This window comes from Atheta coriaria, unplaced genomic scaffold (assembly GCF_025399875.1).
Source record: "Atheta coriaria isolate IRGN ID8LTWV9N9 unplaced genomic scaffold, Caltech_Dcor_3.1 hic_scaffold_7_pilon, whole genome shotgun sequence".
NCBI classification, from domain to species: Eukaryota; Metazoa; Arthropoda; class Insecta; order Coleoptera; family Staphylinidae; genus Dalotia; species Dalotia coriaria.
In genome coordinates, this window is record NW_027045449.1 from 7018060 (window position 1) to 7131868 (window position 113809).

Consider the following 113809-nt stretch of genomic DNA (forward strand, 5'->3'; position numbering starts at 1 on the left):
CCGATGAGGATACTCTATTTATGTCAGCGACTTGCGTCGCTGGTCATGCGTCTCTAAAACTTGACTGACTCGTGCTCCGGCATTCGTTTGTAAACTGTTCTGAATTAAAGATCCGATCGCTCTGTATTAATGAATAAAAGTAAAACAGAAACAACATTTCGTAATTCTAACATATATTTATTTTTAATGTATTTACAACGTTGGCCAGCTTTTCAATGGCCACTGTAAAGGCCTATCTCAGCGTCGGGCACGAAAACTTCTCCAACGCCACTACGAGTCTATCTATCGCTCACCTAGTGCCTGGAGCGCCACTTGTCGCCCCGTGTCGCGTCAGATTGAATCTGTTTTGGGTGGTTAACTCCGTCTGTGTAGATTTGGTCATTTCACGGTGGTGTGCTTTCTGGTCACTTTTTTTGAGGTGGGTATCGGATTGGGGATTGGCGGTGCTATTGTTGGTGATTCGCATTGAAGCATTGCAGCCAAAATACTTGGAGTTTTGGCTCCGCCTGGTTCTCCGGTCTTTGGAGGGACCTCTTCAATTTCCGGTAAGTTCGGTCATCCCCGGGCTGCCATTCCCCCGCTTCTCAATGTCGTCGTCGTCCTTGTACAACCAGGTGGTACCACCCGTAGCCCGCTTCCGGTAGGCGATCACCTTTTGCATTTCGCGCGGATGCAGTACTTCCAATCACGCCAGACAGCACAGCTGCATTGATCGCTTATTAGAACTGGACCGTTACCGCAGGAATTTAATTTGTTTGTTAGGTTACTCTCCCAACACTGGTCTAAATAGTTCGGCGGCGGCATCGTTGGATTTATTATGCCACTCCAGCTTACTATCACTCTCTCTATCAAGCAGAGATATATTTCGTATTGAGTGGCCGAAGTGAACGCTTACGTTTACTAATAAATATACATTTTTCTTTGTACTTTCACTGTTGAATACGTAATCCATTTTTCTATAGTTGAAAATATTTATTTATTAAAAGTTATACGTGACTTTTGTGGATTTACATTTTATATATTTGAGTTGACATGTTTAAACCCTGAGGCATCTTCATAAACTGGGCTTTATGTTATATAAATGTAAAAATCCGCAAAATCACGTATAACTTTAACAAAACAAATATTTTCAACCATCTAAATATAGAATAAAGTGGAAAATAAATAAAATGAAATAGCAACAAGGATTTTTTATTACTTACACCATTTTAACGTGATAAACATTTGCTGCTATTAACGGTGCGATTCTGCGCAGCACACGAAACCGCGTAGCGAAGACAGAGTGCCAACTGTGGTCTGGAAGGGGTACGCTTCGGGTCCAAAGTTAAGCGCAGCGAGGGTGCCGATAGACTTCGTAACATGACTTTCACGCATGCGCTGCCAGCGTGGACGCAACTGCCTTACACTCTTCTAATGCTCGTGTCATTCTAGGCAGCACACGAAATGCCGTAGTGTCGAACAGGCGCAAATTGCGATTCTGAGCGGCCAACTGCGGCACTGGAAGGGTACAGATGCGCCCCAGTCTTCCGAGCGCTCGAGTTGCCATTAACTTCATAACATGTCATACGCATGCACGCTGCTCTTGTAGCGCAGGTGGAAACTGCCTTACCGCAGCTCTTCGTTTCTCACTCACCCGCACTCGCTGTCTGCTGTCTCGGTCTGCCTATTCATTGAGTAAAAGTGGAATGTTTTTGACGGCCGTTATTTGCTCAGCAGATGTGAAAAGATGAGGATGACAAGAAGACTTGCACGCATCGAAAGTGTATCTGCATTTTCAAATGCAAGTTCCACAGTTTAAAAAGCAAAAATGTCCAAATTCAAAAACTTGCAAAACCAATAAATTTAGAAATGAATATTTTTTTCACTTTTTACAAGTATTTTGCTGATAATAGGCAAATACGTAGCATGTATAAGATTATTTATATTTTTTCGATTACGTTCCTTCAAAGGTTAATTTAAAATCAAAACAATGAATAATAACAACTTTTGATTACTGACTTTAAACGTCAGTATAGAACCGAAATTGAAATAGCCAAGAGTATTAATACATATTTGATGCATATTTGGATAATTGAAGAACCCATAGATTTGACTCGCGCGCTTTCTGTCAAATTTTTAGAGGGGCAGCGGGATTATTTAGGAAAAGTTATAGATAGGCGCTCAGAATACCACTTAGGTCGAGGCCGTAGCTTCGCCGACCGAAGCGTCTGGGAACTTTTAAACAAATTTCGTTACGTGGTGGTACAGAATCGCATCACGCCACAGCGCAACTGCCTGCAGCTCTTCGTTCCTCACTTGCGCTGTCTGCTATCTCATTCACAATAGCTTTTCATCGAAATTCGTAAATGGAATATTTTGATGACCATGTGCTCAACAGATGTGAGAAAAAGAGATGGAGAGGAAAATGAATTACATAGCTGTAATTTTTTCTAATGCAACATTCAAGAAGGTTTCAAATAAAACAGAAATAATAAATACTTTGGATTGCAGGCATTTAAATGGTCAGAACCATAATAGAAATAATAAGTAGATTATTAATTTAATTTGGGTGGTTAAATAGAGAGCGCTTCATTTAGCTGTCGGACTCGTAGTGCCTTTTTAAAGGTTATATATACAGGATTACGGTGAAGTGTTTTACGTGTGCAGGGTGAAGCTTTGTTATTTTAGAAGTGTAAGTGGAAAGTATTAAGTACGTGCCCTACTCTTATGGCCCCTTCTACTAATATTCTGTTACGAAATCAATACTTAGGAATATTGTTATAAAATTAAAGTTATTAAAATTGTATAATTTGATATATATGATGACAACCCATCTGCAATTATAAGCATAGAATTCTTTTATCTCTAACGTAAGTAGTATGTGACCTACCATATAAATGACAAATATCTAATTATCAAATTATTAATAGCTAAATACACAATAATGATGTTATAATGTGTTCTGTTATTCATTCTTAATACTTAATATTCTAATACTTGCAAGGATGTATATTTATCAGTTGACCTTTACCTTCACTAGGCGTGCTGTTCATTTAATAAGTTCCTTGTAAGTTATATACCAAACAAAAAATGGAAATTCGGTTGAAAGATTTTGCAATTTTTTCAAATGTTACGACACGAACGTTAATAAACTTCATCTGAATCAAGCAACTAAAATTTCCCTTGCACCGGTTGGTTTTAGACCAAGTAAAATCAATTTATTCACGTATATTAAAATTATTCCAATTTGATATTGTTTTTTTTTTTTCACACATGCTTTGTTTTGGGCAAATTAGGACATATAATACACTAATATCTGTGTATGTATACATATTTATATCCACATAATAAGTTTCTATCTAATTTTGATTTGCAGCTAACAATTCGTTTCATTCTTTGACGTTGCTGATGATATTGCGGTTATATTAACAACCCGAAACAGTCGCACGTTTTAATAAACATTACCATATTTACTCCAGAATTGGATGCAATTTGTAAACTGGGCAATTTTCAAGACCCTGATTTAGGCCGAGCAAGAGGTGTGACTTGTTAGACAAATTGTTTACAAAAATACATTTACTTATGTATTCTAAGTTTTGTGGTGACTTTGCTTGATCACGTTTGTATTTTACATCACTGATAAATAGGTAGATAGAGTCAGTAATTGTGGTTATTTTCACGCCCCTATTTGCCCATTGACATTTATAATGAGCCATGGCGATCAAACTGTCTTGGTTTGTCAATGTCTGAGCTCATATACTGGCGGAGCTATAGCCATGTGCAATATACTCCCAAGTCGTATTCCTCAATGAGGTGTTAATTCTACGGTATAATTTTAGAGCATTGTTGAACGCATTCCCCAAGGTTAAAAAAGCAGGAGAGGGCAATGCTTTGGTTGGAAGAATTGTGCGATATCACGATATTTTAATGGAGTAAGTTTTCATATATCTAGTATTTATTCATTATTTTATTTTGATATTATAGCATAAATTCGAAAACGAACAATGTAATACCAAACATATACTTTGCATTTTAGTAGTATCACACCTATCAACAGAGTGTGATTGTATTTCAACTGATGAGTAAAGTATACCTACACAATAATATTAATAAAATGTTTTTGTTAATAATATTTTTATTTTTAAGGACATGATGTTGTCGTCAATGATGCATTTCTTGTCATACGTTGTAGTTGTCATTTTAACTTGTGTTAGTGGCGAACGTTGACCACATTTGTATATGATATATAATACATCATATGTGATAGTACCAATTAATGGATTTTTCTACGTTGTAGACTGAAAAATTGCATTATACTATTTTTAAATCTATGCCTTTTCGAAGACGTCAAAATTACTAAGGATATGAAACTTCTTTTACGAAAGCCAGGATCCATTACAAGTTCTTGCCGGTGGTATAACAAGCGTAAACCATCATGTTTTGATGGGAAATGTATGTATTTAATGCTTTTACGAAGATATTTTTATAATAAGTAATCATTGCCTTAGATTTTTAAAACAGTCTGGTCAACACTTGTTTTTAAATAACACTAGAATCATTGAACAGATATTAAAATGATTTATGCCACTGTAAATGAAATGAGTGCATATACATATCATGAAACTAAGGGAGCTTATACCAAGGAGCCCATTTTGTTTTAGGTATAGTTAAATACATAAATTTGCACCAATTACGAACTAAAACAATTTATAATTTTTTTATAAAATAATTATTGGGTACTTAAATGTATAAATACAATGAAATAAACAATTTTAATTGATCTTGAGTTGCATATTTACGAGTATAAGAATGTTTAAAACGTTTCATCAATATACCTCTGGGCTTGTTATTTTATTATTCAGTTTAAAATACGGAAATCTTGAACATATAAACTGTATCAGAATGAATAGATTAACATTTACTCGCCGAAAATTAATCTTCCTACTCGTGTACCTATTGGTCTAAAAGCAAAAAAATATTTTTTACCAAATTTACCTTGCAGGAGAACTTGGAAAATCTTAGCAATTTTATACAAAAGGTTAATTATAATAATTCTATAACATCGTAATTTTCTTTATGTTCATGTTATTTTTTTTTTCATAATCAATATTTTAACAAAGAATACCCACTAATATACACTACTTTCAATTTGCATTGTGTTTTCTACGTTGTGTTTCACACACATTAAATATTTAATACACTTCCTATTATTTATTCACATTAATATATTACTAGATATTATAACATGCATTATCATTAGAATTAAATTGTATTAAAATAATTAACCAGGTTGTGATAGTTCAATAATTGCGAAACTGTTTTAAATCCAGAACTAATATGACTAGCGTACATTAAAATTGGAACATCCAGATTTGATGTTTGCATTGAACACATAAGCACCACATCTTTCTCTTTTCATCTCTCTAATAAATAAAGGAATGGACGTATAATCCACTTTGCAGTACCTATAAAAATCAAAATTAGTAATACCTATCCACAGATTATGCGTAATAGACCTAAGTAAATTGCATTAAACCTTACGTATTTTGTAGTTTTCCACTGCACGATAGCACAAGAGTCAGAAGCAAGAAAATTCCTGGTAAACGGTGTGGCAGACCTTACTGTAAGAGACGCCATTGGCAAATTCGGAGTTCACGGCACATTTTGCTATTACGCCAATCATATATAAATTAGTTAATAAATGCACGAAACGTACCCACAATCGCAAAAACAGAAACGCTAAAAAAGTATTGTCATATGGGCAAATTTAAGTGTCTAAATGGCAACTAGCCAAGTCGTTAAAGTTGCGAAAAACATTAATTGCTCTTTAATATTCGGCAGATGTTTAATTTTTTTGCATGTAATGTGTACTCGAAGCGTTCTTCTTCAATAAATTGCACAAATGTAGAATAAATAATAACAAACCCACCGGATGATATGCAAGTCAGGTTGTAAACGGAATAAAACGCCAGACGGCATCTCCGCACTTATAGTCTTACACATCAATTTGCAACAATTTCAATTGCATGATTGTGGAATTTAATACCCATACGATAAAATACTCAAATTAGCATGTGTTTTGGTATTTCTGTAGCTGTCCATTCAATTGACAATCGATATGAACCATTTTTTCAAAACTTCTTCAAATCGGTCGTTGTACATACATGCATTCACTGATAGTACAATAGTGCACAATGATGCTATACACACATTGATATGTGTAATCATGTTTACTAATCTTGAATTCCAAAAGAAGAAATGAACGAATGCTACATAAATATAGCCAATTACTTGCAAATTGCAACCAGTATTGATAAAATTCTACTCATCAAACGTATTTTTGGATAATTTAATGAACAAATTGGTGATACCAATAAAAACTTTGCTAGGAATAATAGGCTGTAGAATTTGATATTATTTTGTGCATATTTGAGAATTTTCTTTTGAAGAAAAACTGAATTTCTTTACTGTTTTGGTTGTTTATGACTGCTTATTGTTTGAAATGGAATGACGCTATTATAAGTTGGTTATTTTTACATAAAAGTAGGCAAAAATTAAGAACGTCTAGACATTTATTATTCATCCAAGGGTTATTAGTACCTTTCAGAGGTACATTTAAAATATTTAATTTTGGTGTTATATTTTGTATACTTCACGTAAATTAATGTGTTTATTATATAAACACTTTATTTAGGTACATTTGTACTTTTAACTGGTTCAACAAAATAGCACATGGAATTATCAGCTTGATGTAAATTGGATCAAAATAATTAAATAGGTGGTTAAAGTGCCAATGACAGCAAATATCAACTTAAAATCTAAAACGATCATTCAGCCGCGGTAGACTCCACATCTGGGTTTTAATATTTGTATCGAAGTCATGCGGACTGCAAATTGGATATTTTCTGAATTGATTGCAAGTGGAATGCACACAGTGCCCATTCAATGCTGAGAAATAGGAAATTAATATATTTCTTATATTAATATTTTTGCTCTACTTCCCACCTATAAAGTGCAGTTTTTCACGGTTTTGGGCACAGTGTGCTGTATACGGGCAACCGAGCCATTTTATAATATTCATTATGTACTTGCATTATACACGGAACGGAGCAGCGCCTGCGCATTTTACACTTTCTGGAGCAGCTCAAGGCGGTATGAAATGCTGTGACATCAGTCAAACACGTCAAAAGCTGGCGCTGCTGCTACTCGTATCGACGGGGCACGATGCGGGCGAAGCGTCCTTAGCGGGCCCCGGTGCACTTGGCATTGCAACGCTTACGGTTTGGTGGTCGTTTGTTGGTTTGACGGTTGAATGCAGAACCGCAACGTGGAACTAGAGTGGAAGTAAAAATGGCGTAAGCACCTCGTGGCTAAGCGTTGAGCAATGCCCTCGTTTAGCCACTTGTTACTTAATATATACTATTACTATACGTACATATTTTTTCGTTTTTCCCCACATTAGCATAAAATTCCGATGATCAAAACGTCGGGCAGACAATGAACAATAGACAACACAAGCAATCCCATTGAATGGGTAGTTTGTTTCACACATTGCTGAATGATACCAGCCATATATAAATTTGCTAGCAGGTGCATAAAACACATTGCTAGTGTAACAAGCACAGAATCTCCCAGATAATCGTTTATTACTTTCACTAATTCACATATATCTAAGTGTAAATCTCTTAGTCCTTTTAAATTTTCTTCTATAGTTAACGTATCATTTATTTCTGATAATTGCTTAAGTTTTTTTGCAGCATTCTCAAATTGTTCCTGAATAACTAGCAATAAGGTGCTATAAATTATAACAAATCCACCAGCTATTAAGCCTGACAAGGTGTAAATAATGTAGAACATAATTGGCAATCCACTATTTTGAGAATTATTAGATTGATCTGTAGAAACCTCTATTACTACGGTTGTATTATTCATGACCCAACAAATAAAACAAACTATCATAAACTTTTTAATTGTTTTGTAGTTGTTCCACTTGGTTTGTTGGTCGATGTGTTCTAATTTTTCCATAATTTGTTCGAATCGATTGTAATAAATGCCCGCAGAAATTAACATAGTAACACAACAAATAACAGAAATAAACAAATTTATATGTGTAATTGTATTTATCAATGAGACTTCCCATAGAAAGAAATGATCAAATAATATATAAAAATAGCCAATAACTTGTAAAATTGCAACTAATTGGAATGAAATCACACTCAGTTTCCCTAATTTTGGATAACTATTAATGCAAACTGGAGATATTAGCAATACTTTTGCCAAAATAAAAATAGGTGATAGATTTGTCTTCATTTTATGCATTGTTGTGGCAACCCTTAGAACTATATACCTATTATATGAGAATTCCAGTGGTATTAATTTTGTTTACAATATAATTTTTTCAGTACTATATTAATTAAAAGTAGAGTGTATTTACAAAACTAAATGAAAGTGTCTAGGAAAGTTGACTGAACATATTTGTAAACAAAACAATTAACTAAAATAATTTTTCTACTTCTACCATTCAAGGTCCAGTTTTTTTAAACACGGACGGCTAAGGCCCTGAGTAAAGTACTTTACTCACGGGTTTTATTCACGGGGCGGAGCTTGCGCCTGCGGATTTGTTTACGGTGCAGTACAAGACCGTATGAAATGCAAAGCGCCACCAGTCAAACAAGTCAAAGCTGCTGCAAAGCTGCTGCAGCTCGTGTTTAAAGCAGACTCTGCTGTTGTTCATTACAGCGCGGCACGGCATTTATAAAATTAACAAAAGTTCAACTTCAAAAACCTAAACGTGGAAATAGAGTGGAAGTAAACAAACTTGCGTAAACATCATGTGGCGAAACATTGTTAAACCCTTGATTAATTAATCACTCAATACGCTCGTCCTCAATCAATCTCGTAACTAATGTAACTAATTCGTTACATTTAATACTTTAACTACATTCACAAAATCACACATTGCATTATCATTTGAATTAAATTGAATCAAAATAATTAAATACGCTGTTAACGTTCCGATAACCGCAAATATAAGCTTGAAATCAAGGTCGATCATATCTGCCGCAGTAAATTGCACATCCGAGTGCAATATTTGTAATGAAGTCATACACACTGCATCTTTTATCTTCTCATTATTTATGAAAAGGGTATGCAAACATTGTCCACTATCTAAAGCCTACCAAGAAATATTTCATAAATTAATAGTGACTTCCAGTATAATAAAATATATCATTATACTCGTACATACATATTTTGTAGCCATTCTACCGCGATAACATAAAATTCCAAAAACTAACATATCTGGACAACAATGACACAGAGATATTACGAGCAATCCTGTGGCGAAATCAGTGTGTTGGACACAATTTTGTATCACACCAACCATATATAAATTGGTTAGTAAATGGATAAAAAACATTGCTATTACCGCAAACACAGAAACGCTAAAACAATCGTTTATTATATTGATGACGTCGCAAACACGCAAGTGTAATGCACCCAAACGTCTTAAGTTTCTTTCTATAATAAATACATCATTTGTTTCTGGCAGTTGTTTAAGATTTTTCGCAATGTACTCAAAACGTTCTTGTACAACTTGCAATAATGTGACATATATTACAGTAAAGCCACCGGCCATGATGATGGCCATGTTATAAGCACAATAAAACGAGGCTGGTAATTCATTGCTTATAGATTCGAAGAAAACGTTAGCAATCACTTCAAAAAGCATGTATATTGTATTAATTGACCATACGACAAAGTAAATAAACATGTGCCTGTTGGTATTCTTGTAACTCTTCCAATTTATTTCTGCGTCAATATCATCCAGTTTTTCCATAATTTGTTCGAATCTATCATGATGAATACACGCAGTGGTTAATAAAGTCGTAGTACAGGCACATGCAATACACAAATTAAAATGTGTAATCGAATTTACAAATGAAGACTTCCATAAGAAGAATTGAGCGAATATAAGTTGCAAATATGCAATAATATACGAAATTGCAACAAGTAGTGATAGTATTAAGCTTATTTTGCGCGTTTTGGGGTAACGATGAGTGCATATTGGAGATAATAGCAAACATTTTGCTAAAATTAAAATTGGTTGTAATATTGGATGCATTATGTTCCATAAATAGTCACTTGTTTTATGCTTCAAAATGCACTTGTTTATTAATGATAGTTAACTTCAGTAATTTTGTTAAAATGGTTTTGTTTTGTTTATTTAGTACTATTGATTTCTAATCTGTTAATTGCTTTTTAACATCAAATGTGTATTAAAAGAAAAGTATGTAGGATTAAAATTATCGAACGAGTTTCTATCGTTTTAGAAATAATAACCTGTAATTAAAAATCGATTTTTATGTAATACATGATTGATGATTCATTCATCAATATTTGTTTCAAAAACATATTTTTCTACTTACCCCTATAAAGCGCCAGTTTTTCCACGGGTTTTAGATATAAAAAGTCGTATTTTTTATTCGGACGGCCAAGCCATACATAATATTCATTATGTGCTTGCATTATGCACGGGACGGAGCAAGCGCTTGCGCATTTGCCTACGGAGCAGCACAAGGTGGTATGAAATGCCATCTGACGTCAGCCAAACACGTCAAAGCAGGCGCTGCTGCTGCTCCTATCGGAGGGGCACGATATGAACCAAAGCGTCACATGGACCAGCGCGGCATGGCACTTATAACCTTACAGTTCGTATAAGTGTGTGAGCAAATTTCGATGATTTAAAATACAAAAGTTGAAATACAAAAACCGCAACATGGAACTAGAGTGGAAGTAGAAAAAATGGCGAAAGTACCTCGTGGCTAAATGTTGTTAATGACTCGATTGATTGACCGCTCGCTATGCTAATGCCTTCGTTTAGACACTTGTTACTTAATATACTATTTTTACTTTGTATTAATTTGTTTTATTGGTTGCATTAATTGAAGTAACAAAAAAACATACTGTTTTATCATTAGAACTGAATTGAATCAGTATTACTAAATACGTTGTAATTGTTCCGATAATAGTAAACATCAATTTCACATTTATAACAGCAAAGTCAGCCGCGGTTAATTGAACATCTGAATTTAATATTTGTATTGATGTCATCTGAACAGTATTTTTCAAGTTTTCGGCCCTAATTAAAAGAGCGTGTAAATATCGTCCACAGTTCAGTGCCTACAAAAAAAAAAACAATATATTTTCTTTTATAATTTAAGTTCAATAAAACCTACATTTTCGGAAATATTTTCACCACGATAACATAAGACAGCAATAATTAAAATTCCACGGAAACAGTGCAAGACAGCCGCTACAAGTGACGCCACAGACAAATCTTTTCCTTCAACACATTTCTGTATTAACCCAATCATATAGAAATTCGTCAGAAGATGCACGAAAAACATTGCTATAACTACAAAAATAGAAACGCTGAAAAACTCATTTACCATTCTGAGCAATTCAGTTGTATCCATATGTAAGATTCCAAAATTTCTTACATTGCTTACAACAACTAACTGTTCATTATTATTTTGCAATCGTTTAATATTGTCTGCAATGTGTTTAAAACGTTCTTCAATTATTTGAACCAAAGTAGTGTATATAATCACAAAACCACTTGACATTACACCAGAGCAATTGTAAACCAAATAGAACATAAATGGGATATCGTTTTCGCTAGTATTTCCAATCGGACTTGCAACAACTTCCGTTAAAATAAACATCAAATTCAACACCCATACCATAAAATAACACATCATGTGTCTCTTAGTATTTTTAAAGTTTATTTCTTTCAGTTGAGCATCAATATGAAATAATTTTTCAATAAACTGATCGAATCGATTACTGTGAATACTTGAATATACTGATAATGTGATGGTACACGTTGAAGCAATAAACATATTAATGTGTGTAAGCAGATTAACCAATTCTGACTGCCACAGGAAAAAATGAACAATTGCAACGTAAAGATACGCAAGAAATTGCAATATCGCTGCAAAAAACGATAATACCACGCTCAGCATTCGCGGTTTTGGATAACGACGTGAACATATTGGTGTTAACAACATGAATTTTGCCAGATACAAAATTGGGCTTAAATTAGTTCTTATGTTATCCATTATACATGGGGTGTTTCTGATGTTTCAACTTGGTATGTTTAAACTGTGTCATTTTATCTATATTTGTCACCTATTGTCGTAATTGCCTTAAAAATATGCGTAGGCAATAGGCCAATAAATATTATACAAGTACTTTAATTTATTATACTTTGAAGGTCGTTTTAACTAAAAATATAGTGAGTAGGTCGTTACTCACTCCAAGGTAATTAAAGTTGATAATTTAAAACACACACATAAATTATATTTCAAACAAATTCATGTTTTTTGCTTTATATTAATATGTACAAAACTTTATCACTGTTCATATGTGACTTATCTGTATCTGCACATTTTTTTATCGAATACGAAAAGCAATCGTTCAAAAACAGCATAAATAACTTTTACCTTGCAATTCCATTCATTCATGTCATTCAATATGTCGCCGATGATATTAATTGCTTTAATTTTGCAAATTTGTGTTACAAATGTAATAACAGGAGAATATTCTGAAGTGGTTCATAATTTTAAATCTATTCGAAAAAATGTTGCGTTGTCAATATTGGTAATCGATGGCGATGAAAGCAATATAGATTCATCATCCCTGTCATCAGCAGAATTCGTTAAAGTACCTAATATCGAAGATTTATACATTATCAACATTTTAAACAGTCTGGATAAAAATATTTTTACTTCATTGCATCGACTTCAACATTTAAAAATTGAAGAAAACGAATTATCTTACATTGGCCCCGCTGTGTGGGCTGGATTGGATTTGGAAAAGCTGAGTTTACGTAATAATCAAATTGAAAAGTTGGATAATCGTGCTTTTGATGGATTAAAGGCTTCTATGATCGATTTATCCAATAACAAACTTCGAACCTTGCCGAATAAGTGTTTACAAAGTTTAAGGTTATATAAATTGACACTTGCAAATAATCAATTGGAGGACATTGATTTGGAAACATTTGGACCGGAATTAGCTTATGCAGATTTGAGCAATAACCTGTTGACTTCATTGGATGTGGAAGTGTTCAGTGGGGTTTATGCATTGCTTAATTTAAATTTAAGCGGAAATAAATTGACTTCAATTGTTGCTGCACCTACATTAAAAAAGCTTAAAGTATTGAACTATTCACACAATCAAATAAGTGTTATCGCGGGCAATGCCTTTGACTCCTATAATCAATTAATGGAACTTTATTTGGATCATAATCAAATATTTCGATTGAATCATCAATCATTTCCATCAATTGCACCAATCAAAAAATTTACAATTGATCATAATTATTTAACAGGGCTGTCTGATGAGTTGCTAAATGCACTAGATAATTTAGCTTATTTAAAATTCGGTGGAAACCCGTGGAGTTGCAAATGCTTAGAGCGTGTTTTAGAATTCATACGCTCGAATAAAATTGGAACAGATTATTGTGAAAGTAAATTAATTCCTCAAGGTCACTCCTGTGTTAATTACTATGATAAATGTTATGGCAATGAAACCAAAATATTATCACAAAACTTTGAAATTTATAAAAATTTCATAAAGCATTATGAATGTTAATATGACTTATCCTTCCGAGTTACGAGTAACGAGAATAAAATACTATTGTGCAATAAAATATCATTTTCCTTGATCAATGAGTTTTGTTTCGATGTTCGGCTGACCAAAAAAATAACAAGCAACTGTCAAGTTGCTGAATATTACAAAACGGGTTAAATTAAAGATACAAAATTAATTTTTATTATTATGGCTACGTACGTACAGCATAAGTCGACCGCATTCCGCAAAATAGATGATGTTAGACAACCGCAAACGAAAAGATCGGAATCTCGCCTGAAGCGATATTCATCTGTAACTGATTCACGTGTATGGATGAATAATGCACTTGAGAACAAAGCATTTATCTTTAACTTTATGGGTCAAGAGTATGAACCTACTACACTCAAGGTAATCGCCAAAAAATATAATATTCAAATATAAAACTAATACAAATTTTAATAGAAACGAAAAATTATGGGCCAAATTATACCGATTGATATGATTTGGAAAATATTAATGAGTAACAAGAACAATTACATTTACGATTTGGAAGAGCGAATCGATAATTTTGTCGATTTATTTCATAAAATAAATTTATCGAAGAATCAAATTGCTAAAATCAGGGTAAGCCACAAATTTGATTTTATTTTTCAAATTATAGCAAAATTTAATTATTTTAGCGATTATGTGCGACAACTTATCGTTCAATTAATAACTATTTAATGAAATACAAATTAACCGAACGTCGGAGCGATGACTTTGAAAAAAGTATACAAGCTTCACCACGCACTATAAACACTATTACTGAAACTGTAACTGAAACAATCAATGTTGGAATGAAGACAATATCTACAGAAGTTCACGATTCATCTACGCACACAAAAATACGCGCATATTGTGATAAATCGAGTGGGACAGCACCCCGGGCTGTTTCTGATGTATGCTTACAAGTAGTACTTGCCCCCCGTTTAATGGCGGATAAATGTGTTTCTGTTAAAGTACGTTCCTCAATCCATCTACAGAAAAATAAATCTATCAACGAGAAACATACTGAAATTAGTACAGGACGTTTTAAAATGCCTAGTATTCCTCTTAGACGTTCTTCCGCAAGAGACGTAGTAAATAAATCTCAATCAGCTATTGTGTGCACACAAAATGCTTCAGTTGACGTGATGCACAGCAGGTCACGCAGGTCCTGTGTTTCTTTCGCAAAGAAAAGTGAGATGATTCCGATTTGTTTGAAAATTCAACCACCTGATGAAGGTGTACGAGTACAGAGCGCCAAAGCTTTCGGACCAGATGATTCGATTAATCCATTGGAGATAATCGATGATATTATAGGCTGCGCATACTCGCCTAGCTCTTCTGGGGAGACAATTGAAGTGGTGTCCGAATGCGAGCAGACGTCCTTTAGCGAACGCAATGAAATCCGCCCATCTGTAATTCAACTATATCGTTCTTATAAATCGTCCCTGGAAAGTACATTGAACCATTCGAAACATGTTGACGGATATGAAACAGACCATTCAAATGAAGACGTAGCAATTTCTAATCCTAATTTTATTGAAAAACATTTATCTGATCCTGGTTTGGCACCAGAAAAATCAGATTGTGATGAATGTTGTAAACAAGTCGATACTGAATCACTCTGCGATAAATGTATTGATTGTCAAGATGAGATAGGAGAAACGGATGATGATAATGAGCAATTTGAAGATTGTAGACCTCCCACTAGAGATGGTAAGAAAAAGAAAGACCAAGAAACACATATTATTTCTTGCATTAGAAGAAAACATGCAAATAATAAACCAGAGTCTTCCAATGAATTTCAAAACACTAAATCATCTGAAGATTATAAAAGAGGAATGAAAGATGAAGAAACAAATGTAACATCTTGTATTAAAAAATATCGAAAGGGCGTAAGTAGTAATTCGGATTACTGCGCATCGTTGAAAATTGCTGAGGCAGAACTTGCTAAGCACAAAATACTTGCAGAGAATGCAATATGCCAATTGGAGTTGGTGAGGCAAACACTTCTAACGAACAATGTTACTATTTCTGAGATTGACACTATGAAAATAGCAGAAGTAAGACAATTAGTAAAAATTTATATAAATAATAATTTTATTCATCCTTTTGTAGGCTATACAATCAAATAGTTCTTCAAAAGATCTAAATATCTTCCATGGTTGCCTTACCGAAGCCTGTGGTTATGAAGTTGAACCAACTATTATTTTACACGAGCAATTACAGTTAATTGAACAAGTTTGCATGGCAATAATTGATACCAAATACTTGGCGAGATATAAATTATTATCGTCCGAGTCTGTTATGCAATCTTCTCACGCAAATATTGTTGATATAGTAGGCAGCGAGACCAAAGGATACAATAAACTAAAGCAACAAATTGAGTTCTATAAGACGCAAGTACTAAAAATGGAGCAAATTAGTCTAGAGCGAAATCAATTACAACAAAATGTGTATAAACTAGAAGGTGATTTGAGAGCATATAGTGGAATCAGAAATGTGTTAGTATCTGATCCAGATATTGCAGAGTTCTTGCAAGCTGATGATGTGATAAAAGAAGTATGCGACTTGAAGAGAAAAGCTGATCTTTGTGAACAGTACGAACAAGACCTAGCATGTGAAAAGTGTTGTGTTGCTACGTTGAAAGAGAATTTATCACATATGTCTGCTAATAGATTTAACGAATATGAAAGTCTGCGTTACAAAGCACAGGAAGCAGATATTTTGAGACTTGAATTGGATCGTCTTCGAATTCAATTTAGCGATATTCATAAGTTACAAGCAGATAATATAAATTTGTATAATAAATGTGCTGAATTGCAACGTGCATCCCAAATGAATTTGAAAAACCATCCTGCTACGGTTTCACAAGCCGTTGGGACATGTAAAGAACAGACTTTTGATGATCAATCCGAGGAGATTGAAAAATTAAAACAAGAAAAGCAAGCTTTACTTTGTGCTGTAGTTGTTAAAGAGTGTGAACTTGTGGATCAAGAAGATGAAATCGATAGATTAGTAAAACATGTTGATCGGTTAACAACAAATAATGAAATACAACAAGAAAAATCGAAACAAATCGTGTCACAATTAAGATCGGATTTGAATACTAAAAGCTCATATATAACAAAATTGGATAATAACCTTGAATGGATGGAGGACAAACTGAAAGCATCAATAACATCAATTTCAAAAGACTCTAACAAATGGCAAAGTAAATTGTGTAATCTGGAAAGATCTAGAATGCAATACAAAGCTAAAAATGATGCCTTAGAGGATACTATTAATGAATTGCGAAAACAGCTACAAATGCAAGAAGAACTCAATCAGACTTATTCAATTGAATTGCAAAAAAAAGCTAAGCAACTAGAAGAATTAAAGGAGAAAGATCCGAATGGCATAAATCAAAGAATAAAAAGTGCCACAAAAATGGAATGCATTCTGAAAAAGTCGCACAACGCTGTGCGTAAAGTGGTTGAAGAATTAGCAAAGCAATATCGCTGCGATTTAAAGGAGATTCAAGAAGTTGTACCAGAGTTAAAAGATAATTAGTGAAATTTTCACCAGTTTTGTACGTGATGCCAATTGTGCCAAAATAAAATTTCAATAGCCAAACCTGTTTGAATTTTTGAAATAAAATCAACAGCTCCATGAAATAAACACACTTGTTTTATTCATTTAGAATAACACAAAAATTCTAACTGTCATTACTAACGTACTTACATACCTTTTTTAAGAAGTATATTTACAATTTTTTTAAACAAAGGCTAGATTTTAATGTCGAGATGTACTCTCATACATCACTAAATACACTGGACACTTGCGTACTTGCATAAATATATCAAATTATTATAAAAATGGCGACTTATGTGAAAGACAAATCTGCGGCTTTTAAAAAAACAGGCGATGGAACCGCTCTCCCCAATAAACAGCGGTCGGAGGCTCGAATGAAAGCGTATACATCCGCTACAGATGCAAGAGCCTGGGTAAATAATGTGACTGATAATAAACAGTACATAGTTGACTTAATTGGTACAGAATTGCCGAAGGTAAGATTTGAATTTAGTGTTTTATAGATTCGAATGTATAAAAATGTTTTCTACAGCAAAATCCGCTTGGAAAATATGTACCAGTTGAAGTGTTGATGAAAACTTTGATGAGTAATAAAGATGCTGATATAAAGCGATTGAATGGTATCATCAAAGAAATGGAAAGCTTTATAAACACCTTGCATTTAAATGCTCAAGAAACGATGCATTACAATAAATTGGTAAAAATATAACACGAATCAATCATGTTTTTGTTTAAAAAATTTTATTTATAGAAAGATTCTTGGGCTGTTGGTGATAGGCCATCTTGTACAACCGATGAGTCTCTGAGAAGTAGTATTCCACTTTCCGAATCTAAATATGGTCGTACTTCGTCCGAAGACAGATTACGACGACCTCCTTCAATACAAACAAGTCCACGTACTGCTTCTGAAAGCAGAATAGCTACTCCTCGGTCTGAGCCAATGCAGACTTCGGCAAGTGAATCTGATTCTGGCAAACCGGATCATCATCAGCGAACTCCTATCCGCCTACATGCAGACAAACACTACTCCAGTGGTTCCACTGAATCTTACACTACAGCGCAAAGTAAATTTGCATCAGAATTCTCAACTGGCGAATCACTTACAACAAGAAGTACCGTGCCATTGGTTCGTGTTTTGCCTCTCAAAGTCAATAGCCACCATAAAGATGTGCAAGTTAGTCATTCGGTGGAGTCAACTGCATCGCAAACACAAACCGCAAAGCCGAAAGAAATGGTTATGGTTGATAGAGCACAACAAGTAGTTTACGAAGGAACGCAACTGAAGCTAAAGTCATCTTCGGCGCTGAAAAGTCGTATTCCCGTACCAGGTCCAACTGGCGATATGAAGGTTGGGAAAATTACGCAGACTCCAATAATTTCCAGTCATGACATTCAAACTGTATTTGATGCTTTTACGGCAGACAAGCAAATGACTACGACGGCATATGAGAAGGTATATTAATAAGGCATTGTTACTTGCGATAAAAGTTAATACTTTTTTAAAACAATTGTAGTGCTTTGAGTGTGAAAGAAACTTATTAACAATTCGTCAAACAATGGACCAAATGGAAGAATTGAAGATTACGTTAGAGGAACGCGACGATAAACTTCAAGCAATGCAATGTGAATTAGACAAAATGAAGGTAACAACAAAACAACAAACAATTTGTACTGATAAACTATATATTTATTTGTAGGCAGATGTATTGGACCAAGAAAATATAGACGACGACATTTCCACAATGGCTAACCATATTGCAAAACTACGTGCGTCAGGTAGTACAGACGAGTTGAAGATTGTTAGCAGCGAACTTCAATTACTCAAAAAGTATTGCCAGAAACTAATCTATATCAAGTCGGATAACAAAAAGTTGAAACACGAAAATGATAATCTACGATCTCAGCTAAATATATCTCGAAGTATTGGCACATTGAAGAAGTCTCATTATACTTTAGTGAGCATTGAACCGAATACATGTTTGCGTCGTGATGATTATTCGGGAGACGTGGATTTACGTAATAAACTGCAAACAAAATGTATAGCACTTAGGGAAGTTACAAAACAACGAGATAAATTGCAAGCAACCATTTCCAAACTTGAAGCAAAACTGAAAAAATATGATCATCTTAATAATGAAATTACGATCTTTAAAGAAAGATCTAAAGTTCTCGACACTGTCATTGAAGAGAAGCTGGGACTAGAAAGACGTTTGCACCGACTGGGAAATTTAGAAACGGAAATGATGTCGTTGAAAGTTCGAGCCAACAAAGCGGATGAACTTCAACGAGCTTTGGAAAATGCCCAAAGCAAGTTGTTGCAAATGCACAGCCAACGTAGTTCCTCCCTAAATACATCGTTTTCAATAGATGGTAATAGTAACAGCATGACTGCACTGATGGAAGACTTGAAATACAAAACACGAGAAGCGGAAGTACTGCGTGTTGATCGTGATAGAATGCGTGTGCGTCTAGAAGAGCTTTCACATTTTGAGCATGAATATAAGCTATTGCAGGGTAAGGTTCGAACGTTGGAAGCTGTGCGAAATGAACGTGACGCGTATAAATCAAAAACGATGGAATTAGCCAGTCTGCAAGACGACTATGTTTTACTAAGAGAGCAAGCAGAACAAGTACAGATTTTGACTGACGAAAGGGATACGTTGATCCGCAAAGTTCATGATTTGGAATGCGTGATTACTGACCAAGAGAATGAAATTAATCGACTAGTCATGCATATTGATAGATTATCCAGTGGAGCAGACAAACATCAGGTAAGCCTAGTTTTTGTTTTACTTTGATGTAAAAATTAGGGCAATTTTTATTTTCATCTTACTTCAAATCACAACTTTGCACGTAATAGGATAGAATCAAAGAGATAATAACGGAATTGCGCGGTGAGATTGAAAGCAAAAACTTGCTCATTTCTAATTCTGAAACACAATTGGCGGATGTACAAGAACAATTAAAGCATACAATTGATACACTGACAAAAGAAACGTGTGCTTTGAAGCAACAAGTTTCCGCAGCAAATGCTTCGTGTACAGTGTTCAAAAATCGTTTAGAACGGCTCTCAAAACAACTAACGGAAACTACTGTTGCATTCGAGAAGGAAAAGAAAACCTGTGTTCGATTTAAGGCAGAAGTTGTAGCGTTAAGTAGAGATAATCAGAGATTGCAAGAAATTGCTGATAACATGAACGCTTTAACTGATGCGGGCAAGTTGAAGTCTATTTTAGATAAGTCTCATGCGGCTAGTGAAACTGCTGCTATACAATTATCGGATAGTGAGACCGTAATGTCACGCGCAGTTAATACTGAATCTGTTACACATATCAGACCACTTGCCAGAAGTATTCATACTACTGTAGCATCTACTGAATATGCTGATTCCCGAGGACAAATATCCTCTTTATTAACTGGGATTAAGAACATCCCAACACATGACTATTCTGTGGTTAAACAGCAAACAGATCAAGGAATTGTTGTAGAGCACAGTGTTGATGCAATTAACTTACCGTCACCACCTAGTGGATCAATTCGACTTGAAGAAAAAGCTGTTCAATTTGCTTTGTCTGCTCAAGCAAGTGAAGATAAAGATGATAAAGTTGTTTGTACTAAATCACGGACTCCACCTTGTCGTATAAATGTTGATTCCTCTACAATATGCGTTGATAATAGTGATGATTTTCTACATCTACAACAATTACAAGATGAGGGAAAATTGTCATTAGAGGGTATTAGTTGTGTATGCAGAGGCATTCAAGCAGATATTTGTGAATGTGTAGGCCCAACTCAACAACAGATTCTTCCACATAGTGAAAAAATGATAAGCGTTGATAATGCGCTAGATATGAAAGGTCGAAAACTGGAAAAACGTGACAAACTCTCGCTTGAAAATATTACGTGTGTTTGTGAAGGCAGTCGAGCAAAGATTTGCTCTTGCAGTATTTCTGATAAGTTAAGAACATACAGAACTACAGAAGGTTATATACCACCTTGCCGAAGGGGCCTACAAGTAGATGCAAATACTATTTGTGTTGATAATGAGGATGAACAACGTCGCCTTCAAAATTTGGAATACGAAGGTAATTTATCCCTCACAAATATAACGTGTGTTTGCAAGAGAACTCAGACGGCAGTGTGCGTATGTAAAAGCGCATCTATGCCGGGTTTTACTGCAGAAAGTTCATCTTTAAAAGAAACAAATGTAGGCAAGAAAGTTCCACCATGTCGTCGAGGCTCCAATGTGCATTCTGACACTATATGCGTTGATAATAGTGAAGATCATAGTCGGCTTGAAAAGTTGGAATTTGAAGGAAAACTATCATTGGATAATATTCGTTGTGTTTGTAGAGGAACTCAGGTCGAAGTTTGTGATTGTACAGATTCTGGAACAGGTTTAGATCAAAAAAGAATTTCAAAGGGTCGTAGAGGTTCCGATATACTTTTAAGTACGATTTGTGTTGATAACATTGATGATCAGCGTCGAATCCAAAAATTGGAAGACAAAGGAAAGCTATCACTGGATAACATTCGGTGTGTTTGTAGAGGTACACAAGCGGAAATTTGCCAATGCTTGGATTCTAAAACAAATTTAAAGAAGAAAAAGGTTTCACCTTGCCGTAAGGATTCAAATGATTTGTATGATTCAATTTGTGTTGATAATACTAAAGATCAACTAAGACTTCAACAATTGGAAAATGCGGGTAAATTATCATTGGATAATATTCGCTGTGTGTGTCGAGGTACACAAGCAGAGATTTGCGAATGCCCAGATCTTGAAATTCGAAGGAAAGAAGAGGATCAAATTCAAAGAAAAGACCAAAATCAACAGCTGCGGCAACAGGAAGCGGAAGAAAAACTATCATTAGATAATATTCGTTGTGTGTGTCGTAGTACACAAGCAGAGATTTGTGAATGCTCAGATCTTGAAATTCAAAGGAAAGACCAAGATCAAATTCAAAGAAAAGACAAAGATCAGCATTTGCGGCAACAGGAAGATGAAGAAAAACTGTCATTGGGTAATATTCGTTGTATGTGTCGTGGTATACAAACAGAAATTTGTGAATGCCCAGATCTGGAAATTCAAAGGAAAGAAAAGGATCAAATTCAAAGTAAAGACCAAGATCAACATCTGCGACAACAGGAAGATGAAGAAAAAATGCCAGTGGATTATATTCGTTGTGCCTGTAAAGGAATCCAAGCAACTGGTAAATTATCAGAGCAAAATATGAATATAGATGAGCAACCTTTGCAACACTTGGTATCTGAAGATAAAATAGCATTAGCTAGTAGTAAATCAGGAACTATGTCCATTAGCAAAGGTAACTATAAACATAATCAGCGCGGAAAAGATGATGGATATATAATAAAAACTTTTTACTTACAGATATCGATACGGGCAGTAAACTGAAGGCTGAATTATTACAAAAAGAACGTGACATGATTGAATTGAAAAAGCAACGTGATACAATTGGTTTGGAAAATCAGGCACTTCGTAAACATGCAAGTGAAATCAAAAATATCGCGAAGAGTCAAATTAGCGCATTATCAAATGAATTGAGGAAATCACGCGAGGACTGGGCTAAAACAGATGATTCCAAAACAGTTGCTGATTTACAAGAACAAAATAAACTGTTACAAAAAGAACTATCAATGCTAAGGAAATTACAATGTGAATGCAACCAAATGTACAAAGAAAAACTTCTTGAGTCGTCAGTAAAACTTAAAATACCCAAAGATGAATCCCAACTACCCAAATTAAAATATAAAAAGTTGGAAGATGAAGCAAAATTCTCACGTGCAAATATTCTTTGTGTGTGTAAAGAGGTACAAACTGAAGTTTGTGAATGTGCAGATGGAGATTTAATTACATCAGAAAGTAAGCAAAAAGCTTCCCCAGTTTTGCAAGGAAAAAGTTTATTAGGTGATAAGAGATCAGTGAGCCAAAAAGGCACTGATGGTGGAATTTCAGAGCATCCATCCGAAAGAGGATTGTATATGGAAGATATGAGACCGATAGAAAGTACAAAGTACTCGGTACTTCCATCAGAAAGCAAAAAACCTTCCGAATATTATATCGAAAAACAAAAGCATCCTGAGGAAACTAGAACTAGAGATAGTGAAAGGATACTTGCCCCGAGTGAAAGCATAAAAGTTCAAAAATATCCTTCTGAAATAGGAAAACATTTTGACGAAACAAAGCCATTTGATAGAGATCTCGATGTGGTTAGTGCAACAGAAAAGAAGCGATCCCAAGAACATCCTTCGGAAACAAAAAAATACCCCGATGAAGTTAAATCAAGCGAAGATACTCGTCTAGAAAAACATCCCTCAAAAATTGGAAAACTTCCTGAAGGGATCAAGCCTACTGAAAGTCACGAATTCTTGGACCGCCATGCAGAACTAGAGAATTATTCTGAAAGAGCAAAACCTAAACCAGATAAGGAAACACTACTAGAAAAACCGATACATACAGATGAACTTGAACAAAAAGTGCACATGGAAAAAGATGCTGCAAAAGTAGATAAAGTCATTGAAGAGTCCAAAAAAGGTGAGAGTCCGGTCTCCGGACATCCAAAACTTCAAGACCGTCAATCGGAAATAAAAAAACATCCCGAAGCAGCAGCCGCGGAAATAAAGCCAACCCTGAGTCATGAGCCAAAAACATCAGAGACTAAAGAACCTTTAAAATCTTCTTCAGAAATAAAACATCCAGTACTCAAGGAAACAACTGAGGATAGGCCCACATACCAACCCTTACAAGCTGCTGCTGAATCAATTTATAAAGGTGTAGAAGGAAAGGAAAGAGAAAAACCAATAGTAGTCGAGAAAATTGAGGATAAAAGACCATTGGCACAGTCTCCTGAAGTAAAACATCCCGAACAAGTTACCGAAGCAGCCGAAGGAAAGCCTGTAAAACAAAGATCACAGGTTATGGGAGAGCCGAAACTGCATAAAGACGTGGAGGAAATGGTAATAGAAGCACCTATAGAAAAAAGAAAATCTGTTTTACCATCGACGGCAGTCCAAGATCCATCTCGTGCGATAGAAGGAACATTGCCCAAAGAAATATTGGACCTGTCTCCGGAAATGAAACGTCATGAATTAAAGGAGCCACCTGGAACAGTAAGTCTTCCAAAATCTCCATCTAATAGTGACTTAATGCGTGAACTGGATAAGTTAAGAAAACAATTAGATGAGAGTAAAGCTGAAAATGCCAGCAAACCATCAGATAAGAAGGATGACGATAAACTTTTAAAAGAACTTGAAGATCTGCGAAAGCAACTGGAAAACTGCAAGAGTGAAATTGGAGATTATAAAGCACAACTTGGGGACAAATCTGAGCAACAAAAGCAATTTGGAGATGAGAAACAGTCTGGGGAAGCCGCGCCAGCTCTTACAAAAGAAAACGCTGATTTAAAGAAGCAACTGGACGCATTAAAAGAACAGCTGGCTGAAAAACCAGAAAAGAAAGAACCCAAAGAGAGTGACTATTTGACGCAAGAAAATAATGATTTGAAAAATCAATTAGAACAAATGAAAAAAGCATTGGACCAAGCTAAAACTTTGCAAGAGTTGCCAATAAAAGACGGTAAACAGGATCCCGGTAAAGGAATGCCGGATGACTGGAGCAAACAACTAGAAAACTGTACCAACGAATTGGACGATTTGCGTAAACAGCTGGAAAACTGTCGTAAAGATCTAGAAGCTCAGAAAAAGCTTAGTCCAATTGAATCAGCCCGTAAAGAAGATTTCAAATCTGAAAATGATGAACTACAGAAACAATTAGAGGATCTTAAGAAACAATTAGCAAAAGAAAAAGAAATGGCCATCAAAGCTCCACCAGTCGCAATCGATTTAAAACCCGAAAATGATGATTTACGAAAGCAATTAGAAGACCTGAAAAAACAGCTAGCAGAAACAAAAAATGACTTGGAAAAAGAACGCAGTACGCCAAAAGGAGATTCTAGTGACATTGACGATTTAAAGAGGCAATTAGAAGCTTTGAAGAATCAACTAAATGAAGCAAACAAAAAATTAGAAGAATGTGAGCAACATTTAGAAAATGAAAAGAAGAAACTAGAAGAAGAGAAAAATAAACGGTTATCCGCACTTACAGTAGCTCCAGCAGATAATAAGCAGGAAATGGATGATTTGCTAAAACAGTTAGCCGATGCTAAAAAACAATTAGACGAAGAACGTAAAAAACCTATGGATACAAAACTGCCTGAAGTGGCCGCGGCTCCAACCGGCCCCAGTCAAAAAGACTATGATGATTTGCTTGCGCAATTGAAACACAGTCAAGCTGCATTAGACTCGGAGAAAAAGAAGATACCACCACCTACAATGCAAGCACAGCAAGATGCTGCATCTACGCTCAAAACCCAGCCTCAAACTGTTAAGGAAGATGCACAGGAGAAACCAACAATTGCTCAAATAGCTAAAGAACAACCAATTGAAATTGAAAAACCTACTACAGTAGCAGGTTTGCAAGGCACAAAAGGTCAACCCGATGAAAAACCTAGTACAGTTGCAGGTTTGCAAGGCACAAAAGGTCAACCCGATGAAAAACTTAGTACAGTTGCAGGTTTGCAAGGCACAAAAGGTCAACCCGATGAAAAACCTAGTACAGTTGCAGGTTTGCAAGGCACAAAAGGTCAACCCGATGAAAAACCTAGTACAGTTGCAGGTTTGCAAGGCACAAAAGGTCAACCCGATGAAAAACCTAGTACAGTTGCAGGTTTGCAAGGCACAAAAGGTCAACCCGATGAAAAACTTAGTACAGTTGCACGTTTGCAAGGCACAAAAGGCCAACCCGATGAAAAACCTAGTACAGTTGCAGGTTTGCAAGGCACAAAAGGTCATCCCGATGAAAAACCTACTACAGCCTCAGCTTTGCAAGGCACAAAAAGTCAACCCGATGAAAAACCTACTACAGCCTCAGCTTTGCAAGGCACAAAAGGTCAATCCGATGAAAAACCTAGCATAGCACCAACAACTGCATCAGCAACTAAAGAAGGTCAATTAACAGCAAAACCCACGGCGCAACAAGCGGCAAAAGAACAAGCATCTACTAAAGGTCCCACTGCGCAAACTGCTAGCGGTAAACCCGGAGAAAAACCAAGTACAGCACCAAAAACTGCAGCAAAAACTAAACAAGAACAGTTAACAGGAAAGCCCACTTCGCAACAAGCGCGGAAAGAACAAGTATCTACTGCAGGTCTTACTGCGCAAACTGGTAAGGGTCAACCCGTTGAAAAATCAAGCACAGCACCAACAACTGCAGCACAAGCTAAACAAGAACAATTGACAGAAAAGCCCAATTCTGGCACGACACGTCAAGAGGATAAAGAACCAAGTAAGGAACCAACTTCTGAAGCACCAGTTACGTTAGATACTCAACCTAAAATACTTGAGGAAACAGCGGAAACGGCAACTGTACACGATAGTAAAACTAAACTAAGCTCCAGAGCAAGTCAAACAGCAGCTTATGATTTATCTAGCACACCAGCAATAACGCAAAAAACGAAGCCTATTGAAGGTCTGACAGCAGATGAAGCCTTCAGGAAAACAGGAGAAAAACCTACAGCACCTACAGTTGCTGGCCCTACAACAGAGGCCGCTAAACTTGAAAACTATAAAAAACGTCTTGCCGACTCTCAGCAAAGGAACTTTGAACAAAAGCTATTACTTAAAGGTAATCTATTACTGTGTTATTTATTACCAATAGAGTTATTAATATTTTCATAAAACATTCAAGAAAGTAAGATGAAACTACAACAACTCGAGATAGAGTTAGAGAAAACAAAGAAGCAAAGCATTGAGGCAATCAAATCCGCACGTGCCAGCTACGAACGTGATATTATGAGCATGCAGCAAAGCTACATCGAAGGCATTGAAACGTTGCAAGCTTCGCACGAGGAATTAATGAGTCAGGGCAATGCTGAAATGGAAGCTGAAGTCGAAAGCCTCAGGAAGGACGCGGTACAAAAGCAAGCAAAAATTGATGAACTACGATGTATCTGCTATGATTTAAAAGTGAGATGTTATTTTTGGTTGGTTTTATGTTTGATTGCAATTTACTAAGCGTAATTTTTGTTTGCACGCTAGAAAAAGAAAACCAATTTATGTCAGGTCCAGGTGCAAGCAATGGACATTCAAATGGAATGCGTATGCGACGATATGTTGTTTGCATATTTGTTAAGGAAAATTTTGTATTGCGGGCTTGAGGTTGGTAGGAAGTAAAAATTGCCATAGTTTTACATCAGATTGTTAAATATAAAGATAAACATAACATATTTTACAGACGTTAACATTTGAAGACTTGCAGTATATGCACACGAAGATTTGTGATGCTACGGCCAAGGTAATGAGTTCTGCAAAAATGAGTGATTACTCATTTGAACCATGCAATCCGTGCAACCCATGCGACTACAGGTGCAGGCAAACAAAAGCACAAACACAAGGTCCTTAGTACAACTTTTGTTAAAACTATTGAAGAAGGAACATACAACCACAATATATTCTCTCATTTTTCAGTTGCAAAATTACAAATGGAAGTGGCACTTGAAAGACAACGTCTTGAAAGCTTAAAGAAAGCATTGGATATTGAAAGAAGTACTCAAGCATCCATGGCGCATCATTATCAGCGTCAAGCTAAGATTTATGCACCCGTATATGGTGCCTACCAGTAAGTCAGCGCTTAAATATTTTTATCTATAATTTAAATGGTTTTTGTCTTATCATTTTAAGAGCTCAAACTGCAAGAAGATATTCGACAATTGATGATAATTGTCGTTGCTTAAGTCAAGTTGATTTGAACTTACGACGAAGAACACATTTAGACTCAGTTCAAGAACATCAATCTAGCACTGTATTGAAATATTAACTATGGGTATGAAAAAAAAACGCAAGAATTCACTTTTGGTGAACTACGATAAATTTAAAGGTTATCCATCTAACTATTTCATTTGAACACAAAATTGTGCACAGCGTGCTTTGTATTTACACTATAATATAGATTTTTAAACAACTACCAAATTATGTTTTTTGATTCACAAAAAAGTAACATACAATAAAAAAAATAATCTGAAGGGAGACCATAAGTTTTGAATAAAATTATTTAAGACTTTAGAAAGATCTACTCTTCACTGCACATACAATGCAATTTTGTAGGCAATCGCCAGATTTGTTTTCGTAAAGCTAACGTTCGATGAAACCTTCTGAGTTAAACATATGTAAGAAGAATTCAAGAACGAAAAACACAGAATAAAGAAGTGTTTACAATATGGCACATGTTAAATTCTTTCGTATCTTTGTGAAATTATAAAATAAAGTATCTTATAGATCACATTATGTCCAAGGTGCAAGGGTACACAACATAAACATAATTAAACATATTTACTCTTCATGTTTAAACTGACATTGTAACAGATATACTTGTTCTTTACATTTCCTTAGTCCATTCGCAAGCCAATGCACTTGCCCTTTGGCCAGTGATTGAATTTCCTTATACCTAGACTGTAATCCGGAAAATTGTTTAGCGTCGCAAGCCATAGATGCTGCTGATAAATCAATTTGCAACTGCCTCATTGCTTGGTGAATAGCATCAACGCATTTACTACTAGATGCAGTAGATGACAAATTATTTCGGGCAAGAATACTTTGTGAGAACGATCGACCTAATATATAATTATGAAGACGACAGCTCATTTCCTTTAGTCTGTCATTGTCTCGTTGTAGATCTAAAAGTTTTCCTCGCAATTGTTGAATAATATTCTCTCGTTCCACTACGACTTTCTGAACGGGTTTGCAAGTGCCTTCAAATTGATACCTTTCTTGTTCCAAGGCTTGCAAGGACATGTTTTTCGATGTTAATTCTTCTTTTAACTGATTAATCAGTATATGATTCAAATTGTCTTGTTCCAGCAGTCCTGTAATGCGATTATGCGCCTCTTGTAAACTATTTTTTAACACGGAAGTTTCACAGGTTAAATTGTTTATGGAATCTCTTAACTGTGTTTGTAGATTAAGTAACTTATTTTCTGATACTTTAATCATGCATGACTTTTTGTCAAGCTCTTGTTTAAGTTGATTGATTTGATTCAACGATTCTGATTCCACTACTAAGGATTTACAATTTTCCAAATAGCGTACTCTGCCTTGTTGGTTTTCGATTATGTTTTGAAGGTTTTTACACCTTTCAGCAAGTATGTTATTCTCATCTTCGCACTTCTTGAACCGCTCTAATTCAGCTTCATAATAGCTACACTGTTCCTTCAAATAAGCTATCTTATTTAAGTATTGCGAAATGGACGTTTTCTGTTCAAGAAATTGAATGTTAAATTGCTCTTTCATTTCTTCATGTGCTTCCTGAATAAGTTGAAGTTCACTTATTCGCAAACACAATCGATCAAATTCCAAATTTTTGATCTCAAAATCACTCAATTTTTGCTTCAGATATTCAATTTCTTTCTTCAACTCAAATTCCACTTGCAAATTAGGAATGGTCTGACAGATTTGTGATGCATGGTCACCAGGACAACTATCATGCCTACCAGGTAGTTGCTGCTCAATCATTTGATCAAACTTTTGCAAGTTTTCCATCTGGGTTAACAGTTTACCGACAGTCTCTTGCAGAATATTGCGTTCTTCAATAATTTGTTTCATATCATTATAGTTTTCATATTCATGTGTCATTATTATAGCTTCACGAGTCGCTTTCTTCACTGGAAATATTGCAATTTGATCACTGCGCACCATTTTGAGATTGTTTAATTTGCGAATATCTTTGCGACGAATTTCAAGTTTTAAATCACTTATTTTTGCTTTCAAGTGTAAATCATTATTTGACGATGATTTTGTGTTACGCATTCCATCCAAAGATTTTTTCAACATATCATTTTCATCTTTTAAGCTATCACGCTCCTTAACTATCTGTTTGAGAAATGATATTTGATTAATTGCATTTGCAGCAAGTTCTCTTTGTTCTTGCAATTCCTGTTCTTGTTCCTAATATGTTAAAATTGAATAGTTGAGAAAGTATTGATGTTTTTAAGGTACACTATATTCTACCTGAAACTTTTGATTTAATTCTTGAATAGCATCATCAGCTGGCATGAGAGTTTCTTCACTACATCTAAACGAATCAATGGATGGGAATTTATTTATCATAGAACCTATTGGCCTTTGTTTCTATATAAAAAAAATAACGTATAGTATTGCGTTCTTTATACAAAAAACTTGTATTTTGTGCCTACCAAACTTTGAAGCGAATTTCTTTGATTTTCATCTAAATTTAAATCATCCAGGAATGCTTCAAGAAGATTTAATTGACTTTGAAGATATTTAATATCCGCTTCTTTGTTAGACATTAGTGTTCTCATCAAGACGTGTAAATTTACATATTTTCCTAAATACATCTCCTGCTAATCATTTAAAATCATTACTAATTTATATACTCCGGCACAATAAGAACTTACTTGAGGTTTTGGATTATCTGCAGTAAATAAATCTAGAATGTAGCTTTTTCTGTCGTTAGATTCAAGGGCCCACGCTCGAGGATCGGTTGCAGAATCGTATGATTTCAGATGAAATATTGACTCGGAATTTGTAGGCAGATCACAAGTGTTCCCCGGCGTCTGAAATGCTCTTATTTTGTTACTTACAAAAGTAGCCATTCTTGTGAGTTCACCAAGATTGTCATTAAGTTACAATGTTGTGGCATTTGCTTATGATGAAATGCAAACCGTTTAGGAGGAGCCCTTGTTCATAAGATACGTGAAATTTTATTTACACCATTAGGGTGTTGCGCCATTTGACACAGTTCAAAGTGATTGAAATTTAATAAATGGCCAAAATATCCAAGCCAACTTGTACACACTTTGAAAATATCAGGGTAATTATTTTACAGAAATTTAAAATCTAAAATTTCAAATATGCTTCTTATTCCATTCCTAATTTTTAATAAAATATCTATTAGTATCCAAAATTGTACAAAAACCCTGCAATTAATAATATAATTGACTTTATTTGCATTACATGCATAGTAGAAATTATTTTTTAATATTCTCAACAAGGCAGTTTTAAACTCTCTTATTATTAAAAATCTCAATCCAATATCCATCTGGATCAGTGATAAATGCAATTGTTTTCATTTTACCATCCTGAGGACGTTTAATAAAATTTACTTTGAGTTGCTCAAATCTCTCACATGCTTTATCAACATCAGGAACCATCACACCAATATGACCAAAACCTTTTGGTTCAGAGTTTCCAGTATGATATTTAAAGTCAGCTTGATCTTCAGTACCCCAATTGCTACAAATTCAATATTTTTAGTATAGTTGTATAGTATAGTATATTTGTAGTAGATATATTTCATTATTCTCTTACTGTGTCAATTCAACAGTAGCAGGTCTTGAAAGAGCCCATTCTGATCTTTCTCTTGAGCCCAATTCTCCAGGCATACAAGCAGCATCCTCATACCCCATGAAATACAAAGTAAACTTCATTTCTGGAAAGTCTAACTTCTGAAGAAGAGACATGCCCAGAACACCAGAATAGAATGGCACTGTTATTTTCGGGTCCTTGATTCTGTACATGGTTTGTTGGAATATGAAGTCTGTTGTTGCTGCATCTTTGGCTTGTGCTAACTTTAAAGCTTCCGCGTTGGAAATTGGCATCTCTTCAGCCATATTGTAAAAATTGATTCCTGTGATACTAGTTACGAAATAACTGAATTGGTAATCTGTAAGTACCGGTGATACTCGCACTTTGCGATAAATACGAGAAATAAAGGTCAGGTTAGCGTTTATCAAATTTTCCTTTTACTACAACTGGCGAAACCTATGAACAAGAAGGAAGATTAATACGTATTTGCGTCGTTTTGCCTCGCGTAAGTCTGCCGCAACCATACCAACTTAAGTTTCATGTTTCTAACTCAAACTGCAAAAATAAATAAATGTAGGAGAATATTAAAGTGATTTACATGCGATCAATCTCATATAAATATGATACCATAATGTGACGAAACTTGTTAGTTATTTGATTAAATATGACAAATTAAAAAAAAAACGTTGGTTTTTTTTATTTCAAATACTGTGTCAGTGTTTTTTATTTAATTTTATGCATTTTTACATTTTTAATTACAATCTAACATTTGTACATTTATTAAAACTTTGGTCGAAAACTTATTTGGTTTAGGGGTATGCCGAAATTCACTAAATTTGGAGCATCAACGTTATATTTTTTATGTATAAGTAAATTACTTTCATAAGATTTAATTCGATAATACCGGATGCCACTATCGTAATCTCTGATTAACGATAAAATTAGAAATCTTTGATTGAATTAATACACTAAAAATTAAATTTAAAAAATATAAAAATATCGAAAATGTAAAAATGCAGCCAAATGCTGTCAACTTTGGGTTAATATACTCCATATACCAAAATCAAAATAATAAATAACAGCAAATATTTCCATGCATTTGTTATATTTCATTATCTAGTAATATTTAACATATTGCAAATTTGTACTTATCTACAGAAAATATTACCTATCTCATATCATGCCTATCTCATTCAAATAATATCTTGAGTGAAAGCAAACCATGGAGTAAAATGATAAAAACTTTCCGAAGATTCGAAGATTTTCCCTGCATAAAGAAAATTCATTGCACAACAATTACTTTAATAAATCATCGTCAGTGTCAACAGTTTCTTCCGGTCGACTATTTACGTATCCATAGTTTTGTATATTCATAAAATATTCTTCATCTTTCAAAAGCGCAATCCGCCATGCTTTATTATCAAACGGTCCAAGCTTACCTCCATATTCTTTGGGCAACATTTGCGGCGAAAAGAAAGCGTGTAGCGAGTTTAAATCACTACCATGAAGATAAATCTAAAAATTGATAAACCATGACGTTTTCATTCTAATAAAATATTATGTATATGTGTTACCCTTTTTCTAATCTTTTCTTTTAAAAATGGTTTGAGCACAGCCATGACAGCATCAAAATAAAATGGTTCGTTAACAACGTGGAAGCCTTTAAAACGCAACGGGAACGTTTCCTGTACCAATTCAACCATTTTCTTTGCGTAATACGGAGTAAAAAACTTGGCATGATTTAAACTAAGGCCATTCATATCCAACAGAATTGCTAACCCAGCAATTTGTGTTTCTGGTTCACGAACAATATGTTCAAGCGCCATCATGTTTGTTCGAAATATTTCCTCAACAGTCACTTTCGTAGAATCGAAGTTATCTACTCGGATTACATAAACACGTCGTCCAAATTGGTCACGATTTTCAAGCATTGTTTGTGCTTGCAATTCGAAGACGTTATCAATTTGAGAAGGCAATGCAGATTGAAACAGTTGTGGACACTTCAGTTTCATCAGATAATATCTTTGCAGCTGAAATTAAAATTTGTATTATATTAAAATTTATTAAGATTAATGAGGAATGCATACCATGTTGAAAGCTTTTTTACTATCAAATTTTCGCGCACGTAGAAATCGTAATAAAAATTCATCATCATCAGGTACCACTAAATTGCTATCATCTGAAATTATTATTTATTAAATTTTGGCACTATTTAGGACATAAATGTGTTACGTACTGTTTAATAAACGTTTCAAAGTGGTAATTTCTTGTTTGCTTTTTTCGGGAGTTTCCTTCAACTCTTCTTGTGCTATTTGCTTCCATTTTTCATCAGTGAATTCCTCAAAAGGTTGAATTATTGTCGTGTTACCGACGGATTTTTGTTTAATCATCGCGTACTATCTTTTTTAAAATACGTTGAACTTGCAGTCGAAAAATATTCGGAAATTTGTATAAAATACACATTTACAAATCAAACTGGTTCTGGTACAATGATGAAATAAAGTGTTGTAAAGGTTATAAGTGAAAATCTAGGCCACTAGGGCAAGGGGAAGGACGCATAAAATGCGCAGAGAGCGTGTGAGTGTATGCGATGATTTCCTCCTTTACCCTTTGCTGGAAAGTACCCCAAAGTATTGATGAAATTGCCACGCGTAAAGGATAACGGTTGCCTTATAGGCAACCAATTATACACCCAAATTTAATATGCAACAATTTCTATTTTAAACAATATTGGAATTCAATACAAATTATTAATCTTATTAATTTACTTCCTGTATCACTTGGCGTCTTTAACAAAGAACTTAATATATTTTGTAGTTTCGACCAACTGGTTATCTTTGTCCAATACGTCCTTGATGTATTCATCGTAGGACTTCGTGTTTGTGCCGCCATATTCCGTTGGTAACGACGCCGGGTCGATGTACTTATGAAGTGATTCCCATTTATCCTCATGGAAATAAATCTAAAAAAAAAAAGAAAAAAATACAATAAAACAACTGTAACTAGATCATAGATATACATTACATTTTCCTTGAACTTAGCAGGCAAAAATGGCCAAGTGATGGTCATCATCGTACTCAGATAGCGTGATTTATTGACGCAATGAATTTTCAAATCTTTCACTGGCATGGCTTCTAATTTCTTCACAGCAAATATTAGGTTTTTAGGAGTTGCCCACTGCATCAACCGGAAGCCCATGTCTTTTACGTCTAGTATACCGCAGAATCCTTTGCGTAGTGTTATTGGATCATCCCAGCCTAGTTCCATCATGATGTCGTCCAATTTTAGAACATCGTTCAAAGAACTTTGAGAAGGATTTATGTTACCTTGGAAAAAAATGACGCGATACTAATTGAAGTCATACAAATGCTAAGAGATTGCTAGCTCTGCAGATACATATAACTACTTTTTGATAGCTATTATTATGAAATATACTCTGTAGAAGTTTTTGTAATTACCCATTTTAGCAATAAGGATCAAGCGCCCGTCTCTATCTCTTGTATCCAACAACAAACGCATATTCTTTTGAAGTTGATCTTGATGTGCTTTTGGAGTTGCATATCCAAACCATTTTGCATCATTTGTTAGCAGTTTGTAAAATTTTTTAAACTAGAATTAAATAAATATTAATTTTATGTAAGACCTTGCCTGCACAAATAATATATCCATAAGTGCTTACACCTTGCAGAGTTGCAAAACCTGTTTTTGAAATTACCAATCACCGATTTATATCGTCAATTCAAAAATTGAACAATTTAGTGTTATTGCAAATTGCACCTACATGCCTAATTTTATTATTTGTTTTGACTTGTTGTTCATGTATGAACTCACTAAATGAGTCACTTAGTTCCCCAGAATTTATTAAAAGCAATTTACTGAATTTACTTTAAACGACGCGAATTATCGTGTTAAATTGCTAAATAAATATAAAATATTTTTATAACTTACTTGTAAATGTGCTTGTTGGATATTAAAATCACTAAAATGCAGATATCTCAATAAATAATCATCATCTTGCCGCATTTCGTTGTTGATATCGTGGTCATCTATAAAAAAATACAAAAATATAAAAATCTGTTATTTAATAATACAAATAATGATCGATTACCTTTAATTCGTACTTTTAGGGCTTGTAGTCGCTCTTTAACGTCATTTTCCTTCAATTCATTTCCTTGATAATCCGTAATAGCTAGAATTTGTGGATCCATTATTAAATGTGTGTGCTACACAAACCACAAACTGTCGCGCACACAAAAGAAGAGAAGTGTATCGTGTGGTCGAAGTCGACAAACAAAAAATGTAAACAACGACTTTATTTTGAATGTCCGACTGTGTGTGTCCGGGAGTAGATACTTCGGTCGACACTTCACTGTCTAGACTGGCCTGGACCTTCTTTCTGACTGATTCAAACAAATTCGAGTGTCGCATAAGCATTACTATGTTTTTTAGTCTATCATTACAGCACGGAAATGGTAACGCTCAAGGTTATTACATTTTCAATGCTTGTACGAAGTTACCTTTAGAAACTAGTTGATGGCTTTGACTGTAGTTGCGTTGACAAACCTGGCTGTACAGAAATCAACTCTAATTGTAGAGGTGCGTGAATAATTATTATCGAATATCCGCGTAATGTTATTTATTAACAAGCAGACGGATTAACGACGCATTTGAATCGAGGATATTTTTGTGGTATTATTTGTTGTTGTTAAATGTATGTAGTTTTTGCTTACGCAATCGCACATGTGTTCTGACCGCAAACGCTCGCGCACTTGTGGTGTATCAAGTTCACAAATGCCTAAAGTAATAGTTCTGATAAGTAATATACTTAATGAACAAATATTAAGATTAAATTATTTTACGCATTGAAAATCGGGATTTCTGGCAACCTCATCAAATTTCGTAGACATTCTTGAGCCTAAGATTAAAATCTTATTAAAATCAATTACCTTGATCTACAATCAAATTAATTGATAAGTCTTGCTGTCTGATTAGATTAGCACGTACGTTGAAGTTTGTTTTTATTCATTTGATTTGTGAACTTGTGTAAAAACCGACATTTTGAAATGACAAGGTTATTTAATTAAAATTTAGGATACCAATAGACTCATAATGATTATACTCGTAAACCATTTTAAAACTATTTTTTCTCTTTAATTGTATTTCTAACTAGCGACTTCGTGCCGGTAGTGTTTAATAAAAATGTAATTCGTTTTTACTCTCTGGTTCTAGACATAGTATGTATCAATTCTATCAATACGATTCGTAATTTTACTTTAAAGAAATTAATTATATAAAGAGTTGCTAATAATGCACTTCAGCGCGCCATCTCGGATTCAACTATTTAACTATAATTATGATTGAATCTCAATGCCAATTTTCTTCATATAGAAAAGGGCTGTCATTAGGGTTTTCCCGGCAATTATTCAAAATTTTCTCGCCGTAAAAACCATCTTTGGACTTTAACAAACATTTAAAAAAAGAATTGGCCAAATTGGTTGAGGCGTTGTTGAGTTATACGCTTACCAACAGATTTTGCAATTCATTTTTATATTACAAAGATTCTGGTATTCAAATAAAGTATTCAATTCCAAAATTCATTTTTTACCATCGACATACTCGTATGGTACATTCGAGTACCTACATACTCACATGCTTACATAATAATTAAACCAATTCAACCTAAAAATTATACTTAATCAACTGTTGTACGAGTACGTCATTCTATTGCCAATGACATCCGTTTTGAATATAAAAATATATGAATATTAACACATATGCGCATGTTTATCTGAAAAAATGAGTACTTACCACGAGCAAAATGCAGATGATATGGGTACCGACAAATTAACTGGTAAATGATAAACATTATGATTAATCTTTGCTTGCATGATTCCAAAAATCAAAACATTGACGTATTAACTGTGAATTTAGGTTAAGTGCCAAATGATTACTGATGTTTGGTAACAAACTGAGTTGAAATAATAAAACTGAATGAAAAACTTCGAGAAAAATAAATTGCAAATTTATTAATTTCTTATCTCATCACATTATTCATATCCTCGCACAAATACAAAACCCATGTGTATACTATTCTACAATACGAAATGGTGTCGTTGTAAAAATACGATAAATGTTTTAAAAACGAATGTTTGCATTCAATATTCAATAATTATGCAAACACAAATTTAAATTCACAACCAGCATCATTATTTGAATTCTATTCTGCTGGTGTTACATTTGTTTCGTCATCTTTATAACCTAATGATTCTAACTCTTCGCGAATTTTGGCCGTATTTCGGAAGAAGGTGATCCAATCGTTGTAGTTGTAATCTGGATGAGCACCGCCATATTTCTCGGGTAAATGTTTCGGATCAATGTGTTCATGCAAGGATGCGTAATTTTCACCGTGGAAGAAGATTCGTGCTTTCATTTTCTCGTCTAGGAATGGCTTGAACACGTTGTACGCCATGTCGAATACCCAGGATTGATTTACTATATGTATGGCTTGTATTTTCATCGGGAAACTTGTCTGGAAATAAATATTTGAACATTATAAGTCGCACAACTGGTGGTAAAATTATTTGTGAAAGGTTATATATGTAGTATCGTGCGATTGTGTTTGCGCAAGCATGACGAACATTTGTTTTTGCAATATTTTACGTGCTCGGTCATAATATACACTTTATATTGAATTTATGACAATATCCTAGAATACTAGAAAGTATTGGCTTATTGTTTCTAGATTTTTAAAAGAAAATATGTTATAATCGGTGTTTATTTTGTTAAGTAACTTACGGCAACAGTACGTTTCACGAAAATGCAATACTTAAAGGAACTTAAATTTCCAAATATGTGTTTGTCAAAATCAAATGTAATTTCAAAGAAAGAGAACTTCAGAAAGAATTCAAGTCGTAAAATTTTCAATAAAAAAATATTTTTCTACTTCCACCTTTAAGCGCCTGTTTTTCCACGGTTTGGAGGAATAAAAAATGGTACTTTATATACCGACGGCCATGGTCGTGATTAATGTTCTTTAGTCATGAGTTTTAGTCACGGGGTGGAGCCTTTTTTTGTCAAGCTTCATGCTGATCAATAATTGATTAATTACAACTGCAGGCTTAAATTACTTTTAAAATTTCTCAAATTCCTTACATCGTAGGAAACATGCAGAAACATAAATTAACCTTGCAAACATTTATTTATGTTTCTATTGATATATTGACCTCAAATCAATTAATAGTTGTTTTCATTGAAGCAATTTAACACGAATCATGTTTTGAATTAATTAATTGAATAAATTTTCAAAAATTAAAAACATGACCTCTATATATATTTTTTTTGGGATATAAGAATAAAAATGTTCTACTTACAACCATAATTTGTACAATTTTGGAGGCCATACTTGGAGTGATGTACCAGGCTTGTTGCATTGACAGATTACCCAAATCAAACATCGCGATACCACCTAAGATTTGAGCGCGTTGCTCAAGAATTGCTAACTCAAGTATAGCCATTGTTGCTTGGAATAATTGGTCCGTGGAGTATTTCTTTGGGTCCCAGTTTCCTAGAAATTCATATTATAAACAGATTTAGTTGCAGTTGTAATGTTGTATTTGTTTTATGTCATTGCAAATTTTAAATTGACTTCTAAGCAACAAATCACCTAAAAATCTATCATAATAAGAATTTTTTAAAGTAATTTTCAATATTACGAAAACCTAAACTTAAACCTAATCATTTTAGAGTTTAAAATAAAAATATTGTGTTGTAGGTTAACTTTGCTAATTTTTAGGTAGTGTTTTTTAAAAGTTATTGTATGCTCCAGTTATTAAATATAAATATTTGAATCCAATTGAAAATCAAAAAGATGAATGAAATTAAATTGAATACGCCTTGGCCTCATTAAACAGCGATTTTAACAACACTGATTCTACTAAATCCATTATGTAATTATTACTATGCACATGGCCACTAGACAATTCTAAATACAGTGCAATTACAGAAACAACGAAGACATGAAAAACACATAAAGAGTTGAAATTACCCATTCGATACAACAGTATCCTTCTGCCTGTTTGGTCCCTGTATGGTGGCACAGTAATAATATCTTCATCGCCCATCCGCTGCAAATGTGACAAATTGACATCCTTAAAAAATGCTGGATTCTCCAGTTTAAAATTGTAGTAGTTGACCAACTGAAACAAATGGCAACGTTAAAATCAATCGATACAATCCATTAATTTGCAATAAATAGCAGTTTGCAATAAATCATAGATAAACACAGCAATAAAAACTGAATAAAACTGAACAAATCGTCGCTCGTGACATGTAAATAAGTTATATGAATGATATAAAAGCTATAAACGTACCAATCGATGTGAGGCGTTAATTTTGAAGTGCCTGCCGCGCAAGAATCGCAGTAGGAAAGCGTCGTCAGTTCGATGTGGTGTACATTCTCCTCGACCTGCCAAAAATAATAAATTTAATGTTGAATTAAGGTTAGGTTAATTGACACTAGCGCCACAACTGCATTGCGTCGTTTTCCCTCAATACTTTGACATAATTTATTACAAATCTATTTGTAGATATTACGCAAACCTCTTGCTACTTGTAAGAAAAACTAACTTCCCTAATTATTCTGCAATCTGCATTATTAAGGCGCGGTACTTGTCATAGATGGTACTTTATGAACAAGCACACGAAATAAAGATAATATTTACGCATGACACACATTCATTCAGCTGAGAATACGAGTGTGTACAAAATAAAACTTTCGCACGTAAACATTGTACAAAGTAGTATTTCTTCATTCATCTGGCGTGTTCGCTTTGTGTTTTATTCTCGTTCGTGAAAAGTGATAGCAAATATGTGTTATTTATGTAAATACTTTCGTTTTCAGCGGTATTTAAGCGTCATTAAAATATTGTCCACACGTGTGTTACTAAATAAGACTTTTACTTTTTTAGTTGTTTTCCTTTCCAAGCGGTATGAATTATTGAAGATAATATATAAAGATAGTGGAAAATTGTAAAATTCAGTTAACTAAGTCCATAATTACAAAAAAAAAAGAATCTGGATAAACTTTTGTTATGCAACACTTGTGTTACAAACACAATTATTTTGTGCTCTACCGTAGGCAAATGTGCAGATGCAAGCTTCACCACGTGACTAAAGCCTGTGACTAAAGTACTTTAGTCACGGCCTTGGCCGCCCGTGTTTAAAGTAGCATTTTTTATATCTCAAACCCGTGGATAAACAGCCGTTTTAAAGGTGGAAGTAGAAAACTAACTCAAGAGCTAACCATTCAGATGAAAATGCACATTTTCACAACAGAGTGTGGAAAAATTATATTATTTGCAAAATTGATGTAAAAATATGTACCTACGTCCGTTGCTTATTGATTAATTGACCGATAATAAATGATGTGAAGAAAGGCATAATATAATTATATTTTATCATCGGTTGAGCCTTGTAGAAACAAGTTTAAATGCACAAAGGTAAGTACAAGCTGAAGTTACGACGTGTTCATTTACGTTTTATAGTATAGCTAAATAATTATAAATAACAAAGCAATAAATGTTATTCAAGGTAAAATAATGCATTAGCCATTGTTAGTTTTTCCGGATAATAAAAATTTAGTAAAAATAAATGAACAAAAAACTACTTACTAAAAATCATATCCCTAAACTCCTCCAAATCTTTACATCTCGTATCCGGATTTTCATTGATGTTTTTCTTTGCCCATTCTAAAAGCTCCTTTGGCGGATCGCCCAAGTCCAATTCAGCTAGTACTTCACACATTTCTATAAAATCTAAAAATTTATTGGTTTTAGTTATGTATGCCTTTCTTTTAATTTGAATTTTAATTTTTCACACACAAAATGTTTATGTGTCAGTAGCATGCGACTGCGTACTAACTGAGTTCACAGTAGTTCTATAACTAAACCACCTTGGCAATTAACGTAGACTCGTAGACAAAACTTGCAAACACGGTGCGTTTCGCGTTCACCTTCGTGCACTCTCAGTCCATCCTCCAAACGTCAAGCAGAGTCTGGTGTGAGAAGTCTACGATCACTGAGAAGTAGCCAACTTAGTATATACTTACTTAGTAGATAGGCTACTAGTAAATGAGTGCGACTGCGATTTGTTTACAAAACAGTCTATAGATACGTGCGCCTATGCTCCAAATACACTTTTATCAACTTTTATCAAACATCACGAATTAAGTCATTTCGTGCAATACTCCGAACAAAATAAAACAAACAAATTGACTTCTAATATGTTGCTTAATATTTATATCAAAAGTACGTTCACTCCTTCGATACAAAACAAAGAAAAGAATCACTCACCCAATGATATTATTGGTAGCACACGTGTGTGTATCAGTGTGTTATATTAAATGTTATTACTATAGAGCGGTGGAGGTGCAGATTGGTAACTAGTCGGTGGAGTTACAATGAACGAATTGGGCTGGCAGGCAACGACCGATCGAACTCTGTTGACGAGTATTTGAATGTTTCAGACGAGGCAATCACTGAACGTTTGTACTGTACGGTACGAGTACTACACTCGATTGAACTGCATGGAGTACGAGCTCATACATTAGTTAGTTTCGAGTGTAATAACGACATTAACGCAAACGACAAACCAGCAAGTGATGTTTTCGTAAACATAAAATATTATGAAAAAATAGTTTGGAATGTATTTGTAATGATAAAGATGTTGTCATGTTTTTTGTGTTATCAAGAATAATTGCATTGAAGAATGCAGGTAGTGCTTTAGCTACTGATTATTTTTGTTTTTGTTTTGTGTAAAAAAATGAGTTATTCTTTTTGAAGATAACAAAAGTATTTCAATGTAAGTGTTGTAATGATAGCAATAGATATAAATAAACGGTAAATATTTATGAATTGTGTTCCTTAATAGCAAAAAACAAAATTTCAACAAATTATGGAGTATAATCAGCAAACAAAAAATATTTTTCTACTTCCACCTATAAAGCGCCAGTTTTTCCACGGTTTTTAGACACCAAAAAGTGGAACTTTATATACGGACGACCAAGCCGTACATAATATTCATTATGTACTTGCATCATGCACCGGACGGAGCAAGCGCCTGCGCATTTGCCTACGGAGCAGCACAAGGCGGTATGAAATGCCATGAGACGTCAGTCAAACACGTCAAAGCGAGGGATGCTGCTGCTCGTATCGAAGGGGCACGATATGAACCGAACCGTCATATGGGCCGGCACGCGGCATGGCACTTATAACCATACAGTTTGTATAAGTGTGCGAGCAAATTTCGATGATTTAAAATACTTAAGTTGAAATAAAAAACCACAACATGGAACTAGAGTGGAAGTAGAAAAAATAGCGTAAGCACCTCGTGGCTAAATGTTATTAAAGCCCTCGTTTAACCACTTGATACTTAATATATTATTTCCTCCGCTTTAACAAAAAGTTAATTCTATTTCTATTATATAAGCTAATTGTGAGTATTTCAAGGTTAATAATTAATTAAACGTTGCTTTAAACGTGGTTTTGACTTTTTGTATTAAATAATAATTAAAACATATAAATTGGATTCAAACCAAATTGAATCCGGTTTCATCCGTTGCTGCTCAGCGCAGCATGAAAAGGTTTCGTCATTGAAAATTGCATCATTTGTATAATACGAGTATGTTCCAACTGTTACGAGAATGGTACATGCTCTCATTATCTCAGCTCGCATGCAAAATAAGAAGCAAACCGCACTTGCATATTGCAATGACTTTTACGAATCGCATAGCAAGTAGGACAAACACCGCTGGCATTCACAGACATGAAATCGAAAAGGTTTCGTTTTCATTGGCAAATACATTAGTGCATAGGTGAACGTACAAAGCAAGAAGCAGTTATTGTATCGCAAGTACCATTCCATGTACCTCTCTACAACAACTCCATTAGGCATTTGCAGAAGATGCATTTAGTATTTTCTTCAACATCAATTGAAGTGCAGTTCCGGTGTGATTAAAGCAAGCGTACAGTCACGAATACATAAATTCTCCGGAAGAAGTTGGACAAGGACTAATATAATAATTTGTTCGCTTTGCAGCGTGTACATCGCGTGATCATCGTTGAACGAAAATGAAAAATGATGTAACGGCGTCTATTCAATGCGTCTACGTGATCACCTGATATGACAGGAAAATAGTTTGTAGTATTTAAAATCGAGAAGAAAGTTGCTTTGTACATATATACAAATCAAATGTTTGACTGTTTGAACAATTCATTTTAATGAGTAATATAACTTGTCATAATTTTTCTTGTAATTTAAATAATTTATTGAGTAATTTGTCATTTTAATTTATTGCTAAACTATCTTTTGCCCGCGACTTCGTCCCGGTAGTGTTTAATAAAAATGTAATTCGGTTTTACTCTCTTGTTCCAGACATAGTATGTGTCAATTCTATTAATAAGATTCGAAATTTTATTATAAAGAAATTAATTATATAAAGAATTGCTAATAATGCAATTCAGCGCGCCACCTCGGATTCAACTAATTAACTATAACAATGATTAAATCTCAATGCCAATTTTTAACCTGGAGAAAAGGGCTATCTTTCGGGTTTTCCCGGTAATTAATCGAATTTTTCTCGGCGTAAAAGCCATCCTTGGACTTTAACAAACATTTAAAAAAAGAATTGGCCAAATTGATCCAGGCGTTGTTGAGTTATGCGCTTACCAACAGATTTTTCGATTCATTTATATATTATAGATATAAGAAAAGTTTTAATTTTGTGTATTATTATTGAGAAGTAAAAATAAATTGCAATTACAAACGCTTAAATTTAGAAAAAAAAAACACGATAAATTAAGAATCCTAGAAATTTAAAGAAGTTGTGAAACAATTCTTTCCTATAAAAAAGCTTTGTAACCCACCATAAATAATTAATTTGAGACGCCAACGATTGCAATATTTAACACCTGAAAGTTATTTCTTTTTGTCAAAAATTCATTGTAAAGTGTTATGCAGCGTTAGACACATTTGTCGCGCGTCTCCGCATTAATAGTTTCATGGTTGAACTGCCAATTAACTACGAATTTCAGCGACCCAGATAAAAGTTACGAAAAAGTTGAAACAAAGAACTTGTCCCGCGATTTAAGTTACGGCAAATAGCAAATAGGCAAAAACCATTTATCACGGTATTTAAAATATACTCATATTCAACAATGGTTTGCTATATTTGAAAAGCATAGATATTAAATTAACCTCAAAGTACACTTACACTAAAAAAAAGCTTTGAAACATTGTTTTTGACGCTTTTCACGATGCGTTTTTGGCATTCTCCGACTATTTTATGTAAATTAGCTCTACTTTCGCAGATAGTGTCTCACAAAGAACAAGTGACATTTAAATTTTACATTAATAAGTTTAACTAAGGTAAATACAGTGTTACTATTTGAGATTTGCACTGAACAGATTATATTAAGTAAAATTGCATTAGAAACTTTTTGGTTCATTTGAAAGTCTATTTCTTCGTTTTGCACACGTAAACTTTTCATTAAAATGCAATTTTCAAATTACCTTTAATTATTGCTTATTGATCCAACACCAGCATACACTCTTGCACACGCGCAACTTATACTTAATACACAAAATATTGTTAATTAACCAGTCGAGAAATACATCAAACAAAACGATAATTACATATGGTAATTGTAATTTTTGAGTTAAGGTGCGAAAATTGGAACAAATCGCGGAATGGAAACTTTGTTTTGCGTTGCTTTGCGCTGAATGACGAGAAACGACTAACCGGATTATTGCAAATGAACATTGCAAGCGGTGAGCACTAGTGCTTCTTATTTCGATTCTCTGCTTCGTTCTTTCGCTCACAGGATTGCGATATGCCACCGCAATTCAGGCGCAACTCCGACTTGGCTTAAGTCACCAGAGCGGTAAGCGCGATAGATGTGTCCTTCACCGACAACCGGCGCACTGCACACTTTTCTGCAATTACGGTTACAAGTTAATGACTGAAGTGGCAAAAGTTGTTTGGGGCAGTGTGTGCTTCTAGAGATGCAAATTGCATGTTAAATCAGCTAGTGTTAGTTGCTTATATTCGATATTTTAGGTCAGTTAATAAAATTTTTCCGTTCAATAAATTCGAAGCATATTAAATATATTCATACTGATTCTTGAATGTGTTTTGCTGTATCATTGATTAAAAGACATATCTATGTAGTATTGATATTTTGTCTATATTTTCCTAGCACTTATAATTATTCTATTAATTTCTATTTGCCGGAATTTTAAGTTGAAAATTTATTTTTTATATGTTTACTTTATTTGCTCTATATTTATTTAACTTCATTGTTACTTATTATATAATTATAGGTGTCGCACCTGTTAAAAAAGGCTTAGAAGCGACACCAGGCTCACAAAGAAAAAAGTTTATTATTAAAAGATTAACAACGATTGTTTCTGGCAGGTGTGCTTAAACTACTTGTGATATTTTAATTGTAAATGGTTTGTCTTTCAAACACTGTACTTTGATACTTCATAGTACTAAAACATTAACTTGGTAGTAAATTTGTTTGTAATAAATACTTGTTTATATACCTACTATGTAACAACAACTAAACCTGCAGTTACAATATTTATCATAACATAGGCAACCCAAACAACTATAATGTAATACAAATACAAACTCATTGATTAAAAAGTTGCCAATCATAATAATAAACATTTTATACGTAATAAAATATAATAAATACATTGCAAAATTTAAATTAAATCATTAAATATTATATTTATTAATTAAATTAAGTAATTATATAAAACATATGTATTTTACTTCTTTCTTGTCATTGTTATCAATAATTTGCTGAGTGTAATCTCTGATCGTATACAATACGAGTAATAAACTTTTAATCTAGTTGTACGAGGTACCTAATTAGTTCTTGCCGCTGTTGACGAGGTATTGTGTGCGCTTATCATTAGCTATATTGTCATCGCAGCGAAAAACAAAAAACGTGCGCAATCAATGGAGAAATGGCGGCCATCATTGCCAAACTCCCAGCACTCCAATGCATACGAGTACATATCAACATATTGATCCACTATAAATATTTCTGCACAATGCATTTACCAATCAGTCCATCAGTCGGTTTCGGTTCGTGTTAATCGCCGGCGATTATCGGGCGTGCATATTAATACGAGCATTACTCACGCATTGACCGCGTCGGGCATAATTTATGCGTGATAAATTCGAGAAAAAAAAAGCAACGTTACATTGTGTTACAATATCGCTGATACATTGGTTATTCCACACTTATTACCTGCCACAGTTTGTGTATTGAATGCTGGCTTAAATCCAAGTCAAACTAATCGTTTCGCAATTAGTTTTATTCAATTTTTCGCATGGAGTCCAAGCGGTCGGGTTTTTTATAGTTTAATGTTAATGTTTACATTTTGTGGTGTGCATTTTGCGGAAACGTAGCCGTATGTTCCAAGTGATTATATAAAAGCAACGCGAGCGACCAAATTCCAACTCGGCTGCACGACAATACATAAGAACAATATATAGTGAAAAACGTTTAGAAGCCGATCTTGCTTAGTCTGCCGGCGAGAGTATTTGGGTTAAGAGTGTCGCTACCACGTTGACCAATAAGTTACGTTTCATCTGCGGACTCAGCGTAATCGTCGCACACACCTGGTCAACCAGAAGAGAGTCAATTCAGACTCGAGCGAAGTGCGTGTTAATATTGCACGCATGTTGACATAAGACTGCAATTAAACCTTTAGCCAATTAAATCATTAGAATACAAGTTATTAAAGAGATAAGACTGTAGATTTTAAAAAGTGATTTTTAAGTGCAACGATGACAATGGAAATATTAACATGTAAACTGTCCAAAGAGCGTAAGTAAATTTATCCTTATTATTTTAAATTAAGCAAATAATTAATTTCTTTTGTAAATTGATTTATTTATTTAAGTAAGTAAAAGTTATTTTATACGAATACGCAATTTTATTTCATTAATATTTTCGCCATTTTGATATCTATCTGTTGAATGTGTCAATGTGACAAAACACGTTTTAACCACACAACACGCGGTTTTCTTTCCTTGATGGGTCTTCACTTTCTTAAACCTGTTATAAAAATTATTAGTATACAGGTTGTTTAGTTAATTTTTTGTTTCTTTTTTATTTCTGGCTACATTTTGTTAAGTCAAAAATGGAAACATGTTTAAGAAGTTGAATTCCCCACCTTGGCCCGGCCTAACAACTAAAAGAGTTGTTTAAAAAAGCAACCGTCTGCAATTTCGTTCATTCGTTGCTTACCGTTGCGAACCGAGTCATTGAGAAAGAGTTCAGTAGATACAAAGTGCGCGCTAATTAAGTTTACGATTACGGCATCCATCGAAGCGTTCGGCTATCGTCAGCATGCCCAGTAAGTTCAATGTGCAATTACTTTTCGATACGCAAAAAGAGTTTAATGGTTTTGTGAAATAAAATTATGCTCTAAATTTACGTTGCAAAATTTATTTAAATTAACACACCTATAATATTAGTAGATAGTCAAATTGTTGTTAAGAAGTGTATTTATAATTACGTTATTGAATTAAACTATAAAATCTGCGTTTTATAGGAATATTCTTGTTTAAAAATTAGATGGCGACAATAATACAAGTTTAAAACACAATTCGAAAGTATTAATCAATTTAATCAATTAAGGCAACCACAGAGCATAATTGACTTTGGGATAAGTGGTAACTATCGAGATCTTGAGGTGTTATGGAAATTATGTCGACACTGGATTTTTGTTTCTACGCCTGAGTACATGGAAATTATTTTTTTTATAAAGTTGTTCGCGAAAAACCGTAGTCACAAAATTTTAGGATAACCTGGGTAGAAATATATCTTCCGCCTTCCTCTTCCTCTATTTTTGAATAAATTGCAAGTAACTAGTAACCAATAAGAGAGATTTTTGATGCATAGCAGCGCCACCAAAAAAACTTTACTTTGACTTTTGATTTGCATTGCTCAACCTATGCAAATACAAGTAACTGACTATGCGCATTCGATGAGGAATTAGTTGCTCTTTAATATATACTCTTGGCTAATGTTCGATATTTCTTATTTATATATTCCAGTTTTAATGAAAACTGACTTATGTATTTTACTCAAAAACTATTGAAAAAAAAACCGCACCAAAAATTGATACCGCACTTGATCTTGACTAGATGCACTCCAACCAAATGTCAAAGTTTAGTTTTTCATGGTTCGCCTCTCAAAAAATCATGCTTTGCCTTGTATCTCTAAATTAATGCCAGTCTATGTGTACATGTAGATGATGAAGAATTAATTTCTTCTTAAATCATAAATTCATTCCGAATGAAAATAACGAGGCACGTGAATTTTATATAATAGATAACCCGCTATATTTTTGATTATTTATGGTTGACAACCCATAAAACTTAAATTTTAATGATTTTATTACATTGGAATTACCTTGTTAAAATAATAGAATAATAACCATGAAATTATGCAACTTGCGTTTTAAATGATGCAAATTATGTTGCAAAATTAATATATTTGCATTTAAATCGCTAAAAAACTATTTGACATTTAGTCTAATAAAAACAATCAAATTAAAAAAATGCGAACGGAAAGAAATGAGAAGTCAAAAATTGTTATTTCAGATCGGATTTCCGTCTGATAATAGACTATCTACAAATATACAATGCACTTATTTAAAAATGTTTACGTGTTACAACATTTTTAAACTAATAATAATTTTCAAATAGTATGTTTTAATTGTGTTTTCTTATACTTCTTATATTTTGAAATGACCAACTCTATAAACTAGTTGTTTTTTATTTCCAACAATTTATGACACCAGACAGACGAATTAAACTAGAATATAATTCAAAAACAAATGATTAAAGGTTCTCTTTGTATTTATTTTTGTAGTCATCATCATTTTAAGTAAGCAAAAACTTATTACTTAAATACTATTATACAACTTTTTGTTGTATTTTTTACACCCGTTAGAATTTTATATTTATTTAATAATTAATTCTCAAGTTGGCGCAAAGTGCATTGAAAGTGCACTTAAACGCAGTTACGTGTACATTATCAATCAATATAATTATGAACACTTATGCAAAAACTTTTTCTTCAAAACTAATAGTAATATATCAAACAATTTACGAGAATGTTAGACAAGAAAAAAACATTATGTTACAAGATGCAGGCAGGCGCAGGTTTTTAGACAAATAATGATATGCGAATGCGGTTTTTCATATTTTCATTGCAATTGACGTACACAACTCCCGGTTGTTACGTGTTGAACAACGAGTGTTGCTGGGTTACAAAGTGTAGTCACACATTAAAATGTAAATTGAAACATTTGTTCATTTAGTCACTATTGCACCGTCAGGCAAGGTAGTAGCTTCCACAAACGCTGGATACTTCGAGTGATTTATAACAGTTCATTTAAGTTGATGTAAGTTGAAGTTTTATATTAGAAATTAATTTCGGGGATCACTTTTGTGAAAGAAGTTAGTTATGTTGCATTATGTTGAAGATTCAAACACGTATTATTTCTATTATATGCAACCAACACTACTTTCGTACAACCCGGGCTGTTCATTCTGTGAGCAGGTGAAAATATTTATTTTTCTCGTGAAAATAACAACACAAGTGAATTAGGTTAGCAGGAAATTGCTGCATGTGTACGTATGGCAAAGTTCAAGGTTTCATACCGATACACTCCGCATTAAAAATTCTCATTCATACTAATATCCTAAAAAGATAATATTTAAACTAGGTATATTTTTATCTTCGAGTATGTATACTGTAATCATTATTACAACCGCATGCAAATCAATTACTCATAGGAAAGTTCTGTTTTTGTACAGTGAGGCACAGATCATTACGTTATCTGGACTATTTTCAGCAGTAATGAGTTTGTAACACCACAATATGCAAACAGGTGCTGCTAGAAATATCTGTATAACTATAGGAAGCAGTATTATTTATTACACAATAATGATGCACAACGTTGACTGAGGTTAGCATAATGAAAAAACGATAAGGATAATAGCGAGGGATACCTTTATTCATGAATATTATTTTTGATATTGCATATACTCTTTATCTTGATAGTGTATTTTAGTGTTTAGTTTGTTGTGTATATCGTAATTATACTACGAGTATTAAAGAATTAACCTGTTATAAAAAACGATTACAAATTGGAATTTTTCGACTTTGTGCCAAGGCTTCAATTAGTGATATTTTGAGCTTTTTGCTTAGGCATTTATTTCACGTAACATTAAAAATTACTACTACTAAATCAGAGAGCAAAATGTTGTTTAGAAAAGATGTAATAATGTAGAGTTGTGTTCAATGTCAAAAAATAAATAAATTTAGAAACTAATTAAGGTAGAGATTTTACAAAAAGCTCTTAAAGCAATGTTTTAATTAATTATATTACCTACCTACTTTACAAAGCTGAAAATCGGAAAAGAGTTACTTAACAGGCTATCGTGATAACCATATAACCATAACCATATCAATATAGTTTTGAAAATTGGTAATTATATAGGTTTTAACGTCAACTCTGCAAATTTCACAAAAATAAGATTTGGACATAAATTGTAGGGTTGTAAATTTGTAGGATTTGTATAAGTTCATTATACGTGACGAAGTAGTCACGGGCTTTAGTCACGGGGGCAGATTGCGCTTGCGCATTTAACTGCGGTGCAACACATTGCAGCGCAAACTCTCATGCATTTATAACCTTACATTTTCGTTCTAACAAAATTCGATGTTTTACAATACAAAAGTTCAACTTCACAAACCTGAACGTGGAAATAAAATAGAAGTGGAAAAAAATTGCGTGAGCATCACTAAACGCTAAACATTGTTAAACGCTCGCTACGTACGCTTATAATCATTTTTCCCGATATACGGGAAAAATTAATTTTAATATTTAAAGATATACTTTTATAGGTTATCAAACAATAATCGAATGCAGCTCTTCACGTTCTGTTGTGTTCATAATACTGATATGTTTGAATGCAAATAATTATACTTATATTTGCAAAATTCCTAAATAATAGAATAATCCGGAGTTAAAAACATATTGTATGCAATAGCTTGTTTTCATCACGTCATTAATTTAATGTTTTATTGAGTAGTCGAAGATAAACAACAAATAAGTTTTGTTGAACAACAAATATAATGTTGTTCTATCTCAGTTACTATTTCAGTTAAATATAAAGTATAGTATTGTGTTTACACGGCATAAACTTGATGAAATACAAAGATATATTATTATTATAAATAATAATAATAGACTATTTATTGTATTGGAATAAATATTACATAAGTACCTACTAGCACTCATGGCCCATCCGTTATGAGTTACTTAGTAATTGAATAATGAATCGTATTCATTTTAAAACATTAAATAATTATCATTATCATTAATAACAAATTGTCTACACGTTTACATTCAGTATCCACTTGACTAATCTGAATCTAAAATACATTTAACATTCGCAAAGTAGCGACACATTAATGCGATTGGCATCATGACGCGACGCACTCACTCAATTAGTGAGCATTGCATTTCTCATTAAAGCGGTGTCTCTATAACACTTGCACGCACTGCGCCTGCTAAAATCCGCGGCGAGTACATCACATTCGTATAAATTCATCATTTGCATCGTGTCATCGTCATTCAGTCGCGATCATTCGTGGCCGTAACAATCATCCAAAATCAACGGTGTAGAAAAAAGTCAAGTGGTTTGAAGGATACTCGTATTTCTGGATAGTCAACATGCCAAAAGGTACGTTATTAACTAAATATTAAAAACTGCGTATTAATTTTAATTGAGTTTACTAAATACATAATTAACGTGACATACATAAATATATAGGTAAAGAAGGTAAAAACTGTTATAAACACAGCGTTTTCTCTGCGTTTGCGCAGTTAGTATTAGTAACAACAGAGCTACCTATTTTTAATGCTAGTCACAGATAGAAGTTGCAAGCAAGTAAATAAATATGTGCAATGCATACACAACAAAATACGACAGCTGTTTACTAATTCCAGAGACAGACAGACTACGGTATGATTTCGGCTTACAAACTGCGCTAATTATATTTTTTAGCAAAACATGATTGATGAAATTTATTTATCATCATATTGAAGGACACTTTCGAAAGTGCGTAACTATATTTCTTGCAGTAGGAGGTACATATTCTGAGATATCAATGTTAAAGTAGTTTTTAACCTTGCAACTTAAACTTCTAAAAAGAAATAAAACACGGTTAAAACACGTTTGATATTTATTAGTTTTTTCAGTGTTAAGGTCATACAGGTTGCTTAATCATGTGATGAATTGTTTACTCCCAATCAACCAACACTCATGTTATAGTTATAGATTCAATATTTGGGAGAAATATAACATCACTTATAGTTTATATAATTTAATTATTATTAATGACAATATCATGACAATATCATGAACTATGGTAATAATAAGGTGGCCGTAATACTGATTTCAATTTTTATGATTTCATGGCGAACTTATAATTCATATTTTGTGATTGTATAATAATAGAGACACTTTTTTAATTTCATTTTTTAATTACATTATACATAATTGCATACCTGGGAATGCAAATGTAGTTTTTTTAATTATTACAGATAAAGTTTTTTTTCTTATTTTGTTTTCCATTTTTAACCAACTCAAAATTAACATTAATTTAACTATGCACGAAACACGAGGCGCGTGAATATTTTAATTACAAATTATTAATTTATTGCAAAATTGCTAAGAATAACGTTCTACACAAATGCCAAAATCTATTTTGGTTACAGCGTTGTAGATGATAGTTTTTTACTTAGGTTATAAAATGCAGAAACTCTTTATTTGCAACCAAACGTGCGTATGATATAGAAGTTGCCTATATTAAAGAAGGAATTAAAAGTTTAATGATGTAATATTGCATTAAATGTTCAAGTGTTATGAGTGCTTTCTTTCAATTATAGCAGACGAGAAAGTATGACTTAAATAACACTTAATTAATGCCTTAATTGTTATTTTACTATAAAAACAAGCGCGAAAACTAATGCAACGTAATTAAACGCTGCAAACGAATTCCAAACACGAACGCGCCGAAGACTTTTCATTCACTTACTTCCTTTACAAACTGGAATCGAAGTCAGTACGTCGTCCACCTTACACATGCACCTCTTGTACCGGTTTTCACGGTGTGCCGATAGTAATACACGTAATAATTGCGGTTTGCCGCGCGGCTTGTTTATTTTCGGTGAGAGCGAATAAGCGCGCACAGAAAGAAAGAAGAAAGAAGGCAAGGAAAGACTACAGGTTCCAACATTCAACATGCGGATTGCTGGTTGCTCGCCTATACGATTCTTTCATTTACTGTTTCAGTCTCCGAAACTATGCTGTCCGAGATGGACGTCCTACCGTCCATCAAAATCGGTGACTTTGTGTTGTCACTGGAGATGGAGCAGCTCTCTCCGGAGATGCAAGAAGTCGCAAGGAAGGAGTTAAGGGAGACGCCTGAAAATCGAGAAGAGGGTATAACTAAACTCAGGGAACTTTTAAAAGGTAAAATTCATCCACAAAACAATATAAATTCTGCTTATTTTTAAAATCAACTTGAAATAGCGATTTGGCATAAAGTTAATTATTGTACAAACCATGCAATTAACCAGTTTTTGATGCTTATTCAATGACACAGCATATGCAAATTATACCTGCCAACTGCAGGCGACTGCAGGTAATTTTAAGATGGATGTGCGTGCAAGTGACAACAAAAATTGCTTTTTTAATTCAAACTGGCTATTATTGATCATTGTGACCTTATACTTTTGCACTTTACACTGCAATTAGAAGTAGGTAGGTAGTAGGTATAATTATTTAAGTGTTAATAAAATTATCACATACTAAATATGAAATCAATCGAATCAATTTGTGAGCATTGAAAATTCGAATACGCGGTGCAAATTTCTACACTCACACGTGGACAGTACCTGCTTTCACTTGAGTTTTACCCAATTCCATTCAAGGTAAAGTATACATAGCATTCGCAGGTTGCGGTGGGTATGCTCCATTGCTTTTCCACTAAAAGTAATTCCTGCCCGAATATAACTTTCATTTTTATTGCTCATGATGCGTTTTATAATGAAAAACAACCAAAAACTACTAAGTACTTGGAAACAATGAATTGTATAATTATAACAATGACCATACTTTGATTAAAAATAACTTACTAAATTTATAGGTAGCACATTTTATATTTTTGAGTAATTAATAGATTATTACTGTTTATGTGTATTCTTATGCCATTATTTATACATTTTTAGGTGAAACTGATTTATCTTGTCCTTATGATAACGATGCATGGCTAGTGAGATTCCTACGTCCATGCAAGTTCTATCCGGAAAGTGCACATGCCCTGGTAAGTACTAGATATTTACTCTCATTGACAATTAAATCATTTATTTTCATTGCAGGTCAAACGTTATTATGCGTTCAAAGTCAAGCACGAAAATGTCTACAAAGGTCTACTGCCCAGCACCGAAACAAATATTTTCGATCATAATATTCTGGTTGTTCTGCCAAATAGAGATCAGTTTGGTCGCCGAATTTTGATTATTGAATTAGGCAGTAAGAATATTATCAATTTTTAAAATAATATTAAAATATGTAACCAAGATTTAATTTGATTGTTTTTTGCGTTTTAGAAAAATGGAAGCATAATAAATGCTCTCTCGATGAAGTCTTCAAAGGTGTTGTATTGTATCTGGAAGCTGCCATGCTGGAGCCCCAAACACAGGTGGCTGGTGCGGTTGTAATCTTTGATATGGATGGATTGACGCTGCAGCAGACATGGCAATTCACCCCGCCATTTGCTAAGCGTATTGTGGACTGGCTACAGGACGCCATTCCGTGCCGTGTGAAAAACCTGCACATTATCAACCAACCGTACATCTTCAACATGGTCTTTGCTCTCTTTAAACCATTCCTGCGCGAGAAGCTGAAGAGTCGTATTATCTTCCACGGCACTGATCGCAAGTCGCTTTACAAGTATATGGATCCCAAGTGTTTGCCTTCGTGTTACGGTGGCACTTTGGAAATTCCGCGTGTCAATGGCAGCCAGTGGTTGGAATTATTGCAGATGTGCGATGAGGAGTACAAAAGTAAGATTATTGTATACATGTTATAGTTACATTTGTAAAATGCAACGTTGTTAGTCATGCATAAAGGACTGAGGATTGTTCTGGTAGTTTTGGTACGATGCATGTCTTACCGAATTTCATATTTAATTCAAAGTCAAAAGATTGAAAATGATGATTTTGAGAAAATGCACATTAACAACGTTGCTCTTTGGTCTTATGACTGAGGGTCTCTGCATTAATACAAAACTAATAATTTTGTGATTTTTTTAGAAATCAATTCCTACGGGTATAAGAAGAAGTAAAGATTAGCACAAAGAATACTTGCAGAAATTCATGTTTCCATTATACATTGGATTACTCATAATGATTGTATTATAATTTTTTAGCAAAAATGTAGATGTGTCGGAAAATTTCCAAATTATGAGTAATGTTTGTGGGTGATTTATATTTAATATTATTATTGTTTTATAGTGCAATACGTACTTATTAATATTTTATCTTACGAAATGTTGTGCCTAAATTATATGCAAGTTTATCTTTATAATAATTAAATTTTGATACCATGTAAACATAGCAAATTTTATTTTGACGCAGCGTTGGCACCATTTACTCATAAACTTCGCAAATTTGATTCAAAAATGACTTTTGCAAAATAATACACTTAAAAGAGAAATCTTACATGCCTTAACGCAAACATGGTCCAAATGTTGCTCTGTTTCATTGCTTATAAAGCAAAAGATTAATATTTCACATATTATTCGTATGTAGTTGGGAGCAACATAAATAACGCGATCAGTTTCAGTTGTGAACTCGAACAATGCCAGGCCTTTACTTCTCCGTATGGAAGGAAGCCATTAACATAACAATCGCTGTGCGTATGCAAACTTGTTTAAAACTCAAGGACACATCAACGATTGGTCGTGATTTTTTTAAATTTTTTTGTTCGTTTGTAAAAAAATCAATAGATGGCGCATTTCGTTGCTTACTTTTATGGATATTTAATTACTAAACTTTTAGCATTAGCGGACTTAGTACTTCAGAAGGTCACCTTTACTTGCCAGCAACCCTAAGAAAGTGGTTGAAGCAGGTCGGGGTTATTGCTGTTGGTATCTGCGAAGACGAAGTGTGCACGCGAACCCGCTGAGTGTGCCCATTATCCTGTCACCATTTCGGACGAAGTCCTGAAAGGGTTCCGCAAGCTTAATGAAGATTTTCTACCTTCGTATGTGGTTTATTATTTAGTTTCTCGGTAATATGCTAATAGAATCGACGAATGACTTGACAATGTGATAATTTCATTGCACAATCGCGCTTCAAACACGATTTGTCACGCTTGCTTAAAGTTTTCGCAGTAAACAATGTAGAATTGTTGATCGCACCTCAAGCCGTAAATCAAAAAAATATCATAATCATATAATCATAATCAACTCGGTAGTAGAAGTTGTGTTTTCCTTGACTTTTACCACAATCTTTTATTATTCAGTACTGACAAACGCCATCCAATTCGCAGAGTGGTAAAGTGGTTTACCGGTTGGTAATTATTCGTGCGCCTCATTTGAAGAGGAATAGAAAGCAAACAAACCGCGGTTAATGATAAATACTCGCACAAATGACATTTTCATAGCACATACACAAAAGGAAAGTTCTCAATTATTGTTTAATGTCGATGTTCTCATTTCCCTGTTAATCATAGTACACATTTTAAGAAGAATATTTCACAAATATTTAAATTCATCAAAATGAATTAATTAAATCAATTTTAGCAGACTTTCATGCTAGTAACGCCTCAGAAAAATGAATAAAACATACTTTCGTCTGAAAGTAGTACAACGGGTCATGATAAGACAAAAATGATGAACAATACACATTGTTAAATTATTCCACGTTGTAATGCTTCTATAACGGAACTTGCGTAAATAGACTGTTTCAGCCTAAAGTAGATTTAAGTAGCATTTAGTCATAAATTTAGTTGTTATAATATAAACTCTTATCATATCACAAAATATACAAAGTATAAAATCGTCTTACAACTAATTCTTTTTTTTATTATATAATAACTGTTAAAAATCTAATAAATAGCGATATAGTTACTTTCGATCCAGTTAATGATGATAAAAATACGTTCAACTCTTTTTGTGATAGCCATATCCTAGATGTTCTGAAACATGAATTCATAATTCATAAGATATTGATTAGATTCACAAGGTTATCAAACATTGTCAATATATTGAAATTAATACTACGCTTTTTCTATATTCAATCGATACTTGTGGAAAACACTGATGAAAAATGACTAGGTCTAGACTTTTATAATTGCCAATTAAATCAAATCAATAAAATACTCATTACAACCATTTGAAAAGCAAACAAAACAATTTAAATTTAAAACGCAAAAAGAACTGTGTCGCCCAGGATCGTAAAAATTTCACAAACAATTTAATTACAAATATCACAGCGTGTCAAGCACCCAAAAAAGGAGTTATAAGACTTTCTCCCGCTGATTACCAAACAATTGATCCATCCCACAAGTGCACTTACATTGATTTATATTGACTGAGTGGCTCAAAGTGGTTTTATAATGACTTACCTTCAAAGTCTTTTTCGTAATATTGCATCATTTCGACCATCATCTCGCCGGGAATATTCGGAATATCAACTTCACCGCCGTAACGCACCGGCAAATGCTTCGGTGAGATGTGCTCGAACAATGTGTCCCAATCATTGCCATGAAGAATAATCTGTATATGGACAAAGACAAACAACGACATCAGAAACATAGGTAGGTCTATCAAGTTTCACGATGATGTAAGAGAGTGAAACACGAAATCTTACCTCACGCTTGAGACGCCCTCGAATAAAGGGCTTGAAGATGGCGTAAGCAATGTCGAATATTTTCGGTTGATTTATAACGTGGATGCCTTTTACACGCAGCGGTACATTCTGCAAAAAACGTGTTTATATTTAAATTGAGTGGAAATGTACTGCGATTGTTTACGTATTATCACGTGACTGACTCAGTGTGCTGTGGTTTTATTGCAGTTTTCAAGCGAATTATTAACGCGAAGGTTTAACCCATGACACCATCAGCTTTCACTTAGGTTATATTAATTTCAAATTTAAAAAATGTTATAACTTTAACAAAGCATCCTGAACATCGACCCAAGCGACGTGCACCGCGAGAATCATGACTAGACAGATTTTATTTTATTTTGTTTCTTTTTGGATTCTTGGTACCGCTGTGCGTGTTTATTTTGGTTGATCAGTGACTTAACACTGCACAGCGTGTTGCACATACCTTAATAAAGTCCATCAGAAGTTTAGCAATCCACGGATTGCAGGCAAGAACATGATTCATATTCATGCCCTTTGTGTCAAGAATAACGTGTACTCCACATAATTGCGATTTGGGTTCTTTCATGGCGATTTCAACACCAACTACGATGGTTTTTGAAATCATTTCCAACGGGACTACCTTCGGATCCCATTTTTCGATCTCAAACACCATGATTCTAGTACCTTCGGCACGATACGGCAAGAAGTGAATAATGCCAGTGGTAAATACATCACGCACCACTTTCGGTGTGATATTATACATGTAGTTTGGATTTTTGTAGATTAATTTATAAAGCGATTTCATTTTTTTGAACGCTTTATCTGCGTCCAGTTTGCAGGGACGAAGAAATTTCATAAGAAAAACATCATCGCGAGGTATATGTAATCCTTTTTCGCCTAAATAAAAAATAAGTTGTAGATATAAACCCGTATTTTTGTAATTGTAATTACCGTCAATCAGTGACTTCAATTTCGCAAGACAAGTTTTTAAAACTTCGTCATTTTCACCGATTTCTTCTTCCGCACGTTTCTTGTAAACATCGTCTAGTTCTTCCAGGTCTAAACGCAGTCGATAAGGTCCATTTTGTATGAAAGGAATTCCTTGTTCGTCTTTACCCAAAAATGGTTTAATTTCATCCTCCATGATTTTTTTATTTTTATTTTTATTCGCAGAGGAGTCTTTATCACAATATCAATCACAACCACAAATACCACATACCCCACTGAGTTCAAACCACACAATGTTTAAGTTTAGCCTGTTCTAACGTAATGAAGAGTATTGCTGCTTCCGGAATTACAAACTAGAATATTGTCGGTGCGTGCATGCGTGTGCGCTCGTTAACACGGTTTGTTTGTTTGCCGGGAGCATTAGTGATCGCGGTCATCACTCAACTAGCACTAGTGCGCTGTCTAAGGCGCTTCGCGCTTATATTTTGGATTTGTATTCGTCGAACGCGCGTTTGCGCTCACCGGTTGTATTTTTATGTCGCGTTCTCTTTGCCTGCCGGTCTGGTTCTGCGCACTGTCGAGATTCATTGTCTCTTATACATAAAGTCAGCCTGCTGGCTGGCAAGCCAACCAATTATAACGGCAATTTAAAATCGCACCTTCTTCTTCATCATCTCAACTTTTTAATTCTTCTGTAGTCGCAGTTGATTAATTTAAATAATATTGATTATTTTCGATAACTAACAGCACGATTATATTATTTTAATTAGGTTAATAAAAACGATTGCATGTTGTGTGAGGTGTGAAGAAATAAAATATAAATACCAGATTTAGTTGAGTTCATTTCTCAATCTTGATCATTTTCTTACACTGTACTTTTTGCATTATTTGCAACATATTGTGTGGAAACATGAAGAAACTGAAGGAAACGCATGTGTCAATTATTACAATGCATTAATGTTGATGCAGCGTAAACTTTCATTTCGTGCGCAGCTGTGCAGTAGTTTATGGTTGAAAATTAACATTCAAAACTTATGATTAATACGCACGCATGGACGTATCTTCTAGTGTTTCAATTCAACGTTTTTGATGCATTGTGTGTGCTATTGCTTTAATAAAGCAAAATAACAATAATTACGATTTGTGAAGTGAGTGTGTGCATTAGATGAATGTAGGATATTGATGTTACACCGTAAATCAGTGGCCTGGAAGCAGGCTTATAAGACACGTCACGCACAATTAAATATACATCGATTTGGTATTACGACGTGAATCTATAAACAATGGGTTGCGTTTAAATGACCTGTGACACGTACTCACAGCACGCGTCGAGCGAAATATAGATACACAAATCCATCACATTTCTACATACAAACTACTAAAAATATATAACTAACGTATTGAGGTGATGGTAAAGTAGTATTATTTTTTAAATACTTTTTATTGAAAAACATACAATTAACTTAAATAAAATTCGTGTTGTTTTGGTCGGTGTGCCAAATTTCCAAAAAACCAAACATTAGACATCAACGTTTCTAATGTATTTTTATCACGATTGTTGACTGAGAAATATGACCCTCTTTAATTATTTAATTCTTTACAAACTTTATCAACAATGATAAAGCTGCTTACCCGAGGCAAATCTCATAACATGGAAATACAACATGATATAAAATTAAATCCAAAAGTGACAGAATCTTAACTGGGCTATTATAAAAACGTAACAAAAGGCAAAGAAAAAAAAGCTTCCGGTACCGGGAATCGAACCCGAGCCTGCTGGGTGAAAGCCAGCTATCCTAGCCACTAGACCATACCGGAGGTGTAACGGCTTGTTGATTTTGCTACATAGTAAATAACTAAAATATAATGTTAAGTTGTAAAACTCAAATTTACGAAAATATTTTAGCAAATCCTCAAAGGAAGCTGTGTGTATATGTGAAGAATGTGTATATTTTTACATTGAAAAGAATAATACTCTACTAATTGCACTCTTTAATTTCCAATTGCAAATAATAATTAAAAACGTAACTTACTGCCCTGTTAAAATAAATTTGCAAAAATACCAATCCTTTTTATAATACAATTTTAATAAAATCGAAGAATTTGAAAAAAAAACTCTAATCCAATATTTATTAATATTTAAACAAGTCCTTTCATGCAAGGTTTAGTAAAAAAAATAAATTTATTAAATTTATTTAAATTTCAATTGTCTCACAAAAAATAATAGGTATTTCTTAAATATATTATGTATATCCAGTTTTTACATTCACTCTTACATTTAAAAACATTAGCATAAAAATAGAATACATTATTTTAAGAAACTAATTATTTCCTTAAAAATGCAAAACTTTTGTAACAGTACGAAAGAAAACCTACTAAAACTAGCTTAAAACATTTTACGACCTTGTGCAAAGTTAACCAAACGAAACTTAAATTATAATCATTGTGTTAATGTGTTTTTGACGTTGATGCCTCCAGGCCACTCATTAAAAGAAGAAAAAATACGTAATTAACAATTTATTTATATAAACTACTAACAAATGCATATGTATTGGACAAATTATTCTAACATTATTTATATTTTATGAACGTGTCTTCTTTACTACTTTTTTGTTTATAACTTAAATAATAAAATAAAAAATAAAAATAAATTGAAAACGTGGTAACATTAGTGAAATATAAATGTTTAAATAAATCTTTTCTTACAAACATTGAGTAATTATAATAATAATTGATTATTTATAATAAAATTAGTTTTTTATGCGTGGATCCAGCATATCTATTTTGTTCTTATATGAACCACCAATTTCTGAAATCTTATGTAGATTACAGATTATTATATTCACAAACGTGTATATAATTAATTTAGTTATACCACTTTTAAATCATGAAATAATAAATAGTACGTGTTTGCTCGCCTATACTTTAAAACTACTACTACGACTAATTACACATGTGTAAGAGTATTTAATTGCAAAATTACATCTAACAAAAATAGTGACCTTAGTCATGGTCGTACACCTTCCGGAAAGTAAATTAAACATACAACAATAATTTGTTCACTTTTATATTGAATAAAATTTAACTAAAACATATCAATAACATAACATAAACATAAACCATCATATAAAGTGGCATTTTGGTTTATCATTGGCACTTGTGATCACTTAATGAATAAGATGGAGTAATTGTATTTTTAATATGTCATAGATATTGCTATTACGTATTATAATTATGAATAATACTAGAAATTGCAAGCGTACGCAGTTATTTCTTGGTCAAGCCGTAAGTGTTCCACTGTTTAATGTGATCGATGTGTGTTTCGATCGCGGGATACCAATCAGCACCGGTGTAATCAATCGTGGGCAGATCACCATCGTAATCCTTGGGCAAATGCGTCTTAGGAATGTGTTTTTGCAGAGACGACATCTTGGAACCATGGAAGAAGATCTAATTTGACCAAAAATAATATTTTTACTTATTTTTACTGTACTTAGTATAAAACACTTACTCTCTTCTTCAACTTCTGTTTGATCAAAGGCTTGAACAAAGCCCAGACAATGTTGAAAACAAATGGTTCCTTAACCATATGCACCTCCTTCAAACGAAGAGGCATTGCTTCCTGAATAAACGTGAGCAGCTTGTAGCTGAACGCCGGGGACAAAGCTTTCACTTGAGACATGCCCATGCCGTTGAAGTCCATTATGACAACAACGCCACGCACCTGAGTCTCTGGTTCCAACATGGCGGCTTCATGAATGAGGTAGAAGATTTTGAACAATTGATCAGAGTCCACTGCATTGGTGTCCCACGTCTTGCCTACGTTGACAATCAGTACACGACGACCCAAATGGTCACGATCCTTCAACACATTCACCACATTGTGGTTAATGAAGGAATCCTTCTCCTGTTCGGGAAGAAGGCCGTCCAAAAGTGCTTTCTGGTCGTTCTTGAACTTAGCAACACGTTGCATCTACGAATTCATCAATATTTTAATGAATTATCTAAATTTATTTTATTAATTTCATTTACTAACCAATTCATGAGCGGACTTAGCGTAGAACTTGCACGGCCGAAGGAAAATCATAAGGAACTCATCGTCGTCACGGAAATGAATGGTATCATCGGCTTTGAGAAGAGCTCGAAGTTCTTCAATGGCGGCTTTGACGATTTCGGGCTCTTCACGGAGTTCCTCTTTGGCGAGCCTTTTCGCCTCGTCGGTGAATGTTGTGGTGTCAAGTGTGAAAGGGGCGGCCATTGTAAACGTTGGCTGTCTATAAATTGAACGTGTTATTCAACGACGCACTGCAACGCAATATTAACGCGCTTATCTCGCTATGCGGAATATAAGTAGCTCGTTTAGCAATAAATAAACAGAATAAACTACATTTAGCAAGTGAAATGTGACCTTTTTATGATAAGAGCTACTCTTGATATTTCTTTGTTAATATATTAATAAGCTTTTAGTATTTGTTTAAAGTTAAACCCATAATATTCACCTTTAAATATTTAAGCGGCAACGAACGCAAGTGAACTGTGCAATTTGTCAATCAATTCAGCTTATAAGTAATCTGAGTATTTATTTTTATTATTCTAGAGTGATATGGTTCGAAGTACGTGGATAACAATTATCAGCAACTGTTTTAAAGATTAGACTTTATAAAAAAACAATTGAAATAAAAATGAGGTATTATGTGATATTACTAATACCAACACATCTTTGGGACTAATCTCTAACAAAATTATATCAGAATAAATATTATTATTTATTTAATTAACAAAACTCAAGATATATCTAAAGTGAACCAATTTGCTTAACTTCGTTCAAATAAACACGATTTCTTCTTGCTAAAATTTTTGTAATAATTATCAACGTGTTTTTTTAAATTCAACTTAATTCAACTAAATTTATCGAAGCTACACATCAAACAAATCTCTTATCAATTTTGATACTATTGAAATTGAACATCAAACATAAATAAGTGTTTACTTTCCCAGACAAGTAATTTAAACTAGTTGCTTGTGGTTCAGACAGTTTTTTGTATAGATGTATCCTACATTTAAATTTTAACCTCCGTTAAACCCGATATTAACCGTAACAATAAAAAACCTCCGCATAGTAATGACAGTCCGTTGCATATAAAATAAATATGCAAAAATCGCCAGCACACTTTTACATCAGTTTTGTTGTCTGACGTCGAAATGTATGCCATCGCACGATAAGCCACGGAAAAAAATTCTAGATGGTTGCAAAATATTTGTCGCACTCACCTGCTGACTAGACTGGTACCGATGTATGGAAAATGCGAGTGAAGATGCACTTAGTTGTTAATGCACCACGTCCGAACGGAAAGAGAGCGTGTACGCGTATCGAGCTTTTCTGGCAAATAACACAAACCTTATATCCGTCTATTATCATAATCACGACCCGGTCCGGGTGACAAAGTTCAGCCGCTCAGCCATTTTCGTATTCCGATATACGAAGCGATGTGTGTCGACGCTGATGCATCGTCGATGATAGACTATGCTCCTCGGCGGGTGCTTCAAGCTTCAGGTCCATAATCGAAGCATCATTGTCTATGTAACAAATAAGTTGGAAGTTGACAGCGATGATGCCTTGGTTCCTAAGTACACAATGTGCGATGAGCAATCGGTCCAACAGTGCATTGTTTTATTTCGCATACTTGCTTTTTTATCAGTAGGGTGACGCATCGGTGATAATTATGTTAAATTTGCTTTTTATAACAAAGGATAAAGATTGAGAAAGTTATAAATTAAAATTATTTTTTTTTTGGGGTAATGTTCAAAATTTAATGTCCGTGTCCTCGATACGGTGCCATATTTATTGCACAAATAAATTATTTCCGAAGATGTGCTTTTCTCAGCTTTTTTAACCTTTATTTTATACCTTTCAAGTAAAATTTTGCCACCAATCTTCACAAGATTACTCGCTAAACTAATAGGAAGAATACTTAAATTTTTAATTCAAATTCATCCAGCCGTTTTGGAGTTTATAAAATACATACATACATTATACATTGTTATGTATATTTATATATTGACTAGCTTTAGCCCGCGACTTCGTCCCGGTAGTGTTTAATAAAATGTAATTTGTTTTTACTCTCTTTTTCGAGACATAGTATGTGTCAATACTATCAATAAGATTCGCAATTTTATTTTAAAGAAATTAATTATTTAAAGAATTGCTAATAATACACTTCAGCGCGCCACCTCGGATTCAACTATTTAACTATAACTATGATTGAATCTCAATGCCAACGTTTATCTTATAGAAAAGGGCTGTCTTTAGGGTTTTCCCGGCAATTATTTGAATTTTTCTCGCCGCAAAAACCATCCTTGGACTTTAACAAACATTTAAGAAAAAGAATTGGCCAAATTGGTCTACGCGTTGTTGAGTTATGCGCATACCAACAGATTTTGCGATTCATTTTTATATTATAGAAGATATATTGATTTAATGCACGTGGTTAAACAATACAACATCATAGCACAAATTTGTTAATGCTGATTTAAAATAAATTTAAGAAATATTATTATTGTTATGATTTAACATGCACTGTTCATTCTGTAATAAATATTTAAGTATCTATATGTTATCCCTAGACAGCCATAAATGTAAAATTCATATTGGTGTTTTAAAAATAATAGGAGATAAATTCAAACTTGTCTCCACTTAAATTAAAAAGTACGTAGGAAAGCGCCATGCGTATAAGTGTTCAAGGTGCTTAACTAGTCGAAAGTTCGAGTATTTGAAAACAATCATCGCCAATATTGATTAAAACAATACAAAATGCTGTTTATTATTAATCGCCCATTTGGTTGCGCAATCGTTGCTCAAACAAAAACAGTTTCTAAGTAGCAAACTGCGCGTGCAATCCAGCATTATAAAGTGCATCACAAAATTTATCTAGCGTTCGAAAGTTCGTCCGTTTTTCAAGATTCTGCTAATTTGTTTTTGTTTTTCATATACATTACCTTCAATAAAAATGTAACGCATGTGCGTGCATCTTTAAATTATGTATAAATTATGCTATTATAATAATATTTCTCAATTTAAAATAAAATATATCGGAAATAACCAAGAAAATGTCAGAAAATCATTTTATAAAGAATACGTCCATTATTATTATTATTCTTTACATTACACTCAAATTATTATAGATTAGCAATCTATAATATAAAAATGAATCGCAAATTCTGTTGGTAAGCATATAATTCAACAACGCCTAGACCAATTTGGCCAATTCTTTTTTAAATGTTTGTTAAAGACCAAGGATGGTTTTTATGGCAAGAAAAATTCAAATAATTGTCGGGAAAACCCTAAAGACAGCCCTTTTCTATAGGATAAAAGTTGGTATTGTAATTCAGTCATAGTTATAATTAAATAGTTGAATCCGAGATGGCCAGCAGCAGTGCATTATTAGCAATTCTTGGTATAATTAATTTCCTTAAAATAAAATTGCAAATCTTATTGATAGAATTGACACATACTACAGCAAGAACAAGAGAGTAAAAACGAATTGCATTTTTAACAAACACTACCGGGACGAAGCCTCGGACAAAAGCTAGTACTATATAAACGATACTGTATTTGTCAAATTACTAAATGTACTAATAAGACCCCTCATAGTCGCAAAAGCTATCTCATCAGATTTGACAAACACTTGCATTGATTTGTAATAGTTTCATATAGTATTGTTCAATCGGCATTCAAATTTGACATCGTATCGGCCATACAAACTTATGAAAATACTCGGTAAGTAAACATTGAATGAAACGACTGCCCTATTACATTCAATTTTATCTTGGCCGATACAAAAACGACCGTCAGAGATAGCGATTGACCTTCCGTGCAATGACACGATAGCCCAAACCGACTTACATTTTCTATCTTTGATTGTAGATTAGGGCTTTCACTTTAAAATGAAATGGGTGCACGCAAAATGCCACAGATCAATGTTATACATGTAGGTTTATCACAAAAACAGTTACACCAACTTGTGATAAGAATATCTGTTAATCGTTTTCTAAAGTTTGAGTTACATGACAATCACCTCGTACACATTTATTGTGTCCAGTGGAAAATTCATTGTTTCTTTGAATAAATATTTATATAAAGTAATCATCAATCGTATGCGTAACTAATATGTCAATAAGTATAAAACTTGATGGATTTAAATCAACTTTGTACAACATTTTGTACATCAGAATAATGTTTAATAAGCTGTAAGCAGGATTATGAAGAGAAAGTCGTTAGTGGTTGTTAGTGTAACATTGTGATGAATAATAAAAGCTAGTTATATTAAATTGCACATTGCAGTTTTATAGGAAGTAAGAAATAAAACGAACATGCTATGCGATTCACGTTGGTTCCGTGTGCTACAAAAACAAGAAATTTGTGTTAAGGAAATTAACAATGAATTATATACCAAGCATGTACGTTTTGGAGTACTTATCTCTGTTCAGACTCTTCGTGTTATAGGTACATCTTTTATGAACAATCCAATTAGTTCTAACAATCAATACGATTTAATTAAATTTAATCAAAAACTAGAAATTAAATAATATTAAAATGTTTTGACTCAACTGGAATATTATCAAAAGTTATATAATGCAAACAGGATATTGATAATATTGTATTATCAATTTGTTATTAATAAATGCAATTAAATAATTATAAAGTGCTAAATCCATCAATTAACACTTCAAATATTAAATAATCTTATTTCAAACAGTTTTTTAATAATGAAATAATTTTATATTTATAAATATTGAACGAATTATCATACTTAGTATTATAAATATATCTGTATTATGTCTGAAGCATACAAACATATGAAAGACCCAAAACTCTCGAATTGGATAGATTGGATAAATCCAACTGCAGTAAAAGGTGGGAGAATGCGACCAAGGAAGACGCAATTTTTATGACCTAAAAATTGAAATTGGTATAATAGAAAAAGCACTGGATGTTCCTGGATAATGAATCTTCATTCCATTTACGGTTTTCATGTTTTTCTGTACATTTTAAACTATAATTTAAAATCCCTAAAAATCACTTTTATTTAATAACCATTTATAGGCCCAAAGTATAGGACAGCAACCCAATCAGGTTTTGTCTAGTACTTCATAATTCTACAGAAAAATGAAATTTCATTCAAAAAATCGTTGTGGAAAGCTTAATCGTACTCGGTTCCAGTACTACCACAGTCTTAGCACAAATATTGATATTTTACCGGCAACATTATGCAACCCACCGCACCTAACTACACTAAAGCAAACCTCATTTGCTCTTTCGTTTTTATCATTCCGGTTCTGCTGGGTATGTAAATAATAAAACACTGCGCGTTGCGTGTTTGATGATGTGTTAACTCCAAATCATGTGCCGGGAAAGATAAGATCAATATTAATACGAATTAATAATAACTACAACATGCGGTGATCGTAGTAGCGGTGTATGTACTCTTCGAAAATACTGTTTGGAAGTGAAAATGGGTAGGAATCCACCTTCTTTGAAGCTGAGGCAGCAGGCGCAGAACGGGAGTTTTAATCGAAAAGATCACAGAAAGGAACCAAAGAAACTGGCGGCACAAAAAGAAAAAGAACAATTCCAAGGAAGAAAGTAAGTCACTTGCTAGGAATATGTGAGTAAAAATATTGATTGAATTTATTTCATAGAAAAAATGAAAAGAGTGATGACTCTCCACTCTATCCTGGAGGTGATACTGCATTCAAAGCATTATTATCTGCCAGATTTTGTGCTGCAATCTGGTCCAATATTTCAGATTGTGATGAGACCTATAATTATTGGGAACCAATGCATTACTTAAGTATAACATAAATGATAGTACATAAGACAGAACTAAAATGTTTTTGTTGCAGTTTTTGGAAAAGGCTTGCAAACATGGGAATATAGTCCTGAATTTGCCCTTAGATCTTACACTTATTTAATGATCCATGCCACACCTGCTTATTTATATCACAAGATCTTGCAGCCCAATCCACTATTGATATTTTATTTGATTCGGTGTGTTTTGGGTTTGCTTTGTTCTTTTGTTGAAGTGTATTTCTACAAGTAAGATGTTAATGAATTGAAGTAATCAAATTGTATATATGATTATTTTAGAGCTGTATGTAGAGAGTTTGGAGTACAAGTTGGGCGAATTTGGCTTGCATTTGAGCTGCTTTCAGCAGGAATGTTTATATCCAGCAGTGCATTCCTTCCATCATCATTTGCAATGTATACATTTACTGCAGCTTGCTGGGCTTGGTGGACCCAAAAGTATCCATTAGCAATATTTATGGTTGCATTGGGTGCATTTTTAGGTATTTATTAAATTTGACGAATTAACGTACTTAAATCTACATACAACACTATTTTTTTGTAGGTTGGCCTTTTGCTGTTGTATTAGGAATACCAATAGCCTATGATATCATATTCCGATGCAAAGAATACAAACTGTTTCTTCAGTGGGCAGTTATTTCCGCAATAGTGATTTTGGCCCCGATGGTTGCCATTGATTCGATGCATTACGGCCGCCTTGTTATCGCACCATTCAACATTGTCAAATACAATGTATTTGGTGGTGCAGGTCCAAATTTGTATGGCACTGAGCCTTTAAGTTACTATTTGATAAATGGATTTTTAAATTTCAATTTTATATGGGTAAGTATAACAAACAACAATAATTTTTAATATTGATATAAAATATAATCTACAGATACTTGCCCTGACATGTCCGGTATTTCTCCTTTTGCAATATTTGTTGGTGCCTGCAAAGCATAAGATGACACTCACATTGCCATATTACCTCTCACTATCACCACTTTTCTTATGGCTTGCAATCTTCATGATGCAACCCCACAAAGAAGAAAGGTAATTTGAATTATATATTAATTTATTAGTTGTTGAGTGAGTTTTTCTTTTTAGGTTTTTGTTCCCGATTTACCCTTTGATATGCCTGTGTGGAGCAATATCAGTTGATGTAGTACAAAAATTATATTACCGCGTATATTGCCTATTCAAACCCAGCAGCATTGGCACTCACTACCTGGAGAAAACCGTCTGGATAATGGTCATTGCTATTCTATCAACAGGCGTGATTGGCATTTCCCGCATGTTTTCTCTGTACCAGAATTATCATGCTCCATTTGACTTACTAATGGAACTCAATCGGTATCCGAGTGAAGGTCGAATCCTCCCAAAAACTATCGTTAATGTCTGCGTGGGCAAAGACTGGCATCGCTATCCATCCTCATTCTTCCTTCCTAGCCCAAATTGGAATATAAAATTTATCAAGTCTGAGTTTGACGGAATGTTGCCTGCTCCTTATTCACAAGGAGACAATGCGACAAAGATTATTCATGATCACTTCAATGACAAAAATGAAGAAGTTGAGTCATTATACTTTGAATTGCACAGGTGCCATTTTATGTTGGATCTTGATCTTGGAAAGGAGACCAGCCTGGAACCGATTTACGCAAAGCAGGTGGATAAATGGAAATTTGTTAAAGGCTTGCCGTTTTTGAATGCGGAGAAATCACATCCATTATTTAGGGCTTTTTACATTCCATTTCTATCGCAGCAGTATGTAACGTACGGTAATTTTACGCTTTTACAGAAGGTACCTATAAGCAAACCTAGACCTAAACCATAACGAAATATGTATATGTATTAAACAAAGGAAAATCGCGGCGTCCTTGTTCCTGACGATTTTATATTTCTTTTACAATAAGATAAAGGAATAGCAATATTGTGAATTTGCAAATTCACATCAAACAAGAGGCACCAAAGATAACATGTAGTACATTTATTAAATAATAATACTTAAACATTTAATACATTGCACCAGGTAACATATTTGGCATTCCTCCATCCCTTAATGTCATTCAGTTTTCTAAGCATTTTCTTAAATTGAAAAGTAGACAACCAAATACACACATTTTCTTTTATAAGTATAAAACATATTTAAGTTTTTACATTACTATATATGATATTATTTCTATTGTGTATAATTTAGGTGTTTCTAAGTTTGGTAGCACTTCAATAATTTAATTTTTGCTTTCTACTAAAATAAAATATCTCTTACCTCGTGCGAAGTCGGCAATGATCGAAAACACTTTGTTGTCAATGCGCAGCAGCAGATGCGCGTTGAGAGGAGTCATCCGACGAAGATCGCGGTTAGTGGACGCCATTATTGGACGTTTTAATTTGACTTGGAAGTGTATAATAAGAATTGTGTGAACTTAATAAAGTTTTGGTGCATCGAGCGGTGGCGGTGCGTGGTTGAGTGCGTTTCGGATTGAAATTGTGTGCAATAACCGAAGTGCCGACGAGTGCGCCGAGTGTAAGTGTGGCGTGCGGTCCGGAACAATTGTCGGTGCATTTCCAATCCCCCATCTCACTTTCGGGACCGAACGAAAATAGGAACGAAAACAGTGCAGTCAATGTCAGCAGGCGTGTCAGATCAGGTACGCTGAGCGATTGCCGCCGCCGATGATGATGCCGGCGACAAGCTGGTCTCATCCGCCATCCTCATGTCTAATGCGCATTTGTTTCTTTTTTATGATGCATCCGTTCACGTTGCTGTACCCACCTCCGGCTTCGTCGTCTCATTCTTCATGCGTGGAAGCAGCGGATGAAAGGTCAGGGAAACACAGGTTAGTGTAATTACTTCATGCGATACGTTGGTTTTTCCGGACTGATTCTGTCGCGACGCCGGCATTACTTTCTTATCTTTTGGCGCCGCAAGTTACATGCATAGGTTACATGTGTGAGTACCGCGTCGAAGCCGGACTGGATAAAATTTATTTCCGGCAGTTGTCGTACGTCGTGCGCTTGATATTCTCACGCTTGTCATTAATAAACGGCCCGCTTCGCACATTCCGTTCATATAGAACGATTGTTTGTCTTTATCTTTTGTTTCTCTAATGTTGGTATTATCAAGATATGCAATTTGTTGATTCAGTCCAATGAGGTTAGAATGTATCATATTTCGAAAGGACCGCACTATATATTTTTTTGAATACTTGATTTCGGTTTATTCAACTTTTTGATTGTTTGATTGAATATCTTGCAGTGTCCAATGGCCCTAAAGAGCAGTTAGGAACGGCAGGAACGGGCGGCGACGGTGTGGTAGCAAGTGGTAGCGGAACGTCTGCAGAGCAAGAGTTCGAGACATGGCGATCGCAGCAGCAGCAACAGGCGAATTCAGCCGCCGCGCACAACAATCCATATGGCACATCAGTGCCGATCTCGACCGCCACGGACTTGTACAACATGAGCACGGCAGGATACTACGGCAGTGGCGGCACGTTTCCTTATCAGGCGTACGGCGTCGGCGACGGCACATGGTCCAATGGCCAGGATCCGATGGCGTTCCTCAGCGGCGGCTATCATCACGACTCGTATTCCATCGACGGTGAGTTCAGTCGTCGGCTGTAAACTATATTAAGTCAATATTGACTCGCTCACTGCTTGATATTTATTACAGGAATGTTTGGCCCGTCAACGACATACTCCACCCCGAATCCATTCGCTCAGCCTTCGTCGTTCAACTACTTCCACAGCAACGGCGACTACAACACCTGGGGCAGTCAGATCGGCCAACAGCGCAAGTACGACGAGTACTATCGGGATCAACAGCCCAATATGTACACGCAAGCCATGCCCGGAGACACGTTGAAAACGGTAGAGCAAGCCATGCAAAATTTAGGTAAATTTCTTAGTTTCTTGAAGAGTTGAGTTCTATATTACCTTGAAAATAATTGTAGATTTGAAAAACTCCGAATCTAAAGACCAAAAGAAAATGACATGGGCGAGCATAGCAAGCCAGCCTGCAAAACCCCAACTGCCCATGCCCAGTCAAGGGCTGAAGAAGAAGGGTCCCGGTATGCCGCCTGGACCAATTATCCCGGGCAAGCACAATATGGATATTGGTACATGGGACACCAACAAAAATACACCACCGCAACAACCCCCACCACCACCGACGTTTGTCAACAACCCGCAGCCGCCTGTGCCGAAATCGATGGGAGCCGCTCCAGCAATGCCGGTGCGTCCAGCATGGAATTGCCCACCGACCAATCGCGGCCCCCCGTCGGCGCCCAGGCCTGGCCCCCACACCATGCAATCCTATCAGCCAGCGATCATGCCGCCGCACATGCAGCCACCGCCTCCGGTCAGCATGCCGACTGCTGGATCGCACGTGCAGAGCTTAATGCAGCAAACGAGTATGCAGCCGCCGTCGCTGCCTGCTTCGATGGTTCAACACTCTCATCAACAACAGTCGACGACTGTGGCGGCGGCAAATGCCTCGCACCCGGTGCTCGATGAGCTGCGCGGCAAGAACAACTACAATCCGCCCGAATTCGATCTGAACGCGCCCAACGCGCGATTCTTTGTTATAAAGTCCTACTCGGAGGACGATATACATCGTAGCATTAAATACGAGATCTGGTGCAGCACGGAGCACGGTAACAAGCGGCTTGATCAGGCATATCGCGAGCGCGAGCCAAACGGTGCAGTGTATTTGTTCTTCTCGGTCAACGGTAGCGGACATTTCTGCGGCATGGCGCAGATGGTGTCGCCGCTGGACTATAATTCGAACAGTTCAGTGTGGTCGCAAGACAAGTGGAAGGGACAGTTCAAAGTGCGCTGGGTGTATGTGAAGGACGTGCCCAACGTGCAATTGAGGTATATTCGATTGGAGAACAATGAGAATAAGCCGGTCACCAATTCCAGAGACACGCAGGAAGTGCCTCACGCTAAAGGATTACAAGTATTTACTTTTACATTTTCTATTCAAACAAAATGATAGTCTGTGATTGTCTTGTCTTTACTCGTCGTCTGATCGTTTGCAGGTGTTGCGGATTATTCATACGTATCGACATTCGACGTCGATCTTCGACGATTTCATCCACTACGAGAAGCGACAGGAAGAGGAAGATACTCGGAAACAGCCGGACGGATCGTGTGGTGGTGGTAATAGTGCTGTGAAAAATAATAGTGGTGGCGGGCGAGGCGATCATGACGGGCGCGATCCACGTGACCATCACGGTCCTAATCATCGGGGCGACCATCGCGGTGATCGCGACAGAGACCGTGAACGAGGCAGCGATCGCGATCGTGATCAAGGCGTCCGCGGCGATAGGAGCGAACGCGGTCATCATCGTAATCATCACGACCACGATCGACACAATGACCATCGACCGCACCACGGGCGCAATCACGACAACCATGACGGTCGCGGCGGCGACCGGGGTGGACCTGATAGAGGAGATCGGGATCGCGATAATAGGTACCACGATCGCGGACACCACAAGGTAAATAATTATTTTAAACTCGTAACAGTTATCTATTACTTATGTGGACGTAGTTAACTGACTGGCATTATAAAATTCACCGAAAAATAATTTAATTTGCATTGCAGGAACGTGGAGATAGAGGAGGACGAGGCGCAAGGAATCGCAATTAAAGTCAACTAAAAATACATATAAAATTGAGTGCGGTTATACTTCGACACGGATTTTATGAACTACCTTTAAAAAAAACAGAACACTGGGACTGAATTTACAATCGAAACTAACACTGGACTTACAAAACAAGTTCCTTTCTATATGCGCCGCGTGCGAGCCGTACTCAAAATGATTCTAACTTGTCGGTGCGACGTTCAAACCAATAACAATAGCCACCAAGAGAAAACTAAATTCGCGTAGTGCCCCCCTCAGTTCAAGTTCACTAATCGGTTGTAAACAAATGAAGGAAAACAATGGAGAAACAAAAGACGTCAAACTGAAACGTTCGTCGTATCTAAGCATGAAATACGGCCGCGTCCGCTATTTAATCTTACGATAAGATTACCTAAATTGCGGGCAGGCGCGAATAAGTAAATAATTACGAATTAATCAAAATAGTTGATTTATTACAATTACATATACACCATAAATACATTATATGAGTTTACTGCGCGATGGTTCAGATGATTTGCTGGATTTTTTCCTCCATGTTGTTAGTTTGTTATATTTCTTTGTTTTGAAGATTTTCAAATTATACACGCATAGGAAAAAGCAAGCTGAAAATATACGTTTATATGCTTTCGTTGGTGATTTTTTCCGAAAGATTTTTGTTTGTTCAACTTCTTATAATTTTGATTGCGAATGTCTTTCTAACATGAGTATCGTTTCGTGTGGGACTAAAATCATATACATAGTTACTAAAGTAAAATGATATACATACAATACATATGATGGATATATGCCTAATGAATTAAAGATTAATAAAATTAAATGGGACTTCTACTTCATTATAAATATATATTACAAAATTAATAAAAAAAAAAACAACAAATATTAAGCTGTGGTTATTAAACTTTTATTGTCATTGTCTACTGATATCATTTATTGATACCGCTATAATAATTATGAATATTTAGAAATTGATATGTTGCTATTAAATGGATGTAGAGAAAGAAATTGAGCAAAAAATTATGAATTTGTTATTACCTGTATAATTTACATTGTATTCAAGAATTGGATAAATAATAAGAAGAAAGATGAAGTTTGATGGATTGTGGCAGTTGTTTCCTCATATTCTTCAATTTCGATCATTTACGTCGTCTCCTGCTTGGCAACCGCAAATCCCTTTCAGAACGCGTAAATTTCATAAACCATTACTTAAAATATTATTGTCATATTTGGTTAAAAAAACACGCTTATCTTCAACAATACAAAGTTCTGAATTTACAACTATTAAAATTTAAGTAAGAAAATATTTTACGAACGTACTCCCCCACCCCACAAATCTTGGCGAAGCAATTATTATAGAATCATTTAAATTTAACACAATTTGATACGTTAATAACAAACATTTTTTGAAATATGAATTAACGTAAATCCAAGAATGTTTATTCAGTATTTATGGTAATTCCGTTGAAATCAATCTACACTATCATTAGGCATCTGGGTAAGAAGATTTCTTGTATGTTGAAACAAAAGCAAATCTTTTACCAAATCAAGCAAACCAAATGAAGACTTCCGATTATCTTCGGAGAGTGGATGGAAGAGATCAATAAAGGAGCCCTAATTTTAGATTCAGGACCACCATTTAACACTAGCTAAAGTGTCGACTAAACTTATTGAAGATGTCTTCCTGCGCTTTAACTTCGTTGTCCAAAGAGATGTGGTAATGGAAAAGACCTCGAGAGCTTCCTTTTTGGCCTAGCCCTAATCATAGATATGTGGTCGTAGATAGCAAACGAGCAGGAAGAGTGTTAACATCTTTGGTCGTTGTGTGGCATAAGGATAAGCAGTCGCCAACGACTTGACCATAGTTATGGTGGTATTCACACTTAACATGTGGCTTACATCCAGTTACGACATCAGCTTTATGGGGTTTTGGAAGCTACAAAAGCAACTATTGGAGGTCGATGTGTGGGAAATAATTTGAATGCAGTGATATTTCAAATAAAGTTGGTGTGCATGCGAATGGATGTGGTTGATATAGCTCAAAAGACAAAGAAGTTGCTAACGCGGCAGATTTGAAGACAATTTAGAGTGTTGTTGTGGGTAGATGGAGAGATTGAAAGCTGAAGAACATGGTCGGAGATGGATTATATTGAGTTGACTCAAGTCATCCTCTACAGATGTAATACTATCTTTTGTATAATCGATCTTTTCGTCGTTAATTTAGTCAGATTTAATGGGACAGTTTTTAAATAAATAACAAGTCAAATTATATCAAATAAACTGGTATCTCTACGAAGATATAATTATAAAGATATATCATATAAAACTCAGGAAAAAATAGTTTATATGTATACTGTTATATATTTTAAAAAATCTATACTTTATTTTCTATAGTACATCATCACAGATCACCAGTAAATTGGCATTTTAAATGCCACTTACATGTTTCATAACATATTCTATAAAATATCATACAGTAATTATTAAATACATTTATGTATTATATTTGGTTCATAACTTAGGCAACTTCATAAAGCTTTAGTGCCTATGAATAATATCTGGTTACTTCCTTCAACAATTTATCAATATTATTCTCATCTATTATCACAAATTGTTTTCTTCCACGACTAAAGTAATAAATTTCCCCTGTATAAATATCAAACCATAGTGCGTGAATGTGCAACTCAAATTGTTCCAAACGTTTTTTCAGAAAACCATAACTTGCAATGTTTTGTAACTGTTGTAGGGTATTAATCTGTGATAGTTTGTCCTCTAGAGCAAATTTGTTTTCTGGATCGATGTAAGCAACAAACTTTCTCAAAGGCGTTTCGGCTTGGAACAGCATTGGTTTTGTAAAGTCGGAGAGTTCGAATTGTTTATATTTGTCCAAACTTGACATTGCGTGCGTACAGAGCCAGGAACGCAAGGGTGAAATTCTTCGATTATTCTAAATACAAAAATTATTGATCGTATTTCTCATTGTCATAAAACAAATATTACCTGAGAGGCAAATTCACTATCTTGTAATTTGTATAATAAGTTCATTGCTTTGCAGTCGCTGTGGCCGCAAACAATAATATGTCGAATGTCGTTAACAACACAGCCTAATTCCAAAGCGGCGGGCTCATTTGTAGTTAACTCGTCCAGGAAATGTTGAGAATGTGGAATGATATTACCAGCGTTACGAACTAAAAACAATAAATTTATATGAATTTAATAAGTTTCTTGATTCAATCGAGAAGTTTTACCAACGAACATATCGCCTACGTTAGTCTCCGTAAATCTTGTTGGAATCATCCTACTGTCCATGCAAGTGAAAAATACTGCTTTTGGCTATGCACACAGAAAACAAAATTGTATTAAAAAGTTTTAAAGTCGGATCCAGTAGTTAACTCTTTAAAATAGCAAAAGTGTGATTCGGTGCTATTTTGGTTGCATAAAACTACACTTTTAAAAACCCGACTCAAAAAACGCCACATGCGCATATTAAATAAAAATACGAAGCATGTGCAAAGTGTACGACACATACGGCTGTGTACTCACCGTGGGATTGTCCTTGACTTGTTTAAACTGCTCTACCATGCGCTTTTTGTCGAGCGTGCGATACCTCATGATACCTTTTAATATTCGATCCATGATATCACTTTGCCCAAACCCTTTATCAGTGCACTGGCCAGAATTCGCTTGATAATATATTCAGCGATCGAATGCAGAAAAACGAATTTCTACTTGTAAACATTACAGAACAACTTTGACCCAATAATCTCCCTCCATATCACAGTTCCGTTCTACAGTAACGACGGTAGAAGTTTAACTATGCACGAGGTTCAAAGTTTGTTTCAAGGCCGTTGGTTCATTGAATCAAATTTACTGCATGAATTACAAACAAGTGACTTATTTTAAGTAAGTTACAAGTGGAATGTTGATCACTAAAGGAAAATTAATCATTAACTTCGAATAAGGAAAGTTTTACTTGAATGAGGGCATACAAAAATGTATGAATTACATCGTTTTGCGGTATCAGTACATATACACTGACACTGTCGCGATAGTATCTCTAGAGCAAATACAGATTGATAATTATGGGAATAATGACAAGCTGGAAAGAACCAAACTGATTTTTATACTCATTTTATTATCATTTTTCATTTTGATCAATATAAAGTCAACAATAAACTAATTTCCCATTACATTTCCTATTTTGTACATGGAATTCCGAATTTAAATTAAATTTAGCACCTTGACACTATTTTTACTTAATTTTTGCTAACAAAAATATTACAGGTTTTAATTAATTTCAATTAGTGTAAAATTCTGCTGTTTAAAATCTTTATATTTTCTTATATATTAACCATGATTTACTATATATTACAAATATGATAGATTATTAAGTTGCAAAAACATTTGTTATGTTTTCACTCGTGAAACCATCTTGTTAGACGTAAATTCGTTCAGTAGTTTGATAGCAAAATATCAAATCAGTCATTTGGCTTCAAAGTGAAAAACATATATACAACTAAACATTAAGCAAAATTAGCATTATAATAATTCGTGGCATCTTGTTGATTTAGTATTAAGGGATAATTGTCTTATTAACATTATTACTAGCTGGAAAATAGCTTCATTACAACAGGACAGGAACACAATTTAAAAATTACGTTAATGGCTGACTGCTGGTCACCTTTTCCAACTTCTCAAAGTGTTTCCGGGCATTTCTAATATTAATCAAAGTAATCTCCGAAGGAATTTTTGGATCCGACATGCACACCATAACATAAGTATTGCTGGTGAACATATCAATATAAGATGCGAACGCAGAATTTTTCACTTCCATGCTTTGGAATTGTGCGGCCAACTTGGAGCAAGACAGTTTAAATTGTTTTATAATATTCGAGACTTTTTCGAAGCGGTGAATGTCCTTATGGTGACGACGTTGACAGTGCGAGATTACTAAAAATGTCGCGCGTTCGAACAAGAGAACTTCATCAGCATCAACAATATTCGTAAATTGTTGCAGTGAGTTCTCCAAAGCTTTAACATTTGGAATAAGCATGTAGACGATGCTCGACCACGCACGGTACAAAGTCTCATCCCATATAGAGGTCCGGAAGCACGTGCAATGTAGTGGCCTAGATAATTCCTTTATGTCTTTTTCGCGTTCGCGAAAAATGGTATCGCGTTGATCTTCAGCAATCAAGTCCATTTTGTGTATGAGGCAGAATATCTTGGCTTCTGGACTATTTTGCATTATGGCCTCCAAACAACTCTGATAGTAGTGAATGTCTTTCTCAAGTTCTCCACTCTCAACATCAAACACATATATAAGAACTTCAACATTCCTGAAAATATTGTCTCTTTGAGTGTTGAAGTAGTTCTCCATGAAGGCTTCCTGTCCACCACAATCCCAGAGATTTAGTACTAAATTGCCTAGAAATCTGACATGACTGTGCTCTACATCAACTGAAAACAGTAAAAAGTAAATAATTAGAGAGTTAAAACTATATTAAAACCAGGACTTACTAGTGGCACCAAGTCTTCTTGTATCTCTGGCTATGTAATTGGCAAATATGATTGATCTCATACTGGTTTTGCCGGAACCACTTTTGCCCATAAGCAAGACCTTCTTCTTCATGGTGCTGCTGGATTAATGTGCTAAGGTTTGGAAGGTTCTAATAAATGTAGAATGAGGACAGTTTGATTGCAACAGTTGTTTTCCACTGAACTAGTACTAGTACTGAACTTATCAGAGCAAATACAAATAACTAGTGCGCAATTTCTGTGGGAATTTATGACCCAGAAGCACAACTTTCACGTAAACAATTAACTACTGATGAATAAATAACAAAAGCTTCCTTTATTGAGTGTTATCAATAGTTATCAACAATGGTTTTGTAGGTTATTTTATCTGCGCCATCTACGAGATCTACGCCTCTAACGAGGATCTAGCAAATGACACTTCAACGTTTTGTGTCAAATAAGTTATCAATGCTATTAAAGCTTAATAATTAATTTTAATAAAATCAACTTGAGAACTGGACATTTCTATAGGAATTGTTTTATTTGTTAACGTATTTACATAATTGATAGAAATAGTTTTCGAAAAAGACTAAATATACTATTTTCGTAGAATCTTAAAATAACATGCAGAGCTATTTATTTACTGTAAGTTATTCTATAATGTATTTATAAATTAGAAAATAAGAACAAGATAAAAGTTATGCGCGATTTCAATGCAGTTGGCAATACTGGCAGTCAAAGTACGACTCCTGACGAAAACTGTCGAATGATTCATCAGGATTGTTGAGTTGTAGAGAAGGACGACTGCCTTCTTTGCAGGAGAGATTAATGAGGACAAGTGCAATGGATAGCGCTGAGTTCGGTCACACTGTGCGACAGCAGCTCCATTTACCACGCGTGTGCAGCAGTGTGCACCAGTGTCGCTCGATGTTGCTGGTGTTGGTGCATGTTAGTGTTTTTCGGTAATAATGGAGGCCCATCGCTCCTGAACCCTCACGTAAAGTCTGACTAATCACTGAAAACTCAGGTGATCAAGCACCGATCGCGGACGAACGATTACGGCAAGCGCATCAATGCGGCGGTAGCTCTACGCGAACGCTTCGGCACGCACCGACCTACACACGCAAAAGTCCAGCCCTCAAACAACATCTCATACAACAGTACATTCAGTGCCTGCTTAATACCTTATAGCGCAGATCAGGTGAATATCGAGGCTCGTGAACGGTAACCAACAGGATTCTAACGAAGGCGCTTTTAGCATGTCCTCCGACGACGAGAAACCGCCAGCGCCTCCGGTGCGACTAACCTCCAACAGAGGCACAGACTTGACCAACTCAAGTTTGGCTCTTGATAGACCCTTGCCCAAGGAGCCGGAGGATGCCGACCGCAAGAAGAAGAACATCAAGTTTAAGACAAAAAGCCATAAGTCGTCAACGCTTAGTATGGACAACAAGCCCAACATTTCATATCCTACCAATTTTGAGCACACTGTGCATGTGGGCTTTGATCCAGCTTCAGGAGAGTTCACTGTAAGTGCATTATTTTGTTATTCATCCATACATTACATTCCACAAGTATTTGTGAAAGTGGCCAAGTATTGTGTAGGAGCTTGTTAACTTTTCTGTTTGATGATTAATATGGCTGAATTTCATTTTCTTACAAGCTGCCACTGAAAGTGAGTATAGAATATTTGAAACATTCTTTTAGGTTGCTCTTAGATTCATACTTGTTTAGTTATCTGTAAATATTTGTTACTCATTGAATTACTTTTTTAATTGTGCATTTCTAGTTCAGATAACAACATGACATCAACGCTATAACAGCCTGATTTTTGAGTGATAATTCAATTTACTTTATGTATTTTATTTCGTTGTTTACATTGTGCAAAAGGTTGCTATAATCAATATCGAATTGCATTTGTTTATCTTTCTCGATGGTATATAATTACAATAGGATGTACCTACGGAGTAATATTTCTTTTAATATAGTGATATCAAATATGTTAATTTAATTTTCGAGTAGATACTTAAAAACAATTTTGTTTTATTACATTTAGCAATCATTTTTATCGTAGATTAACCGATATTCTGTGCATGATTCAACTAACTATTCTCAGAAATACGTTGACTTCACGTCAACCGAATTACTGAAATGATATTTTGTACAAATCTCAGGAACAAATATTTATCATTAAATAATGTAACATACTTGATTCACCAGTATTGATAATATGTTTGTATAAGTTTGCTTTTCTTGAAATGGCACTTTAACACAGATTTTACTTTTATTACTAAATCAAAACGATACAAACAATGGAAGATACTGTAGGCAATACATCTGCATAGTCTAAAGTAATGTGTTTTGTCTCTAGAATGTCTAATGGCAATTGTGTTTATTTTAGGGAATGCCTGAAGCTTGGAGCAAATGGTTGATGAATTCAAACATCACCAAGCAGGAGCAGAAGAGCAATCCACAAGCTGTCCTCGATGTTTTAAATTGGTACGAGTCGAGCGGGAAGCAAGAACAGAATACAAAATATATGACAAACACGACAAATACGACGCATTCGGGTATGTAAAATTAATATAGATTTTAAATTTGGGTGTAAATTTGTACTCATCTATTTATTTAAATGTTGGTTCAGGTTCTTCCATAAGTAGAGTATCAAGTTCAAGTCCAAGTAGCACGACACCAACCGATGTGGAGGGCACTCCACATTCATACCATTCTCCAGCGCACGCCCCTAGCTCGGAATTGGAGGAAGACTACGCTCCACCTCCGCCTATTGCCACTCGTCCTGAACGAACTAAGAGTATTGTAAGTTGATTTTTCTATACTTAACGAGTTGTACTTAATGAATTGTATGAATTTCTAATTTAGTATACAAAGCCTATCGAAGAACACCAAACCAACAACCACAGTGTGCATTCGATTAGCACCCCAACCCACACGCCAAGCCCGGTACATACTACGCCCACACACAATGTGACTAGCAATAACTTGCAACCGACGCCGATTACCACCGCCCCGGCGACGCCTATTCTTGACCGAAACAAGAATCAGGCGACGCCTGATGTATCACGTGGCGCTTCAGAGAAACGCAAGAAGAAGCTGTCTGATGAAGATATTCTAGAAAAACTGCGCAGTATTGTGTCTGTTGGCGATCCGAACCGTAAGTACAACAAGGTCGACAAGATCGGGCAGGGCGCTTCCGGCACAGTTTACACCGCCATGGAATCTTCAACCGGCGTTGAGGTAGCCATAAAGCAGATGAATCTTTCCCAACAACCCAAGAAGGAGTTGATAATCAACGAGATTCTAGTCATGCGAGAAAACAAACACGGCAACGTCGTCAACTACCTTGATAGTTATCTCGTAAATGAGGAGCTATGGGTGGTGATGGAGTATTTGCCAGGAGGGTCTCTTACAGACGTTGTCACTGAGACGTGCATGGATGAGGGGCAGATTGCTGCTGTGTGTAGAGAGGTGTTGCAGGCGTTGGATTTCTTGCATTCGAATCAGGTTATTCATCGCGACATCAAATCGGACAATATTTTATTAGGATTAGATGGATCAGTTAAACTGAGTAAGTTTAACGTATATAACATTGATGATTTATTAATATTTTGTTATTTCGTGCAGCGGATTTTGGCTTTTGTGCTCAAATAAGTCCAGAACAATCGAAGCGGACGACAATGGTAGGCACTCCGTATTGGATGGCACCCGAAGTCGTAACTCGAAAGCAGTATGGTCCTAAGGTATTTAAATTTTCCTTATATCACAATTGTATAGGTTTTGGGAATCGATACGGCATCTATAAATTAGAACCGTTGCAATTTTCGACATTAAATTAATTGAGGTCGAAATGTCTAGGTCGATGTATGGTCGTTGGGTATAATGGCCATCGAAATGATCGAGGGCGAGCCGCCCTATTTGAACGAAAATCCGTTAAGGGCCTTATACTTAATCGCTACGAACGGCAAGCCGGACATTAAAGAAAAAGAGAAGCTGTCGCCGGCTTTCCAGGACTTTTTGGATCAATGTCTAGCGGTGGAGGTGGAAAAACGTGCATCGGCGAGAGAATTATTAAAGGTAACCTAAATGTATAGCGTTATTTTCTTTAGATATCGACCTATTCTGGTCATAGAAAATGTTATGTGATGTTACCGTGCTTTAATTCTTCTTTCAGCATCCGTTCTTAAAAATATCGAAACCCTTAGCCAGCTTGACCCCCCTGATTCTGGCGGCCAAAGACGCCGCCAAAGGTCACTAGCATCGGCCGTCTTCGACAAAGCGTCGTTTCTGAGCGATGTTTGCCAGATTGTAAAACAACACTCGTGTAAATACGGAGAGAACACTATGATAAATCTAATAGATTTCTAGATAGGTAGGAACCAAAAACAAAACTAACTAAAAAAACGTAAATATTTAGGCGAGAATTATTATAAAAATTGACACTAATTCGACGATCAATTAGAAGATTTTAATGTTAAACAAATTTCAAGTTGACATCAGATATTGTTAATCGTTGGCACGAACAAAAACACGAAACGAGTTGAAGAGTGATGGACATATCAATTTAGGCAAAAGCATATTTTCAAAACATCAAACTTTTCTTTCGCTATACGTACATATTTGAATACCAAGCCGGAAATTTGGATGCAACGTTCCTATATGTAGCGAGACAAGACGAGCTTCAAGATAATTTAATTATTTATTGCGTTACCGCGAAAGTATAACACTACCGAAAACATATTCGTGTTTCAGTTTGCGATTTGTGATATATACGTATGTAGTAACATTTTAGCCCATCAAACATCCATCGAACTCATCGGAATGGTCATCATCTTGTCATCATGTTCTCATCTCAAGTTATTAATGTCGGTTTCTACCAATGAGAGAAAAAAAAAATAAGCAGAGCTACTGAAAGTAGTGCAATGTACATTTATAGAATCGAGAACGAAAATCGACTGAACAATAATTAGTGAAACGTAGAGCAAACAAAGATTATTACCAAAAAAAATGTATAAACTTATATTGCTGGCATGAACAATTCAAAAATCGGACGTAGGTGAGTAAGCAAAACTTACAATAATTACATTACTTGCATTAATTACACGTGTACAATACGATATTTTTTTATGTGTACCATATGAGAAATTTGCTAAATATGAATTACAAATGAAGTTTATTAAAACGAGTATAATATAGGCGATAAAACAAATTATACATACATATGTGAAGAGATAGCATAACGATTAGCAGTGATTGTGTTTATTTTCAATACTTTCGTGTACTTAGCCGAGCTTTATCAGAGGCAAACCGATCCGAAAATGCTTTTTATTATTCTAGACCAAAATTTATACAATGAATGTCAGCTGTATTAGTGAGATCTTAGCTATTTGCTACACCAAATATACAAACATTTTTATATCAGTGAGTACAGAGGGTGGTGGTAAGAAGAGACGGGGGGCAACTGAATGTGTTAAAAATATTAGAAGCTGTCATAAGCGAATTCATCCTGCGTACATCCATCATCAGATAACATTACCTAGAATGGAGCAATACAATATATAAATATATTCAATATGTATATCTTTATTTAAGCGGAAAACGTGCATTTGGATATTAACATCTTATTTTATCGCAAGTAATCAAACTTTGTTTACGTTCACTACTTGCTACTACTGCTATAATTGATTGATACGGCGACGACGACGAAATATTTTAAATATTTTATTATTCATTACATAGAACACATAGAGATTTAAGATAGATTCGTTATATTTATGTACGATTGCTTTGTAGCTTATTTTATTATCTTGGATTTATTACCTTTTTGTATTGATATACTTATTTTGTGATTATTGCGTTATCGTCTTCTGCGTTGCCATTTAATGATTATATTGACGATTTTTTGTATTACGACACGCGGACAAAAATGAGAATGCGCGCAGTGTAAAACGATTCAATTTACGAGTCAGCCCGTGTAAAATTTCGTATTCGATCTAATTACATTTGATTAAAATGGGCTATGAAAACTGGAGATTGACTTGTAAAATAACGGTATATACATATAAAATATTATTGAAATAGCTCATAAAATTAATAATTGATAGTATTTTTGCACTAGTAAACAAGAACAAAAATCTGGACAACAAGATACTATTGTAAAAAGATGTATTTATATTGACCTATTATGACTTATAAACGAAATGATATTGTCAATGACGAATGCAAATCGTGTTTAGGAACTAAACTACTTGCAAATGTTTATTGTTTGTATTCGTGATTAGTACAATGCCATTAATAATTTTGTGATTAATTATATTCGCGCTATTATACATATTACATGTTTTTTAATAGACAAGAAATGTACTATTTCTTTCCTATTTAGCATCATCATTTCTTTCCAAGAAACCTTCGCAATTCATTAAGTGTTGTATTTCATAAAGTTACAAAACATTGTGATCAACTACGCCGGACGAACCTTATCTGTCTCTTTTTTCCGATGTAATATACAGAATGTTCGCGTAGTGGAGGAACAGGACAGGGCCGCCTTTATTTTGTAGTGTCCACTGTGATCAAAATTTTAGCAAATAGAATTATTTGGCTATGCAATTATCAGTTTGCAATAAATCTGACATTCTGACTGTGCCTAGGAGTAGGAATCTGCGTTACAAAACAAAGACTCCCCAACTAGATAGTTTGCGGTTTGGGCCAGGCATTTAGTTTGCACTGCTAAAAGATTGCTTATTACAAGTTATACGACTTGCCCTGTATGCCATTTCTCAACTTATAGCTTCGTCCGAAATCGTTTGCGCACGCTGCAGCACGATCGAGCTTTTAACAGTGAACGCGCGCCTGCGCATACGGTAAGGTTCTATAAACGAGTTTTACCATTTATCAAAACATTGAGTATACTAGGAAACTTTAAAAAAAACAATAGAGAAAACAAGCAATTCTAACCTTAAGTTTATGCCGTGCTTCAATCGTTTATTAACTTTTTAAACTAATTATTTATAATATATCCTGTTTTATTAAAGTTTAACATGGGCGTTCATGGTTTGTGGAAGCTGATAGAACCTTCAGGAAAAGTTGTCCCGTTGGATACTCTGGAAGGAAAGGTTTTGGCTGTCGGTATCCTTTTTAAAATTACCGGGAGATAGAATACATAAACGGACACGAAAGTGCAACTTTCAACTTTATTTTTTATTTTTGCACTAATCAATTCACAGTTGAAAGTGCCTATAAGGCGAAACATGTCAAACATTAAAAATAACTTGTAACTTCTTGTAATTAACTTGTAATTACGTTAACACGATAAAACAAAAAAATATATTTAATTAAGAAATTAGTAGGAAAGTAAAATAAATCAGTCTTTTTCTTAACAAATAATTAGATGTATCAATATGGTTGCACCAAGCAATAAAGGGCTACCAAGATTCAAAAGGATCACCAATGCCAAATGCTCATTTACTTACCGTGTACAATAGAGTGTGCAAACTTTTATATTTTCGAATTAAACCAGTATTTGTTTTTGATGGTGGTGTACCAGCTCTAAAGAGAGAAACAATTGTAAGTTTTACATCATAAGTAGAGATGACAAATTAATTCACATGCTTACAGGCTAAGAGAAACCAACTAAAATCAAAAAATCAATCTGAAGCCAACAAAATCCAAAAGCAATTAATCAACACTCTTTTAAAACATTCAGCTGTTACAAAAGTACTCTCAGAGAAAACAAAAGCTGAATTAGGTTCACAAGCAAGAAAAATAACCACCACAAAAAATGATACTGATGATGATTTATTTGTTCTACCTCCCTCACAAACCACATACGAATCTTCAGATTCCTATGATGAATCATATGATGAAACAAGTGGTACATCAGACTCCAGTCCGACGAAATATTTCAACATTCATGATGTGGATGAAAAGTCTATACAATTTAGAAATTTACCGGCGGATGTGCGTCATGAAATCTTAACAGATTTGAAAGAAACGCGTAAACAGAATTCATGGGGTAGAATTCATGAACTTCCTAAACAGTCGGATGATTTTGCAACGTATCAAATGAAACGTTTGTTAAAACGATTCTCGATTCAATCTTGCTTGGAAGAAGCAGAGAAAGAAATGGGCGGTGCAACTCTATCTCTCAATGAATTGGAATCTTTGTTGAATGACCACGGTGTTATTACGGAAAATAAGGGTAATAGAATTGCAAGCGATGAAAATACTAGATATCTGTATATTAAAGATGTAAAAAAAACTTTGGAAAGTACCAAAATAAAGGAGTTGAAAGATATCGAAAAGAATAAACTGCAAGATGAAACGTCAGAGGCTGCCTTCAAACAAGATTTGGAAACTGCTATTCAGTTATCAACTATTACAGAGGAAGGTGAACAAGAGGCCACAACTTTATCTAATGTGGAAAAATCTATTCTAAGTGAAGAAACTAGTTTAGGAGAACACAATGAAAGTAAAGATGCCGAATTGGACCGTGATTTGGAAGCAGCTATTCAATTATCATTACAATCTGAAGATAAACCTTCCGTTGAACTTTCAAAATCAACTGAAGACTTATCAGGTGATATTGATTTTCAAAAGGATTTGGCAGCTGCAATTAAATTGTCTTTGCAAGAAACACCGTCAACATCCTCATCAGTAAACGAAATTATTTTGCCATCGACTTCTCAACAATCTCCAAGATCTCAAGAAGTGGTATGTGATGAAATTAGCTCTAGTGATACAACACCAATGTCGTCTCAAGATATGTTGAATCCAGATTTGGAATTCTCGAATTATTTGGAGACTTTACGAGACTCTGATTTTAACTCATCAGATGATGAAGTCAAGCTTGATGATAGTCTTAAAGAGGGACAGAAAGCAGCGGATAAAATATTTTCAGCCGCACGGAACTACATGATGGAGTATGGAGGATTAACACAAGCTGGTGTTGAAGAAATATTTGGTCAGAATGAACAACTAAATACAAGACCGAAAATCAAAGGAAAATCTGTTAAATTTCATTCAAATCTTATAGCGGTTGCTCAAGGAAAAGAAACATGCGTTCAAACAATTGAACCTGTTTGTACAACCGAAAATGCTAAGATTCCGGACAAAGAAATTGATGTTGGAGTTATGTCACATTCAGATACAAGTTCGGATGACGATTTTGTTGAAGTAGCTGCTGAAAACGCTGATGTTGCTGATGATTTAAAAGATAGTAAGTCGGAAACAAAGTCGATATTACCAGGATTACAAATAGAGTTTAATACTAAGGACGACTTGGTTGATGATATATTCAGTGATATCTTTGCTACTGAACCTTCAGTCACTAAAAATATTGTATCTTCTGAAAAGCCTCCTGAAGCTGAATTATCATTGTCGCAAAAATCTGATGTTAATACGTCGCAAAAATCTGATGTCAATACATCAGTAGATGTAGATACTACAATTGATGATTTTGATACTCAAAAGGCAATTGAGGAATCAATCAACTCCAATGTTGAACAGAATATACCAGAAAAATGTAGTACATCAACTTTATTACAGGAATTAGTTCCACGTACATCTTCATCAGTATCAGGAAATGTTAGTGTTGAGTCTTTACTAAAATTGAAAAGTACTTTGAATCAAGCTTCTGTACAACTAAGGGCTAATCGTGGAACCCAAGAGCGTCTAGCGGGAAATATATCAGATCAAATGTATCAAGAAACGCAAGATTTATTAACCTTGTTTGGAATTCCTTACATCATCGCACCGATGGAGGCGGAAGCACAATGTGCCTTTTTGAACGAGATTAGTTTGACTGATGGAACAATCACTGACGATAGTGATATTTGGTTGTTTGGAGGTAAAACAGTTTACAAGAACTTTTTCAATCATGACAAACAAGTCTTGGAGTTTAGGTCTGAGAGTATTCAACATCATTTCAGTAAGTCATATCATTTTTGTTTATGAAGTGAACCTAATTTTGTTTATTCTGCGTAGAATTAAATCGTCATCAATTAATTTCGTTGGCAATGCTCGTGGGTAGTGATTATACAACAGGAATTCAAGGAATCGGCCCTGTTACAGCTCTTGAAGTTCTTGCAGCATTCCCATCTAAGAGTGATTTTGAAATAATTTCATCGTTAGAACAGTTTCGTGATTGGTTGAAAACCGGAAAGAAAGCGTACGGACGTGGCAAAGCTTTCCTTAGAAATAAATTGAGGAATATTGAGTTACACGATGGTTTTCCTTCTTCAAGTGTTTTAAAAGCGTATCTTGAGCCTACTGTAGAAACTTCGAAGGATACGTTTACATGGGGCAAGCCGCGTGTTGAGGCGTTAATAAATTACACCAGAGATAAATTCGGGTGGAATGCAAAGAAGGTGACAGATACTTTGGACCCTGTTTTGAAGCGTTTAAATGGCAATACTTCTCAGAAAAGAATTCAAGATTACTTCAAAACTGTCTACAAAGCACCCTTGAATACTTCAGTTGATATTCAACAAAAGTTGAGTAAACGCGTGCAAAAAGCATTGGGAAATATTGGCCAAGAAGTTGTTCCATCTTCAAGTGATGAAGATATGACTGGGATAAAAGATGCCGATGAATTAGAGGCATTAGGAGTATTGAAAAAAACCAAAAAGTTGTCTAAACAAAAGAATAAAGCCATACAGCAAGAGGTGGACACTAAATTGGAACTTTTAAATAAAAACAGTTTGGAAACTAAGCCGGGTAGAGAGGAACTTGTGGTGAAGAAGCCACGATTGGCGAATTTACATCGAAAAGAAGTTATTCCTCAACGTGAATTGGCTAAAACAAATCAACTTCAGAACAAAATGAAAGCAATTGAAATGTTTAGAAAGTCAAGAAAAGGTCCTGGTTTTGTTAAGAAACGCACCAAAGTTACGAGAAAACCCAAAGAAGATGCAGAACTATCAGAAAGTGATAGTGATTAATTAATATTGTCAGTATTATGTTGTTATTTTGTGTATTTATAAATTTTTAATATGAGTTTTTTGGTAAATTTTCTTTGTAGGCGCCTGATTATCAGGCAACTAAACGAACCTCTGCTTAGGTGGTTAAGGTGCGTCTGACCGTGTTTTGATAGGTAAGCTTAAGCGGCATCTGGTGAAGACGGTCAACCGCGCCGGTAGTTGTTAATTCAACAGGTAGATGAAAAGTGCGCGCGTCGCTGCCATCGATAAACAGTTGCGCGACGCGACCCGGCATCGCATATCAGCAGGTAGAACGTGAACGGCCGTCGGCACCGGAATACCTCAACGCTACCTGCGCGCGGCGTGTGTGCGTCGAGTGTAATAAAATATATTCGTGCGGGTTCAATGTGGTGGCTGCGAAGTTAAACCAGTCCAGTGTGTGTGGCACATCGCGCCGGGGTCGTCGCGATGCGTTGAAAACAATTCCGTGATTGCGTTGCGCATCGATATTGTGATTCGCGCATTTGTACGCAATGCACTCAAAGAGTTGACTAACATTTTTCGCACTTGGATAGCTGATAACATGGATGTGCGCATGCAGAAGTAGGACCTTTTTGGGACGTTCAGGAAGATTTAAGGATATAAGCGCTGTGCGCTCGAATCGCAAAGGTAAAATAATCAAACTTACGGCCTGGTCGCAAACTTGCCAGTCGGATACCGCTGGTTCTTGTGTTTTTTACACGTAGCAACCGTTCCGGTTCCACTTATTCCGTAACTGCTAAGAGTACGCTCTGTACGATGTTATACTGTTGTTAACTAGCCACCCGTAAAAAATGCTCATCTCTCCAACATCGTTTCATTCGGTTTTATTAGATCTATTACTTTTTTCGAAGTAGAAAAAATGTTTTAGTTAAATCATATTTGCAACAAAATGTTGGAAGCTTAAAGAGTGTTTTGCTATTCATGGTTTGCATACCTTTCTATCAGGCGCGATTGGGTCGCTAAACTTATGATAATCGGAAGCCAACAAACCGTCCAACAGGTGCAACTACTCACAAGTTGCCTTTCTTTCGTTCGAATCTGGTGCGCTCTTCTCGTGGTGCGTGGTTCGCGTGGAGGACACTCTCGTGCCGTTTAAAGTAATTCAAGGTCAAGCGCAATGACATGCCGATGATAAACTAATTGTTTTCTGTGGAGTTCTTCGAATTGCTTTGTAGGAAAACCACTCTTTGGTATGAGACCACCATGCTCCTTGAAAAATAATGAACTAACTACGTTAATTGGATTGTTCTTATCAATACGATGGCGCAACAACCATTTTCCAATTAAGTACTTACATACCATCATATTATTTCCATTATCTGTTTAACCTATTCATTTATTGCAAATTTATGCTAAATAAATGTGTTTTTTTTTAAATTTATATTGATTAAATTAAAACGTCATAATTGGGTATTTACATAATTTATATAATTTTTAATTTTTGATATTTTAAGAGTCAATGTATATTTTTTGAATTTTTGAAAAAAGTTTGTTTCGATATTTAAATTACTGACAAATACTGAGCTCGTACATGTGACATCACATTGCATAATTTATTTGAAATTTTTGACTCTATAATATCCATATAATTACATTATCACGTTCGTAAGTTCTAGACAAGAAAAAAATGCATAAAAATTGATGACAAATAATTATTTTCAGTGAATTCTAACATTAATAATATAAGATATGACATTTAAAAATGATATAATATTATTCTTTGTTTATTGTGTATTTAGGTATATACCTAAATGCGCCGGTATATGAACATTGACATCAAACCAATCACAAAGACTTCACTCTCGTGGCTTTTATGTAATTTAGAACAATTTTTATTTATTTATTGATTTAAAAATTATTTCCTTAATTTACTTTTTTTCTCTATGCTTATTAAAACACATGCAAAATACTGCTCAACACCTGATTTGAAATTTGTTGACGAATTGATGAAGAATGCAGTTTTAATAAAATATAAGTGCAAATAAAGCAAAAGAGCAATAAAATAAAACTTAATGGCATGGAAAATTGTTATATTTGTTGCTAAGAATAACAACATATGTCTTATTGCTCCAATATTCAGAGAATTTTATTGGCAAGAGAACTTAAGCGAGTCGGGAAGTTGAGCAACCCGGTAATCTTGCTTTCAGTTTGAATGCAAGTCTTTCGTTTGCGAAAGCTGTTTTATTGATGAAATTCGAAAGAATTGTGCAAATTTAATTGCAATTCAGCATTAACTAGGAATTGATGTGATGTCTTGAAGCGGTTGTGTGAAAATTATCCTAATTTTGGCGCTTCAACTCTAACGATACTTAGATAGGATAAAATATAAAATTGTGAGAACACGTTGAATTTGAATTTTGTTTTATCTAAGGCGGCAATATGCCATCCTTATTAGGTTTATTAAAATATACCATTAAAATATCAAATAATTCATCAAACAAAAGTAAGAATTATACAAATTTTTCAAAAATAATTAAGAATCTTTATAGACGTTAATGGTATAGGTTGCTTTTTAATGATAAAAACAAGTTCTCATATTTCACAATGCTGAAACATTTTAAAAGTAATGTAAGTTAGGTAAAATAAATCGTCAATAAAAGCATTATCTAAACTAAATTAATAAATGCAGTGGTATTTTTTATTAAAAGAAAATAATGTAGTCAATATTTGTCGGAAAAATATAACTTGCTGGATAAGGGATGTGAGTTGGCATAAAATTCAATTAATAATAGTTATAGTTTCATAAGTGTTTTAAAATAAACATGAAGAATCGTATTGGTGAAGTGGGCACATAATAGGTCCAAAAAACAAAGAAGCAATTAGCTAAACTACTATTTATTAAATATTCGAGGAACAAAGTTGTGTTATTAGGTATATATTTTTTATATCAATACAATATACGCATAGCCTTGTAACCTTGTTTGCAATTTGCATATTAACATTTATCGATAAAATACATAGACACTTCTTTCACAAATTTATTCTTACATTTGTAGTATTTTCATTTGAGTCATGGTGATAGAGGCGTACGTATATAATAACTAGCATCATCAGCGTCATCGTTCACAATAATCGTAAATTTATCAAACAATTGTACAAACTCTGATGTGGTGATGTCGTCAATTGTAAAATTAATATGATGATTGTGCTGGTACGAGAGCTCTTGGCAAAATGAGCATTTACCTGGAAATTACCAACGTTCGTTCGACATGGTCGCGCAACGCATTTTTTTTTTGCTATTAGCTTGCTCACGTTAATGTGATTTATCAAGTAAGTTTAACGTTACGTTTCCAATTATTTAAGATGTTTTGTGTATATTTGGTTTTGGCTTACATCAGGACCGCGTTACAGGTGTTAAACTTACGTTAATAACCACGTGAAACCGTTACGTTACATTTCAGATGATTACTGTTTGTTAGTGATGTTATTTCACTGTCATACAGAATAAGACATTAACTGAGTTGTATTAGTGTTGTTAATAAAATTTCGGTCATAAAAAACTAAATTTGAGTAAAATGTTGGTAGTGAAGACAAAATTGGATAAGTGTGCATAGTACGCACATGCGGCATGTCATATTTGAAGAATAATTCTATGTTCGAGTATATATGTAATATTCATCTTTCATTTTATAGAGCGGCTATAAAACATAAGTAAACTTATTTTAATATATTGTATAGTTGACGATTTCTCACTAGCCTATACCACTTTGACAATTTTCAATCACTTTAATTAAGATAACTTTTTGAATGAATGTTTTAGCCTGAGGTTGTCCACGTTTTTATACCAACGTGTCAAACATTATATATATAAATTAACAAGCGCAAAATTATTGATATTATATCACCCATTAAATTGTTTTTTATTATCTTGAAAGTGTAAAATGAGTGATGAATGACATTGTTGCAATTTTTAACAATTTTGCACACTTCAGCTTTGCACGGTTATTTGTTTATTTTTTAAATCATAATTAAAACAACACTACATTAAAAATAGTATGTAGTACATTCGTACTTAAACAAAATGAACGAGACGACACTATGTGGCATGTGTCGATTCACGTACACACACATGCACCTTATAATTTTACAGTTACGAAAAACTTGAAGCTGCGAAGCTAGAGCTATACCTAGGTGACGTACGTTGGCTCGTGTAAATAGCATACCTGTTAAACGGCGTCATTATCATTATCAGCTCGCAACTCGGCAAACTATGCGCAGAGCGCGTCGGAGAAAAGTTCGTTTTTCCTGCCGCGCACAGTTATACTGCTACATGAATTCGCCGTTGTTTCAACGCCATTTTTCGATTAAGCAGGGACGCCCGATACCCCACAGCGCCCCACGGGCGGGTTACAATTTTCATTATAATAATCATTACGTCACTCCGATTTCCAATAAAACATGAATCCTGAAACAACAGAGAAGCTACGAAACAGTAAATCATCAGGCAAATGGCCAGTTGGAAGTGCATTGAGTCGAGAAACTATTGTTTCGCTTGTTTGAATCGCACACCGATCGATTTATCATTGCCCGGTTTCTAGTTGATGCCCATTATTAGCATGAGTTCGCGCTAGGCAGCAGAGAGATTTAGCTCGCGAGCGATTCGAGTCGGATTAACTGTAAAAGCAATCTGATGACGCGGTGTCGGTATTGGATTGAAGGAATTTTGATTATGCAGTATTAAAATGTGGACATTATTATCTTATTATTTTCCGTATTAATAGAAGAAACCCTAGAAATTAACCTTTCCGCCATCGATTTTCCACTTGTCAATCGCACTTTGCAAAGTTCACGCGGTCAATTACTTATGAATTTGAATAAATTTAGATGATGTAGTTTAGCAGCTATATTAAGTAACAAATATCACAAACAGGTTTGTGAAATTCTAACACGGCGAGTTTCCATCATAAGTTCTCTCCTCGTGGCAACCATCGACCATGCACTTCATTCCACTTCATTCAGTGTCAAGGATAAAGCTCAGCGTACTATTAACACCGCATTGCCCGAAGATATTTACAACGCACAAGCCGTATACAAACATGAATTTACAGAGAAACAACAGTTCATACGTGTTCTCTCTTGGTAGTGGTATGTTAACCGTTCACTTCAATTCATGACCTATGTGCAACATTCACAACATACACGCCAAACACGGACATTTCCAGCGTGTCTATTTATTAATTGAATTAACATAAGCAGGCTGATGCGTGAGATGTTGTATAACAACTCGTTTTTCTGATGTTATGTACGTACACGTGGATGTGTGTCATTGGCGGCCATTTGTCGACTTGCAGCGTGCAGAGAAATCCTGCAAGTGCACAAGCACAAGTTTTCTCGGTCCGCAGAAAGTAATTTAATGCATCAGACATGCTGATTGGAACGAGTGCAGTGTACGTCCAGTCGTACTTAGTTTCCGGTATTTTTATCCGATCGTTTTAAGTGGAGCTGTCGCGAGAGCAATTTATACTTTCGAAATTATATTCATGCCGCTTCAACATGATAGTTCGCATGTATTACTTAAAATTTAAAATATATTTGTATTACTTCATATCTTACTATTAAGTGTATGCTAATTTGTGTTTTGGATATGTCGCAAAAACAATGAGTATCATTACTTTACTGTGTTGACAAATTTGTTCCATGAAAGCCTAAATTGTTGGCTTTATATTAGGCAGGCCCACTTTACAATACAAACGGATATTATGTAAATGACGTTTCGGCAATTCGCCAAAAACTCATCATTTTATTTTTTGTAGCCGACTTTCAACAGACTTTCTAATAAAAACGGACGTGCTCGTTTGTTATAAATTTTGTTGAAATTAATTATGTAGATGCCACCGCATGTTTAAAGACATATTTGTATTTAGGTAATCAATTCTAATACACAACGACTATTTTTCAATCTCCGATGCTATATAAACACATACAACATTTTAAATCTGGTAATTGCCCACAAATTTCTGGCACCTCTTATAAAATATTACAAAATGTAGCACAATATGTCGGCCAAACCAAAAGGATGCCGCTGGAAACAATCTTCTGTTCTTCATCTTAATTATACATATTTATTGTGCCGATATAGCAGATGTGCGCAGACTCAACAAGTTCAAGTTCAATAACAAATAAGACAAAAGAGTATTAAGAATTTTTTACAAAACTACACATATAATTATATTGTTAATCGAGCACAGAACACACCACAAGCCGCTCGATGAAACGCTACGGTTGTTCCTAAATCGACCCAAAAAATATCAAGCTTGATTAGAATATAAAATAGACGTATAATTTTTTATATTAATAAATTAATTAGTTACTTGATGGAAATGCGTAGTACATGAACTTAATTTCATTAACTTCATTCATTAATATAAGTATAATAGTTAGAATTAACTCTTAAATGCTACTTCAAATTACTCAAACTTGCCCATTCTCATATTTGTTCCTAACAACATAGTGTGTGAGCTACGAAACGAGCTGTGTTGATACAGATAATTTAGATAGAGCCGAAAAAGATTGTGTGACGCTTTAATTATGCTTCTTTGGTAATAAAGTGTGTACGACGACATGTGTAGAATGCGATATTGGAATGTACTCGTAAGCATCACATATTTGGGTTGAATGTAATATAAATTAATATTAATTTATTTATTGTATAGTAATGGCGACCTGGTTTTAGTAGATGGTTCGTTATTAGTTTACCTACGGTTTATTTATGACTTTTTCATTTCACTGGAATGAGAAAACTGTTTATGTGATCAAGGTGTTTTTTATGCTAATTGAAATATTTGTGTTGCAGGATTTTTATCATCTGTGGAAGGAATTCAACATGGTTATCGTTACAAGAGTAAGTTTTTTTTTAATTTAAAAGCACCCTTAGCATGAAAGATGGTAACAAACATTAGTTTTGTGCAACTATGTCAGAGTTTTCAATCATTTTTTGGAGGCACATGTAAAACAAATTTTACTTTTGGCATCAAATTACATTTTTCAATTTTTTACTTTTGATTAATCTTTTTGAAGAATATATCAAGAATTGTGGCTATGCGCATTCGTAAATTACAAGCTTTATTGTTATTGTTTTTTTTTTTACAAATATGGAAACTCGTCTATGTCCCCGCAACTTTTTAATGTAAACTAAATCATTTTGCTTGTAAATTAAAAATTAGACCATGTCTAATTGCGTACGCTCCACAATAGAAGAAGAACAAGAGAACACTGCAAATTATAAAACTGCGTAGAGCTAAAAGAGTTGAAGTCTACTCTGCCATGTCGTCGACTCGTAGAGAACTAACTAAGTATAAATAATAATGCGAGAGAGTCGTGATACTATGGTATCCTGTGGATGGTTATAATATCGTTCGAACGCGGAGTTGCTCGTTGTGAGCGCATCAAACAAGTGAATTCGTAACGCCGAGAGTGAAATTGCAGCAAAAAGCATAAAGTTACTCGGTGTAAGCGCTTTGAATGCGTATGACTTAAGAGTGCATTGTTGAACTGCGCCATTGCGCATAAGCGTAAGGCTAAATGCAAAAAGTGCTCTCGTTTTTTTCACGTGCGAACTTCTTGGGTTTGAAGAGAATTGCATATTTGTGATATACAATCTGCGCAAAACAAAATATGGGTGTGGAAAAACGAAGAATATACTTGCTATTGCTAACGACATCATCTTTATTATTATGTACTGTCATTGAAAGGCGATTATAACTATATTAGTATATTTTTAATATAAATTTACTATAATATACCTATAGTTGAGTTTAGTGAAGATACAAAGCATCACTTAAAATTTACTTCATTTCTTGAAATTTTGATACAAAAAAATGCAAAGAAATTTTGACAAATCAGGAGAGGAAAGTTTTAGTCATTAACTGCTCCGTATGGACATATTTAATTTTTTAAAGTATTTGTATTTGTATTTGAATAATTTGCAACATTTGAAGAGTGAAAGAATGAACGATAAAGATTCAAAAGCGAAATTTCTTTGAATCATTGACACTTTTTAATCTACATGACGATGCGCCTTTCGCTATATATGTTATTATATGCCAAACAACAAATAACCCAATTCACACCACACATCCGAGACAACGTGAAACATCGCTCTGAAGATGCGGAACGGTGCGACTTTTATTTTCCAGACAGCAGCGTTTAAAACGAAATTGCCTGTATTTGTATTCATGCATCTGTGCCTTCTCTTTCGCATTAATTTAACTCGTACACACATGAAAGTAGGTATAATAAATAAGTGTAATCAAAACTTTGCAAATCATCATAATTTTTTGTAGCAAAATGAGATACGTATTTATACGGAAGTTTAAGGTGTGGACGTGTTTCGCATATATAATAATTATTCAAAATTGAAAGAATCCGTCAAAATACATTAACAGGGAACACACCTTCTTGGGCACAGAGAGATTAGTTACAATGGATGTGAATACGTTGAATGATGAAGACTGGAATGTTAAGAGTTGTATTCACGAGTTCCATTATTGAACATTCCATTCAAGTATTCTACTCTTTCGTATCGCACACTATGGTTTGGGTTTTTGTTTTGTTTTATTTCCGATGGAACACAATGCACATCCATTGATGCAAATGAGAAATTTAAGTGTTTCACGCACCATCGATTGAAATGTTTGATTGTTTTTTTTTACCGGTAGTGTTGAATTTTTGGCATTCATTCCTTATTCATTGTCTATTCAGCCACGTTCTATTACTACCTAATACAATACGAAAACATACGAGGAATGTGAATATTAATTTATAACTTTTAATTATTAAATCTTTGTTGCATACATATCTTCTGGTTCTTATGTGTAGCGTTTTACCTGGGAGGGAAAACATGTTTATCGTACTTTTATTGTTGATTTCGTTGTATGCGTGGCGAGTTGTACGTGTATGCTCGTTGGAGTTCCGGTCTTTTTGAGGGCAATCTCCGGAAGCGCTCTTCATGGTTTACTAGGTCTCTCGCACCGTGCTGCGATTCAAGAGGCTCGTGCCGGCCGACCACCAGCAAGTCGACGAAATGAGCGTAATGAAATTCTCTCTACCGGTGGCACCACCGCACCCACTACACAATACACAACCAAGTTAAACAACTCTTTATCTCTGCTTCTGCTCGGCAAAACCCACATTATTCGGACGCGACACGCCAACATAACAAAGCCGAATAAAATACGACGCTATTGCAAAATACAAAAAACAACACGAAACAAAGAAGATATCATGCGTATATCTACAAAAACAGTATAATTAACGCGTTTTGTTGTTGGCCATGCTTCTATCTATAGTTTATCGATGCACCGAGTATATAATTGAGATGTTGCGGCATTGAGACTTTTTTCTCTATTGTTTTTAATGGTATTCTTTGTTTTGCTGAAGCATTTCATTGATCAATTGCGCCAATCGCATATTCATTCATTGTACTCACGTATAAAAGCAATTTGACTAACATTTCTTTAGTATCTACACTTACCTATATATAATGTATGTAATAACAGGTGACAAATGTGAAACATCACGGTAATTTGTTACATTATATTATTTACATATGCGCGTGATGAGCCTAGATAGAAATTATAGTTAATAAAATGACAAATCGTGATGAACACCTGGTGCACGTTTCTGTTTATAAACTTTCTAGTATTAAATGAGGAATATTTATTGTCCCCAATCAATTTAACATAATCATAGTAGCTACCAATTCAATAATTTTTTTTTTAAATACATGGGAAGTTTAAAAGAAAAGTCTACTTTCCCAAGTAGTCTGGTGGTTTTATTTAAAGCATATATTGTTTGATAATTTCAGGGTGATTACATTTGGATAGAACCAGTCGCCGCAAGTGAATTCGATGTGGCAATCGGCGCCAGAGTGGTATCAGCGGAAGGACGCCGCATTGCTGTCCGCGATGACGACGCCGAAGAACACTGGTTATCACCTGATAGACGCATCAAAGCGATGCATACCACATCTATCCATGGCGTCGAAGACATGATAGGTCTCGGCGACTTGCACGAAGCCGGAATTTTACGTAACTTGCTGATTAGATACAATGAGAATTTAATTTATGTATGTTTTATAGTTATCTTTTATATATCATCATTACTAATCTGTATTTTTGTAGACATATACTGGAAGTATTCTGGTCGCTGTTAATCCATATCAGATTTTGCCTATTTACACGGCTGAACAGATCAAATTGTATAAAGAACGAAAAATAGGAGAACTTCCTCCGCATATTTTTGCCATCGGTGACAACTCGTATGCAAGCATGCGAAGATATGGCCAGGATCAATGTATAGTCATCTCTGGTGAATCTGGTGCAGGTAAAACTGAAAGCACGAAATTGATACTGCAATATTTAGCGGCGATTAGTGGAAAACATTCGTGGATAGAACAACAAATTCTCGAAGCCAATCCAATACTTGAAGCATTTGGTAATGCCAAAACTGTCCGAAATGATAATAGTTCCAGGTATTAAGATGAAATAACACGTTTTTAAGTTTCCAACTAAGTAATGAATGTGATGTTTTGTTTTAGATTTGGAAAATATATCGATATTCATTTCAACAGTGCGGGTGTCATTGAAGGTGCCAAAATCGAACAATATTTATTAGAAAAATCACGTATAGTATCCCAGAATCCCGATGAACGTAATTACCATATTTTCTATTGTCTATTGGCTGGTTTAAGCAAAGAGGATAAACGAAAATTGGAACTAGGCGACGCTTCCCAGTATAGATACTTAACTGGTGGTGGAAGCACAACTTGTGAAGGAAGAAATGACGCGGCGGAGTTTGCTGATATTCGAAGCGCTATGAAGGTTCTTCTCTTTGCTGATAATGAAATTTGGGAGATATTAAAACTGCTAGCTGCACTGTTACACACTGGTAATATAAAATACAAAGCAACTGTGGTCGATAATTTGGATGCGACTGAAATTCCGGATCCAACCAATGTGCAACGCGTCGCCAACTTATTGGGTGTTCCAACTCAACCGTTAATACACGCATTAACTCGCAAAACGCTGTTTGCTCATGGTGAAACAGTAATTTCTACGTTGTCTCGAGAACAAAGTGTCGACGTACGTGATGCGTTCGTCAAAGGCATCTACGGACGTCTGTTCGTAATGATTGTGAAGAAGATTAACAACGCTATTTATCGTCCTAAAGAAAGACAGCGCAGTTCAATCGGAGTGTTAGACATCTTCGGATTCGAAAACTTTAACCACAATAGCTTTGAACAATTTTGTATTAATTTTGCCAATGAAAATCTTCAACAATTCTTTGTGCGACATATATTCAAACTGGAACAAGAAGAATATAATTTGGAAGGTATTAATTGGCAACATATTGAATTTGTTGACAATCAAGATGCGCTTGATTTGATTGCAATCAAACAACTGAACATTATGGCTTTAATTGATGAGGAAAGTAAATTTCCGAAAGGAACAGATCAAACCTTATTAGCTAAACTGCACAAAACACACAGTGCTCATCGAAATTACCTTAAACCTAAATCTGACATTAATACAAGTTTTGGTTTGAATCACTTTGCTGGTGTGGTGTTTTATGACACACGTGGTTTTCTAGAAAAGAATCGAGATACTTTTAGCGCTGATTTATTGCAGTTGATAACAATCAGTAGTAATAAGTTTTTACAACAACTTTTCACCAGTGATATTGGTATGGGTGCGGAAACGCGAAAACGTGCACCAACTTTATCAACCCAGTTCAAGAAAAGTTTGGACGCGCTTATGAAGACATTATCAAATTGCCAACCGTTTTTCATTCGATGTATCAAACCCAATGAGTTTAAGAAACCGATGATGTTTGATAGGACATTGTGTTGCCGCCAGCTTAGATATTCTGGAATGATGGAAACTATTCGGATACGTCGAGCGGGATATCCAATTCGTCATACATTCCCCGAGTTTGTGGAACGTTATAGATTTTTGATTAGTGGTATTCCACCATCGCATCGCACAGATTGTAGAGCTGCAACTGCCAAAATTTGTGGAGCGGTTTTAGGACGATCTGATTATCAACTTGGACACACTAAAGTATTCCTTAAGGACGCACATGATTTATTCTTAGAACAAGAAAGAGATCGTGTCTTGACGAAGAAGATTCTGATTCTTCAAAGGTCTATCAGAGGATGGGTATATCGCCGTCGTTTCTTAAGATTGAGAGCAGCTACTATGATTATTCAGAAATACTGGAAGGGTTACATTCAAAGACAACGCTATCGTAAAATGCGTGTGGGTTACATGCGCTTGCAGGCTTTGATTCGAGCTCGCGTTTTGTCACATCGCTTTCGCCACCTACGCGGTCACATTGTTGGGTTGCAAGCACATGCACGTGGTTATCTCGTGCGTCGTGAATATGGTCATAAAATGTGGGCCATCATCAAAATTCAGTCCAACGTGCGTCGCATGATTGCTCAGCGAAGATTTAAGAAAAGTAAGTTTGAGCGTAGGAATCATGTGGAAGCTTTGCGTCTTATGAAAAAAGAAGAACGTGATCTGAAAGATGCGGGTAATAAGCGGGCCAAAGAAATTGCCGAGCAAAACTACAGAGAAAGAATGTTTGAGTTGGAGCGAAAAGAAATGGAATTGGAGATAGAAGAACGCAGGCGCGTGGAGGTCAAAAAGAATATCATTAATGATGCTGCTCGCAAAGCGGATGAACCTGTGGATGATTCGAAATTGGTTGAAGCAATGTTTGATTTTCTTCCTGACAGTTCCAGTGAAGCACCTACGCCTGGTCGCGAGACATCTGTATTCAATGATTTGCCTTCTCAACCCGCTGATGTTGAGCATATTAGTCCGATGGTTACACAATCAGAGGATGAAGAAGATCTGTCTGAATTTAAATTCCAAAAATTTGCCGCAACATACTTCCAAGGGAATATTGGTCATCAGTATTCTAGGAAGCCATTGAAAAATCCATTATTACCATTACATACACAGGGAGATCAATTAGCAGCTCAAGCATTATGGATAACAATTCTTCGTTTTACTGGTGATTTATCAGAACCTCGTTATCATTCCATGGACCGGGACAACACCTCTGTTATGTCTAAAGTTACAGCCACACTCGGTCGAAATTTCATACGTAGCAAAGAATTTCAAGAAGCACAACTCATGGGAATGGATCCTGATTCATTCATGAAGCAGAAACCACGTTCAATACGCAATAAGCTTGTTTCCTTAACACTTAAACGTAAAAATAAGCTGGGTGAAGACGTGCGTCGCAAGTTGCAAGATGAAGAATATACAGCAGATAGTTATCAAAGTTGGTTAGAGTCAAGGCCTACAAGTAATCTGGAAAAGCTACATTTTATCATAGGACATGGTATTTTACGTGCTGAACTGCGAGATGAAATTTATTGTCAGATTTGTAAACAACTTACAAACAATCCGTCCAAATCATCTCACGCTCGTGGTTGGATCCTTTTGTCACTTTGTGTAGGTTGCTTTGCACCATCTGAAAAATTTGTCAATTATTTGCGCGCGTTTATTCGTGAGGGGCCACCAGGGTATGCTCCTTACTGCGAGGACAGATTAAAGCGTACTTTTAATAATGGCACCAGGAATCAACCACCTAGTTGGTTGGAATTACAAGCAACCAAATCGAAAAAACCTATAATGCTTCCAATTACATTTATGGATGGCAATACAAAAACGTTATTAGCGGACTCGGCGACTACTGCTCGAGAACTGTGCAATCAACTATCAGATAAAATCGGACTTAAGGATCAGTTTGGGTTTTCTTTATATATAGCTTTGTTTGATAAAGTCTCCAGTTTAGGAAGCGGTGGAGATCATGTAATGGATGCAATCTCACAGTGCGAACAATACGCAAAAGAACAAGGCGCACAAGAACGTAATGCACCATGGCGTCTTTTCTTCCGTAAGGAAATTTTTGCGCCATGGCATGAACCTACAGAGGACCAAGTTGCTACTAATTTAATTTATCAACAAGTTGTACGAGGAGTCAAATTCGGCGAATATCGCTGCGACAAGGAAGAAGACTTGGCCATGATTGCAGCGCAACAGTATTACATCGAATATAATACCGATATGAACAGCGAACGACTTTTAACTTTGCTTCCTAATTATATTCCTGATTATTGTTTAACTGGCGTGGAAAAAGCCGTTGATCGATGGGGTGCTTTGGTCGTACAAGCTTATAAAAAGAGTTATTATCTGAAAGAAAAGGTGCTCACACTACGCGTCAAAGAAGATGTGGTCTCCTATGCAAAGTTCAAGTGGCCCTTACTGTTTTCAAGATTTTATGAAGCCTACCGTAATTCTGGCCCTAATTTGCCTAAAAATGATGTTATTATTGCGGTAAATTGGACTGGTGTATATGTTGTCGATGATCAAGAGCAAGTTCTATTGGAATTGTCCTTCCCGGAGATTACTACTGTATCCAGTCAGAAGACAAATAAAGTGTTTACACAAACGTTTAGTTTGAGTACTGTGCGTGGTGAAGAGTTCACTTTCCAAAGTCCAAATGCGGAAGATATTCGGGATTTAGTTGTGTATTTCCTTGAAGGATTAAAGAAGAGATCGAAATTTGTAATTGCATTACAGGTATGCAAGAATACTACTTTTAAAATAGTAATAAACAATTAAAATTCTTTCTCAGGATTACAAAGCCCCAGGAGAAGGATCGAGCTTTTTAACATTCCTTAAAGGTGATTTAATTATTTTGGAGGAAGACAGCACGGGTGAGACAGTCCTTAACAGCGGTTGGTGTGTTGGAAGATGTGAAAGGACGCAAGAGAAGGGCGACTTCCCTGCCGAAACTGTGTATGTTTTGCCATGTATGTCAAAACCACCTGCTGATATTCTACATCTATTTTCTATCGAAGGTTTGTATCTACTTTATTGATTTGTTAATATTTATGTGTTAAATTGAATGGGTTTATGGGATACAAAGCAATTTTTTTATCTTTTTGGATAAAACAAAATATTGTGCCCAATTACAAATCGTGACATAGCATAAATGGGAAGCAATTGCACTGACGGAATAATAGAAAGTTAAGCGTAGAAGATCGTGCGCGCACTCGTGCTCGGTTTGCCGGTTGAAAAGAGCAAATACTCTTGCGCACATTCATGAATATTATGCATCTATTAGAATGTGCGGTCGGTACACACAGCATTCTGTCCTTGAAGATACTTAGGTCAAATCTTTACTTTGCTGACGATCTCCTGCACTAAAACACCTCTCAATACTGCGGTAAAGCAATCTGTTGAACAATCTTTAAATGCCAAAGAAAGTCTCCAAAGGTGCAGCTTTATGTAACGTTGAAATGTAATCACTCTCAGTTTCGATTTGCATTGCACTGCAACAAAACCGCATTTACTATTATTATCTCCGCAATGCATTCCTTCAAACGGTTTCAATTCAATTCGTCATCTTTTTGTTCCTCGTCTTTTAAAGTATTCGAAAATAAAAATGGTATATATTTAAATTGTGAAGGTATGGAGTGGTTAAACCTTTAAGTGATTTTGGTTTGTTTGTTTAAATTTAAGGTGCAGAACATGGAAAACGTTTATCTCAACAATATACAAATGGCACCGAAACACGAGATCGTCCACATACCCTTGCCGAGTATTCACTTGATCATTTCCGCACCCCAGCGAAGCGCACCATGTCCAAGGCTCTCACGTTAACTTCAGCCAGACGTTCTGTTGATGATCTTTGGCGTCACAGCCGTGATCCAATAAAACAACCTTTGCTCAAAAAACTCTTGGCAAAAGAAGAACTTGCCGAAGAGGCAGCTTTTGCTTTTAGCGCCATTTTGAAATACATGGGTGACCTTCCCTCTAAACGTCCTCGCATGGGAAACGAATACACCGATCACATCTTTGATGGCCCGTTAAAGCACGAAATTCTGCGGGACGAGATCTATTGTCAAATAATGAAGCAACTGACAGACAATCGCAATCGATTGAGTGAAGAACGCGGCTGGGAACTAATGTGGTTGGCGACTGGTTTATTCACTTGTTCGCAGAGTCTGCTCAAAGAACTGACGTTGTTTTTGCGAAGTAGACGACATCCTATTTCGCAGGATTCATTACAGCGTTTGCAAAAGACGATGCGCAACGGGCAACGCAAGTACCCGCCACATCAAGTTGAGGTCGAAGCCATTCAACACAAAACCACGCAGATCTTCCACAAAGTTTACTTCCCCGATGACACGGACGAAGCATTCGAAGTAGATTCTAGTACGAGGGCCAAGGATTTCTGTATGAACATAAGTCAACGATTGAGTTTACGTAGCAGTGAAGGATTTAGTTTGTTTGTAAAAATTGCTGATAAGGTAAGAAAACAAATACTTGCTTTTAATACAATTTATTTATGAATTTTATTATTTAGGTAATTAGTGTACCAGAAGGTGACTTCTTCTTTGATTTTGTTCGACACCTCACTGATTGGATTCGTAAGGCACGACCGAGTCGCGATGGGGTAACACCACAGTTTTCGTACCAAGTGTTCTTCATGAAGAAATTATGGACGAACACTGTGCCTGGAAAAGACCGGAACGCCGACTTAATCTTCCACTTCCACCAGGAATTACCTAAGTTAATTCGTGGGTATCACAAGTGCACCAAGGAGGAGGCATCCAAATTGGCTGCTCTTGTCTATCGCGTACGATTCGGAGAGAGCAAACAAGAATTACAAGCAATTCCGTAAGTAAATAATGTATTTTTGTTAAACAATGGAATATATGACGGTTATTTTTCTCAGGCAAATGTTACGTGAACTTATACCATCCGACCTCATCAAAATACAAAGTGCCAATGATTGGAAACGTCTAATCGTCGCGTCTTACAATCAAGACGCGGGAATGTCACCTGAGGACGCCAAAATTACCTTCTTGAAGATAGTCTACAGGTGGCCAACTTTTGGGTCCGCATTCTTTGAGGTCAAACAGACTACCGACCCGAATTATCCGGAAATGCTTTTGATTGCCATTAACAAACATGGCGTCAGTCTAATTCATCCGCATTCAAAGGTATGTAATTGCTCGTTACGGAATAGAGCTTCAATTAAATGTTTTTAAGTTATTAAGTCCTGTTTGGATGCTTATTGCGCATGAACACGCGAAATTCTTGTTTACAATCTATTCAGAGATTTGAGCATAGATACATTTATCCCAGATGGCATAACAGATTTAGGTGGATGGAGACAATACTATATTATGTAGTATTTTCCCACAATTTTCTGAATTCTTTATTATTATGGACGTGAGTTGTCTGTTTGCTGGTGTTTTGAGTCGTGCTATCCAACACTTCTAGGCAATGTATCGTATTCACGAGTGTTCAGACTTCCGGTAATTAAATGGTATCTCAGAACATTCACGTTAGGTTTTAATTAGTTTTGTGCATATGAAATAAGCGCATAACAGTTTTTATAGCTTAATTAATCAAATCGAATTGTTGATTAATAATATTGCCATTTCGAATTGCAGGAAATATTGGTTACTCATCCATTTACTCGGATATCCAACTGGTCATCCGGCAACACATATTTCCACATGACCATCGGTAACTTGGTGCGTGGATCCAAATTGCTATGTGAAACATCGTTGGGATACAAAATGGATGACTTGCTGACGTCGTACATATCACTTATGCTCACCAACATGAATAAGCAGCGAAGCATCAGAATTAAATAATTGAAACAATTGCAATATTAATTTACATATTTCAGTTTTAATTAATTATAAACGTATTAAGCATGGGTAAAAAAGACATTTATTTAACAGTAAATTCGATTCAACGCCGTCCACAATGAAACGGAAATAGAAGTGTGTATTACAGTCGTAAATATTATATCTGCTGATGTTTTATTTTATGTATTTTAAAGCTATAATCATCAATTTATTGCCTTGTCGCCTCTTATGATTGTAATAGTCGTTTCTTAAATTTTATTTGTTATTTTATTTATGAATAATTAATTCTTATTTTTGAGTATGTTTGTGAACGTATTAATTTCTTATAATAGTATGGATCTGGAGATAATATATTATGATATTGAATTATATTTGATGATTGATTAAATAAATGTTTTGTAAATACCTCGTAAACTATTTATAACGTACTTAAGTTTTCCTATAATACAAAAATTTATATAATTTTCTTTATTGGCATTATTTAAAAAAAATTGAAAACATGGTGTCGAAAACACCCAGTATCTTGCGAACTAATTGACTTTTTTAGAGTTTCGCAGCACCATATTAATGCTCAAAAGTACTTCTATACGACCCATACCTTTTCAATCTTCTAGCCCTTTCGGAAGTACTCTAAAATGCGCATTAAAAATTGGCATTTTTCAAAAAAATTGAAAACATGCAGTGAAAAACACCCTGTACCTCGAGAACTATTTGACTTTTTTGTAGTTTCTTACCGCCATGTAAAATTTTGAGAGTATTTCTACGCGATCTATATCTTTCTAACCCCCTAACCTCCTGGAAGTGCCCTAAAAAGCACTTCAAAAATAGCCATTTTTGTCCTAAAAATTTCATTTTTTGGTTGAATAACAGGGTCGAACTTGTTTGTTACATTTTTTTTCGGTCGAAGAACAGGGTCGAACTTTTTTTTAAATTTTTTTGATCAAAGTTTAAGGTAGAATTTTTTTTTGAATAACAGAGGTGAGCTTTTTTCTACTTTTTTTTTCATGAACTACAGAGTTGAACTTTTTTCTTAAAATGTTTCTGTGGAAACATTAAATTAAAAAATTGAAATTTTGAATTCATGATTGATAAAACAGTATTTTTTTAAATTAATAAAAGTTATTAATTATGAAAAAAATGGCGGAGGTGCTTGACATTTAAATGAGTTGTTGAATTAATTATTAAGAACTACCTCATTGTATAGAGGGGCTCTTAATGATAAAATTTAAACAACTTTTTTCCTAATAGCAGTAAGGCTTCTTCCTGCAAATCTCATAAGTGAAATGTGCACTCCCATCGAGACTTAAGAATCAATTATCACAGGAACTAACAGAGATAAACAAAAACCAAAACCACCCCGATGTTCAGCATTAAATTCTAGATAAGACGAAATTTAAAAAAATTGAAATATAACATGTGCCTAAAAAATTTTCCAACACGGTTTTCTCGGAAAATAATAAAGTTAGTTAAAAACTTTCTTTATTTTGTTCATGCCGTGATAAGGATCTATAAAATGGCAGATTTAGTTTTTCCATTTTCCAAAGTTGATCAAAAACCACTCAAAAAGATCAAGAGGTTACACTTGACTCTTTTTGAACACAAAAAAAAATTTTTAAGCTAGAACAAAATGGAAAACGCTAATCGATTAAGTTTTTCAATGGGATGAAAGATATGAAGTTACTTTTCCGATAACATCATTATTTCGGAAAATGGGTGGAAAATTCTAAACTGATAAAATAAAACCACTTTTCCGATTTACCCCAAATGTTTTCAATTAAAGTAAGACATCTTCAGGATTCCATTAATCCAGGTTTGATTGCCCTATCTTAATTAGTTTTCATGTTATGGACCATTTATAATTATTACGTAAGTGTTGATCACTGAAAATTTTAACATGTTTTATAATGTTAAATATAAATCTACATTCAAATATGAAAATCGTTTTTCTCTATCTCTTTTTTTTAAATTTTTTTCCTCAAATTACAGAAACAAACTTTTTTCTTAACATTTTTCCTCAATATTTTAACAACTTCTTAAATTTTAATTTAAATATTTAAGAGTAATATTTTTTACAACTTATCATTTAGCTCCTGTTGACAGTTTTAAAGTAATTTGAATAAAGACAAAATTAGACATAGTTAGAGTGATTATTATTAAAACGCTTTATTTTAGAGTAAACTTTTATTTAGTTAAATTATGTAAAATCGCATGTTTTTCAATATTCGGTTATGAAAAAGTAAAATTTTCTATTTTTATTTTTTGTTTAGGGAAACCAGTTTTTCGCACTTATCTTGAAAACCATTAGAGATAGAGAAATACGGTTTTCATATTAGATTGTTGATTTACATTTAACATTATATAACATATTAAAATTTTCAGTTATCAACACTTACGTAATAATTAAAAATGGTCAATAACATGAAAACTAATAAAGATAGGGCAACCAAACCTGGATTAATGGAATCCTGGTGATGTCTTACTTCAATTGGAAACAATTGGGGTAAATCGGAAAAGTCGTTTTATTCGATCAGTTTAGAATTAACCACCCATTTTCCAAAATAATGATGTTATCGGAAAACTGACTTCATATCTTTCATCCCATTGAAAAACTCAATCAATTAGCGTTTTCCATTTTCTTCTAGCTTAAAAATTTTTTTTTGAGTCCAAAAAGAGTCAAGTGTAACCTCTTGATCTTTTTGAGTGGTTTTTGATCAACTTTGGAAAATGGAAAAACTAAATCTGCCATTTTATAGATCCTTATTACGGCATGAACAAAATGAAGAAAGTTTTTTACTAACTTTATTATTTTCCGAGAAAATTGCGGTGGAAAATTTTTTAGGCACATGTTATATTTTAATTTTTTAAATGTTATCTTATTTAGGATTTGATGCTGAACATCGGGGTATTTTTGGTTTTTGTTTAACACTATTAGTTCCTGAGATAATTGATTCTTAAGTCTCGATGGGAGTGCACATTTCACTTAATGAGATTTACCGGAAGAAGCCTTACTGCTATTAGGGGAAAAGTTGTTTAAAGTTTATCATTGCGAGCCTCTCTACACAATGAGGCTCTCAATAATTAATTAAACAACTCTTTTAAATGTCAGGCGCCTCCGCCAATTTTTTCAGAATTAATAACTTTTATTAACTTTAAAAAAATACTGTTTTATTAATCAGGAATTCAAAATTTCCACTTTTTAATTTAAGTTATCGACAGAAAAATTTAAAGAAAAAAGTTTGACTTTGCTGTTCCTTCAAAAAAAAATTAAGAAAAAAGTTCAACTCTGTTATTCGACCAAAAAAATTCGACCTTGTTCTTTGACCAAAAAATTTGTTTTAAAAATTCGACCCTGCTCTTCAACCGAAAAAAAATTTAACAAACAAATTCGACTCTGTTATTCGACCAAAAACTAAAATTTTTGAGACAAAAATATCTATATTTGAAGTGCTTTTTAGGGCACTTCTGGAAGGGTTAGGGGGTTGGATAGATATGGATCGGGTAGAAAGACTCTCGAACTTTGACATGGCGGTAAGAAACTATAAAAAAGTCAAATAGTTCTCGAGATACAGGGTATTTTCCACATAATGTTTAAATTTTTTTTGAAAAATGCCAATTTTTAAAGAGCATTTTAGGACACTTCCGGAAAGGCTAGAAGATTAAAAACGTATGCATCCTGTAGAGAGACTTTCGAACTTTAACATGGTGATAAGAAACTACAAAAAAGTCAAATAGTTCTCGAGATACAGGGTGTTTTCAACACCATATTTTCAATAATTTTTTATTTTATAATAAATCAACAGACATTATGTAATATATAATTCATTACCATGTAGTATGTAGTATGTATGTAGTATGTAATATGAATTATCTTTAATTTCTTGTGTTCACTTTAATAATGTAGATCATTGAAACTTGCCCATCCCATCCCATCCCATCGTTGTTGCCACGAAGTATAGATACACAGGAGCCCACAGGAGGTGCACTATTATAAACATAAATCATATTTAAAAACAATAGTTTTACGAGAAGGTAACAAATTTCTCAACCTTACCTTGTTCTGCAGGACAAGAAGACATACCAACCCTATACATTAGTTTTAAGACATTTTCATTGATCTGATAATTTTATTTTAAATTATAATCTACTAAAAGCATGCAAACCCTTTATTTTATTTTAAAAATGTACTATTTATTGTTCAATTGAATTTTAATACATATATCTGTTCCATCAAGTGATTACGCGGATGTCCAAATATAGCAACTATTTAATTTAAAAGTCGTTATTTTGTAATTAAATAAAAATAGACTGTGCGCGTAGTGTATGTAAATCATATACGAATTAATTTACTTTTCGGTCTATCTACACCCAGAATTCAGTATAAAATTAATTCCAAACTTATGAAATCAACATTAAAATAAACAATAATGCATATATTGACTTTGATTTACTTTAGTTTATACCTTGCTCAAATAAAATGTATCGAAGTGAGTAACATAATGCGCTTTACATCTTATTTATACAGTTTATATTAATTTTAGTGGTCCAG

The 113809-nt window shown here is 34.7% G+C and overlaps 18 protein-coding genes and 1 non-coding gene across 33 annotated transcripts; 9 read left to right on the forward strand and 10 right to left on the reverse strand.

Moving 5' to 3' along the window:
• Window positions 1-12505: 12505 nt before the first annotated feature.
• Window positions 12506-13696, forward strand: LOC135795225 (insulin-like growth factor-binding protein complex acid labile subunit). The gene has a single exon (XM_065306820.1). The coding sequence runs from the start codon at window positions 12517-12519 to the stop codon at window positions 13636-13638; it is 1122 nt and encodes a 373-aa protein (XP_065162892.1). The 5' UTR covers window positions 12506-12516; the 3' UTR covers window positions 13639-13696.
• Window positions 13697-13700: 4 nt separating this feature from the next.
• Window positions 13701-17256, forward strand: LOC135795223 (uncharacterized). Its single transcript, XM_065306816.1, has 4 exons — window positions 13701-14025; window positions 14080-14241; window positions 14298-15704; window positions 15760-17256. The coding sequence occupies exons 1-4, from the start codon at window positions 13825-13827 to the stop codon at window positions 17191-17193; spliced, it is 3204 nt and encodes a 1067-aa protein (XP_065162888.1). The 5' UTR covers window positions 13701-13824; the 3' UTR covers window positions 17194-17256.
• A 50-nt stretch (window positions 17257-17306) lies between these two features.
• On the forward strand, window positions 17307-28257 carry LOC135795222 (titin homolog). Its single transcript, XM_065306815.1, has 12 exons — window positions 17307-17690; window positions 17747-17911; window positions 17966-18667; window positions 18729-18857; window positions 18912-19985; window positions 20075-22538; window positions 22604-26914; window positions 26978-27255; window positions 27328-27447; window positions 27524-27683; window positions 27757-27907; window positions 27970-28257. The coding sequence occupies exons 1-12, from the start codon at window positions 17499-17501 to the stop codon at window positions 28103-28105; spliced, it is 9882 nt and encodes a 3293-aa protein (XP_065162887.1). The 5' UTR covers window positions 17307-17498; the 3' UTR covers window positions 28106-28257.
• A 237-nt stretch (window positions 28258-28494) lies between these two features.
• On the reverse strand, window positions 28495-31069 carry LOC135795224 (coiled-coil domain-containing protein 186-like). 2 transcript variants are annotated; one of them, XM_065306819.1, is made up of 4 exons: window positions 30699-31069; window positions 30477-30641; window positions 30292-30411; window positions 28495-30228 (listed from the first exon to the last, which is right to left on the reverse strand). In XM_065306819.1, exons 1-4 carry the CDS (start codon window positions 30894-30896, stop codon window positions 28618-28620), a joined length of 2094 nt encoding a protein of 697 aa, XP_065162891.1. In that variant the 5' UTR covers window positions 30897-31069; the 3' UTR covers window positions 28495-28617. The 2 variants fall into 2 exon arrangements, with proteins under 2 accessions (XP_065162891.1, XP_065162890.1); XM_065306818.1 differs by having other exon boundaries at window positions 30477-30644.
• Window positions 31070-31226: 157 nt separating this feature from the next.
• Window positions 31227-32055, reverse strand: Glo1 (Glyoxalase 1). The gene is made up of 2 exons (XM_065306821.1): window positions 31612-32055; window positions 31227-31536 (listed from the first exon to the last, which is right to left on the reverse strand). The coding sequence occupies exons 1-2, from the start codon at window positions 31911-31913 to the stop codon at window positions 31302-31304; spliced, it is 537 nt and encodes a 178-aa protein (XP_065162893.1). The 5' UTR covers window positions 31914-32055; the 3' UTR covers window positions 31227-31301.
• A 641-nt stretch (window positions 32056-32696) lies between these two features.
• On the reverse strand, window positions 32697-34177 carry LOC135796302 (alpha-tocopherol transfer protein-like). Its single transcript, XM_065308266.1, has 4 exons — window positions 33845-34177; window positions 33696-33787; window positions 33183-33638; window positions 32697-33123 (listed from the first exon to the last, which is right to left on the reverse strand). The coding sequence occupies exons 1-4, from the start codon at window positions 33996-33998 to the stop codon at window positions 32905-32907; spliced, it is 921 nt and encodes a 306-aa protein (XP_065164338.1). The 5' UTR covers window positions 33999-34177; the 3' UTR covers window positions 32697-32904.
• Window positions 34178-34305: 128 nt separating this feature from the next.
• Window positions 34306-37545, reverse strand: LOC135796305 (retinaldehyde-binding protein 1-like). 3 transcript variants are annotated; one of them, XM_065308276.1, is made up of 7 exons: window positions 36126-36392; window positions 35859-36008; window positions 35717-35797; window positions 35557-35654; window positions 35067-35217; window positions 34633-34934; window positions 34306-34570 (listed from the first exon to the last, which is right to left on the reverse strand). In XM_065308276.1, exons 4-7 carry the CDS (start codon window positions 35629-35631, stop codon window positions 34385-34387), a joined length of 714 nt encoding a protein of 237 aa, XP_065164348.1. In that variant the 5' UTR covers window positions 35632-35654; window positions 35717-35797; window positions 35859-36008; window positions 36126-36392; the 3' UTR covers window positions 34306-34384. The 3 variants fall into 3 exon arrangements, with proteins under 3 accessions (XP_065164348.1, XP_065164346.1, XP_065164347.1); XM_065308274.1 differs by lacking the exons at window positions 35859-36008; window positions 36126-36392 and adding an exon at window positions 37417-37545; XM_065308275.1 differs by having other exon boundaries at window positions 35717-36008; window positions 36126-36391.
• Window positions 37546-37608: 63 nt separating this feature from the next.
• On the reverse strand, window positions 37609-45388 carry LOC135796303 (clavesin-1-like). Of its 7 annotated transcripts, none has more exons than XM_065308270.1 (6): window positions 45175-45388; window positions 41277-41420; window positions 39978-40072; window positions 39653-39803; window positions 38979-39172; window positions 37609-38137 (listed from the first exon to the last, which is right to left on the reverse strand). In XM_065308270.1, exons 2-6 carry the CDS (start codon window positions 41407-41409, stop codon window positions 37826-37828), a joined length of 885 nt encoding a protein of 294 aa, XP_065164342.1. In that variant the 5' UTR covers window positions 41410-41420; window positions 45175-45388; the 3' UTR covers window positions 37609-37825. The 7 variants fall into 7 exon arrangements, with proteins under 7 accessions (XP_065164342.1, XP_065164343.1, XP_065164340.1 ...); XM_065308271.1 differs by lacking the exon at window positions 45175-45388 and adding an exon at window positions 41958-42233 and having other exon boundaries at window positions 41277-41411; XM_065308268.1 differs by lacking the exon at window positions 45175-45388 and adding an exon at window positions 41958-42233.
• A 1789-nt stretch (window positions 45389-47177) lies between these two features.
• On the forward strand, window positions 47178-56387 carry LOC135796300 (clavesin-1). 4 transcript variants are annotated; one of them, XM_065308260.1, is made up of 6 exons: window positions 47178-47510; window positions 54065-54244; window positions 55003-55097; window positions 55153-55306; window positions 55384-55839; window positions 56089-56387. In XM_065308260.1, the coding sequence occupies exons 1-6, from the start codon at window positions 47471-47473 to the stop codon at window positions 56118-56120; spliced, it is 957 nt and encodes a 318-aa protein (XP_065164332.1). In that variant the 5' UTR covers window positions 47178-47470; the 3' UTR covers window positions 56121-56387. The 4 variants fall into 4 exon arrangements, with proteins under 4 accessions (XP_065164332.1, XP_065164334.1, XP_065164336.1 ...); XM_065308262.1 differs by lacking the exon at window positions 47178-47510 and adding an exon at window positions 47919-48042; XM_065308264.1 differs by lacking the exon at window positions 47178-47510 and adding an exon at window positions 49947-50100.
• Window positions 56388-57456: 1069 nt separating this feature from the next.
• On the reverse strand, window positions 57457-60158 carry LOC135796301 (alpha-tocopherol transfer protein-like). Its single transcript, XM_065308265.1, has 5 exons — window positions 59602-60158; window positions 59114-59547; window positions 58651-58758; window positions 58406-58556; window positions 57457-57976 (listed from the first exon to the last, which is right to left on the reverse strand). The coding sequence occupies exons 1-5, from the start codon at window positions 59792-59794 to the stop codon at window positions 57942-57944; spliced, it is 921 nt and encodes a 306-aa protein (XP_065164337.1). The 5' UTR covers window positions 59795-60158; the 3' UTR covers window positions 57457-57941.
• Window positions 60159-61344: 1186 nt separating this feature from the next.
• TRNAE-UUC (transfer RNA glutamic acid (anticodon UUC)) lies at window positions 61345-61416 on the reverse strand. The gene has a single exon. It is a non-coding gene; the product is annotated as a tRNA-Glu (tRNA).
• A 1235-nt stretch (window positions 61417-62651) lies between these two features.
• Window positions 62652-65030, reverse strand: LOC135796306 (retinaldehyde-binding protein 1). 2 transcript variants are annotated; one of them, XM_065308278.1, is made up of 4 exons: window positions 64870-65030; window positions 63635-63872; window positions 63110-63571; window positions 62652-63048 (listed from the first exon to the last, which is right to left on the reverse strand). In XM_065308278.1, exons 2-4 carry the CDS (start codon window positions 63854-63856, stop codon window positions 62866-62868), a joined length of 867 nt encoding a protein of 288 aa, XP_065164350.1. In that variant the 5' UTR covers window positions 63857-63872; window positions 64870-65030; the 3' UTR covers window positions 62652-62865. The 2 variants fall into 2 exon arrangements, with proteins under 2 accessions (XP_065164350.1, XP_065164351.1); XM_065308279.1 differs by lacking the exon at window positions 64870-65030 and adding an exon at window positions 64098-64236.
• Window positions 65031-68880: 3850 nt separating this feature from the next.
• On the forward strand, window positions 68881-71458 carry Alg9 (alpha-1,2-mannosyltransferase Alg9). Its single transcript, XM_065307042.1, has 7 exons — window positions 68881-69241; window positions 69298-69449; window positions 69502-69694; window positions 69746-69945; window positions 70008-70285; window positions 70341-70495; window positions 70550-71458. The coding sequence occupies exons 1-7, from the start codon at window positions 69111-69113 to the stop codon at window positions 71274-71276; spliced, it is 1836 nt and encodes a 611-aa protein (XP_065163114.1). The 5' UTR covers window positions 68881-69110; the 3' UTR covers window positions 71277-71458.
• Window positions 71459-71767: 309 nt separating this feature from the next.
• Window positions 71768-76183, forward strand: Ythdf (YTH domain-containing family protein). The gene is made up of 7 exons (XM_065307041.1): window positions 71768-72090; window positions 72255-72279; window positions 72699-73040; window positions 73113-73334; window positions 73393-74399; window positions 74482-74943; window positions 75051-76183. The coding sequence occupies exons 1-7, from the start codon at window positions 72067-72069 to the stop codon at window positions 75093-75095; spliced, it is 2127 nt and encodes a 708-aa protein (XP_065163113.1). The 5' UTR covers window positions 71768-72066; the 3' UTR covers window positions 75096-76183.
• A 1257-nt stretch (window positions 76184-77440) lies between these two features.
• Window positions 77441-78893, reverse strand: CAHbeta (carbonic anhydrase beta). Its single transcript, XM_065308113.1, has 4 exons — window positions 78628-78893; window positions 78333-78417; window positions 78085-78272; window positions 77441-78031 (listed from the first exon to the last, which is right to left on the reverse strand). Exons 1-4 carry the CDS (start codon window positions 78718-78720, stop codon window positions 77630-77632), a joined length of 768 nt encoding a protein of 255 aa, XP_065164185.1. The 5' UTR covers window positions 78721-78893; the 3' UTR covers window positions 77441-77629.
• A 503-nt stretch (window positions 78894-79396) lies between these two features.
• RagA-B (Ras-related GTP binding A/B) lies at window positions 79397-81033 on the reverse strand. The gene is made up of 2 exons (XM_065307947.1): window positions 80605-81033; window positions 79397-80544 (listed from the first exon to the last, which is right to left on the reverse strand). Exons 1-2 carry the CDS (start codon window positions 80714-80716, stop codon window positions 79739-79741), a joined length of 918 nt encoding a protein of 305 aa, XP_065164019.1. The 5' UTR covers window positions 80717-81033; the 3' UTR covers window positions 79397-79738.
• Window positions 81034-81450: 417 nt separating this feature from the next.
• On the forward strand, window positions 81451-86998 carry Pak (serine/threonine-protein kinase PAK 3-like protein). Of its 2 annotated transcripts, XM_065307501.1 has the most exons (9): window positions 81451-81802; window positions 81860-82130; window positions 82265-82276; window positions 83003-83171; window positions 83246-83418; window positions 83482-84187; window positions 84244-84359; window positions 84475-84693; window positions 84791-86998. In XM_065307501.1, exons 2-9 carry the CDS (start codon window positions 81861-81863, stop codon window positions 84872-84874), a joined length of 1749 nt encoding a protein of 582 aa, XP_065163573.1. In that variant the 5' UTR covers window positions 81451-81802; window position 81860; the 3' UTR covers window positions 84875-86998. The 2 variants fall into 2 exon arrangements, with proteins under 2 accessions (XP_065163573.1, XP_065163574.1); XM_065307502.1 differs by lacking the exon at window positions 82265-82276 and having other exon boundaries at window positions 81453-81802.
• Window positions 86999-87447: 449 nt separating this feature from the next.
• On the forward strand, window positions 87448-91608 carry mus201 (rad2 superfamily protein mus201). Its single transcript, XM_065306824.1, has 5 exons — window positions 87448-87476; window positions 87648-87741; window positions 88004-88179; window positions 88231-90541; window positions 90598-91608. The coding sequence occupies exons 2-5, from the start codon at window positions 87654-87656 to the stop codon at window positions 91551-91553; spliced, it is 3531 nt and encodes a 1176-aa protein (XP_065162896.1). The 5' UTR covers window positions 87448-87476; window positions 87648-87653; the 3' UTR covers window positions 91554-91608.
• A 225-nt stretch (window positions 91609-91833) lies between these two features.
• Window positions 91834-109668, forward strand: ck (myosin-VIIa ck). Its single transcript, XM_065306823.1, has 10 exons — window positions 91834-92201; window positions 98368-98415; window positions 101380-101640; window positions 101696-102045; window positions 102112-106171; window positions 106227-106452; window positions 107117-107907; window positions 107964-108277; window positions 108336-108603; window positions 109060-109668. The coding sequence occupies exons 2-10, from the start codon at window positions 98398-98400 to the stop codon at window positions 109264-109266; spliced, it is 6495 nt and encodes a 2164-aa protein (XP_065162895.1). The 5' UTR covers window positions 91834-92201; window positions 98368-98397; the 3' UTR covers window positions 109267-109668.
• The last annotated feature ends 4141 nt before the right edge of the window (window positions 109669-113809 follow it).

What these genes read in the sequence shown, in the direction of transcription:
- mus201 (XM_065306824.1), top strand. Translation starts at nt 87,654, where the DNA reads ATGGGCGTTCATGGTTTGTGGAAGCTGATAGAACCTTCAGGAAAAGTT. An exon ending in AGGAAAGGTTTTGGCTGTCG is followed by an intron (nt 87,742 to 88,003) that starts GTATCCTTTTTA and finishes ACAAATAATTAG; the next exon opens with ATGTATCAATATGGTTGCAC. An exon ending in CTCTAAAGAGAGAAACAATT is followed by an intron (nt 88,180 to 88,230) that starts GTAAGTTTTACA and finishes ACATGCTTACAG; the next exon opens with GCTAAGAGAAACCAACTAAA.
- RagA-B (XM_065307947.1), bottom strand. Translation starts at nt 80,716, where the DNA reads ATGAAGAAGAAGGTCTTGCTTATGGGCAAAAGTGGTTCCGGCAAAACC. An exon ending in AAGAAGACTTGGTGCCACTA is followed by an intron (nt 80,545 to 80,604) that starts GTAAGTCCTGGT and finishes TACTGTTTTCAG; the next exon opens with TTGATGTAGAGCACAGTCAT.
- LOC135796303 (XM_065308270.1), bottom strand. Translation starts at nt 41,409, where the DNA reads ATGTGTGAAGTACTAGCTGAATTGGACTTGGGCGATCCGCCAAAGGAG. An exon ending in GTTTAGGGATATGATTTTTA is followed by an intron (nt 40,073 to 41,276) that starts GTAAGTAGTTTT and finishes TATTTTTGGCAG; the next exon opens with GTCGAGGAGAATGTACACCA. An exon ending in TTAACGCCTCACATCGATTG is followed by an intron (nt 39,804 to 39,977) that starts GTACGTTTATAG and finishes CATTTGTTTCAG; the next exon opens with TTGGTCAACTACTACAATTT.
- Pak (XM_065307501.1), top strand. Translation starts at nt 81,861, where the DNA reads ATGTCCTCCGACGACGAGAAACCGCCAGCGCCTCCGGTGCGACTAACC. An exon ending in GACAAATACGACGCATTCGG is followed by an intron (nt 83,172 to 83,245) that starts GTATGTAAAATT and finishes ATGTTGGTTCAG; the next exon opens with GTTCTTCCATAAGTAGAGTA. An exon ending in AGATGGATCAGTTAAACTGA is followed by an intron (nt 84,188 to 84,243) that starts GTAAGTTTAACG and finishes TATTTCGTGCAG; the next exon opens with CGGATTTTGGCTTTTGTGCT.
- LOC135796301 (XM_065308265.1), bottom strand. Translation starts at nt 59,794, where the DNA reads ATGGAGGATGAAATTAAACCATTTTTGGGTAAAGACGAACAAGGAATT. An exon ending in TTCTGATGGACTTTATTAAG is followed by an intron (nt 58,759 to 59,113) that starts GTATGTGCAACA and finishes CGTTTTTTGCAG; the next exon opens with AATGTACCGCTGCGTGTAAA. An exon ending in TTACGAAAAAGACTTTGAAG is followed by an intron (nt 57,977 to 58,405) that starts GTAAGTCATTAT and finishes TTCATGTTTCAG; the next exon opens with AACATCTAGGATATGGCTAT.
- LOC135795223 (XM_065306816.1), top strand. Translation starts at nt 13,825, where the DNA reads ATGGCTACGTACGTACAGCATAAGTCGACCGCATTCCGCAAAATAGAT. An exon ending in ATGAACCTACTACACTCAAG is followed by an intron (nt 14,026 to 14,079) that starts GTAATCGCCAAA and finishes AAATTTTAATAG; the next exon opens with AAACGAAAAATTATGGGCCA. An exon ending in ATCAAATTGCTAAAATCAGG is followed by an intron (nt 14,242 to 14,297) that starts GTAAGCCACAAA and finishes TAATTATTTTAG; the next exon opens with CGATTATGTGCGACAACTTA.
- LOC135796302 (XM_065308266.1), bottom strand. Translation starts at nt 33,998, where the DNA reads ATGATTAAACAAAAATCCGTCGGTAACACGACAATAATTCAACCTTTT. An exon ending in TTTGAAACGTTTATTAAACA is followed by an intron (nt 33,788 to 33,844) that starts GTACGTAACACA and finishes TAATAATTTCAG; the next exon opens with ATGATAGCAATTTAGTGGTA. An exon ending in AAGAAAAGATTAGAAAAAGG is followed by an intron (nt 33,124 to 33,182) that starts GTAACACATATA and finishes ATCAATTTTTAG; the next exon opens with ATTTATCTTCATGGTAGTGA.
- Alg9 (XM_065307042.1), top strand. Translation starts at nt 69,111, where the DNA reads ATGGGTAGGAATCCACCTTCTTTGAAGCTGAGGCAGCAGGCGCAGAAC. An exon ending in GGAACCAATGCATTACTTAA is followed by an intron (nt 69,450 to 69,501) that starts GTATAACATAAA and finishes TTTTTGTTGCAG; the next exon opens with TTTTTGGAAAAGGCTTGCAA. An exon ending in TGCATTGGGTGCATTTTTAG is followed by an intron (nt 69,946 to 70,007) that starts GTATTTATTAAA and finishes ATTTTTTTGTAG; the next exon opens with GTTGGCCTTTTGCTGTTGTA.
- Ythdf (XM_065307041.1), top strand. Translation starts at nt 72,067, where the DNA reads ATGTCAGCAGGCGTGTCAGATCAG. An exon ending in CAGCAGGCGTGTCAGATCAG is followed by an intron (nt 72,091 to 72,254) that starts GTACGCTGAGCG and finishes GCGTGGAAGCAG; the next exon opens with CGGATGAAAGGTCAGGGAAA. An exon ending in ACGATCGCGGACACCACAAG is followed by an intron (nt 74,944 to 75,050) that starts GTAAATAATTAT and finishes TTTGCATTGCAG; the next exon opens with GAACGTGGAGATAGAGGAGG.
- LOC135796300 (XM_065308260.1), top strand. Translation starts at nt 47,471, where the DNA reads ATGACAATGGAAATATTAACATGTAAACTGTCCAAAGAGC. An exon ending in CGGAAAGTGCACATGCCCTG is followed by an intron (nt 55,098 to 55,152) that starts GTAAGTACTAGA and finishes TTTTCATTGCAG; the next exon opens with GTCAAACGTTATTATGCGTT. An exon ending in TTTGATTATTGAATTAGGCA is followed by an intron (nt 55,307 to 55,383) that starts GTAAGAATATTA and finishes TTTGCGTTTTAG; the next exon opens with AAAAATGGAAGCATAATAAA.
- Glo1 (XM_065306821.1), bottom strand. Translation starts at nt 31,913, where the DNA reads ATGGCTGAAGAGATGCCAATTTCCAACGCGGAAGCTTTAAAGTTAGCA. An exon ending in GCTACTGTTGAATTGACACA is followed by an intron (nt 31,537 to 31,611) that starts GTAAGAGAATAA and finishes TTGAATTTGTAG; the next exon opens with CAATTGGGGTACTGAAGATC.
- CAHbeta (XM_065308113.1), bottom strand. Translation starts at nt 78,720, where the DNA reads ATGGATCGAATATTAAAAGGTATCATGAGGTATCGCACGCTCGACAAA. An exon ending in AAGTCAAGGACAATCCCACG is followed by an intron (nt 78,418 to 78,627) that starts GTGAGTACACAG and finishes CTGTGTGCATAG; the next exon opens with CCAAAAGCAGTATTTTTCAC. An exon ending in ATAGTGAATTTGCCTCTCAG is followed by an intron (nt 78,032 to 78,084) that starts GTAATATTTGTT and finishes TTTTGTATTTAG; the next exon opens with AATAATCGAAGAATTTCACC.
- LOC135796305 (XM_065308274.1), bottom strand. Translation starts at nt 37,474, where the DNA reads ATGTTTATCATTTACCAGTTAATTTGTCGGTACCCATATCATCTGCAT. An exon ending in TCATCTGCATTTTGCTCGTG is followed by an intron (nt 35,798 to 37,416) that starts GTAAGTACTCAT and finishes CACAAATTCTAG; the next exon opens with CTATTACGGATTATCAAGGA. An exon ending in GATCCTTATTGCTAAAATGG is followed by an intron (nt 34,935 to 35,066) that starts GTAATTACAAAA and finishes TTTTTTTCCAAG; the next exon opens with GTAACATAAATCCTTCTCAA.
- LOC135795224 (XM_065306818.1), bottom strand. Translation starts at nt 30,896, where the DNA reads ATGGCTACTTTTGTAAGTAACAAAATAAGAGCATTTCAGACGCCGGGG. An exon ending in GAAATTCGCTTCAAAGTTTG is followed by an intron (nt 30,412 to 30,476) that starts GTAGGCACAAAA and finishes TTTTTTATATAG; the next exon opens with AAACAAAGGCCAATAGGTTC. An exon ending in AATTAAATCAAAAGTTTCAG is followed by an intron (nt 30,229 to 30,291) that starts GTAGAATATAGT and finishes TTAACATATTAG; the next exon opens with GAACAAGAACAGGAATTGCA.
- ck (XM_065306823.1), top strand. An exon ending in ACAATGAGAATTTAATTTAT is followed by an intron (nt 101,641 to 101,695) that starts GTATGTTTTATA and finishes GTATTTTTGTAG; the next exon opens with ACATATACTGGAAGTATTCT. An exon ending in TTGTAAAAATTGCTGATAAG is followed by an intron (nt 107,908 to 107,963) that starts GTAAGAAAACAA and finishes TTTATTATTTAG; the next exon opens with GTAATTAGTGTACCAGAAGG.
- LOC135796306 (XM_065308278.1), bottom strand. Translation starts at nt 63,856, where the DNA reads ATGGCCGCCCCTTTCACACTTGACACCACAACATTCACCGACGAGGCG. An exon ending in CTAAGTCCGCTCATGAATTG is followed by an intron (nt 63,572 to 63,634) that starts GTTAGTAAATGA and finishes ATGAATTCGTAG; the next exon opens with ATGCAACGTGTTGCTAAGTT. An exon ending in AACAGAAGTTGAAGAAGAGA is followed by an intron (nt 63,049 to 63,109) that starts GTAAGTGTTTTA and finishes TGGTCAAATTAG; the next exon opens with ATCTTCTTCCATGGTTCCAA.
- LOC135795222 (XM_065306815.1), top strand. Translation starts at nt 17,499, where the DNA reads ATGGCGACTTATGTGAAAGACAAATCTGCGGCTTTTAAAAAAACAGGC. An exon ending in AACTATGTCCATTAGCAAAG is followed by an intron (nt 22,539 to 22,603) that starts GTAACTATAAAC and finishes TTTTACTTACAG; the next exon opens with ATATCGATACGGGCAGTAAA. An exon ending in AACAAAAGCACAAACACAAG is followed by an intron (nt 27,684 to 27,756) that starts GTCCTTAGTACA and finishes CTCATTTTTCAG; the next exon opens with TTGCAAAATTACAAATGGAA.
- LOC135795225 (XM_065306820.1), top strand. Translation starts at nt 12,517, where the DNA reads ATGTCGCCGATGATATTAATTGCTTTAATTTTGCAAATTTGTGTTACA.